Raw genomic sequence first — 144,179 nt, 5'->3', positions numbered from 1 at the left:
AGGCAAAAGGTGAAGGTATAGCTCATTGTTCTAGTATAAAGGAGAACATAAAAATGTTATATGTACCTCAACTTAAATTTAATTTGCTTTCAGTTAGAATGTTGGTTAGATTAGGATACATAGTTACCTTTAGGGTAGATACTTGTTTAATTGAAAAAGAAGGTAAGAAAATTACTGCATCTTTAAGAGGTGAATTATATGTGTTAAATGATAATGGTTTAGAAGTGGCTAACACGGTTTATGAAAATAAGAAACCTCATAATGAATGTATTCACTTGTTACACCGAAGGTTAGGTCATTTAAATTTTAAAATGATTAATAGAACTGTTCAACTATCTAAAGGAATAAGTTTAAAACCTTGTAATAAGTATTTGCAATGTTCTGCTTGTAATCAAAACAAAAGCAAAGTTATACCGGCAAATAGAGTTGATGGATTTACTACCAAAGAGCCTTTAGAGGTAGTATTTGCCGATATAATAGGTCCTAAAAAGCCAAGTGTAGGTGGTGCTAGATACATATTAAGCATAATGGACCACTATTCTAGGTATGGTTTCTGTTTTTTAATGAAGAGAAAAACTGAAACGTATACAAATTTCTTTAATTGGTTAAAATTTGCAGAAAGGAAAACTAAAAAGAAACTAGTAACTCTTATAACAGATAATGGTACGGAATTTACAAATAATAAATTCCAGAGTAGACTTAGAATGGCAGGTATTCAACATAAAAAGTCTGCACCATATAGGCCTCAACATAATGCATTTATAGAGAGACAAGGTCAAACACTGCAATCAATGGGAAGAACTATGTTGTCTGATTCTGGATTACCTGACAATTTGTGGGGAGAAGCTATAATGTGTGGGAATCACATATTAAACAATGTTGTTAATTCAACAACAGGTGAATTACCATTCACTCTGTGGCATGGTAGGAAACCTGATTTGAGTTATATTCACACATTTGGTGCACCAGCATGGGTGCATATCCCTACACAACTCAGGCACAAAGGACAACATAGAGCTAAAAGATTAATTTTTGTTGGATATAAAGCAAACCATAGATCTTATAGATTCTGGGAACCAGGTACATCTAGAGGGGTGGGCCAAAAAGTTTGCCCACCCCTGATCTAGAGTATACTGCAGTGCTAGTGCACAATTCCTAGAACATATAGGATGGAATAGATTAGAGCAAGATTCAGATAATGATGTTATTATAGAACACTACAAGAGGCAGAAAGAAAAGACTAGTTATAAGAAAAGTCCAATTAAGGAAGAAGTCCATGAAGAGCAAATAGAATCAGATCAAGAGGAAATAATTGATCAAGAAGAGATAGATAGTCAAGAACAGGAAATAAAGGAAAGTCCACCTGTAAGTCCTGTTATACCTATACGCACAACACGTATAACCAAACCACCTGATAGATATCAGGTGAGTATTGTTTGCCAAGTAAATAAAGTTCCTACTAGCATAGATGAACTTAAGATGTATCCTGCTAAGGATCAGGAGAATTGGCAAAAGGCAATGGAAAAAGAGTTAAATTCATTAAAGGAAATGAAGGTTTATGAAGAAACCAAATTACCTCCAGGAGAAAAATCCATTGGGTGCAAATGGATATTTAAAGTAAAGACTGGAAATAATGGGAAAGTAACTTATAAAGCTAGATTAGTAGCACAAGGATTTAACCAAAATATATTTGACTATGATGAAGTATTTGCACCAAATCTTAAGGCTACAACTTTAAGAGCAGCTTTAGTATGGGCAGCTAAGAAGAATTATATAGTTAACCATTTAGACATAGAAACTGCATATCTGCATGCACCTTTGCAGCATACAATATATTTGAAAAAACCAGTTGGTATAAATGATAATAAAGTAAATAGCAATGATTGTTGGAAACTCAAGAAGAGTTTATATGGATTGAAACAATCTGGCTATGAATGGAACCAATATATTGTGAAAGAATTAAACAATATAGGGTTTAAATCTGGTTTAGCAGATCCATGTATGTTTAAAAGAGAATATAATGGAACGGTGTCATTATTGTTATTATTTACAGATGATATTGCTTTGATTACTAAGACCAATAATGAAGCTACTGAGATTATTTCATTATTAGCCAAAAGGATAAAATTAAAGCATTTAGGTGAAATTAAAAAGTATCTAGGATTGACAATTAATAAAACCACAAAAGGATTTAAGATATCTCAAGAGGATAAAATTTGCCAATTAATTAAATTGTATAAAATGGAACTTTGTAAGCCTGCAAAGACTCCAATGAGTCAGGAAATTTGCAAAATGGATGCTCAAAGTCCCAAATTTGATAAGACCATATATCAATCTTTGATTGGTAGCTTATCATATATAAGCAATTGGTCAAGGCCAGATATAGCTTATAGTATTAATCAGCTGGCACGATATAATAATGATCCACATCAATGTCATTGGCAAGCATTAAAGAGAATTTTAAGATATCTTAAAGGAACAATGCACCATGCATTGTATCTAGAGCCAAAAGGTGATTTGAATCTTAGTGCCTATGCAGATGCAAGTTTTGCAACTGACATAAATACTAGAAAATCAACATCTGGGATGGTTATATTATTTGGTAAGACACTAATAGGATGGAGGTCAATCAGACAACAGCATATTAGCTTGTCAACGATGGAAGCAGAATTTTCATGTCTGTCATTACTATGCACTGACTTAATTCTGTACAAACAGTTATTATTAGACATGGGTATAACTGTTAAAGATTCTATTATTGTATACGAGGACAACCAGGCAGCTATACAATTAGCTACTAATATTGCTGTAAAGACTAGATCAAAGCATACTGATTTAAGATACTTAAATGTTAGAGAATCTGTGAAAAATGGTCTAATTAAACTTGAGTACTGCATGACGGAAGAAAATATTGCAGACCAGTTTACAAAAGCACAAGGTGTTGTAAAATTTAAAGAGAGTTGTGACAATTATGATTTGAAAGTGTAAATGGATATATTATTGTAATATTTATTATTATTACCCAAAAGGGGAGAATGTTAGGGATAACATTGTTTTACCCTAACTGTTTTGGGTAAAGATAATAAAATGATGAATCATGGTTTGTCACATAAAGTGTATGTGACAAAGTGAATCATGGTTTGTCACATAAAGGAATGTAATTAAGGGTGCAGCTGTAAAAGTACTATATAAGCAGCAAGGCACTCTCTGGCTCTTACTGGCTGGCTTATTGAAGACTGCGTTCTTGCTGGATCGGGGAGGAGAAGAAGTGTTGGATTACTTTGAAGATATTTCTCAACGGAGAGAAGATAAGTTTTGGACAGATTTATTATATGTGTACTGACACTGGCTATTCGACACGGACTTTGCAATTAGAGTATCCTCGACAAGACTTGACTGAAATTGATATATGACTAATGGACTGTTTATAATGACTATGCTATAATTCTTAAATGGAATAAATTATAATTTTGATAGCACAAGCGTATCTGTATTTTTACTGTGTGTTAACTAAAAAACTTATCTCACACATTTACCTGTCTTCCTATCTGACTTCGCTGTACATTCTGTTTAGTTTGTTTTCCTTAACACCTGTTGGGGAATCCAGGCTTAACAGGATATATTAGAATTATATTGTATAAAACAATGTTTTATCTGCCTTGTAAAAATTTATAATGGAAAGAGGTTTAATGTCTTTAATGTCTAATGATGCTTTGTTTGTCTTTAAAATTAATAAAATCTGTTTCAAAAAAAAAAAGAAGAAGCGGAGCCCGCAGACCTCATTCCAGGTTGGTGAGAAGGTGTACCTCTCCACCAAATATTGGATAGCTCAATTACATTCCAGAGAGAAGAAGCCAAAGCTGAAGGTGTTCGTCTGGGAATTCTGAAGAATGGCAGGCATACTGTGAGACTGGCTGGAACACCTCTTCATTCACCAATTTAAAGGGGCTCTAGACCAGGACCTCAGGCAAGCTTGCACTTCAGAGGGGTCCCCGACTGCATACAAGAGTGGTATCAGATGGCAGTGGCTATGGACCTTGAAATCCACCCTCACCGGAAACCCACTTCAGGGAAACCTCCTAAGGGGCCCTTGGGATATTGGACCAGTGTAAAGCAGGTCATAGAACCGAAGCCAACCCCCACAACTATGGTCCAGTGCTTCAGGTATGACCAGTAAGGCCACCGAGTATCAAAGTGCCTATCACCGGACCCTGTCCCTCAATCACAGACTCCAGTTAGTTCTAAAATGAAGAAACCTCCATGGAAACTGCTGGACAAAGGAAAACTCATGTGGCAAGCTGTTGAGATTCCTTCCCCACCTCTGAAGGGGGGATAAGTCCAGCTTCGGAACCCTCTCCAGGCACCACCAGCAAAAGCAGCAAGGCCAGTGAAGAGGATCTGATGGTAAGTGAGGCCATCTGTCCCTTTGCCATAAAGTCCTGAATAGTGGTACCCAGAACAGGAGCCCATGGGGACATAGAAGCATAATAGACACCAGCTGCACCAGGTGCCTAATTGTCCTCCCCACCCCAGCATCCAGAAGCTAGGAAGACACTAAACTCCTGGGGTGCCCCATATGCTTCAAGCAAGTCGATGGGATGTTAATAGGTGGAACCCTGGCCACTTTAGTCATTGACTGGAGATGGGATGCCATTGGGAACTCATACATTTCATGGTGGCTCATCCTAGGTCTTGATTGGCTGGACAAATGGGGTCCAGCCATCACATGGGAAGATGGCTACTGAAAAAAATAGGCATCGGCCCACTACCGCTGGCCCCTCAGGATGAAGTTCAACTACTGCAGCCCCCACTGCAGCCCCCAAAAACACCTGATCAGGGGGAGGGAGTAGCAGTAGTTGTGGATGGCCTACCCAGCTGCCCCCAGATGCTCAAAGAGTACATAGACCTGGCAGATGCATTCAGCAAGCGTGAATCCTCCCACCCCACCCCTCAAGGACTGCACAATAGAATTCATGCCAGGAGCTAAGCTGCCAAAACCCGAGATGTATTCCATGACCCCTAGGGATATGGACAAATTGAGGAAATACATCAACACCAATTTGGCAAGGGGCTTCATCCAGCCGACCAAATCCAAAGTGGTGGCCCCAGTGCTGTTCAAAGAAGAATGGGAGGGGATGAGGGGGATGAAGCTCTGTGTAGACTTCTGTGGAATTAATGCCATGTGCGTAGAGAACACCTACCCTCTCCCCCTAAAGAAAGACATGCTAAGCCACTTAGCAAAGGGCAAAGAGAGAAGCCTATTACCGGTGCAAATTAAGGAAGGGGATGAATGGAAAACCACTTTCAACTGCCCTTTAGGCAGCTTCCAGTTCAAAGTCATGCCATTCAAACTACAGGGAGTCCCTGCCATCTTCATACAGCTAATCAATGAGATTACAAGAGGGTCCTCGTTTACCTGAATGACATTGTCATATTCAGCTAGATGCTAGAAGAAAACATTAAGCTAGTACAGCAGGTTCTGGAAAAACTCCTGGCTGCGAAACTCTATGCAAAGCTGTCAAAATGTGAGTATCACAAGACTTCCCTGGACTACCTGGGCTATCGAATGTCAAACCAGAGTGTCGAGATGGATCCAGGAAAAGTAAAAGTAGTGCTTCACTGGCAACCCCCTTGCACTGCAAGCAACTCCAGAGCTTCCTGGGGTTTGCAAACTTTTACAGTTAGTTTATTCCAGCTTTTGCTGAAGTAGTCCTATCCCTGAGAGAGCTGATCAAAATGGGAGGGGCTACTCTGAAGCCATGGCAGAGTCAATCACTGGCTTGGACACTGGACTGCCAGAGAGTGTTCGAAAAACTAAAAAAGCTCTTTGCAGAAGAACCCATTCTTCAGCACCCCGACCCCAAATAGCTGTTCATGATGCTAACGATGTGGCCATGGCAGCAGTGCTCTTGCAAAAGAATCCCCAGGGTCAACTCCTGCCCTGTGCTTATGTGTCCAATGAAAGATGGTGGGCAGTATGGGTGAAGGAAGCCTATGCTATCAGATGGCCCTCCTCTCATGGCAACACTTTCTGGAGGGACGTAAGGTGCCTTTCAAGGTTTGGACTAATCATAAGAACCTTGAGGCACTAAAGACCCCCTGAAAGCTCTCCCCAAGCAAGTCTGCTGGGCGCAATACTTTAAATGGTTCAACTTTGAGCTAAAATACATCTTGGGGGGGGGGAAAACATGCTCGTGGATGCCTTGTCAAGAAAACCACAGAGTTGGGGCTGATGTTGTGGTGATACGATGTGCCTCACAGATGCTCCATGTAGGCCACTGAAATCCAAACTGCCAAATGGACCCAAATCGCCTCAGAGGAGTGATGAAGAGAGTGCACTCTGTGGATCTCAGGAAACTACAATGTCCCTGATTGATTCAGAGATGGCTCTCCAACCTGGCAGCAGGGAAAGCAGCCATTGTGTACTCTGAAGCTGGGACAGCCACCAAGATCAAGGAAAGAAAGGACAGTGTGATCGAGCTGGGTGAGAGACTCGCAACTTTATAACATCTATAAAAGAAAGAGCCCCCTGGAAGTAAAAGAGAAAGTGGGACCCAAAGGGAGAGGTGGAATTTTTATTTCTTTCCGTCTCTGGAAGAGAAGTGGTGAGGAGACCGTTAAGAGCTATTGTGGAAACAGGAAGCTGGCTAATGGACTTATAAGGTAAAGGTCAAGGCTCCCCTCACACATACGTGCTAATCATTTCTGGCTCTAGGGAGCAGTGCTCATCTCTGTTACAAAGCCCAAGAGCCAGTGCTGTCCAAAGACATCTCCGTGGTCATTTGGCCAGCATGACTAAATGCCGAAGGTGCATGGAATGCTGTTATCTTCCCACCAAAGTGGTCCCTATTTTTCTACTTGCATTTTTTACGTGCATTCAAATTGCTAGGTTGGCAGAAGTTGTGACAGGTAATGGGAGCTCACTCCATTACGTGGTGCTAGGGATTCAAACCGCTGAACTGCCAACCGTTCTGATTGACAAGCTCAGCGTCTTAGTCACTGAGCCACCATGTTCCTTATTGGTTGTATAGAAAGATAATATTTAGGAAACTGGACTGGACATCTCAAAATATAATTTTTAAACCAGAGACTTTTAATTATCACAAAAATGATTATACGGAAACTTTTTTTGCTATATATATTTTGTATTCAAGAACTTGCAATGGGATATATAATAGAAAAAAGAAAAAAAAGAGAGAAGCGAGGAACAGTGCCACCTGCAGGCAAAAATGAAAATTGGAAGATAAAAGAGGGAAAGAGGAAACTGTTTAAGCAATGACCTTCAGAGCCCGAGAACAAAAAGATAAGAACTTGTGTTTACTGAACAATGGAGAACTAAGGCAGAGATTAGAACACTGAAAACTTTTTTTCTTTTTCTTTTTCAGTGTAGTTTTTGGAACTTAATTGAAAACAATACCAACAAAACAAAACTGATGCTGAATAGGGAAATGGCTTCCTTTCTCTCTGACTTTTCCTTTGCTCTGTGAACTCTCTCTTTCGATATAAAGCAACTGGTGGTTGAACTTTTGGGCTTGGTGGGCCAATTTGGATTATAACTTACTATTCTAGTGATTTATTTTCTTTGGCAAAATTGGATTAAGATTGGAAGAACCTGAAGAAGAAAAAGAAGGGACCTAAAGACTGATAACAATCGAAATTGAATTACAATTTATATTTTTTATCCTATTGTTGGATTATAACAGGATTATACTCTTTATCCTTGGTGGATTATAAATACTAAGAGATTTGAAAATGAAGAAAACAACATCTGCACCATCTTCAGCATCAGCATCATCTACAACTTCCAGTCCAGCTGGCCAGAGACCTTGGATGCTATGCTTCAGCAGGAGAAAGCAACTATGATGCAAGTGGAATTAAAAACCATAATACAAGCCCTCCATGAGGACATGAAGGAAAGAATAGGGAAATTAGAAGGGAAGATAGAGAAAATAGAAGAACAAATAGAGAACAAATAATGGCCAAAACTGAACAACTACAAAAAGTAGAAGAGAAAGCTGAAACAACAGAAAAAAGAGTGGGAGAGATAGTTAACAGACTTACACTGGGGGATCAAAATAAAGAAAGAACAATAATAGCATTAGAGATGGAGTGGGCAGATTATTATTGAAGATTCCAGAACAGCTAACCTTTCCATCATCAAGTGCCAAAAGTTCGCATGTGTGCATGTGTGCCTGCACCCATAATGCAATGCATGCACGACACCCCCACCCCATACACATGCATGTGTGACCCCATGTTGCACACCACTGTGTATTTGCATGCGATCCTTTTGTGCTGCGCGCCTTTGCGCATGCACATGCAACCCCGAGTGCACGCCCCACCCTCGTGCATGTGCTGCAGATACCTGACAATCAGCTGGCTGGCGGGAGGCACATGTGCATGTGCAGTGGATGTTCCGGGCGATGGCTTGCGTGCCAGCAGAAATGGCTCTGCGTGCCACTTCCGGCATGTGTGCTATAGGTTCACCACCACAGTTCCAGAATATGGAAGAAAAAAAGGAAGAAAACCTAGCAGAGATAATGGCAGAGGCCTTGGAGGTCCCGAAAGAAAAAATCCAGGCTGAGACAGATGAAATATTTAGGGTGCACACTAGATATGCTATGAGAAATAAATTTCCTAGAGTGGTCCACGTGTGATTTACCAAACAGGCAACAAAAACAGAGATTTTACAGAGGGCGAGAGATAATCCTTTAAAATATAAAGGGAAACAAATAATAGTTTTAAAACAAATAATGAGAAGAGTTAGAGAATTAAGAAAGGAGTATCAGTTTGTCAAAGCATTTGATTAAAAAGGGCATTAATTTTAGATGGCTGATACCAGAGGTAATATTGGTGACTTGGCAGGAGCAAAGACACAGGCTAGATTTAGTAGAGAAGGCAGAACAATTTTATGATCAGTACTTGGGGCCACAAGAAGAGGAGAAAATTAGAGAGGAAAGGGAGGTCAGATATCAAGAAGAATCCACAGGAGATAAAGATATACAACAAAAGGATTATGCAAGAGATCAGGATGAAATAGCAATAAGAGGAGCAAAGCCAAAAGAAGCGAGAGAGACAAGAATGACTAGAGCAGCAAAACCCATTTATAAGTAAAACTATGGAGGAAGAAATAAAGTTAATATCAATTAACATAAATGAACTCCGCAATAAAATGGAAAATGACTTTTAATAAATTGGAAAAGTTAAAATTGGACATAATTTGTTTACAAGAAGTTCATATTAAAAAATAACATAACAAAGTATTGGAATACTCTAAAATTGGGAAGCTATTTACCTCTTTCTCCCAACAAAGCAAAGAGGAAGTAGCGCTTTATATAAGAGACAATAAGTGCTAAACAAATATTTATGGATGAAGAAGGAAGGATTCTGATGGTGAAGATGATAAATTACAAACAGATACTTTTAGTGGCAGTATATACACCAAACAACAAGATGACTTTTATGATGAACTACATAAGAAAATAATAGAAACGGAGTATGAAAACATATGCATAGTGGGAGATTTCAATGCAATAGTGAATGCGGAATTGGACTATAAAACCATAAAAATAAATAAAAAATATAGGAAAATATTCCCAAAAACTTTTTTCAAAATGGTGGAAGAATTAGGAATTCAAGATGGCAAGAAACTCATCCTGGAAAAAATCAATATTCATTTTATTCAAACAGATGTCTTGGTCGAGAATACATATGGTGTGGATATCAGCAGAATTAATATCTAATACAAGAAATAAATATTGAAACAAGTACTTGGGCAGGGTTTTTTTATGATTTTCTTTGAAGCATGGAAGGCATTTGATAACATGAACTGGCAATTAATGTTGACACAACTAAAAGAAATGGGCTTTGGGGAGAGATTTATAAAGATGATTAAGACGATAACTATAAACAAACTTCAAAGGTGATGGTAAAAGGAGACATGACCGAAAAGGTTAATATTAAGAAAGGTACAAGACAGGGATGTCCCTTTCTACCACTGTTATTTGTATTGACACTAGAAGTATTAAATAGATAGATTAGAAAAGATAAGGAGATAAAAGGTATGGAAATAAAAAACAAAGAAAAAAGAATGAACTTCTGAAAACCAAACGTATCAAAAGGAATCCTTTATTGAGATGAGACAATTTATGTAGGAGTTCAAAGCAGTGTCTGAGGTCCCTCAGGCATACAGGGATAAGGGAGTTTAGAATCCCTCCCCTTATCTCCATGTATATTTAGTGAAATGTTAATTCCCCCCCCACCCTTTCTGTAGAAATGATCTTTTTCAGTTTCCCAGGGCATACCTAATTTCCCCCACCCCCTTTTTAGAACGAACTTTTCCAGAGATTCCCAGGACACATCTCACTGTGGAATTTTTATGGTCTTCTCATCTCCTGGCTGTGCCTCTCAGAGGTGATAGGTCCCAGCCATCTGGGATTCCTCTCTCCATTGTGCCATGTGTGGATTATACAAATTTGATATAAGATTGAATGTATTCAGGTTACATCAAGAAAGGATTTCTTTATCAGTCCCCCCCCCCCTTTTCTTCTTCCACTGAAGAAATGACAGATACACAGATCTGACATCCTGCCCTCCTTAAAAAACAGATAGGTCTACCTGGAAAAAACAAAAATCATGCATTACTTTTGCAATTCAGGATGGTTTATCAGGGTATTTTAGGTGGAACTTTCATAGTAATGTGGGTGCTTTTACGTGTCATTTGGCTACCCACTCATTTTCTGAGGAAGGAAAGTGTTTCCAAGCTACTAAATATTGTGTGGATCCACGGTGAGTGTGTGAATCAAGGATACCTTTAATTTCAAAATGTTGTTCCCCATGTACCATGATGGGGGTTGGAGGTGTGGGAAGGGGGGGTCTGAGGTTTGAAGTGATCTCCAGTTTGAGCAAGCTACAGTGAAATACTGGATGAATCTGCCTAAGTGTTTTTGGAAGTCGAAGCTCTACCGTCAATAATTCTGGAGATGGGGAATGGGCCAATAAATTTTGGTGCTAATTTATTAGAGGGTTGTAATGATTTTAAGAATTTTGTGGACAAATATACATGGTCCCCAATCTTGAAAGGTTTAGGTTTGCAACATTTTTTGTCTGCCCGAGTTTTGAAAACTGCTCTAGCTTCCTGTAAAGATAATCTTACCACTGGTCACATGACTTGTAAGTTATCCATCCACTCCCTAAGGGAGGGGATTTCAGGATCTTTGGTGGGTAGTTCCGGTATGGGGTTGAATTCTTGGCCTGTGGCTACCTGGAATGGGGTGAACCCCATGCTACTATGGACTGAGTTATTGTATGCTACCTCTGCAAATGGAAGAAGGTCAGTCCAATTGTCCTGTTGGTAATTAAGGTTTAGGTTTGCAACATTTTTTGTCTGCCCGAGTTTTGAAAACTGCTCTAGCTTCCTGTAAAGATAATCTTACCACTGGTCACATGACTTGTAAGTTATCCATCCACTCCCTAAGGGAGGGGATTTCAGGATCTTTGGTGGGTAGTTCCGGTATGGGGTTGAATTCTTGGCCTGTGGCTACCTGGAATGGGGTGAACCCCATGCTACTATGGACTGAGTTATTGTATGCTACCTCTGCAAAAGGAAGAAGGTCAGTCCAATTGTCCTGTTGGTAATTAATAAAGCATCTTAAATATTGTTCTAATACGCTGTTAACTCTCTCGGTCGATCCATCTGTCTGGGGGTGACTTGGTGACGACAACCCCTGGGTGGAGCTAACATGTCCTTCATGAGGGGGAGTGGATACATATTCTCTATGCAAATTGCATTTAATTTTTTGTAATTGACACACAAGTGTACCGAGCCATCTTTCTTTTCACGGAATAACACTGGGGCAGCTATTTTTGGTCAGGTGGGTTCAATGAAACCCCTTTTTAAATTTTTGTCGATAAATGCTCTGAGTTCTTTTAGTTCTCTGGGAGACATGCAGTACATTTGTGGTTTTGGGAATTTAGCCCCTGGTAGGATTTCGATAGCGCAGTCTGTGGTGCGATTGGGTGTTGGTTCTTACCTGATACGCCCTTTCTCGGCGAGCCGCAAGGAGCATCCAGAGAGTGGGAGGTGCTTCAGAGTCCTCTCTCACAGGCTGAGCTTCAATTGATGAACGCTCCGCCCCCTCACGTGACTCCATGCAGCGTTCCCCAGTTTTTGCGAGGACGAGAAGGAAAGGCTATGTACTCATCCTAATCAACTAGTGGATCCTTGGCCGAAACAAGATTCCCCACCAGACGGAGAAATTAGTGTGGGGCTGGATGCTCCTCACGGCTTGCCGAGAAAGGGCGTATCAGGTAAGAACCAACACCCATTCTCCCTCGAGCTGCTTGGACCATCCAGAGAGTGGAACATACCAAAGCTTGGCAGTCCTACGGGAGGGACTCCGTCTGGGCCGGAAGCCCCTCCGGGTCACTGATGACCCTCTGTAGGACTCGTCTGCTAAACGAGGCCTCCGCTGAGGCATATACGTCTATTTTGTAATGCCTAATGAAGGGAAACGGGGAAGCCCAGGTGGCTGCCCGGCATATGTCAGCAATTGGGGCTTGTGTGGCCCAGGCTGCCGAAGTAGCTGCACTCCTGGTGGAATGAGCAGTTATTCCACTGGGTGCGGGCAGGGATTGTGATAGGTAGCATCTGGAGATAGTTGCCCTAATCCAGTGACTGATGGTTGAGGGGGATACTTTGAGCCCCAATGTCCTGGGCTGAAAGGAAAGGAAAAGGGATTCCGACCTTCTCAGGGGTTGAGTGCGCTTAATGTAGATGCGCAAGGCCCATCTCACATCTAGGGTGTGCCAAAGAATTTCCCTGTCCCTCGAGGGTCTGGGGCAAAAGTTTGGAAGAACCAATTCCTGCGCCCTGTGGAAGGTTGAGTTGACCTTGGGCAGGAAGGTGGGGTCGGGACGAAGAACCACCCGGTCGGCGTGGAACACGCAGAGGTCCTTTCTGACTAATAAGGCTGCGATTTCCGAAACTCGCCGTGCTGATGTAATGGCCACCAGAAAAACCACCTTAAATGTTAAAAATTGAAGGAAGGACTCCCTTAGAGGCTCAAACGGGTGCCCTGTGAGCGAAACGAGAACCTTATTGAGGTCCCAGGTAGGATACCTGTGAACAGTCGGGAGGCACAAGTTGGTGGCACCTCTGAGGAAGGCTCTAACCCGAGAGTGGTGGGAGAGGGAACCAAAGTTGTCGCAAGAGACAACGGTTGACAGGGCTGCGACTTGTCGTCTCAGGGTGTTTGGGGAAAGCCCTTTGCACAGGCCTTCTTGGAGGAATTCCAGGACCTGAGCAATAGAGGGGGAGAGGGGGTTAACTTGGGACTCACGACACCACCTGCAGAAGCTATTCCAAGTGGCATCGTATATCCAAGTGGTTGAGGGCCACCTGGCAGCCAGAATGGTATCAATTACTTGGCTGGAGAATTTCTCTCTTCTCAAGCGGATCCGTTCAACCTCCAGACGGCTAACTGGAGCCATTGGGGTTCCGGATGTAGAAGGGGCCCCTGAGAGAGGGAAATCCTGTCCGGGGGGATTCTCCAAGGGGGCGCTACAGATAGGTTGCAGAGGTCCGCGAACCACGGGCGCCTGGGCCAATAAGGGGCCACCAGAAGCAGATCCACCTTCTTGTGGATGAGTTTTTGTATCACTCTGGGAACTAGGGCTAGTGGGGGGAAGGCGTACAGGAGCCCTGGGGGCCAGGGGCAGCATAGCGCGTTGTGGCTCTCCGACCCGTGGGAAGGGTATCTCTAGAAAAACCTGGGAAGTTGTGCGTTGGTCGGGGATGCAAAAAGGTCCACCACCGGTAGGCCGAAGATTCTGGATGCCTCCTTGAACAGGGATGGGTGGAGGCGCCATTCTGACTGGTCCACCGTGGCCCTGCTCAGCCAATCCACCTGGATGTTGGAGACTCCGGAGATGTGCTCTGCTTTTAGCGAGAGGAGATTGGACTCTGCCCAACGGCAGAGACGTTCGGCCTCCCTCATCAACTGAATAGACTGGGTGCCCCCTTGCCTGTTGATGTGAGCTTTGGCCGTGACGTTGTCCGTGAGAATGAGGACGTGATGTCCGCGAACCTGAGGGAGGAAGCTGCGCAGGGCCAGGTGGACGGCGTGAAGCTCCAGCCAGTTGATGCTGCATCTTTGTTCTATCCTTGACCATCTGCCCTGTGCCGTGAGCGAATTGACGTGAGCGCCCCATCCGGATAGGCTGGCGTCTGTGGTGAGGGTAAGCCTCTGGGGCTCCTTGAAGAGATGGCCCTTGTTGATGGCGGGGTTGGTCCACCAGAGGAGGGACGTGAGGACCTTTGGAGGTACCTTGACCTTGGATTTCGAATTGCTTCTTCCGGATCTTTGAAATGGGAGCAGGAACCACTGTAGGGATCTGCTGTGTAAACGGGCCCAGGGAACAATGGAAATGCATGAGACCATCTTACCTAGTAATTTGGAGAGGTCAAGTAAAGTTACCTTCTTTGACCGCCTAATTTGTTTTGACCAATTTTTGGATACTGAGGAACCTCTCTGAAGAGAGGAAGACCCTTTCTGAGACCGAATCGATTACAGCCCCCAGGTGAGTAATTTGAGTGGATGGAGCCAGTTGGCTCTTTTGCCAATTGATAAGGAACCCGTGGGCCTGGAGGGCGGAGAGAGTAGCCCTGGTGTCCCTCTCTGCCTGGCGCTTGGACGGAGAGAGGATGAGGATATCATCCAGATAGCAGTGGAGGCGTACGGGAAGGCTCCTGAGATGAGCCGCTAGAGCCACGAGGACCTTGGTGAAGGTCCTTGGGGCCGATGCCAGACCAAAAGGGAGGGCCACATATTGAAAGTGAAGGTTGTTGTAACAAAATCTGAGGAATTTGTGGTGGGAGGGCCAGATTGGGATATGTAGGTATGCTTCCGAAAGGTCTATAGAGGATAGCCATTCCCCCTGCCTGGTACCCAAGAGGATAGATTGCAAGGTGTGCATCTTAAACTTGCGCTGGATCAAATGACGATTAAGTCGTTTTAAATCTAAAATTGCTCTCCATCCCCCAGAATGCTTGGGAACCACGAAGAGGTGGGAGTAAAATCCCCGCCCTCGTTGGGCAGGGGGGACGGGTTGAATGGCCTGAATGTCGAGGAGATGTTGGATGGTGGCATCCATCAATTCGCGTTTGGCGGAGTCCCTTGAGGGGGGGATGTCATGAAGAAGTCAGAGGGGGCGGACCGAAACTCAAGGGCGAGACCGAACCTGATGGTGTCTCTAACCCAAGCATCGGAGGTAGATGTATCCCATTGGGCGGCGAAGTGTCTGAGGCGGCCGCCAATGGGGAGGGAGGAACGTATTCTATCTGGGACAACGGAAGGGTCTTCCCCCCGATCCCCTAATGGGTCTCTTATAGTTGCCGCCCCTTCTGCTTCTGTCACCCGTGTTGGCTCGATCCTGGGGTTGGGATCGGAAAGAGGGGGGTCTCGGGTATCTGGGCGGGAAGGGAGGCTGATAGAAGGGACGGGGGGAACCTCTCCCAAAGGGCTGAGGACCTCTTGGCTCTGACCTCCGAAAGAGGGAGGGGATAAATTTTTTCTTGCTGCGGCCCTCGACTAGCAGGGGTTCCAGAGCTGGGCTGAACAATTTGTCTCCCTTAATGGGAGCGGTGGCCAGTTTAACTTTATTTTTAATGTCCGCCTGCCAGTGTTTGAGCCAGAGCAGGCGGCGGGCAGTGACGTGTGAAGTTATGGCTCTAGAGGAAAACTTCACCGATTGATAGGTGGCGTCGGCTGAGAATTCTGCTGCTGCCACCAGCTTGGCTATATCCTGATGTGCACGTACGTTGGAGGAGGGGACGTGTTGCTTCAACTGACGAAGCCACCGGATTGAGGACCTGGTGAAAAAGGAGGCGGCCGTGGCCGATCTAATGGCCCAAGCATCGGATTGGTGGGCCCGGCGTAAAGCCAATTCCGCCCGTTTGTCCTTGGGCTTCAGCGCCTCCAAGGCCTCACTGGGGGTGGAGGAGGACGCTAGGCCCACAATGGGCTCATCAACCTCGGGGATGTCTAGAAGGCTAGAAAAGTCTGAGTCGAGGTTGAAGAATCTCTTGTCCTGGCTGGAAGGGGGGGGCGTGGAAGCCAGCTGCTTCGCCACCAGGTCTGAAAAAATGGGTGGGGCTGGGATGACTTCGGCCTCCACCACGGGCTGCTTAAATATGGAGTTCTCTGGGCCTTCCGATGAGGAGGGGGGGCAGAGGGAGACTGGGAAAGTAGGCCAGAGATGTTTTTGGCCTTAAACAGAAGGGATTTGAACATGTGTGGCTTGAACAGCCCCACAAATGCGGGTTGGTCGGGGGTAAGCCCCTCATCCTCCGACATCTCCCCCTCCATCGGTTCCGCCTCTAAAAGGGGCTCACTGTAATGCGAAGATCCCATTTGGGATTCCTCTTCCTCTTCTCTGAAATAACCGAAGCCCCCTTCCTCCTCCTCCTGGTCCCTTTCCGGAAGAGGGCTATCCCTCTGTAAGAGTACCTGACCGATAGGAGGATCCGATCTTGGAAGGGATCTGACGGACAGAGACTCGTGTTCAGGAGCCCTTGGGGAGAAGCCGGGTCTGGACATTTGTTGCAGACCCTCCACAATACCCTGGCGGATAGCCAGTTCCATCCATGCTTTGATGTGAGGTGGAACCTCAACTGTAGAAGGTTCCTCTTGGCGCAGACCAGCGGCCATAGGCATAAAGGTGGCTTCAGGTGTCCGTGTGGTCGTTGGTCCCGGGGCCTGATGACCCTGAGGTGAGCTGCACCTAGATCGGGAAGAGAGGTCTGGAGGGGGGGGGTTGAATAGAGGTGGAGGGGGTGGAAGGAGGAAGGGCTGAAGGCACCGAATGTGACTCCCTGGATCGCCTATCGAACTCCTTTTCCAACGCCTTATGGCGCCTTAAGGCGTCCCGCTGGGAGGCCTTGGAAGGTTCCTTAGCCTGCCTGCGCAAATGGTAAGACTTCAATTTAGCGTTCAGAGATGGGTGTTTAGAGGAATTGTCATCTGCCATTTTGATAAATGATAAATGTATATAGTTCACTAGAGGTGGTTGGCTCGCCTAGAGTTCGGCCTACGACAAAGGCCGGGTGATCTTTGAGCTGGCCCGCACCCCCTTTTGGAATTTAGTATATACTATGATACCAAGAAGAAAGATACTTGAAAATAGCAATAAGGTATATATATATACAAGGTATTAGATTTTTTTTTATATATAAACGTTTTTTATCTGATATTATTTATGTTTTTGATTATTATTAAAAAAAAATTCTTTTTTTAAACAATATCAAGTTAAATAAGTTGAACTAGTATAACTATACCAACAAGGAAAAACGAAAACTGGCTAGAGTAAATGTCCGAATTTGCCAAATGAACGCCTGAGGCCTGTATCAGAGAGGCCTCTAGCAGTAGACCTCCAGACAAAAACTGGAGGGGGGGATACTGCTGAGCTTCGCCCCGAGTGAGGCTGCGGGAGGTCAACAAATGTGCTTAACCAGATCGGTAATAGCAGAGCTAAAGGATTGAGCTCGTGACCCTAGGGGTCCGATGGGAGCTGGATCGACCACAGCGGTTTTCAATAGAAGAAAATGGCACCCGACCATGAGGCAGCGCCCAAAATGGCAGCCGCGAGCTAAGCTATCGTCGGGGCCTCTCGGGACAGAAGGGAGGGCTCCTCCGGCTAGCTCAGCGTGCCGAGAGGGGCCTTGCAGGAGGGAATTAGCCCTTCCTAATGATTGGCGTTCCAGGTGGGGGGAAAACCAGCAGCGCCTCTGGGCGCGAAATAATGAGCCACTGAGGCGGCGTGGAGGCAGAGAAAACGAAACTGATGGTGGGGGGGTTTAGCGCGAAAGCGCTGCGATCCCGCCCGCTTTGAGCCCCTAGGGGCGAGGGAAAACTTCCCCTAGGTCGGTACCCTTTGCGCAGGGGCTAGAAGGCTCAGATCAAACCTGTTTCCTTTGGTGGAGTAGGAAGAAATAGGAAGAAATATTGAGAAAGCTTGAGTCAGCCAAGGAGCCTTTACTGCAAACAGCCTGTCTCTCCGAGGCTGAGCAAAAACTGGGGAACGCTGCATGGAGTCACGTGAGGGGGCGGAACGTTCCTCAATTGAAGCTCAGCCTGTGAGAGAGGACTCTGAAGCACCTCCCACTCTCTGGATGCTCCGAGCGGCTCGAGGGAGAAGGGGTGGGAGTTCATCACAAGCTTCCTCACTAAATACTTGGGCCAGATCCTGCTACTCATTGTGGATGTTAATGCATTCAGCTGACTGTCCGGTCATGGCTGACTCTGTGTTCTCTGTTCCTTTCTTTATCCTTGCCTCTGAGCTATTTGCAAATACTACATCTCTCTGGAATTGTATGGTTCCTCTTCTCCAATTTATTTTTGAATTCCATTTCCGCAGCCATGTGAGACCTAGGACTAGCAGTTCTTCCATTCCTGGGGCTACAATGAATGTGAGCATGTCACTATGGTTTCCTAATCTTATTTCAATGGTTCTGTGGTAAACCTAGCTGGCTCCCCCCCACCCCGCTATAGTTCCATCTAATTGGCAGAAAGCGATGGGATTTTCCATTTCTTTCAGTTGGATTCCCAATTTCTCTGCAAGGGAGGGGTTGATTAGGCATCAGGTGCATCCTGAATCCAGCAACGCTGCAACTTCCTCCCCCTTCCCTCGGCTGGGGATAAACAGTCTTACGGGGAGAGTGGTTGGTTCAATTGGGTTGCTTACCAGCGGGTCATCTTGAGGGTTCTTCCTCTGGGTTGTGGGGGGTATCGGAATCCCACAGCTACTCGGCCTCTCAGGCCAGTCTCCTTTCCTCAAGGGCTGGATGTTCCAGGTTTCCCCCCGATGGGTGGTCTGGCTTTCTGGCAGGGGTTTTCGAATGGCATTCTGCTGCGCGGTGTCCCTCCTTTCCACACTTAAAACAGCCAGATAGTCTTGGAGTCATGGTGGTTTGGGGTTTGAAAATTTCCCATTTCCCCAGGGGTGGAGATCTTTTCCAAAACTTGCCACTGCAGTACCGGTTACGAGTCATGTCTATCTCCGCCTCCTCTGCCATCATGTACCATTCATGCAGGAGGTTTGGGGCCCCATGGGCCAGGCAGACAGCGTATAGGTTGTCATTGAATCCAAATGAACCAACAGACTAGGATATCCTCTGGCCAATCAACTCAGCCAGCCAGGTCACGAAATTCCTTGGTGTATTCAGCTACTGGGAGATGGCCTTGCTTTACGACTCTGATGTGGTCTTGGGCTTTTCTATCAGTGAAAGGGTCTTCAAAGCAGTGGCGTAGGGCCGCCATGAAGTGGTCAAGGTTCCTTAATTCTGGGGCGTTGACGTTGTGGAGCATCACCATCCATCTGGCTGCTGCCCCTTCAAGGGCCAGAGTAACGACTCATACTCGGGATCCCTGGGTTTGGAAATTCTGCCCATATTCTTGCATGTAGGTGAGGACTTGCGCCAGGAACAATCCCAGTTTCTGGGGGTCTCCATCGAATTTTACTCCCCGGGGTGGACCTTCCTCTGCAGTAGTATGTCTGGGGGTTGACCAGGGTTAATCCCCTGTTCTGGGGCATTTAGGGGTCAGGTACCTGGTATGGCTGCTGGTTCTTCAGCTTGTCTCACTGCCCAATCATTCTCAGCTGAATCCAGGATGGTGGCTCGGGTTCTCTCATTTTCTGGTTCCCTCACTCTCCTGCGTTGGCATCCTGGTGTATCCCTCACCTCGAGGTTCTCCAGGGCTTCCCTGGAGGCAATTTATGTACCGTCTCAGTCGGTCATCGGCCGGTGGCTCCTTGCCCCATCTTTCCTGATCCGATAGGGCCTCCAGCTCCAATTTCCATCTGGGTTTACGATTGCCCCGGGTGAGGGTTACTCCCTTGGTTCTTCCGTCCCAGCTGTTTCTAATTCTGACACCTATAGACCACTGGGGCTTTGTGGAGGCTTCGTAGGAAGCTTCACTATCTTCGATGGGGTGCACCAAGTCAGTATCTGGCTGGGTAACTGTTGACGTTTCCCCCCAGCATTTGGCTTCCCCTTGGTCCTGGCTATACTCAGACATTTTCCTTTCTTGCAGGGTCCCCTCAGTAGAGTGAAGGTTTTTGTTTTATTTTTTTATTTTCCTCTCCAGGCTGACCTCTATTGCAGATGCTGCTTTATGTCAGGCGACAGAACTTTTTCCCATTCAATTAACAAGAATGAACTTCTGAAAACCAAACGTATCAAAAGGAATCCTTTATTGAGGTGAGACAATTCATGTAGGAATTCAAAGCAGTGTCTGAAGTCCCTCAGGCATACAGGGATAAGGGAGTTTAGAATCCCTTCCCTTATCTCGATGTGTATTTAGTGAAACAAAAGCCAATATGTTAATTCCCCACCCCACCCCTTCTGTAGAAACGATCTTTTTCAGTTTCCCAGGGCATACCTAATTTCCCCCCACCCCCTTTTTAGAACGAACTTTTCCAGAGATTCCCAGGACACATCTCACTGTGGAATTTTTATGATCTTCTCATCTCCTGGCTGTGCCTCTCAGAGGTGATAGGTTCTGGCCATCTGGGTTTTCTCCCTCCATTGTATCATGTGTGGGTTATACAAATTCGATATAAGATTAAATGTATTCAGGTTACATCAAGAAAGGATTTCTTTATCAGTCTCCCCCGCCCCCCTGCTTTTCTTCTTCCACTGAAGAAATGACAGATACACGGATCTGACAGACTGGACCTAAGTTAATAAAAAATAAAAAAAAGAAGAGTATGCGGAAATAGCAGGACTGAAAATAGAGAAAAAACTAAGATCTTAGTGAAAAACATCACAGAAAAACAAATTAATGGAAAGATTAAATATTCAGATTACTAAAAAAGTAAGATATTTAGGAGTACAATTAACAGCAAGATGTGTAACAATTAAGGAAGACAACTATTTTAAACTGACACAACAAATTAAATTTGATTTGGAAAAATGGAAAAATTTGCAATTATTATGAATTAGGAAGAATAGCTACAATTAAGATGAATGTACTGCTGAGATTATTGTACCTGTTCCAAACAATTCTGATCAAATTGGAAAAAATATTTTGAGGATCTTAATAAAATAGTAAAATTTATTTTTCAAGTGAAGAAAGCAAGAATTATCTTTAAAATGTTATAGGATACAAGAAATAGAGGTGGTTTTGATCTACCAAACTGGGAATTATATTATCAGGCAGCGGTTTTAACATGGATGAAACAGTGGATTGCACTGAGAAACATAAGATTACTGACCTTGGAGGGATATGATTTGCAACTGGGATGGCATGGCTTTTTGTGGTATGGGAAAAGTAAGTGTTCTGACCAAGGCTTCCTGAGACAGTAACAATCACACGCTGTTCCAAAAAACCTTTTATCATTTCAACAACTGTGAATTATATGCATTAAAAGCCCATAATGAGTCCCAAATTTTTATGAATAGTCCAACAGAAGTCTGCCACAGTCTTTCAGGATAAGTCTGATAAGTACCCACCTTTATCTCCCTTGAAATACTGCCAGTGACTAAATTGCCAATTAGCTGTACAAGGCCAAACGGAGCACAAAGTCAACATAGAGCTTCAGATTTTAAACCAACCAGTACGAACAAAGTTGCTTCCTGCAAAGGCTCATGTCCCTTTGCTCCTCCTTTATGTCTTATGGGAGGGGCCAATCATCTCCAAGCCTTAGTCCTGAATTGCCCCTTTCGTCTGACTGTTCTTGCCTTCTGGCAGCTCTGCACAAGCGCGCACTGGGAACCAGCTCCCCCTGTTCCTCTGCCTCGCTGTCAGATTCTGGGGGCTCCGGAATCAGCACATAACTCTCAGATGGCCCTGGCCCCATCTGTGTGTCAGATGCAGATCCCTTGTTTGAGCCCTCCCAGACTCCAGAATTGGTCCATGTTCCTCCCCACTGTTTGACTCAAGCTACCAGCTCCGCAAGCCACCGGCAGACCACAACAGTAAGATACATGGTTACTTTCAAAGACTTTATTGTTAGTATGGGAGAAAATTAGAGAACACTACTACTTGAAGATACCAGTCTAGCTTTTGACAATAGCACTTATACATCCGAATATGATTAATATGGGAAATACTGTGAGATACAAAGATATTTTGAATGAGAAGGGTGAGCTCAAAACTAAGCAAGAATTGAATGAACAAGGGATTGAAATAGCTTAGTATTCACAATTGCAAATACAGTCTAGATATGAAAAAGATGTAAAGCTATATGGTTTTTACAAAGGATTGACAGAATTGGATAAGATCCTAATAGGAACTGATGAAAGATTGATTAAAAAAAAACTGTATAAGTACTTATTGGATATTAAATTGGAAGAAGAGCAAGTGAAAGAGACAAAGATAATATGGCCTAAAATTTTTGATTATACAATAAATAATGGCAGAAACTTTGGGATAGAAACTATAAATTAACAATCTCAGCTGCATATAAAGAAAATTTGTATAAGATGTTTTACAGATGGTATTATGCACCAGCAAGGTTGGCAAGAATGTTTAAAGATAAATCTGATAAATGTTGGAAATGCCACCAGACACCTGGATCATATAATCATATGTGGTGGACATGCGTAAAACCCAAAAAATATTGGACAAAAATATACACATGGCTGGAAAAGATGATACAACAGGATATTGATTTAAAATCTGAAATATTCTTGTTGGGGATCTTACCTGAAGTTTACAGTAAAGAGAATGTATATTTGATTATTCATGTCTTAACCACAGCTAGAATAGTATTTGCATAAAATTGGAAAAATGAAAAGATTCCTACTGATGAAAGTGTGATAAGGAAAATATTAGAATGTGCAGAAATGAACAGGTTAACACTTGCAATTAAAGAAAAGGAACAAACTGAATATTATACGATATGGGAATTGTTTTATCAATGGTTAGAGAAAAAAATATGAAAGTTAGAAACTAGCAAATAGAAAATATGCTTATAGAAGTGAACAAATTAAGATGAGGATTGCTATAAAAATTGACATTATGTATATCTGTAATAATCTGAGAGTAGAGAATTAATACCAATGTAATTATTATAGTTGGAAATTTTAACTGTTATTGCACAAAACATTGGTACCCAGACAACACACTGATTAATGATTGTTTGTATTATAAATAAAAAAAATCTTTTAAAAAACCCACAGTTTAATAGTTGGTGAGAGGTCATGCAAGCAATCATTCCCCCTTCCCAGCAGGTAGCTCAAGTCACTACCAGGGGTCAAACCAAATGTCAGGATGACCCCAGAGGGGATCAAATGACAGAAGAACTGAAGTCTGCACTCCCAGCTGACCAGTGGTTTGGTGATAACAGGGACACCCTAATCCTGAGAGATGAACTGGCCTGGAAGGGATCCAAACTGTATGTCCCCGCCAGCTTGAGACTTCAGATCCTACAGCACAGCCACAATTCCCGGTTGGCTGGCCACTTCAGATTCCTAAAAACCCTCCATTTAACCAGAAGGCAATTTTGGTGGCCAAAGATGAAAGCAGATGTAGAAGAATATGTTAAGAGTTGTGCTACATGTGCAACCATGAAGATGAGACCAGGGAAGCCCCTGGGCTGCTCCAACAAATGGCCGACCCCTGGGAGGAAATAGTCAATTTTACATTCAGAAGAAAATAGAATGATATATTTGCAATCAGCATTGATTCGTTAACAACAAATCATCTAAACATCCATGGTAATTTCATTTCATGAGAATCTGAAGGAATTACAGAATGCTTAACAATTTATAAATCTTATCTATAAAAGTCCTGTAACTTGAAAAAAATAGCAACAGATAATGGTTATTCAGATACCTTGCTTTCATGTTTAGGAAGTTCATGAGAGGTTTCATAAACATTGCTGAATAGCTGATGTTGAGTTAAAGAAAAAAGTTTATATTGAACAGCTGTACAGATTTTCAAATGTATGTTGGTGGGAGGTATACCCTGCTTACTGGTTCACACTGAACCAGTGGTTTAACAATTTTTTTCACCAGAATTAAGTCAAAGCACTCAGGAAATACAAGCAGCATCAAGAGAGCTATCACTTTTTAAAAAAATAACTAGAGCATTTTCTATTTGGAGGCTTATGGTCTCTGAATGTACCATTAGTAAGGATAACTATATGATATCTGGATTCTGCAAATGCCTCAGGATATGCTTTGGTTATATTATTGCCTCAACGTTCAAATGAGTAGAAAGTTAAATAGAAGATTTGAAGTCTCTTCAGAACACAGACAGTAGGTTTTTGCTATATACTTTATTTTTTAATATATGTTTTATTTTTATTATTCATAAACATGCTATATACTTTAATTTGCCATAAATTTGTACAAAGGAAAGAGCTTTACTAGTTACTGTATTTAAAGAAACCCAGAAGTTGTTTCTCTGCTCTTTGTAAACATTCAGAAAGGGAGTAACACCCCCCACCCCATCTCTTCAATGGGTAATATGGCATTCCCCCAATGTAACTCCCTTTTTCATGAGCCGGGAATCCCTGAGTTGGGTGACTGGATGGAGCTAAGCATTTGTTGACCAGATGCCCCTCCTGACACCACATGGATTCTCTTTCTTTCTTTCTTTCTTTCTTTCTTTCTTTCTTTCTTTCTTTCTTTCTTTCTTTCTTTCTTTCTTTCTTTCTTTCTTTCTTTCTTTCTTTCTTTCTTTCTTTCTTTCCCTTTTCCTAAGATTGAACTCTCCAGCTTTCCAAGTGGGAGGTGAGCATCTTTACCACTAGGCCACCATGCTGCTCATTCCCCCCCCCCAACTAACTATTCATGTAAAACTGTTATTTAGCTTGCCTAAGATCAGATCAGGAATGTAAAAATCCAGTAAGAGTTCCACTCTTTGATTTTCTGAGACAAAAAGTGATTTATGAATATGGATAGTCTCTCTTGAGCCAAGTTTGGTCTATATAACACATAACCATATTCACACTTGGCAACAATTCGGAAGCGATTTGCAAATTGCTACTTGCCCAGCATTATTCAACTTCCCAGGCTAATCTAGAGGCTAATCTTTACCAAGGACTAATTTAATTTGAAATAGTTTGTGTGCCTGTGCATATATATGTTTAACACAAAATCATGTATCAATATTATAGATAGCACAGCATCCTCCTTTTAATCAAGGGAGTACAGAGTAAACCTATACTCAGAGGCTTACATTGCATATAATTGTATATACATTGTATACATGTCTCATTCTCCAGCATCCCCCTAGTGTTCAGTTGCCCCTCTGTCTGAACACTGTACATTTCTTTCTAGTCAAATTTATGGTATAAAATAATATAGTCCTTGACTTCTGTCCATCGTGGTCATAAGTAATGGTAGTTGTAAAGTGGGTCACCCATGTGCCTGACTCAATTTTATGACCTTTTTGTGGCAGTTAAGTGAATGTTGCAATTGTAAAGCAATCACCAAAGTTAAGTGAATGTCAGTTATTAAGCAAATCAATTGTTTTGAACAATTGTTTTACTGAAAACCAGAAGTAAATGCCAGATTTTGGCAAAATCTTCATAACATGTGGTCACGTGATTGTGCAACATTGCAAATGACTGCATCGGCTGGTGGCTGAATGTCCAAAATTTAGTCAAGTGACCATGGGGTTGGGGGCTGTCGGAACTTCAGAACCTAGGGGAGGTCCATCATGACATCAAATGGTTTGCTATCCAACCAGTCATATGTCGAAAACTACTTGTAAGTGGGATTGCCAGCAACAGCGATGTTCACGTTAAGCTTTCTAGAGGGTTTGGTCAGGGTTGATTGCCTCCCTGACAGCTCCCTTTCTGAAGGGATCTTCTCAGGCTCACAATATGCAACATATTCTCCTAATTTATATATAATGCTAAATCATAATTTTGATTTGTTTTGAAATTATATTCATGTATGATTAACATTGGTTTTATAAGCCTTCTCTCCATTCTTGGAATGGACTTGTCCAACATGTTGAGCCATGGTGACTTAACTATTGTACCAAACTGGTTGTCAGCCTTCAAGATTTTTCTCCCTTTGCTTTGCATCTTTCGGCTGTCATAAGTAACGGGGGAGGAGGAGGGAATGGTTATGGGAAGTGAGCTGGAGGTGTTACAAACCAGAACTGTATAAGCTGGGGAGGGGGTACATTCTTGCTTAGGTTTCTATCCTATGCTATGCGCAGCTGCAACCCTTTATCAAACTATGTCAAGGTCAACGGACAGAAGCCTCATCACCACCTGGAGATGCCCACATGATGATATACACAACTTTTAATTGGATGAGCCAATTGAACTATTGGGGGTGGGAACGTTGCCATTACTTTGTATATGTGGTTTACGCGCCCATTTTCTCAGATTCAGAATTCTTTTGTTGCTACCACTTGATTTCCAGTAAAAGATATCTTTTCTCTGATTAAAAGAGTCTAAGTATTTCTTTCTTGGATTTTGAATGGAGCACCAGCTGACATTATTCTGAATCTCCACATTACCAGCCCACCCGGAGAAATAATAAATTTTCTTCCGAGGGGATCTGAACACAATGTCAAATCCAGCCAGTGACCAAGAAGACCTGGGAGCAACTGGAGGACAAGATTCTCTGCTGCTAGAGGAAGAAGGGGAAGCCGACTTGTTAGCAGAACTAAATCTTGGGGGAAAACCAGCTGTAAAACCCAAATGGTCCCTGGGAGTCGGTTGGAAGGAGTTCCTGAAGTTATTGGGCTCTGCCCAGGGCTTAAGCTCCGCCCACCACCCACAAACCAATGGGGCTTGTGAGAGAACTAACTCGGTATTGGAACAATATCTTCGATGTTATATAAATTATCAGCAAGATAATTGGGCTGACCTATTGCTATTCGCTGAGGTGGCATATAATAATTTGGTACATAGTAGTACTGGGTTTACTCCGTTTAAAGTAGCTTCGGGGCAAGACTTTGTACCCATACCCGAGCTTCCATGGGAGAAACCTAACATTCAGTCATTAGATGAATGGATAACACAGCTCCAGCTTACCTGGCTGGTTACCTGTAAAGCATTAGATGATGCTTGTCAAGCTCATAAAAAATTTGCAGATAAAAAGAGAACTCCACAAAAACCATATCAAGTGGGTGACAAGGTCTTTTTATCCACCAGATATTTGCAGACTACACGAAAGTCAAAGAAGCTTGGACCTAAGTATGTTGGACCTTTCTCAATTGAACGAATTGTGAACCCTGTGGCAGTCCAACTGAAATTACCAAAAACTCTCCGACGGATCCACCCTGTTTTCCATGTTAGTTTATTAAAACCTGAACATACCTCTGACTTGAGACCAACTCAGGTTGATCCCCCTGTACCATTGCTAATTGAAGGTGAACAACATTTTGAAGTTAAAGAAATTTTGGATTCTCAAAAACGAAGGGGTCGACTCCAGTATTTGGTTGCTTGGAAACATTTTCCCCCTTCCCAGGCTGAGTGGGTGAATGAGAAGGATGTTAGAGCTCCTACTCAAGGCATTTTGTATTAAATATCCTGATAAACCCTAAAAATTAGTATATTGCTGTTACATGTATATTTTCTATTACCTTCTATTTTTATCTTTTTTAGGACTAACGTCTCTTTTCTAGGAGGGCCGAATGTCAGCCTTCAAGATTTTTCTCCCTTTGCTTTGCATCTTTCGGCTGTCATAAGTAACGGGGGGAGGAGGGAGGAATGGTTATGGGAAGTGAGCTGGAGGTGTTACAAACCAGAACTGCATAAGATGGGGGGGGGTACATTCTTGCTTAGGTTTCTATCCTATGCTATGCACAGCTGCAACCCTTTATCAAACTATGTCAAGGTCAATGGACAGAAGCCTCATCACCACCTGGAGATGCCCACATGATGATATACACAACTTTTAATTGGATGAGCCAATTGAACTATTGGGGGTGGGAATGTTGCCATTACTTTGTATATGTGGTTTACGCGCCCATTTTCTCAGATTCAGAATTCTTTTGTTGCTACCACTTGATTTCCAGTAAAAGATATCTTTTCTCTGATTAAAAGAGTCTAAGTATTTCTTTCTTGGATTTTGAATGGAGCACCAGCTGACACTGGTTTTCAGACAAAGATTCTACATTAGCTATTTCTGTTGTTTTAATGAGGCTAAAAGATCTGGACTGCAAAAATGTCAAGAGAACAATTGGCTATGCAGGGAACTAATTTTCAATCATTTTCATATGCACACTTAAGAATGACATTTAATATAAATAAAAAGATGACTGAAATAAAACAAAGTAGGGAGGAATATACATGTTAACAAAGAATGAATGTGTGATTGCTAAAAAGAACATTTTTTGTTGAAATCTAAAATGGTAAAACATATGCATGTTAAAATGGGCTAAGAATGTTGGTTATAATATATGGAGGGATCAATGGGAAAGTATGTGGTTAAAAGAAATTAAATTCACCTTGTGGTTACAACTTAAGAGACAACTATTGTGATGTACCATCACCACATAAATTCGGACTTATAAAAAAAGTGGTGGGAATTTCCACATGGAAGTCTTCAATGAGACAGAATATTTGATGTTGACACAATTGCTGTCTAATTATTAAAAAACACAAAATAAATATATACTGCATGTGTGGTGAAAGTTAGAATTATGAGCATCTATAATAGAGAAATGATTATACATATTATGATATGACTACACAAATGGTGCACTTGCAATTAGAAGTTAATGACATGATAATCATTTGTGTAATAATTTCATGATGCACATAGTGTTACTTGGAGATATTTTGTGGCTTATAACAAATTATTATACAATGGATATAAAAAGTCTCCACACCCATTAAAATATCTGGCTTTTGAGATGTAAAAAAATCTGACCAAGATAAATCACTTCAGAATTTTTTCTACTTTTAACCTATTTAACAAATTAACACATAAGCTGTACAATTCAATAGAAAAATAAACTGAAACCTTTTAGAGGGAAAATAACAACAAACATGGTTGCACATCTTTAAACTAATACTTAGTTGATGCACCTTTTAATTTTATGACAGCATTAGCATTTGGGGCAGGAGGCCGTCAGCAACTCACATTCCCATTGTCTTGGGAATCTTTGCCTACACTTCCTTGCACAAGCATTTCACATCTGTCAAACTGTAAGGGTGTGATGACCCGGGGCATGGCACAAAGGCAACACAGTTACATAAGTAAGAAAAGTCCCTTTAATATCTCCAACTTTGTCCCTAATGTGCAGTTACCTTCGGCTGGAGAAAAAAAAAACTGTTCCAAGAACAGTCTTTAAGTGGAGGAAATTCAGTCTGAAAACAAAGTACATCTAAACTGTAAATAAAAATCCACACAAACCACGCTGCAGTAATTAACTGGACAGGGCAGGATAAGGAGTTGCAGACTTCAAAGGCCAACAAAACCCACATGGTTGGGAAGACGCCAGGAACCCAGATAAGCCTCAACAAAACAAGATAATACGCTATTTGCTCTCAACAGTTGGCAACACATAACTGCCCTTTTTAAACACTGTGTTCCCAGCTGCAGCGAATGAAGGGAATCAGGGCCCTTTCCTCCTCCGTAAGCCACACAACTCACGTTGCTCCCTTCTCAGTTCCTCCCTTGTGTGCCCTAGGATGGAGAGGGAATGGGCCTGGGACTTCCTCTGAATTCCCTCTGCCTTGCTCTACCTCTCCCCTGCTCTGCCCAGCCAGACTCTGCTCTGCCCCAGTTTCTTCTACAGCCAATGGAGCCACACTCACACTCCCTGTCAGCTGCTTGGCCTCTCCCTCGGAATCAGATTCCGACAGGGCCATGACAAAGGGCATCTCCTGTGCACAGCTCTCTTAGGTTCACTGCACAGATTTTCATTTGGATTCAGGCTGGGCCATTCAAAACATTGATCTTCTGTTAAAGCCATTCTCTTGGAGGTATGCCATTGGGTCATTGTCATAAGTGAAAACCCTCTTCATCTTCAGCATTTCAACAAAGGCCTGAAAGTTTTGTGCTAAAATTGACTGATATTTGGAACTGTTCATAATTCCCTCCACTATAACCCTAGTTCTAGCTGAAGAAAAGCAGTCCCATTGCTACCACCATATGTTTGCCACCACCATGCTTCAAGTAGGCATAGTGTACTTTTGGTGATGTGCAATGTTGTTTTTGTGCTAAACATACTTTTTGCAAGTTTGGATGTTTTTCTCTGTAATACAGGTAATCCTTGGAGTATGAGCATTCCCTTAGTGAACATTTGAAATTATGGATAAGCGCCCCCTAGCATTTCAAGTCCTGAAACTATGAATCTTGCAGCACCATGGCAATTGTTTGCCCTTATGAACAACCACAAGGCTCTGTAATGTTCTCCTGAATGTTGCAGGTTGAAATGGAGCTTCAGAAGGGTGAATTGAATTCACCCCTCCGGCACTCTGTTCAAGCCTCAGCAGGCCTCCTCGGCATGTTGCAGCTTAAAATGGAGCTTCCAAGGAGCAGATCCACCCCTTGGAAGCTCCATTTTGGCCTGCAACATGATGTGGGAGGCCCGCGGAAGCCTAAACGGAGTCGGGGAGAACTTGGGTGGTCTTAGGCAGGTGGCCTGTTCTATCACTAGGCCCCCGCAATGGCCTTCCCCACCCTGAAATATCTCATGTGCACTTAACGAGCCTTGCATTCAATTAGCGAATGCATGGGCAAAAAGTGGATCCCGTTCAAGGTACAAGATTCAGTCCCACGAATCCTTGGGTTACGAATGGAATGGGCAGGCTCCATTACATTTGTAACTCAAGGACTACCTGTAAAAGGCTTCTGTTCTGCCACTGTATCTACAGTTCAGACATATGAAGAAAATGGGATATTACTGACACATGTAGTACACAACCACTACTTTTCAGAACTCCTGCATTTAATGCTGCTGTAGGTTTCCTGGCAGCCTCTCAAACCTGTTTTCTTTTGGGGTGGGTTTCATCAATGTTGGAGGGATATCCAGTTCTTGGTAATGTCACTGTTGTGATGTTCTCTTCTCCACATATTGATGACTATCTCCACTGTGTTCCATGGTATATCCAATGTCTTGACATTTTTTGTACCCTTCTCCTAATATTTTCCAACAATGAGATCCCTTTGATGCTTTGTAAGCTCTTTACAGACCATGGCTTTTGCTGTAAAAGACACCTCAGTAAATGTCAGAAAAATCCTACTAGAATAGCAGAACTTTATGTGGGTCTAATCAGAATCACTTTAATTGATGGCAAGTGTGTACTGACTACTATTTACCATCCATTTGAATGTGATTAATTCTGAACACAGTCACACCCCTACTTTATAAGAAGCTGTGCGTACTTATGCAACCGTTATTTATATTTTTATTATTACTTTCCCTCCAAAAGTTTTATTTTCCAATTGAATTGAACAGCTTACATGTTACATTAAAGGTGGAAAAAATTCTGAAGTGATTTATCTTGGTCTGATTTTTTTACATCTCAAAAACCTGGCATTTTAACAGGAATGTGTAGACTTTTTATATCCACTGTATAAAGGATGATTCAATCTGTCACTTTTACCTTTTGGCCTAGTACTGATTATTCTCTGTGCTACTATCTAATGTTTTTTTAATAGACATTTTTAAGATTGTTTTAAACAAGTGGACATTTTGTCTCTTTATATAATCAAAACCATAACTGAACCCAATGGGTTTTTTTCTCGACAAAAATTAGCTTATGCTGTAAATGCCCTACAGTCCATCCATCTGTCCTTGCAATAGAATTTCAACCGCTATAGCAATTGCTTAGACTTCAATACCACCCCATAGTGATTTACAGCAGTGATCCCCAACTTTTCTGCCTCCAGTCTAGGCAGTGGTGATGGAGAAAAGGGTGTGTGTGAAGAAGGGATGGTTTCATGTGTGCAACCTAATCCCCTGCATGCACAAATAGACCTTTTGCATGTTCATCTACTGCTTGCACGGACTGGGTCCCAATGGGCTGCAGATCGGGAGTTAGGGACCTCTGCTTTACAGCACTCTCTGAGCAGTTTATAAGTTAGCATATTGCCCCAACAATCATTTCACTGAGCACGGGAGAATGGAAGGCTGAGTAAACCTTGAGCTTATCGAACTCCTGGCTGTGGCAGAGTTAGCCTGCAATACTGCATTCTAGCCACTAGCCACCATGGGTCCTGGAATTTCAAATTCCCGGGTACAACAAGAAAACAGTATATAAATTTCACTTTATACTTTAATTAAATAACTAAAAATATAAATTTTATGCTGTTTGTTAGTAAGCATTTCTAGGCTTGATTCTTTTTCCATGTTTGTGCTTTCTTGAGCTTTAAGATAAACAATGGAAACCTTGGCCTAAATCCTCTCACACTGAGGATGGGGGGAAAGATCTTCATGGCTATGATTCCCAAACTGTGGAACGCTTCCACCTCAAAAGATTTGTTCATATTGTACCCTTTTCCCTCCAGGCCCAGACTTCCTTTCCTCCTGTGGCCCATTTTTTAATTTCTACAATTGGCAAAATTTTAAAGATTGTGGTTAATATGACTGTTTATAAAATCACATCTATGTTTCATTTTCTTGTTATGCTGTTATTTAAGGTAGTTTGGGATATTAATGATGGGTCTGATTTGGTTGACTGTATATTGTTTTACACATCTGTCTTCTACAGAATGTTATTTCTATAAAATACTACTACTACTACTGATATTAATAATAATAATAACATGGATATACCGCTTATACAAGGACCTTCACTGCATGGATTGTTTTCCTCTTGTAGATTTGAACATACTTCTTAGATGTTTGGAAAGGCCCCACAATCTTTTGTTTGCTTGTTTCATCTAATTGCCAAATGATACCTGTCTTCAGGGGGAAAAAAGTAGCCTTAAATCTGATATAAAGAGTCCAACCATCATGCAAAAAATCAGTATTGACCCACCTTCCCCATGGAAGACCTTCCTTAACATTGGTAAGTGGTCTAGAAGAAAAGGAGAAGTAGTGTGCACATACTAAAAGCATTTCATTGCTATCTCCTCCCACATCTAAGTCTGAACTATTTCTGCAGAAGGGGGAAAAGAGAATCCATACCATCAGCTGTTGAACTTGTATTTTCTTAGAAGCCTCATTCACCTGCTGAACTGTTTCTGAGAGACAGTGAGCTGTGTGTCTGTGTGCACATGTCGAAAGGAAAGTATTTCCATGTGCCCTACACAGTAACAGTAACACCTCTTTTTCAATTCTTCTGCCTTCCCCAAGATTTAGAGATCAAGCAGCACAAAAGAGCTGTTACTTATATGTCCACACATACATATGAGTAAGTAGTGATTGCAAACAATAGGTGTTGATATCTCAGATCACTTGCCTGCTTCTTTAATTTGGAATGTATAAAGAAGAGTAAGAACGAAGCATGGGGCAAAAGCACAGAGAGCAGAAAGGTCAACAACTATTTTCTACTTATTTGTTCCCTCAGAATGGTGCTCTGCTGGTAACTGGAATAATTTTAGATGGTCAAGAAACTTTCAACAATTAGAAAGGAAAAAGTTTGCCTTTCTGGTACCTAGTGAAATGCAGAAGGCACCAGCTGTCTCTTCAGGACCAGCCTAGTCCTCTAGCTCATGGAGTCCATTGGCACTGCCAAGAATGGGACACAGAAAGCCTGCAGGTACCTCCATCTCTGGGTCTCCCTCTTGCCCTTCCCACCTCATCCCCAGAAAAGCAGTGGAGATTAGGTTCAGTGGATCTAATGCTGCAATGGACCAAGGAAAACAATGCAAGCCAGCAGAGAGGTGGCTGGCTGTTCTTATGAGAACTAACCACTAATCCTGTGTGAGCTCTGTGGACCTTGAGGGAGGGAAGGAAAGAAAGCTACTGCTACTGCTCCTCTCCCTCTTCTGGTGGGGATTGGACACGGGTGGAGGGTGGGGTGGGGAGAACAGGCATCTTTCAGTACAGGTGAGCTAGTTGAGAAAATGAGCCAGCTGCTTCTTGAGTGAGTAGCTGAGATGGCTTGCTTGTGCATCTGCCTCACCCATTAGGATTGGATCTGACAGGCCCTAGCCTCTCAGCTGTCCAGTGAAAATAGGCAAGCAGAGGTGGAGGACCGGAGGGAGTGGGAAGGCAGCGCCATTGGGCTCAATCGTCTTCCCCCCATAAGCATTGTAAACACAATCTGGCATTTGTGCCCACTTTCCTTGACGCAATGGGGTGTAGAGGGACGATTAACTGGGTTGCTCCCCAGGATGCATTGCTCAGGATTCCCCAGAGCATTGAGTCGGCATCAAGGGGCAGGAGGAATTTCGACTCCCCACACCTTGGAATTTCATCCAAATCTTCCCTGCGGGCGTGAAGAAGGAGAACACAGCACACCGTCGGATTATGGTGCAGTCGGACTCTTACCTCGTTTTTTTCGGGGCTGAGTAAATTCCCTGCCTCTGCTGCGGCGCGCTTGAGACGCTTCCAGATGAAATGGAGAAGAGGGGAATCGTTCCGATCCACTTCCAGCACAGACAAACGAGCTCTAGAAAGAATCGCTTCTCCCCCCTCCCACCCCACGGCACGCTGGCTTTTCGAGAGGACGCCTGGCAATGCCTCTTGGCTCCACGTTCACGCAAGTACGGGAGGCGGCGGGGCGAGATTGGCTACCGCCGCCGCCGCTTGCGCAGGAGGGGCTGCTAGGTTTGGAGATTTGGGGTGGGGGAGAAAAGGAAGAGGCGGGAGCGTCCGCAGGTGGAGGGGATGAAAATCGCAGCTTCGGATGACGCCAACGATGGGGAGGGGGCTACAGCTGCATTACTCCCTAATGAAGGACAGAAATATCCTTCGGAAAGGATGAGCGAAAGACCACGGGAAATAAGGGGCGTGCAGATAAGGGGACTCCATTAAAATCAGGATAAGTTGGAAAGAGGTGATAGAACAAGGAATGGGATACCCAGCAAATACAATAAGTAGAAATAATCGCACTGTCCTTTCCTGTGGGCTTTAGATTAATTTCTGCCCTTTCTCTAATATGGTTTTAAGGCGTTTTGTTCATTTAATTTTTAAAAGTACTGATATTTTCTCACTAGTCTGAAAAAGTAAACAATCGACGGAAGGATGGGCCTGGTGCCCGAAGAATTAGAATGGCAGGCCATAAAATGCAATATTGCCCCCACTAATTACTGTATTATAGCGCCTTCTGCTGTAGAACTGGGAGCCACTTTTTAATTTATAGTTTTAATTACTATTCTTTGTGTTTTTTTAGAACTACACTAAGCATTATTTTGATGGAAAGGTTGAATATTAATATTAATTGCAATTTCCATCTATTAAATACTAAGATTATACGTACAATAACATAAATTTTAACTATTTGAATTCTTTATTAAGGAAAAGTTCCTTTGATTTTTTTGACCCAAAATTGGATATTTGAGTTCCTCCCATTCTTCTCCCTTGTTTGGGAGGTTTGATTCCTGCTCTCTCACGCCAAATCTAAAGTAGCTTAAATTTCTAGGAGGTATCCTTGGTAATTAGTGCGTTTCAGTTTACAAGTTCCAAGGCACTACCAACAAAGACTTTTGAGTAATTGTATTATCTCTTTTATTCATATCCCTTTCTTGTTTTTTCAGTAACTTCTCTATTATTTCCTTAAAAGAGACAGAGAAAGGGAGAGAAAGATAATAGCTGCAGGTTGGTTTTTGACTAGTGGCAGTAGAGTTGTCAATCTAGAACAGGGTGTCAAACTGAAAGCCCACAGGCTGGATTCGGCCCATGTAGTGCTTAGATGGCCTGGCAGTCTCTCTGCCAGCCAAAACGGGGCATAGGCCCCCCACACCTCTTTAGCAGCATCTGCCAACTAGAACTAGATACCTTCCAAGATCTGGATGGCTCTTGTTCAGAAGAGCCAAAAACATCTGGCTCTTCATCCAGGTCTTTGATTACCTGTTTGTCATCTTTTATCTTAATCTTTTACCTGTGATTGATTTAATTGTAATTGTTTTTATTGTCGTGAGCCACCCAGGGTCATGGGTGGTATATCAATTTTGTAAATTATTACTAATATTAAGTCCTCCTCTAGGGCTGTGTCAGAGGACGTAACAAAGATTGATAGACTGTTGGACAGATAGTTTTTTAGAGACATCTGGGAAATAGTTAGTTCATTTATGCTCTACTCCTATACAAAAGAGTCAAGCCCCATAGCTGGGGACTCTACATGTCTTTAATCTCAACATTATGGAATTGAGACTATTTGTGCCAGAAAGTAAATCTCCCTTTGTCTGGAATAGCTGTTTTGAATGCAAAGGGGGAAAAATGCATCTCGAGCCTGTGTCAAACGCCCACCATGACCACGCCTGGCTATGCCAACATGACTACACCCATCCCTGCCCCCCCAGCCCTCTGAGGTCAAACACAACTCTGATGCGGCCCTCAATGAAATTTGACACCCCTGATCTAAAAGCACCATGCCTGAACAGGAGTGCATTTTTATTTGAATGATGGTAAATGTTAGTAAATTTTTGTCAAGACAGCTGGTAAATAACTTGATCTAAGCCCAGAGCTACATCATAAATCTATTGCTAAAAAAGCAAATGTTGCATGATGTGAACAATTCCATGCAGCAAAAATGTGATAAAGAATAGAAATTATGGATAGTCTTGTGATTACTATTTTTAATGGTCACAATGGTCTGCTTTTTATCTTTATTTCTGTCTTCTAAAACTTATCAATAACACTTAGACTTCTTTCAAGATGGCTGTGAATATGGATGCTGTGGCTGGCTGCTCCTTTCAGTGTATGGTGTGTATGATTCTTTGTGTTTTGGATTCTTTCCTTGATTGAATCCTGTGGGGGCAAGGGGCATCTATAGTCGGCAAGCCTTGCTACAAATTGGAGTGAAATGTGAAAAGGCTATTATGGACAATTTTATACATTTTCATAATATACGGAAGGAGGCAGCTAGGATCCTGGGGGAGCTATGCATCACTATCCCTGTAGGAAGGAAGAAGAGGCAGAGAAAGAGGAACAGGAAGAGGAGGAGGAAGGGAGGATGCCGTACTGGGGTTTTCTTTAGGACAGGACAGGAGCAGAAATTCTGGCAAGAGCAAAGGGGGAGGTTTAAGCCTTTATGTGAACAAAAGCTGCTGTATCAATACAAAGACTGTAGACAGCCACTGCTCCATGGATCTGGAGTATATGATTCTTAAATGTAGACCCATATATCTTCCACAGGAATTCAGCATGGTTTTGATTACTGCAGTCTATATCCCACTTGACGCCAATACTAATATATATATATATAATAATATATAATATTATATACAATACAATACTTTGGGATTCTTGTATAACATTGTTAGTAATCCTGAATAAGTATCCTGATGCTGTGCATATCATAGCGGGGGACTTTAATCAAGCTGATTTAAAAGCAGTGCTCCCTAATGTTAACTCATAACACATTTTGTACACATGTTTTATAGTTGTCAACAGAAAAAGGGGAGGAGTTTCAAAGACTCAGTGTGGAATCAAAAGTACATTCCATTCATATTTTCTTCAGAGACTGATTAGATGACTGAAGCTTTTGCTGTGCAAAAATCTAATTGGAGAGCATGATTGATGACTCTTGGCTATGGACGTGTTTCATTGGATGATACACCCAGAGAGGTTGGGACAAAAGCAGGTTCAAGGGTGACAGTGAATTATGTATCTCAGAGTCAGCTATGCCCAGGCTAATGCCAGCATGTTATCTTCTAATAAATCCTTCCAAGTATTGGGAGTGTGGCTCGAGGCTCATGATTTAATTAGAGTAACTGCCAGAATCCTGATAGAAAGCCAACTCTCTTAATTAATCACTGGGGTGCCTGTGTCCCGGCCTGTTCCATCACTTCCCGACATCTAGGGTGCATGGAGAGAAACTCATGGCAGAGGCTATCAGGAGAAAGCTTAGCCTCCAGCCAGAAGCAAACAGAAACTGATAGCATAATTACAGAAGGAGGACAGCTCCTCTTCAACTCCAAAGAGAAGAAACCTGCTCTGTTGGAAGGGAGAAAACCAGATAAGTATTGATGGAATCCCTGGGGAGATCCATAGAGCAGCTGAGAGAGGGATCTGAACAGGCCACCATTCGAGATGGTGGCCTGTCCTGCTGCCCAAAACAGACGGGAACTTTTACAAGGCCCTTTGAAGTGGGGAGAAGCAGGCGAGACCACAGCCTCCCTCTCTACACACCAAAAAAAAAAAAAAAAGTGCCCAGAGCAGCAGCCTGTGCCTCCCCCATGCAGCAGGCAGTCTCTTCCTCCTGTGAGAACTAGAGCTGGGGAGGAAGGTCAGTCACCTCAAGTGCAGGCTTACAGAGGGCTACAGAGAGAAGAAGGAGCAGAGCCCAACAAACCGCCCCGGTTCAGGGGAAATTTGATGGAGACCCAGACCAGCTAGCTTTATTCCTCGACTCAGATAAGATCTATCTGGAACACTATGGACACCTCTACCCCTCCCCTAGAGCTTTCTGAGGGGCTAGAGGGAGAAGCAAGAGGATGGCTAGCAACCATCCACAAGAGAAGGGCCCCCCAACTATATGATGTAGATGACTTCCTACAACTGCTAGGGGTCAGATTTGTGGAGGCAGAGGAGGACCTGTACATGGAAGATGAGCTCGGCAACCTAAAGCAGGAAGGGCGACCCATCAAGGAACACATCCGTGAATTCAGGAGAATCATTGGGAAGATACCCCTTTTGCCTGAGTGGATGCTGGTTCATTTTTTTTAGAAAGAGCCTGGACAAGCAAATTAGCAAAATAACTGCCTATCGGGACATCCCGAACCAACTCTCTGAGTGGCCTAAAAACCCTGAGGTGGCAGACCAAAGGCTGGAAGGTACCTTGCGATGATGCGGAGTAAATCTCTGGATTGTGGGGGACCCAGGAAAGGAGCCTTGGAGTCTCACCATGGATGGAGGGCAATCCGAGGAATACAATCAGAAAATGGGGTACTCGGGGTCAAAGATCCCACCGAGATCTCTCCTAGGGAGACAGATGGAGGCTTGGGGCTGGAAGGAATTGCCTGTCCAGCTAGGCATGAAATTAAGACACATGCACAAATTATGCATGGAGTGGACTTTGCACAGGGATGAAGCAGGAAAACCAATTTGGCTAAATAAAGGTACTTAAAAGAAAATAAAAATATAGTAACATTGATCTTTCTCCCCTTCTAGATTTTTGCCTTTCCTAAATTAGATTAACTGAGATTTATGGTGAAAATCATGAGAGTGTATAAACTTGAGAGTTGTTTTCCCTTTCTTTTTTCATTCCCTTATCTTTGTGTATGTATGTTTGTCAAGTTTTTGTGTGCCCTCAAGGTAAATGTAACTGTTAAATGTCTCTAATCCACAGAGACAAGAATTTTAAATTCTGTTAGAAAAAATGTTAAAATAAACCATAAAAAGAAAAATACCTTCAGCCTAGCTTGCCTGGCCAGAAGAACTGTGTTCCATTTCCCCCCTCTCTGTTCCTTTAAAAACAGTCCAAGGTTGTCAGGAGGGAATGTTTAAGCTCATTTAAAATAAAAGTTTTATTTTTTGCATTTACTGTATTGTAAGTGGGTTTACCTGTCTATTTAACATCTGTAGCATTAACCTATGCTATGTCTTTTCAAACCCTGCCTACAAGTTATCTGCCCCATTCCACCTTCCATCTCTTATCCTCTATTCTTCATTCTCCATGTCAGAACAACAATGCCTCTTCTGGGAGAATCACCTACAAAGCAGGGAAGTGGTCTTATTCTCATATCTTTCAGCACTGCACAGATGACTCTGTAACCTATGGAAGCAGAGCACGCTTACCCAGATGCTGCCTCCAGAGGAGACCATCCATTTAAGCTAGGGAATTGGGTTTGGATCTGGTCATCTACTGGAAAGCCACCACCGCAACCAGATTGGAACAGATATTCTCAGATCCTACTGATCATCCAGACACCTATGAAAATTGCAGAGAAAAAGGGACTTCTGAATCCATTGTCCCCACATAAAGCCAGCCATAACCAACCATAGGACTGAGCCAAGCCCAGCACCAAATGTTCCACCCATCAGACTTAAAAGAAAGACCCTGAGATGTACAAGTGGAGACTAAAGACTCTCTTTGAAGTCTCAGAAGACAACTGGAAGGACTATGGGGGAGGCGCAGCCATTATTTACTAAGGCACAATCATGAGTGCAAAGAATTTTGGGGCATGTGCTTACTTCAAATTCACTGAAAGCTCACAAAAAGTGACATCAAATGTCTAAAAAGGAATTGGCACAAAATATTGGATACCATAAATTTCCTTGCTCCCTTCACTTGTTGAAAGTTCTCCTTTTGGGAGCAATTGCCATAACCATCATGGGAATATTATTCTGTTAACTTCGCCTTGTATTTTTCCTTGCCCCAGTAATTTGCAAAATCACCTCCCATATCAACAGACACCCAAATAAGGATGGCAGTCAAATACACACACACACACACACACACACACACACACACAGTAACAGAACAGCATAGGTGCAATTTGAATAGCATGTCTAATTCTAGAAGCTAAATCAAAATAATTGCCAGCCATTTTATCTGCATAATAGTCCTTTTTCATATTGTACTTCAAAGTTTCTTCTAATTGGCCACAGTACAATGGAAAATAATGCCATTGGATATCAGAGCAGGAATGCAGTGATAATAGTGAAGTAAAAAAAAAAGTGATTTCTTCACAATGAATATTGCTACAAAGTAGTCTGTTTACAGTTTAATTCATTAGGAGATTTTATCTTGAATTGCTCTGGTTTTTACAAAGTGTTTGTGAGTGAGCATGATTCTGTTTACACAATGTCTCACATTCTGTGCGTAGGATCATAGGATTGGAAGGGACCTTGGACGTCTTCTAGTCCAATCCCAAAATATGGAATGACTCCAGGAATTCCTTGTCAGAGTCGTTCCATCAGGCTCTGAAAGCTGCACTTATCCCAAACTGTAACCTGTTACATTTGAACGCACCCCTGTGTGTAACTATTGTCTGACCTCTGTGGTAGCTGAGTCCACCGGGAGCTGTTGGTAAGCTTGTGCCATATCAAGCTTAACAAAAATTTTGCCATTACCCAGTGAGTGCAAAAGACGTTACACAACAGGGACTGGGTATGCGCTTTGTTGTAGTGCTAAATTAACTCTAGCTTTATAATCAGTGCATACCCTAATTGACACATCAGCCTTGATGGGTGTCACTATGGGGGTCTCCCATGGTTCATGATCCACCGGTTCTAATACCCCTTGAGTGCTAAGCTTATCAAGCTTGGAATCAATTTTTGGGCGGAGTGTGAAGGGCACCTGCCATGCTTTCAGTAGTCTTGGAGTGACTTGTGGGTCTAAATTAAGTGAAATTGATTTTCCATTGTATTTTCCCAATTCATTGGTAAAGACATTAGCAAATTCCTTTGTTTTTTTTTTTAAAACAAATTTTATTGATTTTCAAAAACAATACACAAACAAACAAAACATAAAACAAAAAAACATAAAACATCTTTTCTGAAAGCAGCTTGATTCCAGGTTACATCTCTTCATAGAGACACAAATTCAAATTCATGCTCATTTTATATACCATTCCATATCTTATTGCCATTTTACATTTTCTATTTAGCTTCTCCCCTCTTTTAACTTTCTTAATTTTATTTTATTTATCTCATCTCAGTTCAGATCATTATGCTTATTATTCTTTGTCTGTCCTGTTTCCAGCTATCTATTATCTTTTCCCTTTAAACAAAATTTCTCCTGTACACTGATTGGAGTATGACGCCTTTATCTCTTTCCCCTAAATTTATAACACTTAGTATAGAACATAACTTCCATTTGGATTCTGCTTAGTACATTCTAAAGTTACACACTATATTTTTTAAAAAAGAAAAGATTATAAATATATAATATAATTAAAACAACAATCCATACCAATTCAAATCTATCATTAATATTAATATTCATTTAAATCTTAAACATTTTACACATTACTTTTCAGTTAAATATCATACTTTTATGGGAACACTTATAAACTTTCCATAGTTATTTCCCCCCCACTTCACTTATATTTTAAAACATTGTGTCATTAAAATGTTCCCATTCCTTCCTAATTCAATTCTCTCTTTCATTGCCTTCCTTTTGTTCACAAAAATTTCACTAAATTACACTGAATATTTTATCCCACTTTTTAATCACATGTTGTTTCCAATTTTCTAACATTATTTCTAATACAAATATAACAATACAATCTTATGTACCTTTGCAGAATCCCCTTTTCAATTAATTTTTTACCCATTATCTCTAAATAAATCCTGTTTCTTTACATCTTGCTCCACACCACTGAAACTTCTCATCCCTTCCTTCCTCTCTTGCTTCTTCTCCCTGCCCTTTTTACCCCCTTGTCTCTCCACCTCCATTTCCCTCTTCTGTATTCCCTCTTTCTGTTGTTTTCTAACATTATCCACTTTTCACCTTATTTTTCCCTTTTTTGGTTGTTTTTTTAGATCTTAAAGTCTCCATTTTTTTCCTCCTTTCCCCTTTCTTCCCCAAGTAAAGTTACTTGTTCATCAAAGATGGCTTCTTCTTTGTCCCAATCATCTTGTTGCACAGTCAGTTTCTCATAGGTACAAATCGCCATTTCTAAGAATTGAAAAAGAGAGCCAAGAGAGCCCTTCCCTTCTTGTTCTCTTTTTTGTATTTTTTGAATTCAATTTTCAGTTCATCCACAAGTGATGCCATTGTAGAAAAGAAAAACTTTTTTCCAAACAACCACCCAAATGTTTTTAGTCCTTCAAATATAATTTCCAAAAGTCCCAAAGTCACCAAACAGTCCAAATAAGCTGTTTCTTTTAACACTTTCTTCTTTCTTCACTTTCTCTTCTTGAGGTTACTGTTTAGTTACAAAATTCCAGTTAAAATGTATCTTTTAGAAGTCTTGTTAGTATTGAATGATTCTTTTAAGTTCTAGGCAATCTCCTCCTGCCTTCCAAATCCTGCTCCTATTCTTTTCCTCTCCCTTCCCACTTACAGCAGAATTTTTTTTTAAATATTCAGAAATCCTTATTATCCCCTTAACATTTAATTATCCAGTTTAGTTACCTATTGATGCCAAAGCAGGTTTTTCCGATTTCTCATTCATGTCTGTTCGCTGTCAATGTTAGGAAGGAGAGTGAAAAAAAAGAACTTTCCCTTTTAACTTTCATTCGCCGCTTGCAAGTCTTTGGGAACAATGTATCTTTTGCAGATTTTAAATTCCAGGGTACCTTAGTTGTTGCTTTTTGTCCCAGTCAGCCAAAAACTTCTTAACTTCCTCCTGCATTTTTTTTTCCGGCTGGTGCTTCTTTGAGGCGGCCATTTCTGACCGCCACTCTACCGCCTTCAGAAAAGGGAGTTTAGCCGGCTGGGGAGGAGAGGTGCAATTCCTCTCGACCCTGTCTTCACCACCTTCTACGGGGTGGCTTAGCCCCGAAGCCAGGTGGCTCGGGGCACTCCAGCGGCGAGCGCAGCTAGAAACCACACACGATCGCGGATTCCTGCCTGCCCCGAAGCGCTGCAAACCGGAACTCCGCAAATTCCTTTGTTAAAGTGTCAGTGGTGTCTGACACTTTGCCATCAGTGGCATGAACTCCATTTATGGCAAGATCAAGGGAATTGAGCCAATCAAGGCCTAGAAGGCTGGGCAGTGCTCTTTCAACTACTATGAATTGAAGGTGACCTTTAAATTGTTTAAATTCTACTGCTACCTTGCTGCTTCCCAAAATGGGAATGGCATTCCCTTGGTAATCCCTAAGTTTGAGGGAGCAAGGTCTCAATCTTTTCCTTGACATCTTGGGCACCAATCTTTTGATAATGCTCCAAGATATCAAAGACAAGGAAGACCCTGTGTCAACCTCCATTTGGCAGTTTTGTCCTATTTTAACTGTTAGAAAAAAATTCTTAATGGACAAATCGGTTTGCCCTGTTCTGGGGTTGATTGGGTAGTTATCCCTTTGGATTGTGAAACAATCCCCCCCTTGCTTCGTGGGTTTTGCCTGAACCCTATCATCTGGCAGAATAGTTCTGCACATCCTTGCTAGGTGGCCTTTTTTCCTGCAGTGCTGACAGTTTGTGGTTTTAAACCTGCAGACTGCTTGCAGATGATTACCTCCGCAGCCAATACATGTTTGTGCCTGAGGGGTTTTGCTGATGGGCCATTTGTTACCTGATGCTGTTTTCAGCTGATGTATGTCGTTCTCACCCATTGTGTCATTTTCTTCGTCGGAGGCTTCTTCATGGTGGACAGCTGCGGCTTTTCTCCCAGTGGTTGGGCTGCTAGTGCCGTGAATCTCCATAGTTGATTTATTTGACAGTTTGGCAGCACATTCTTTGTGTAGAGTTGCTTGAAATGTCAAATCTTGTTTTCCTAGCAGTCTGCACTGAATACATAGGTTCCTCAGCCCGCTCACTAGCTGGTCGAATAGGACATCATCTAATTCTTTAAAGTCGCAGTGTAGGGCAGCCGCTCGAAGTCACATCATATATTCGTTCACTGATTCACCTTCCGTTTGGTCTCGGTGGTAGAACGCATGCCGGCAGGTGATTTGTGAGGGCATTGGAGCATAATGGTTTTTTACCTTAGCCATTAATGTGTCCCAGGAAACTGTATTAAGAGGCTAACGGGCTAGGGGAGCTCTAGCACTGTCAAACATTGGTTTGCCACAGAAGTTTAAGAACAGTGCCCTTCGCCGGTTGCTCGTTATGTCTACCAGATCGTTCGCCTCCAGGAAACAGTCAAATCTCTCTCTATATGACTCCCAGGTTTCTATGTTTGCATCGAATGGTACGAATGAGTTCAAAGCTGCCATTCTGACAGGTTCCACAGAACTACTGTTTCCTTAAGGCTGGATGGCTGGTAGAAGTGGCTTTTAGCCCCTCAGAGTGACTCGCTTTTATGTGCCTCAATACGGAGGACTTTAAGCTCGCCTATTGCCTCAGGAGGTGGTTATAATCCCATCTTTGTCACCAGTGCTTCATTCTGGAAAATGAACACACAGAGGCAAGGCGGCTAGTCAAATAGTCACCATTTGTTTGTTGAATTGATTAAACTACATTTTTTCTACTCATCACACATTGGTATTTTGAGATATTTCATTTTTCAAAAATTATAAAAAATCCAGTTTAAAAAGTTTCCATATTTATTCCTATTATGTTGATTGATTATTATTTAAGTATTCTTTTATCAAACAGACATTAACTCAGCTTTTATTCTTGGTATACTCTACAGTGAAAAATATAATACAAATCTTCAAATGATCAATAGCTAATGATTAAATATTTTTCCCTTCACTCTGTAGGCACTTTATTTAATCCCAACCAACAAACTGACGAGTAATTTTTTTCTTGTTTTGAATTTTCTATTTGTCACATTACATAAAAAGCATCATAGGGTAGCTCTCTGGATTTAGTAACATATTTCTGCTAGGAATAACTATTGCTTAGAAGATATCCCCCTAACTTTTAAACAAGCTTTTTTTCTTTGTGCTTTCCCACCATCCCAGTTGGGTTTTTTCCCCCTGCAGAAATGAGATTCTCAAGAGCTCAGGAAAGAGTAACGACACTTGGAGATGCAAGAGTCCCCCTTCTATCTGTAGAGGCAGATCAAGCCACCCCTCCCTACAGTACAAGAAATGTTAGTGACTGAAATGTTGAAAATAAATCCTTTTGCTGGATTTGTTGGATACAATGATCTATTTCAAGTGTGTAGGGCATTTTGCCTACAATTTAAAATGTAGAACAATTAGTCATTTTTAAATGGTTGTACCGCATTTGTGATGTTACAGCCATTGCCATAGCAACAACTTGCTTCCATGTACATAAAGAAGGGGAAGAGAGGAAGTATACAGATGTGCTGTCCCAAAATGGGAGGACAGGATTTTTCAACAATTCCAAAACTAGGCTAGTGCATTAGGGATTAACTTCAGTATTTAATCTTTGGCTAAATGTTCTATATACTTCACATTCCCCTGCATCTGTCTTCGTAATATGTTCCCTGACAGGCTTGCATAAGTGAAAGCTGTAAATCAAATCTCCCTGAATCATGAGAAAAATAAAGGTTTGTTTTAACTACTTGATTAAAATGTACAGCAGGGATTCACAAGGCACTCTTCTGCATTGTTCACAGCGCTCTCTGCTAATATCCACAAGATTTTTCCCAAATAAAGGACTGAAATCCCCTTACCAAATATCAACCATGGAGATTTGATATTGATGTAAGGTTCCAGGTATTCTTAAAATCACTTTTCCCATTTCCCTAAATGTTATATTGATTTTTTTTGGTATCATCCTTGCTTCATTTGTACAGTTAATCCTAAAGCTAGGATCCAAAGTGTCTGATGTCTGTGTGGTTTCTTGGGTAACACCCCCTCCTGGCCCTGGGGCTTGAAAATGTGAGTTGAAATTGGGCAGTGGGCCTTTCATGTAGCTCTTTGGTTAGAGGGCAGCACATTAGGCTACCATAACTGGCCTCTAGGATGAGAATAGCAAGTATTGATTTAACATCACCTGTTCACCACTTTCTCTTTCGACTTCCTTAATGTCTTTCCTTCTGCATTGTTGGAGGAAAATCATAATATACTCGTTTTGCATTTGTTATTTTTGCTCTGGAGGAACCTGAGATCCTAACCCATGTTCTCTTTTTATGCCCTTTCTGGAGTAACATACATCCCACCCTTATATTTTCATCTGCCATCAGAAATCCTTTCTATCTTGAGGATAATTTTATTTGTTCCTTTCTGTGATATCAGAACCCTAACCAGTGGTGGGATTCAAATAATTTAAGAACTGGTTCTCTGCCCTAATGACTGGCTGGGTAGGTGTTGCTGGGTGGTCATGTGATTGGGTGGACATGACCACAGGGGTGGGATTCAATTTTTTTAAACAACCGGTTCTGTGGGTGTGGCTTAGTTGGTGGATGTGGCTTGGTCATGTGACTGGGTGGGTGTGGCCAACTCAGTGTCACTCACATCGAGGGGCACTTCTCCTCGCCTGGTCTCTCATGACAGTGGGTGCTGCAATGGTCATAAGCGTGAAAAATTGTCATAAGTCACTTTTTTAAATTGTCAATTAAACTCACATTTAAATTTCAATCTTTCTAGCTAGCCAAGAAGCCTTGCTGAATGTCACTTATCTTGGTTCCTTACATGTAAGATGTATGTGTGCACCTACAGTGTCACGAACATAAATCCTCTACATATAATTTCTTTGAAGAAATTGTAATTGAGTGTGGTTCCTCAAACAGCCATAAGATGGAGCCAGAAACCTGGTTTCCCAGAGAGTGATGCTAGTTGCTAGTTGGTTGATGTTCTGATGTTTGCTGTTTTTGGTGCCTGCATTTCCCGATTGACTGTTGCTGACCATCGTTATTCTTGGATTGATGTGAGTCTATTACTGAACTGTTTTTGATATTGGACTTTGTTATTGGATTATCCCTGGACTGAAAACTGACTGCTTTAACTGTGTATGACTTGGACTGCTTGTTGGACTTTGCTTAACCATTTACTGGAAGTAAAAACCTATATTTTACTATACAATGTATCCGTGTGCTGGTTGTGTGTTATTCCTCATCACCCTCACTATGTCTTCCTGTGTGCGCTCATTCTTCTAACGGGGAATTACCTCAACACTGGTTGTGGGCCCAGGCCATACCAGGCTCTGATAACTGAGAGTTGGTGTGAATGCACAGTACTGTATACAGACAGCTGTTTACTGTTTAATCGTGGTTTACTGTCCTGGTAAAGATGGCACAAGACCCTTCAACAAGTCTATGGATGGAACAAGCTATGTTTCCTATGAAGTGCAGTCTACTTTTGCGTAAGGAAGGGTTATGGACTGTAGTTCAAGATCCACCGGATGTAAATGCTTGGGATCCAGAAGATGAGGATGATGCCAAGAAGTTAGCTGACTTTAAACGGAACAACGAACGAGCTCTTTGTATAATTGGACTAACACTGAATGACCAGCAGCTAGTCCATATTCATAGAGAAGAGTCTGCTGCTAAGTGTTGGGAGAATTTGAAGAGGATTTATGTTCGTGACAGTGTAGGTGCACACATACATCTTACATGTAAACTGTTTAGAGCACGTCTTCTGAAAGGTGGAAATATGTTAGCTCATCTAAACTTCATGAAAAGAACTTTTCAGGAGCTACATGAAAAGGAACTGATATTTTCAGAGCTGCATCAAGTTTACATCATTCTTTCTTCATTGGATGAAAGTTATGATGATTACGTATCTTCACTGGAAGTCCTGACCAAAGATTAACTGACATTGACTGACATAACCGGAAGATTGTTAGAAGAAGCAAGAAGACGACTAGATAGGGACCAACTGAGGAAGGAACAACCACAAGAAGAGGATTTGTGTTCAACTGCCTATACTGTTAGGAAATGTTTTTCTTGTGGGGCTAGGGGACATATAGCTAGATTCTGTAAGAAGGGAAAACAACAGAATACTGGTAATCACCAGAAGGCTAAGAAGAATTTTGATTTAGCTATGTCTAGCAATTCAACTGTAAACCATGATTTGTGGGTTGTTGATAGTGGAGCATCGCAGTGCATTACTAAAGATAGAGAGAGGTTTGTAAAGATGTCTACAAGTAAGCAACATGTATCATTGGCAAATTGATGGAAGATGAAAGTGTCTGGTGAAGGTACTGCATATTGTTCATGTATAAATGAGCATTTATCTATGTTATATGTACCTAAACTGAAATTTAATTTGTTATCAGTAAGGGCTTTAGTTAATATTGGTTATGTAGTAACCTTTAGGGGAGATAACTGTATAATAGAGAAAGAGGGTAAAAGTGTTACTGCTACTTTAGAGAATGATTTATATATGATACATGATGACCAGTTGCTGATGGCTAACTTGGTTTATAACAATGTTAAGCCACATGACGAAAGTATACATTTACTGCATAGACGTCTGGGGCACATTAATTTCAAAATGCTGAAGCAAACGGTTGAATTGTCAGAGGGAGTAAAATGAAAACCCTGTAGCAAGTACTTAAACTGTCATGCCTGTAGCCAGGAGAAAAGCAAGGTTACTCCAGCAAGCAAACTAAATGGGTTTAAGACCAAAGAACCTTTAGAGGTTATGTTTGCTGACATAATTGTTCCTAAGAAACCCAGTTTGGGAGGTGCCTGTTATGTTTTGAGTATAATGGACCATTACTCACGGTATGGTTTCTGCTATTAAATGAAAAACAAAACAGAAACGTTCCAACATTTCTTTAACTGGCTAAGATTTCCTGAGAGAAAAATGAGGAGTAAAGTAATTACTTTAGTTACTGATAACGGGACTGAGTTTATTAACAAGAGATTCCAAACAATGCTAAAATTGGCTGGTGTTGAGCATAAACGTTCTGCACCTTAAAGACCACAACATAACTCGTTTGTAGAATGAAGAGGGCAAACATTACAAGCCATGGTTCGCACTATGTTATCTGATTCAGTTTTGCCTGAAACACTGTGGGGTGAGGCCATAATGTGTAGCAATCATATGTTAAACAATGTGGTGAATACAACAACTGGTGAATTGCCATTCCCTCATTGGCATGGCAGAAAACCAAATTTAAGTTATTTACACACATTTGGAGCTCCAGCATGAGTGCATATTCCCTCACAAGTAAGAATGAAAGGGCAATGTAGAGCTAAGAAATTATTTTTCGTAGGTTATGAAGCCAATCATAGATCGTTTAGATTCTGGGATAAAGGCACAGCTCATGTTTATTATAGCGCTAGTGCAAAATTTATTGAATACGTTGGGGGGATAAACTGGAACAGGAATCCAGCAATGATATTATTATTGACACCCAAATAGTCCCTAAAGATGAATTAAGTAAACCACAAGTAGCCATTAAAGGGGAAGAAAAGGCACAGGAGGAAGTAGAAAAACAGGCACAGGAGGAGGTAGAAGAACAGGAGCAGGTGGAACAGCAAAGTCCACCAGTTAGCCCTGTATTACTTAGACGTTCAACCCAAGTAACACAACCACCTGATAGATATCAGGCTAGTACTGTATGCCAAGTGAATACAGTTCCAAATAACTATAATGAACTGAAACTGTATCCTGCTAAGGATCAGGCTGCTTGGCGGGAAGCAATGGATAAGGAACTGAAATCCTTACAAAAACAGGGGGTATAATGTCAGGTTACCACGAGGTGAACAAGCCATAGGGTGTAAATGGATTTATAAGCTAAAGACAGGTGTAGATGGGACTGTTACCCATAAAGCCAGGTTAGTAGCACAAGGGTTCAATCAGACAGCAAACGATTACGATGAGGTGTTTGCACCTAGTCTGAAGGCTACTACATTACGAGCAGCATTAGTGTGGGCAGCTAAGGAGAAATACATTATAAATCATTCAGATGTAGAGATGGCATATTTGCATGCACTGTTGCAACACACTATATATTTAAAGAAACCTTTAGGTATCAAAAATGATAATACAACTGATTGCTGGAGATTGAAAAAGAGTCTTTATGGCTTGAAGCAATCAAGATATGAGTGGAACCAGTGTATAGTTAAGGAATTAACTAAGATAGATTTTGTAGCTGGCATGGCTGATCCATGTTTGTTCAAAAGAGAAAGTAATGGTGTAATTTCATTGTTGTTATTGTTTTCTGATGACATAGCATTAATCACCAAAACTAAACAAGAAGCTACTAAAATAATTTCACTGTTAGAGAAGAAATTTAAGATAAAACAGTTAGGAGAAATTAAACAATATCTTGGATTAAAGATAGATAGAACTAGGGGAGGATACAAAATCTCACAGGCAGATAAAATCAACCAGTTACTAAAAAGTTTTAAAATTGAACTTTGTAAACCAGCTAAAACACCAATGAGCCAGGAGTTTAGCCACAGTGATGTTCAAAGTCCTATTTTTGATAATAACATTTATCAGTCTTTGATTGGTAGTTTATCTTATCTCAGTAATTGGTCAAGGCCAGATATAGCATACAGTGTTAACCAGTTAGCGAGGTTTAATGCTGAGCCAACTGAAAGGCACTGGCAAGCTGCTAAACGTGTGTTAAGATATCTGAAACAAACAATGCATTATGCATTGTATTTGGGGCCTAAGGATGAACTGAGTTTAACTGCATATGCTGATGCAAGTTTTGCTACAGACGTAAATACACGTAAATCTACATCAGGTTAGTATTATTGGGAAAGGTGTTGATTGGATGGAGGTCTATTCGTCAGAAACATTTAAGTTCGTCAACAATGGAGGCTGAATTCTTAAGTTTATTATGTACAGATTTAATTTGTTATAAACAACTATTAATTGATATGGGAATTGATGTAACAGGTTCTATTGTTGTTTATGAAGACAACCAATCAGCAATACAAATGGCTTGAAATATTGCTGTTAAGACAAGATCAAAACACACAGATTTAAGATATTTAAATGTGAGACAATGTGTGCAAAGTAAGATGATTAACTGGAATACTGTATGTCAGAAAATAACATCGCAGATCATTTTACAAAAGCCCAAGGCTCTGTAAAGCATAAGGCTTGCTGTGAGGATTATGGAGTTAGAATGTAAGGTTGTATATATTGTCCTACCCAAATGGGAGCATGTTAGGAATGTAAGTCACCTAACAGTTGGGTTGGAAAATATATAAACCAGGATAGACATTTTAATACGGTCTCTTTAAGGGAATGCTAAAATTGTAATTGGGTGTGGCTCCTCAAACGGCCTTAAGATGGAGCCAGAAACCTGGGTTGTTCTGTTGTTGCTGAGAGTGTGTTCCTACATTTCCCTATTGACTGTTACTAATCATCGTTATTCTTGGATTTGATGTAAGTCTGTTACTGAACTTTTTTTGATACTGGACTTTGTTATTTGGATTATTCCTGGACTGAAAAGTGACTGCTTTAACCGTGAATGACTTGGACTGTTTGTTGAACTTTGCTTAATCGTTTTACTGGAAGTAAAAACCTACATTTTACTATACAGTGTGTTAGGGTTTGAGGATTAACCCCTAGAAGAGTATTGCAGCAGTAGTCAAGCCAGGCAGCCAAAGGAGAGCGGAAGGGCCCCAGAGTATACACACACTGAACACAAACACTGTTTGTAGTTTAAATAGTTTTTAATCCAGTTAGAGTTTAAGAATTGTCATTCAGTCCATTAAGTCATTCACAGTATTTCCATCCAGTAAGACTCACTAGTATAGTCCAAGTTAAGAGTCCTTGCAATATCTTTATCAGCCGATAAAGATATCTTCTCCTCCTCCGGTTTCACTCTCCAGAGAAACAAACGCTGGATATTCAGCAAACAGTAGCAAACAAGAACAGTTCAGTCACAGGCACTCACAGTCAGTAATCACAGTTAGTCGCAGCAGCACACAGTTACAGCCGGCAACACACAGTTACAGTAACAGACAGTAAGCTTTCCAGCTTCTAATGCTTCCTTATATTGTAACTTCTAACCGCACCCTTAATCGGCTAATTGCCTGCTGCATTGTGCTTAAAGTGATAAGCACTTAAACCATGATATCTAAGTTTTATATATTTATTCACCCAAACCATATTTGGTATCAATGTTATACCTAACATACTCCCCTTTTGGGTGAAATAAATATATAATATCTTTACAATCTAATCCCATATTTTTCACAACTCTCCTGGTGCTTACTGGCACCTTGGGCTTTAGTAAAATTATCAGCTAAATTGTCATCCGACATACAGTACTCTAGCTGAATCATCTTACTTCTTACAGATTGTCTCACGTTTAGGTATCTTAGATCTGTATGCTTGCTCCTTGTTTTTACTCCAATATTTGTGGCCATTTGAATTGCTGCCTGATTATCTTCATGTATAATTATAGGATAATCTACAGTTATACCTATATCAATTAACATTTGTTTATACATTATTAACTCTGTACATAACAATGATAAACAGGAGAATTCTGCCTCCATAGTAGACAAACTTATATGCTGTTGTCTTATTGACTTCCAGCCTATTAATGTCTTACCCAGCATTATGGCTGTTCCTGAAGTCGACTTTCTAGTGTCTCTTTCTGATGCAAAGCTAGCATCTGCATAAGCACTCAAAATTAAATCACCCTTTGGTTCTAAATACAATGAATAATTCATTGTCTTTTTAAGATATCTTAATATCCTCTTAGCTGCATTCCAGTGTCTTTCACATGGTGCAGAATTGAATCTAGCCAACTGATTCACACAGTACGAAATATCTGGTCTAGACCAATTACTAATATAACTCAAACTACCAATTAAAGATTGATAAATCACCTTATCAAACTCAGGGCTTTGTTCATCAGTGTTGCTAAACTCCTGACTCATTGGAGTCTTAGCTGGCTTACAAAGCTCCATCTTGTAATCTTTTAGCAATTTGCTTATCTTATCTTCCTGAGATATCTTAAAACCTTTCCGTGTTTTCTTTATATTCAAACCGAGATACTTCTTTATCTCCCCTAATTGCTTGATCTTTATTCTCTTTCCTAATGATGTTATTATTTTATTTGCTTCATCATTAGTTTCAGTTATCAATGCAATGTCATCTGTGAATAGTAATAATAATGATACTTTCCCATTTGTCTCCCTCTTAAACAGACATGGATCGGCTAAACCAGCTTTAAATCCTATATTGTCTAGTTCCTTTACAATATACTGGTTCCATTCATAGCCTGATTGTTTAAGACCATAGAGGCTTTTCTTTAACAACCAACAATCATTATTATCCTTATTTTCACTTTTAATACCAACAGGTTTTTTCATATAAATAATATGTTTTAATGGGGCGTGCAAGTAAGCAGTTTCCACATCTAGATGGTTAACTATATAGTTTTTACTAGCTGCCCACACTAAAGCTGCTCTCAAGGTTGCTGCCTTAAGACTAGGTGCAAACACCTCATCATAGTCATTAGCATTCTGCCTAAAACCTTGGGCTACTAACCTTGCCTTATGGATTAAATTACCATCTTTATCTGTTTTTACCTTAAATATCCATTTGCAGCTAATGGATTTCTTTCCTACAGGTAATTTAGCATTTTCATACACCTTCATATCTCTTAATGAATTTAGTTCCTTATTCATTGCTGCATACCATTTTTCTTTTTCCTTATTAGGATAATTTTTAATTTCTTCTACAGAATTAGGAACTTGATTAATCTGGCACACTGTGTTAGCCTGGTACCTATCAGGCGGTCTAGATATACGTGTAGTTCTTCTGGGAATTACAGGGCTTACAGGAGGACTTTGTTGAACTTCTACCTGTTCATCTTCCTCATCCTGTTCAGCTATTGAATCTGTTTCTTCCTTTATGGGCACTATTTCATCCTGTATTTTTCTCTTTACTTTATTTTTAAAGTTACAGGGATAACTAATGGGATTTCTATAGGATTCAATAATTACATCTTTATTGGCATCCTGTTCTAATTTCTCCCATCCTTCATGTTCTAGAAATTGGGCACTAGCACTACATAACACTTTAGATGTGCCTTTCTCCCAAAATCTATATGCCCTATGGTTTGCCTGATAACCAACGAAGAAAAATCTTTTAGCTCTATGTTGCCCCTTTTTTCTGAGTTGTGCAGGAATATGCACCCATGCTGGTGCACCAAATGTGTGCAGGTAACTTAGGTCAGGTTTCCTGCCATGCCATCTGGTAAATGGTATTTCACCTGTTGTTGTATTAACAACGTTGTTTAATATGTTATTAGCACACATTGTAGCCTCCCCCCACAAAAAATCAGGTAACCCAGAATCATTTAACATTGTTCTAACCATTGCCTGTAGTGTTTGGCCTCTTCTTTCAATAAAAGCATTATGTTCTGGCCTGTATGGAGCAGACTTCTTATGCTCTATTCCAGCTACCTTAAGTCTGTTCTGGAATTTGTTATTAATAAATTCCGTACCATTATCTGTCACCAGGGTTATCAGTTGTCGCTTAGACTTTCTTTCAGCAAACCTAAGCCAATTGAAAAAATGTTGATATGTTTCAGTTTTGCTTTTCATTAAATAGCAAAACCCATATCTAGAATAATGGTCCATAATGCTCAGTATATATCTAGCACCCCCATACTGGGTTTCTTTGGACCTATTATGTCTGCAAATACTACTTCTAAAGGTTCTTTTGTTTTGAAACCATTTAGCCTATTTGCAGGCAATACTTTGCTCTTATCTTCACAGCAAACATTACAACGCAAATATTTATCACAAGGTTTTAACCTTATTCCTTCAGATAACTCAACTGTACGTTTTAGCATTTTAAAATTTACATGCCCCAAACGCCTATGCAATAAATGGATACATTCTTCATGAGGCTTTATATTATTAAATACAGTTTGAGCCTCCCCTTTCTTACTATTATCTAAGACATATAATGTTCCATTTAAAGCTGCAGTTACCCTTTTGTTATCTTTTTCAATTATGCAATTATTATCCTTAAAAGTAATTACATAACCTAATTTATCTAATACCCTTACTGAAAGCAAATTAAACTTTAGTTGTGGTACATACAACATTTTTATATCCTGGTTTATGTACGGACAACGTGCAAAACCTTGACCTTTCGCTTTCAGGTTCCAGCCGTTAGCAAGAGATATATGTTGAGAGCTTGTAGACATTTTTATAAATTTTGTCTTATCTCTTGTGATGCAGTGGGATGCGCCACTGTCAACCACCCATAAATTATTCTTCACATCAAAGTTGCTAAACGTGGCTAGTTCAAATGCTTTCTTTGGCTTTTTTATATTCTGGCTTTTTCTCTTTTTGCAGAATCTTGCCAAATGTCCTCTGCCTCCACAATTAAAACACTTTTTAATTGTGTATGCCGTCGAAGATAAATTCTCTTCTTCCAGGTGCTGTACTTTGCTTTGCTGGTTTCTTTCAAACTTTGAAGATAATTTCTCTTCTTTCTTATCTTCTCCAGCTCGTCACGCTCACGCCTTCTTCTGGCTTCTTCTAGTAGCCTGCCTGTAATCTCGGTTAATGAGAGGCTTTCTTTTGGCAATACTTCCAACGAAGTCACATAGTCATCATAGCTTTGATCTAATGAAGATAATATTATGTAGACTTGTTGCAGTTCATTAAATATAAGCTCTTTTTCTTGCAAATCTTGAAAAATGCTCTTCATACAGTTTAAATGAACTAACATATCTCCATTCCTCTGAAGATGCGTTCGAAAAGGTTCCGTGTAAGATTTATATGTGCTCCTACACTGTCCCGAACATAAATCTTCCTGAGGTTCTCCCAGCAGTTTGCAGCATTTTCTTCTCCACGAATATGGACAAGCTGCTGATCACAGATAGTCAGTCCTATGATGCATAAAGCCTGCTCATTCTTCAGTTTAAAGTCTTGTAACTTTTCTTTATCATCATCATCAGCAGGATCCCATCTACTCACATCTGGTGGGTTTGCTATAATGTCCCACAAACCTTCTCTGCGAGAAGTAAACTACATTTCATTGACCATGAAACATAGTTTGTTCCATCCAGCCTGGATATCATGGACAGTTGTGATAAATTTACTTGTGCCATTACTCTTCAGATATTTTGACTATTTTAAACTAATTAAAACAGTTTGTTTTTACAGTAATGTGCAACTCACACCAACTCTCTCTGCTATATCCTGGTTAGTTAGACTATGCTGCTGGGCCCATAACCAATGTTAGGGATTGAGGATTAACCCCTAGAAGAGTATTGCAGCAGTAGTCAAGCCAGGCAGCCAAAGGAGAGCGGAAGGGCCCCAGAGTATACACACACTGAACACAAACACTGTTTGTAGTTTAAATAGTTTTTAATCCAGTTAGAGTTTAAGAATTGTCATTCAGTCCATTAAGTCATTCACAGTATTTCCATCCAGTAAGACTCACTAGTATAGTCCAAGTTAAGAGTCCTTGCAATATCTTTATCAGCCGATAAAGATATCTTCTCCTCCTCCGGTTTCACTCTCCAGAGAAACAAACGCTGGATATTCAGCAAACAGTAGCAAACAAGAACAGTTCAGTCACAGGCACTCACAGTCAGTAATCACAGTTAGTCGCAGCAGCACACAGTTACAGCCGGCAACACACAGTTACAGTAACAGACAGTAAGCTTTCCAGCTTCTAATGCTTCCTTATATTGTAACTTCTAACCGCACCCTTAATCGGCTAATTGCCTGCTGCATTGTGCTTAAAGTGATAAGCACTTAAACCATGATATCTAAGTTTTATATATTTATTCACCCAAACCATATTTGGTATCAATGTTATACCTAACACAGTGTATCTGTGTGCTGGTTGTGTGTTATTCTTTACTACTCTCACTATGTCTCCCTGTGTGCGCTCATTCTCCTAACGGGGAATTACCCCAACAGCCCCATGGAAGGAAATATCTATGGACTTCATTGTTGAACTACCTGAGAGCGGGGGCGGGGGAGCGGGGACACAGTCATCTGGGTGAGCATGGATTTATTTTCCAAGCAGGTGCACTTTGTACTCTGCTCCAAGATCCCCTCTGCAAAAATGCTCACCAAACTGTTTATCCAACATGTGTATAGGTTACATGGGGTTCCTGACTGCATCAGTTTGGATAGGGGGGTACAATTCACCTCCCACTTCTGGAAGGAATTCCTGAAATTGTTAGGTTCTACCCAGGGTCTAAGCTCCACCCACCACCCTCAAACTAATGAGGCTTATGAATGTGAGAATTCAGCGCTGGAATCAGTTGCTATGTAAACTACTAGCAGGACAATTGGGTCAACTTGCCTTTTGAAGAAGTCACTTTTAATAACTCTATCCACAGTAGCACCAGCTTCACCCCGTTTAAAGTTGCTTCTGGTCAGGATTTTGTACCCATACCAGAACTGCCCCAGGAGAAACCCCAGATCCCTTCCTGTTCTGACCCAACCCTGTTACCAGCAAGAAAATCTCAAACAAATGCAGCAACTCAAACCTTCACAGCTTTAATCTACAAATAAACTTCTTTGTAGATAAAAGATGGCTTGTATCCAATTAGTCCAACCAGAAAAACCTTGACAGAATTCTTCAGATAAGCCGGAGTCTCTACACACAATGCTGGGTCCTTAGAGCATTTTTGCCTTTGCAGAAACCAGGTTTATATTCCCTAGAGGGAGGGGCCATTATGTTGCATCCTTACTCCCGAGTTGCCTGTGCTGCTCCAGCTGTTCTCTTCTATGAATCATCTTGCACTCACACGCACTTGGCACAGGCTCCTCGAGAACCTCCTCATCACTGCTGCCAGCCCCCACAATCCCTGAAGGCAGCAGTCCATTCCCTGATGGTCCCGGCCCCTCATCTGAGTCCTCGCTCTCCTCCACCGTCTGCACCTGCTGCTGGCTAACCACAACACTTCCTTATTGGAATAGATTGAATGGCTTCAATGTATTTGGTCCGTCACCCGTAAGGCACTAGATGAGGTACATCAGGCCCATAAAAGACAGGCTGACAAGAAAACAGCAAAACCGAAAGAATTCCAAGTAGGTGACAGAGTTTTCCTATCTACAAAGTACTTACAGACCACCCAGAAATCAAAGAAACTGGGGATCAAGTATGTAGGCCCTTTCCCCATTGTTAGGATTTTAAATCCAGTCATGGTACAAGCTAGAGCTGCCCAAAATCCTTAGGCGAATCCACCCTATGTTTCATGTTAACTTGTTGAAACCTGAGCATGTATCTTCTATTCGACCAGGTCAACCTGCCTCTCCAATTCCCCTCCTCATCAAAGGTGAACAACACTTTGAGGTCAAAGAAATCCTGGATTCCAGAAAGCATAGGGGGAAAGTGCAGTATTTGGTGACTTGGAAACAATTCCCTCTCTCACAGTCCAAATGGGTGAACACTCGGGATGTCCAGGCCCCTAAACTCCTACAACTGTTTCACACTAAATACAAACCATAATGTTATTTTACTCCCATATATGGTAGATTCCTTCTAACCTGTTTATTTTGTCTTATATTTCTTCCTTAGGGTTAACGCCCCTACTACAGGAGGGCTGAATGTCAGCCACATCTCCAGCCTGGGTTTTCCCTTTGATGCTTGCTTGCTATAGACTGCCATAGTAATGGGGAGGGGGGATGTCATTGGGATTTGGGAAGTGTGCTGGTGTAAGAAATGTCCATGTGAACTAAAAGGGAGGTTTTCTCTCAAGAATACTGTGCTGCTGAATGGAGTTGTTTACACCCAGTCAAGACCAACCATCCTAGAACTCCAGATGGATGAAAAACATCTGATGATGTGCCCCAGATGACACTATATGGGATGTGGATTGGACATTCAGCCTGGGTCCCCGGGGGGAGGGTTTGGGGAAACTTTCAATATGTAACTTTTACGCCTTTTGGCTCAGATCTTGCTTTTCTTTTGCTGCTATCATTATAAACTCAGTAAAAGTCTCTCTCCTTTACTTCAATGGAGTTGGGGGTTTTCTTTCTTGGGTTTGAAAGGAAGCAGGACTGACAAGTCAATACAGGCATTTTGTATTGACTCATCAGTACCAAACTTACAATAACACGGTTAAAATTGGAATGAAATATAGGATCTTGTAGTATAGATTATTAGAACAGTCTAAAAATTAAGCTCGCCGACATCATCTATGGGTTTTTGTTAGCACCTATCAATGATAAATGTGCACTCTTGAGAAAAAATTTACAAGTATTATGTGAACTGAAATTGAAAGATGTAGTCATATTAAAACCAGGCAAAGGCTCTGGATGTCAGCCCCCCATCCATCTTGAATAGGATTTGGGGCTGCCACAAGGGAGGATGGATGCCATGGGAATGAAAGTAAAGTGAGAAAGAAGGATAGCCACAACAACATTCTTTTGCCAGCAACCCTAACCCAGCAATGAAGCCCTGCAGCTGCGGCAGCAGCCTCGCCACCTTCTGTGGTAATACGACCCCGAGGCCTAGCAGACTGATCGAGCCCAGGGATTGGAGGCAGACAGAGAGGCACCCCCAGGCCAATCCAACAAGCTCCACCAGCTCCTCTGGAGATGCCGCCTGCAGAGCAGATTCCTCCCGAATGGGCTTTTTACCCAGGACACGGGTGGATCCAGTACCAGTGGATGCCAGCTCCAGGGCTGCTGCCAATTCCCCCAGCCGCAGCTGCTCCCCCTCCAGCCATTGCTCCAGGGGTGGGATTCTACAAATTCGCACCTATTCGCTAGAACTGGTTGTTAACATTCTAAGTAGTTCGGAGAACTGATTGTTAGAAGAAATTACTGGCCTAATCCTGTAAGGAAGGCAGGAAGGAAACATTCTGGTGTTCCTTACAGAAACTTCCTCTCCGTTAACCCTTACTACATTCTTGGCAGGACTACACTTCCTGTTTTAGGAACTTCTCTGGAGTTTTGTTTTTTTTAAACAAATTTTATTAATTTTAAAGACAAACAAACCATCATTAACCATTAATACATGAACCTCTTTCCATTATAAATTTAACAAGTCAAATAAAACATTATTTTATACAATATAGTTCCGTTTTAAACCATTTCCATATGAGCATACAAATATCTCTTATCCAATTTCTCTTTATTACTCTTTACTCTTATCCAATTTCACTATTATTATTTTTTTCTATATTTATCCAATTTATAATTATCATCTATTTCTCTCTGACTTGGTTACCATTATTCTCATTCTATATTCCTGCAAGGTTTTATTAATTCTCCCACATACATAAACACACAAAACACAAAAATATAAAAGATCTTTTAGGAAAGTAACTTGGCCCCAGAAACCTCTCTCTACATGGACTTCAATTATATTCATGCTCATCTTACATGCCATTACCTATTTTATTTACCATTCTATATCTTCTAAATTAGCTTCTCCACACATTTCACTCTTCTTAATTCTATCTTATTTAATTCATTTTAATTTAAGTCATTATATTTGTATCTTTTGTCCATTCTTTATTATCCATTTGTCTCGTTCACTATAGTAAAAAGAAAAAAGAGTTTCTCCTGAAATCACTAATCAGAGTATGATGCCTTTCTATCATCCCCCTAAATTAACATTTAAAATAACACCTAATACCCAATCTGATTCTGCTTGGTACATTCTATCTACTAATTTTTAAAAAAGAAAGATAATAAATCCAAAGTGATTAAATACATTACTAAACATTTCAATATTTTAATCTCTTATTAACTCCTAAACCATTCTAATTTTCTATTTCTAATACAAATGCTACAATACCATCTTATGTACCTTGCAGAATCTCTCTCTTTTTTTTAAACAAATTATACATTACCCTTTGTCCCTAAAAAAAATTCCTCTTTTCCCATCTGGTTTCAAAGCTTTGTGGCTTTTCTCCACCTTTTCCCTTTCTTTCTTCTCCCACCAGGCCTTTCTACCCCCCCTTCTCCTAGCCTCTGCCTTGTTAGCTTCCCTTCTCTGTTGTTTTCCTTTTTTCTTTTGTTTTCTAGCATTATATTGATTTTGCATCTTATTTTTCTCTTTCTTGGCTGTTTTTTTAAATCTTAAGTCCTTCATTTTCCTTCCTCTCTTTCTCCTCTCTTTCTTAATTAAATTTTGAGATTCATCAAAGATGGCTTCTTCTTCTTCTTCTTCTTCTTCTTCTTCTTCTTCTTCTTCTTCTTCTTCTTCTTCTTCTTCTTCTTCTTCTTCTTCTTCTTCTTCTTCTTCTTCTTCTTCTTCTTCTTCTTCTTCTTCTTCTTCTTCCTCCTCCTCCTCCTCCTCCTCCTCCATCTGTTGTTGTGTTTGTTGATAAATAGCAAGCGCCATTTCTAAAAAGAGAAAAGCTTCCTTTACAGCGACCTTGCCCTCTCTTTTTGTTTGCTCATATTCTTTTCTCAGTTCCTCAACGGAAAAAGCCATTATAAATCTTTTCTTTTCTTTTCTTTTTTTCCTCTTCCTTCTTACAACAACCAAGATGTTTCAAAAGTTAGAACAGTCCCAAAATCCCAAAGTCACCACTCAGTCCAAGCCAAAATAAAGTTCTCACTTTCTCTTCCTGGGGTAATATCAATAAAAAAACCCGACCAAATCTGTATTTTAAAGCCTTATTACAATAAATTTCAGTCTTCAAATCCTTAAGGCATCTCCTCCAACAAGATCTTTATATATATATATGTCCTCTCCCTTCCCACTTATCACAAAAGGCAAGTTTTAACTTTCTATAAAAAGACAAGTTTCTCAATATCCATTTGTTGATTCCATAGGGAAGGAGAGTAAACTTTCCTTTCAGCACCTCAAAATTGCCGCTTATATTCTTTTCTGGAAAGTATCATTCAGAAAGCCATCATTTTCAGGATGTTAAATATGTCTTAAAGTCCTGGGTCAGCCAAGAAAACTTTCACTTTAAAAAACTTTCTCCTCTTCCTCCTGCACATTCTTACCCAGCTGCCGGCTTCTTTGTGGCGGCCATTACGGACCGCCGCTGCACCGTCTTGAGAAAAGGGGGTTTTGCCGGCCGGGGAGGGGGTCTGCAGCACCCCCAAACCCCTCTCCGGATCCCCCCTGTCTTCAGCCGCCCCTACAGGGCAGCCTTAGCCTCCAAACCCGTCTAGATTGGAGACACCAAAATGGCTAGCGCCGCAGGGATCGCGCAGTATCGCGAATCCCTGCCGCTAGCGAAGCCGACAAACCGGAAGCCAGGAACTTCTCTGGAGTTTTTTTTTCCTCCTTTGCTGGTACTTTGCTTGTGTGGAGTGACCATTCAAAGTTATAATGGCACTGAAAAAAGTGACTTATGGCCATTTTTCACACTTATGACTGTTGCAGCATCCCCACAGTCATGAGAGGCCAGGTGAGGAGATGTGTGCCTCAATGTGAGTGATGTTGAGTTGGCCATGCCCAGCCAGTCACATGACCACCAAGCCATGCCCACCAACTAAGCCATGCCCACAGAACCGGTTGTTAAAAAATTTGAATCCCACCCCTGCATTGCTCCACCACCATTCCTGGTCACTTTTGATGGCACCCCCGGCAAACTGGCCTATTTTCTCAACCGGATTTCAGCTTACATTGATCATTATGGGGCACAATACCAATTGGACCAGGACCTGATGATAGCCATTTCAGATAACATGAAGGAAGGGGAAGTGTCTGAGTGGATCATCCAACTCTACAATGAAGGAGCTCCTGAGTTAGGAGATGTGGATGAGTTTGTGCGGTCCTTTATATATATAAAGACATCCTGTGATCTCCAGAACTAAAATTACATTTATTATAGTTACTAAGCTTTCATCAGCCTCTGCTGACATTGTCAGAGTATTAAGCTACCATTACAGAGACCCAGATTGAGGAGGGAGGAAATGACAAAAGTTAAACCTCCATCTAGCAACATGACTGAAGCAAAAACAACAGTTACTTACAGGTGAGAGGCAGTTGGAAGGCCTATTACACATGCAAGGGCTAAATTGATTAATGATATATAAAGGCATAGATCTCTGTAATGGTAGCTTAATATCTGACGATGACAGCAGAGGCTGATGAAAGCTTAGTAACTATAATAAATATAATTTTAGTTCCAGAGATAGGAAAATGTCTGTTTTTTGTTCTGACCTTCCCTTCTTTTTTGCAACCACTGATAAAACTTATTCCACATTTCATAATAATCTGATTCCCCCTTGTTTTTCAATTCTAAGGTTAGCCTATTCGATTCTGCACAAGCCATTATTTTCCTTATTATCTCTCCTTCTGGTGGTATGATTTTGTTCTTCCAATATTTTGTGTATACCATTCTCGCCACTGTCAATACATGCATTATTAAACATGTTGTTCCTTTCCTATAACCTTCTGTCATTATTCCTAAGATCATAGAATAACAGAGTTGGAAGGGACCTTGGAGGTCATCTAATCCAACCCCCTGCTGGAGCAGAAGAGCCTATTCCAAATATTAGCCTCTACCTAGGATCGAACTCACAGCCTTCTGATTGTGAGGTGAGAGCTCCATCTCTAGGCCACCATGTTATAATAATTCTATAATAATATAATATAATATAATATAATATAATATAATATAATATAATATAATATAATATAATATAATATAATATAATATAATATAATATAATATAATAATATAATATAATATAATATAATTATAATATAATATAATATAATATAATATAATATAATATAATATAATATAATATAATATAATATAATATAATATAATATATATATATATATAATAATGAGAAATAATTCTGGCTTAAATGGAATATGCTCTTCCACCATTTGCTCCACCCATGTCTGTATCAATCTCCAAAATTTTCTTGCATAGTTACACCACATGTGATAGAATGTATCTGAGGAAGGTATACTCAATCAGAGGTGTGCCAGACCGAATCCAGGATTGGTATCAGGTGGCAGTGGCAATGGATTAGATATCAATGCTCACCATAGGACTACTCAAGAGAAAGCACGCAAACGCCAGCTGGGCAGATGGCCGACTGTGAACCACCCAGCCAAGGCAAAGCCAGCAACCGGCCCAACCATAAAATGCTATCGATGCGGCCAGCTCGGTCACAGAGCTTCCAAATGTCTTGCGCCCACACCCGTCCCTCAAGCAAGGACAACCGCTGCACATAAGCTGAAACAAACTCCCCGTAAACCGCCTGAGAAAGAGAAGTGCATAAGCTCACCAACATGCCTACCATCCCTGTCCTATTGACTCTTTTTATTTTTCTTATATGTATCCATTTCATGTATTCATAACTATGTTTATACTTATACCTGTTATCTTATAATCGCTTGATAAAATAAAATAAAATAAATAAATAAATAAAATAAAGTTCGGCTGGCAGGCCGTGGAGGTTTTCCTCCCCCACTTGATGGGGGCAAAATTCTGGCTCTTGAAGTGATCGACTCTGGAGTGGAGATGAAGACCTGATGGTAAATGGAGCCATCTGCCCTTTCTCCATAAAGACTTGCATAAGGGTGCCTGGCACTAGAACCCAGGGGGAGCTTGAAGTCATAGTAGACACCCAATGCCTAATCAGCCCCAAGACGGTTCAAAAGTTGGTGAGAAAAATCACACCCCTGAACCATCCTATCTATTTTGAACAAGTAGACAGTTTACTGATCAGGGTGGAACCCGCAACTTCAGTCACCAAATCCATAAGGCTGGAGATAGGACGATATTGGGAGATACGATTTGTGGTTCTTCCAAAAATGATAGCGTCACTCATTTTCGGCTTGGCTTGGCTAGACAAGTGGCCCCCTATCATTACTTGGGAAGGTGGATACCATAAAATAAGGATAGGAGTAGGACCTGAACCTTCCCCCTTCTGTACAAAAGCAAATGGCCTTTAGGACCCAGGGGTGACAACCAAAGATATACCCCCAGGTTGCCCACGCACACCGAAAGAGTATCAGGATTTGGCAGAGGTGTTCCGTGAGGAGGAATACAATGTACTCCCTCCTCACCGATCCACAGACTGCACCACTGAATTCATCCACAGGGCAAAACTACCTAAACCAAAGATGTACTCAATATCCCCAAGGGAGACGGATGAACTGTGAAAACACACAGACTCCAATTTAGCCAGGAGTTCATTCAATCAGTGAATTCATGAGTCATTGCCCTGGTGTTGTTTTAAAAAAAGGAAGATGGGTAGGGGTGGGGGTGGGTTTGAGATTTTGCATTGATTTTGTGGGATAAACGCATCTGTATACAAAACACGTACCCCCTTCCTCTAATGAAAGACCTACTAAACCATTTGGCAAAAGGCAATATATTTACCAAATTAGATCCATGAGAGGCATATTATCGAGTCTGAATAAGTAAATGCAATGAATGGAAAACTGTGTTCAATTGCCCACTTGGCAGTTTTCAGTTCAGTGATACCTTTTGGACTTCAGGGAGCCCCGCAGTATTTATGCAACTGATAAATAAGGTACTACATGAGCATCTCTACAAGGGGGTCCTGGTTTACTTATATGACATTCTCCTCTTCACTGAGACCATGGAAAAGCATGCAAAACTGGTGCGGCAAGTGTTGAAAAAACTTGACAAACTTTATGTCAAACTTTTAAAATGTGAATTCCATGAAAATTCACTGGACTATCTAGGCTACTGAGTATCCAATGAAGGGATTGAAATGGACCCATCCAAAGTCAAAGCAATGCTTGACTGGCAATCTCCTTACACTTGAAAAACAACTACAAAGTTTCTTAGGGTTCGCAAACTTTTACCATCAGTTTATTCCCACTTATTGAAAACAAAGGGGGCTGATCCAAAACCAGAACCCAAACGACTGTTGAGCTGGAATGCTGGCGAGCATTCAAAGAACAGAAAGGACTTTTCTCTAACAAGCCAATACTATTGCACCCCGATTTAAACAAGCCCTTTATAGTGCAGGTGGACTCCAGTGATGTCGCCATTGCTGCTGTGCTCCTACAGAGAAATTCCCTTACACCTATGTGTCCAAAAAACTGATGGCTACAGAACAGCATTGGGCCATATGGCAAAAGGTGGCTTTTGTGGTTCGTTGGGCCCTCCTTTTGTAGACATACTTTTCGGAGGAGGGGAAGAAGCTGTTTGAAGTCTGGACTAACCACAAGAACTTAGAGGTGCTAAAAACTCAAACTGTTCCCAAAACAAATCCACTGGGCACAGTATTATTATCAAGAAAGCCTCAGTTTAACAGTAAATGAGAGGAAGGATACATGGGGTGGTGCCTCAATCACAACCAGCAGCACAAGTCATTACTCGAAGACAAGCCAGGTGTTGGGGAGAACCTACAACCGATCCAATCTCTCTAGAGTTGAAGGCGGCTACACCCACAGACCAATGGTTGAAGGACAACCCTAATCTCCTGACGATGCAGGATGGTTTAGCCTGGAAGGGTCCCAAACTGTATGTTCCTGTCAGCCTAAGACTGAAAGTACTAAGACACCGCCACAACTCGAGGCTGGCTGGACATTTTGGTTTCCTAAAAACCTTCCACTTGGCATGGCATCAATTCTGGTAGCCAAAAATGAAATCCGATGTAGAAGACTATGTCAAAAGCTGTTCCACTTGTGTGTCGATGAAAATGTGACCTGGAAAACTGCCAGGTCTTCTCCAACCTGTAGCTGATCCCAGCCGCCCCTGGAAGGAAATAGCGATCAACTTTATTGTAGAATTTTCAGAAAGTGGGGGGAACACACTTATCTGGACAGTAGTTGACCTCTTCTCTAAGCAGGCACATTTTACTGCTTGTTCTGAATTGCCTTCAGCCAAGAAACTGGTGAAAATGTTATTAAGCAGATTTACAGACTACATGGAGTGCCACGATGAATCATCTCAGATCAAGGAGTGCGGTTCACTGATAAGTTCTGGTGGGAATTCCTATGATCCATGGGGTCCTCACAAGGGTTGAGTTTGGCTTTTCATTCAAGTATGAATGGGGCTGTGGAATGGACCAGTGCGATGGTGGAGCAGTACCCGAGGTGTTACGTGGATTACCAGCAAGACAATTGGACTGAGCTGCTGCCGTTTGTTGAAGTGGCTTCCAATAACACAGTCCATAGTAGCTCCGACTTGACACTGTTTCAGATTACCAGCGGAATGGATTTTGTGACAATGCCTGAACTGCCTAGAGAGCCTCCCATCTCAATGTCCTTGGCTGAATGGATGTACTCATTATGGAAGGGGTGGGAGAATATGAAGTGCACTTTTGTCCAGGCAGCTGAGAAATACAAATGTCAAGCAGACAAACACTGATCACCACAAGCCCCTTTCAAAGTGGGCGATAGGGTCTACCTTTTGACTAAATATCCTAGGCTGAAATTACCCACAAAGAAGCTAAATCCTAAATTCTTAAGCCCATTCTCTATAGTGAAAGTTATCAACCCAGTAACTGTTCAGCTGAGTCTCCTTTGTTTGCTGGGGAAAATGCATTTGGTTTTCCATAGTAGCTTACTAAAGCCAGCTGTTACTTCCAAGTAAGACCCAACAATTGACCAGTGCCCAAATCAATACTGGTCCAGGGGAGGAACATTATAAGATAAGAAGATTCGTGATTCTAGATTACATAGACTTACAATATTTAGTTCAATGGAAGGGATACTCTTTGTCTGAAACCATTGGGTAAAAAGTTGGGATATAAAAGCAGATAGATTAAGACACCACCACAACTCGAGGCTGGCTGGACATTTTGGTTTCCTAAAAACCTTCCACTTGACATGGCATCAATTCTGGTAGCCAAAGATGAAAGCCGATGTAGAAGACTATGTCAAAAGCAATTTCATGAAAAAATCTCCCGATAAGCCAACCCCCGGGGAGGAAGAGGTGGTTCGTTGCAGTATATTTAACCCCATCACTTGTTTCATTTCAGGACATTATCGTCACTTGAGGGGTGGCAGCCTGTCAGCCCCCCCATCCATCTTGAATCAGATTTGGGGCTGCCACAAGGGACGATGGGTACCGTGGGAATGAAAGTAAAGTGAGTAGGAAGGATAGCCACAACAACATTCTTTCACCAGAGCTCAAAGCCAAGTCGCTGGAGTTTGGAGGGGAGTGACTGGACTTGGTGGGAGTTCAGAATGGAGGTGGAGTGGAGAGTGTGATTTGAGGGTCATCAAAAAAGAGGGCTGGGTGTGAGTTTAATATAGCAGGAGAAAACATGAGAATTCAGATTCGGATTTTCCCAGATGTGCCAATATGACTTCTCTAATAAATTTTTATTTGGATGGACTTTGTCTCCGAGTGCTGAATTGAGATGGAGAGTTTGGTTGGAATGCTGACATTGGAGCTGTTGTATTAGACAAAGAAACAGAAACAGAAAGTTTCTTTAATTATGAATGACCTAACAAAGTTCCGGAAAAATTAATAATCTCAAAAGCATTAGCATGACGGAAGAAAGAATAAGTTGACATTTACATATGATGTTCTTGTTGAAAACCATTGATGAAAAGACCTACAAGAAGTTAAAACCTAATGGATTCATGATGCCACAAATGTATGTACTACCAAAAATGCACAAGCCGGCAGGGCCGGTTAGACCCATTTTAGCTACGTGTGGCTCTGCTTACCAAGTTGCATTTGACTCATGACATCCTGGTGCCTGTGAGAAGCTAATAAAAATATTAAAGGATTCGTTTGAGCTTGCTAATAAGTTGAATTCCATGAATGTGAATGATTCAGTCTCTCTTCACAAATGTCCCACTTCATGAAACAATTGATTGTGTGTGCAGTTTAGTGGAATCTAACTGTATATCAATTCCTATACCAGTAGAAATGTTTAAACAGACAGTGCTATTTTGCATGGAAAATGTCTCTTTCCATTTTCTTGGTCAGTCTTATCAGCAGATTGACGGGGTTGTGAGGGGAAGTCCTTTAGGCCCAATTCTGGCAGATTTCTTAATGCATATGATCAAATCATTGTCATCTGATCATATATCCAGGTTCTATTATAGATACTATGTGGACAATACAGTGATCTTCTGTCCTTCAAGACACATTGATGACTTGCACCATCTAAACAGCTGTCACTTCAATCTGAAGATTACCATCCATTATGAAGTAGATGAACATTTACCCTTTCTGGACATATTGATCATCCAAAGGTGTTATGGTTCCATTAAAAGAACGTATACAGGAAATTGACATGATCTGGCCAGTATCTGAATTTTTCAAGCTTTGCACCAATTAAGTATAAACATGTGCTGGTATGGATACTGTTTATATAAGCATATTAAATATGCACTGAGGACTGCTTAAAGGAAGAATTAGAATTTCTAACCCAAACCCTGTTTAAATGGCTATTCCAACTCATTTCATTGATAGACACAGTAAAATAAAAGACCAAAAGCCAGCAGTTCCAACTGTCAGTAAAAATGAAGTTTTTATTGAGCTGCCATTTAAGGGGGATCAACATGCCTGATGACTCAACGCTTAAATACCTTAATTGAAACAACATTCAGTATGGTGAGCTTCATGTACTGCATCAAACCCAGAAGCTACTGTTACCATTAATTAAGAAAGCACAACCTATCAGCGCCAAAGCCCATTGTATTTACCAATTTGTGTGCAATTGCAGAGACAATTACATCGGCAGAACTGATAGGTGTTTGGCTTTCAGAATGAAGGAGCATTTTCCAAAATGGGTCCAGACAGCTCTGAGTAATCCAACAGCAATAGCAAATCATGGCCATAAAATGCCCTCCTCGGCCATCGTGAGACACATACTAACTACGGGTCACCAAGTCGACCCAAGCAAAACATTATCCCCCAACAATATTTTGTGTAACCTATGTGCTATATATTGTACATGACAGGATTGAATTTGCTACAACTCTAAAATTTGAGAGTAGAAGTCATTTAATAACATGAATTTTTCTTTTCACTTCTCCATTTTGTCCCTAGAATTTTAACCATAATAGCCTGAGGGAGAATTCTTGGGTCTATGAAAGCTTCCATGCCTATTTGTGAAGCTTTAGCTGCTTTTTAAAAAATCTACTTCTTATTGAAATGTTATACTGAAAAAGCAAACAGCTTTGTGGAAAAATATCTTCATATAGGTTGCAGGAAAGGTGTCTCAAAATGGATTTTCTTTACATATCTTTCTTTAAAGATATATTTTAAATGATCACAGAATACCAGATGTGCTATTGTTTATGCCTAAGGCTTAAAATAAGTAATTTCAATGCTTTTAGACACAAAAAATAGATGGGGCAATTGATTTTGTTCATCAGATCATACTCCCTGCTAAGTGCAAGTTGTCACATTAACGTGTCCTTGGCAGGTGGTTGTGTAGTCTCTGCTTGAACACATAATCACATAAAAAGAAGCACACTGCTTCTCAGTAATTGGTTCCACTATTGAATGATCCCACTGTTATGAAGTTTTTACTAACATTCAATCAGTTCTGGAATTTAAAATAATTATTTTATATCCTGCAGTCTGGATTGAGAATAGGCCTTGAGCTTCTATGCAAGTATCAGAAGAGTGTCATCATACCTTGATCAGTTATCAGTGAAGACCAACCGTCTCTTCCTAAGATGTAGTTTCTAATTCTTTTATACATTTCATTATCCTAATTTAAAGTATTACAATTTCTATGAATTCTTCTGGGCCCAGAACAGGTCAAAGCAGAATAGAGTGGAATGATTGCTTCATATGATTAAAAAAATATGCCTGATTTGATACATCCCTAAATTGCATTTGCATTCTTTCAGCCACAAGAAATTCCTATTTGGAATCAGTACTATTCTAAGAGGGTTTTATTTAAAACAAATATTAATACCAGGTCAGGTATCCTCCATCCCAATGATTCTCAACCTGTGGTCTGCGGACCTTTGGAGGATCACAATATCATCACAGGGCAAGCTGTGAAGAAAAGTTATGATTTAAATCTTGAGATAGGTCTTAGTGGTCCGTGGCCATTGTCCGTGGCCGCAAAAAGGATTTAAAGGGAGTCCATGATGAAGAAAAGGTTGAGAACAACTGCTCTATCCCACATTTTAAGCATTCAGTGATAGTTTTCCAGAGGAAGAACTTTGAACATGTCTATGCTGAATTTGTTAATTTCATGCCATTTGTCCAGCATAGTGAGATTTTTTTGAATTCTATTTCTGCTTTCTAGCTACCCTACTCAATTACATCTGAACATTTGATAAGGATCTTTCCACTTTTGCATTCAAATGATTAATTAAAATATCAATTGTCATGCCACTCAGCCAACATTTAGCAAGCTTGATAATCAGCATGTCAAGTAATACTTAATCAAAATCTTTATTGAAGATGGTACTAAATATACAGCATTCTCATACTTATACACCTCTTGTCCAAATATTTAGTATGAGAGTTTAGTGTAGTGTGGTGTTGAAATCTATTCTAGCTAAACTGAAACTGGGCACCAACACATACCTGAGGAGATAAAAATAATTTTAAAAGACATTAATATTAGCCTCCTGTTCATTAATAGCCCTGAGGTAATATGTAGCACACTTAAAAGATATTATCCTTTTGAAAATGAGAGGGTGCATAGTAAGCCTAAAGGACCAGCAGCTGCATTCAGAAGACAGAAATAAATGTCAAAAATGAGTGAAGCAATTTGAAGCAATCCCAAAGTGTTCTTTCAAATGTGGTGAACTTTGTCAACTTCTGCACTTATTCTTGCTTTTTGTGTTTTCATTGGTGGGATGAAAAGCACTTGACCAAGTTTCTTTGCCGCTTTATGAATCTTCTGCCTATCTCCCTCTTGTCGCTGCTTTAGCTGTGCCTTCTGTCTTGCCTCTTTCTTTTTCAGAAAACTCACCACATCAGTGGCAGTGATTCCTTCTCTAATGGCTTTGGTAGATGCTGCTGTTCTAATAGTATCCATTTTAGTTTCCTTTAAACATTTTTTTTTATAAACTAGTCTATATGGACCGTGCAATTTATTGCTTCCACAGGTACTATTATTGCACTTAAGGTCAGAGAATTTCAGCTCCACAATTTCTTGTACTTTTCTTACAGCCATGCAAAAATCTTCCTCTCCTTCTTTTTCTTGCCTTGTTCTGACCTATAAAAAGGAAATTATAATTAGATTGGTAAATGTAGACTGTACATCTGCAAGGATGGCATAGACACATCATGACTACCCCAGACCCTACGAATCACAATTAATGAAAAAATGGTGCCATGTTTTCTCTTCTGTTCTGATTCTGTTTATATGCAGTATATATATTTTTGCTATCCGATGTGCACAATTTGTGGTTGTTGCACCTGGCATTCAGGAACAGGAGTCCTTCTATGAGGATAATGAGTGGTTTCTAAATTTTATAATGTAATGTTTTTGAGTGCAGCTCAGAATCTGATAAGTCCAATGAAATTCTGAACACGAGGCTACTGATAATCAGTTTTATTTCTGATCAGAAAGCAAAAACTGGGCAACCTTTTAGTCTCCCACCTTAAACAGAGAAGGCAGAGAGAAAAGCAGGTGCGCGCAAAAAAACTTTTACTCAAACTCTTTATAGTTCATACAGTTTGGAAAGATCGTCATTGCTATAGAAACATTATTTTGTATCATGATTTTTCTCAGTGCTTCTGCAAACAAAGGACCTTAGATGGGAAAGGAATATTTTAGCCCAGAGCTTTATTTCTCACATTAAGTTGCTGAGAAAACATATTTTGCATTTCACAAGTTACTTTGCTAGGCTACTTTTGGCTTTTTGCCTAGAAGCTTTGTCTCTGTGGTTGGCACATTAGGTTACAATGGTGTCCAGCCCAGCCCAGCAGGGAATCAAGGGTTGAGCCAGGTATACTCTGTGTATGCTCTCTCTAATCCTTTCATTCCTCCCTTTTTAAGGCAATAGGATGCTTCCTGTTGCTGGAACAATGGTGAATATTGCTTAGGTACTGGTGTCAAAGTAAGAACCATGGCAGGCTTGTCCTGTCTTCCCGAAGCCACAATTGTTATTCCAGAAATTGTGCTAGTAACAACTGATTTTATTACAAGTTTCAAACAAGATAATATACAAGTATCAAAACAAACAGTCATTTCTGGGCTTTGCCCAAGTATAGTGTGGTTGTAAGCCAACTGTTAGGTATAATGATTATCTCCCCCCACAAATGCACACACCTATTCCTTAGTGGTGAACAGTACTCCCTATGGAGAGTGACACACCATTTGGCTACCTTTGGAACAGGTGGCATATTGTATCTGGTCATGTTTATTCCCTAACAGGTGTAATCTGAATGGTAAACCAGAGTTTTCGTGATTTTAGCTCCTGTATGGGTGGTTTTTATACACTCCTAACGAATTTTCATCTGCCTCAAGAGTAAGGGAAATCAGTTTCAGACTCAGAATCAAAATCATCAGAATCCTTTTCACGTGAAAAGAGCTGGAGCCATAGTTCATAGTCATTACTGTCATAATCCCTCTTCTGATGGCAGGATATCGTGAGAAATAGAATCCTCAATAACAAATAGAGTTGGCAATGCCTCTTGTGGAAAAGGAATAACATGAGCTGGATGAGGCAGTGGACATGTCAAATAGTCGAGCACCTAGGTCTAGTAGGAGGCTAATGGAGGCTAATGAAGTTCACTGTGGCTTTAATCACACAAAGCTTTCTTCTTGAAATGCAGCAATTTTATCAGGCAGCAATAATCCAAAGCGAAAAGCAAATTGCTATAAAAACGAACAGCAAGTAGTCAGGATTCCAGGTAATCAAAAAGGTCTGCGGGTGAAGCTGGGGTTCGTTGCAAACATAGCTTCAAGTTGGTGACGGGTTGACGCTCCCACTGGGTGGTGGAATCTTCTTTATTCTAGAAACATGGACCCAAGCTTTCAACTTTAGCCGCCGTGGGTGTGCTAAGAAGAACCTGCCGAGGGTTGGACCACTTGGCACTGGTTGCACTCAGGAAGAGTTCCTTTACTCAAACCCACTCTCTAGGTGGGACACACAATGGTGCTGTTGTTACTGGTGGCAAGGCATTTTGCACCTGTTGAAAAATACGAGACAGAACCTGGGCCATTTTCTGCATATATTGTGTTACATTTGTCTCTCCTTCATCCCTTGATATTGACTAGGCTGAGAAATGTCTACCATAGAGCATCTCAAAAAGTGACTGTTTCCACTGTCCTTGAGATAATGCCGATTCTGGTTAAAGCAATGAGCAAGACTGCCAGCTGTGCCTCATTTAAAACCCAAGAACAAGAGAGTTTGACATTAGAATTGAAAGAAGACGTATCAGAATACTATAAAGTATGGAACAATTTCTATGTATGGAGTGGTATGAAAGGAAATCTATAAAATGTAAATTAAAAATCTAAGATGTAATGGAAATGCAGTACAATGAATAAGATATAAAATGACACAAAGACTAAATGTAAATATGTATATATATGTGTATATATATGTGTGTGTGTGTGTGTAAATATGTATGTGTATATATATGTGTGTATGTATGTATATATATATATATATATATATATATATATATATATATATATATATATATATATATATATATATATTGCTTAATAATTTTTTTCTAGTATAAAATGTAAAGACTGATATGTATGTCAAAGAAAGTCCACCATGTTCAATATTTTTTAAATGTTTATTTTCAATAAAATTTTTAAAAAAAAAACAGGAAAGAATTCCTTTGACTCCATTAAAATAGAGGAAAAGTACTTTTACTGAGTTTTAAGCGACACAGACAAAAGGAAGCAAGATCTGAGGCAAATAGGCGTGGAAATTACATATTGAAAGTTATCCCAAGTTCCCTCCCCCAGGAGTCCAGGTTGGTCATCCAATCTGAGATGTGTATAATGTCATATGAGGTACATCTTCAGGTGCTTTCTCACTCATCTGGTATGCCAAGACGGTTGACCTTGGCTTAGTAGAGATAAGTTTATGCAGCTGCACAGTAAGCAGGAAAACATCCCCTCCTTTTTAGTTCACACAGGAACATCTTCGCACTCCAGCAAACTTCCTCCCCAAATACCAAATTACCCCCCCCCCCCGTTTCTATGGCAGCCAAAAGAATCAAGCAGCAAAAGATGTCAAGAAAACTTCTTGGAGGGTGACATTTACCCTCCTGCAAAAGAGGTATTAGCCCTGGAAAACAAAACATCGTAGGTAACAGGCAAAGAAATATTCTAAATAGGAGCAAATAAGATACATATAAGATTACATCAAAGTTTATCCGGGTATTTACATGTCATAATCCCTCAGCTGAGGGGCATCATCATTATGAAGGGTGACCTTCTAGGGCTTTGGTGACACACCTCACGTTGGCTGCTTCTGAGGCAAAGTCATCCCCATATTCCAAGCTTGGGCTAAAAAGAATCCAAACTCCTTGGAATCCCCTCTGTATTTTACTTCCAGCAGAGGAACTTTGGGAATTCGGCGCCTCCGTGGTATTGCCCCCACCACCAGGGGGCCATGGGCTACAGCAGCCGCTGGCATTCCTGCAGCCTGTATTGGCCCTGGTTGGGCACTTCTGGAGCTGCAGAGGCTTCGGCTGCCCCCTACTGCTTCACCAGTCTCTTCACGTGCAGGCAATGCACACCTTTCTCTAGCTCTCTGATTCTCCAGAGCTTCATGCAATAAATACAAAGCTTGGGACAGCAGGAGGTCTTCTTTGTCTTCCTCCTGCCAGGCAGCTTCTCCCCACCTGTGTCTGGCAGCCGTTACCCCAGGGGGGAGCTCCTCTGGCATTTCCATCCGTCCTACTCCCAAAGACCATTTGGGAGGTACCATCGGCTTCTCCTCAATCTGCAATGCAGACAGCAGCTTGGCTTCCCCTTGACTGCAAAGGAGCTGTGGATCCAATAGCTCCCAAATCTTCTTGATCACTGCCTTGGTTAGACATTATTTCTTCAACCCCCCATGGCAAAGGTTAATCTCCGGGTGGTCTGGTAAAGAGAGATCTTGCTTTAGGTCAGCTGTGCCTCATTCAAAACCCAAGAAAGAATTCCTTTGATTCCATTAAAATAGAGAAAAAGTACCTGAACTAAGTTTGAAGTGATAGCAACAAAAGGAAAGCAAGATCTGAGCCAAATATGCATGGAAATTACATATTGAAAGTTATCCCAAGACAGTTGACCTTGGTGTAGTAGAGATAAATCTATGCAGTTGCTCAGTAAGCAGGAAAACATCCCCTCCTTTTTAAGTTCACACAGGAACATCTTCGCGCTCCAGCAAATTAACCCAATACCAAATTACCCCTCCCCCCATTTGTATGGCAGCCGACAAGAATCAAGCAGCGAAAGATATCAAGAAAACTTCTTGGAGGGTGACAAAGACCTGTGGCCAAGGCAAATGGGTCTCCTGATATAACTTGGCTAAATGGGTCTTTAATGTTCAATTAAGATGTTCTATGAGAGCCCCTACGGATCTCAATCCTCTGCAGAAGCCATGATATCAAATTGGCGGGTTTCTAAAAACTTTATACCTGGTGAGATATACACCAGAATGGTATAAATTCTGGTGGCCCAGCATGAAGAAAGAAGTAGAAGGCTATGTAAAAAGCTGCACCATCTGCGCCACCATGAAAAGGAGATCTGGAAGACCCCCCCGGACTGCTCCAACAGGTGGCACAGCCAAGGAGACCGTGGGAGGAGATCACAATGGAATTTATAGTTGAATTGCCAAAGAGCAGGGGCAATACAGTGATCTGATTGACTTATTCTCCAAGCAGGCACACTTCATATCCTGCAGCCCACCAACTAGCCAAACTCTTCCTGAAGCACATCTACTGCCTGCATGGAGTATCACACAGAATCATCTCGGACAGAGGAGTTCAATTCAAGGCTAAGTTCTGGAGGGAGTTTTTGCAGTCTATTGGATCATCCCAGGGCCTTAGGTCGGTGTTCCATCCAAGCACCAATGGCAGGGCAGAGAGATTGAGCTCCATGGTAGAGCAATACTTGAGGTGCTACATGAATACCAGCAGTCCAATTGGGCTGACCTTCTGCTATTCGCAGAGGTTGCTTACAATAATGCTGTTCACATTAGCACAGGGTTAGCCCCTTTTCAAGGTAGTAAGCTGTATGAACTTTGTCCCAATGCCGGAATGCCCAAGGGAACCCCCCTCCTCAGTCAGTTTGACTGACTGGAAGTTGATGCTGGAAGCGTCATGGGAAAATGTCAAGAAAGTGCTAGCTAAGGCGGTGCAGACCTATAAGCAACAGGCAGACAAGCAGAAGCTGGGACCTAAGTTCATGGAGCCATTCTCCATAGTAAAGATCATCAACCTGGTCACAGTGCAACTGGGCTGCCCTGGCTGCTGGGGAGAATACACCCAGTGTTCCAAGCAGCCTCTTAAAGCCTGTGGTTGGGTCAGCCCTGAGACCACCACCCTGTGAGGCCAGTGATCATAGGGGGCCAAACCCATTGTGAGGTGCAATGCATCCTCAACTCTAGGTGGCACAGGCAGCAACTCCAAAACCTAACCAAGTGAAGGGGCTACCCTCTATCGGAGGCATCCTGGGTAAAGAGCAGAAACATCCTAGCCGACCGTCTCATAGCCAGATTCCATGAAAAGAATCCAACCAAACCTGGGGATGGATCTCACCCATAAATGATATATCTGTACTCAAATTGTTTTTGCTCTGCATAGGTCACATTCAGGAAGTGAGGGAGGCTGAAAGTCAACTTGTGAAGCTTCCCTGACCTGCTCCCGAGTAGCCATTGGCAGGGGGGTGGGAAATCGTGCCTCACAGCTGCACCAAGGATTTATTTACTCCTCAGTATTAACAGGATGCATTCTAGCTGAGCAAGTGAAGGCCATCTCCGGGGATACCAGCAAAGACTGGAGGGAGTGACTTCTACAACCTGTGAAATTACCTCATTGGGGAATGTGACTGGATGATACACTTTGGGGGGAGGGGGAAACAAGGTCAGAGGCAAGGCATGAAGGGGGTGAAGTCAGAGTTGGCTTCACCAAGATAATGCTGACATGGTGCTCATAATAAAAGACTGGATTTTTATTGTCAGATGGCTTGAGACTCTTAATTGTGTTAGGGCACTTGTCAGAACCCTCACACTCTGGCTTAATTCTATCAAAAACAGTGTGGTTCTGGGTTTTGGACCCCTGAAATCAGAAAGTTTCTATCCTATCCTTTAAGTAAGGTAGAACTTCACAAGAAGAAAAATCTTAGGCAATCCTTCTTACTTTATATGACAGGATGAACAGAATTATTATAAACAAGTTGGTCACTACAGTAATCTGGTAATAAGCACTAGTGGGTTTTATGGGAGATAATCTATACTTTGAATTGGGCTATGGAGTCTACAGTTCAGTTATAAATATAGGTTATATAACCAATTAAGATTAAAACACAATTTAATCAGAATTTTTTATAAAATTTATATATTCTGGTGCACTTATTGTCAACTCAATTTGGGTTCACTGCAGTATGAAATTATTTCTCATATAAAATATCAAAATATGTTCTTTTGTGAGATAATCTTTCAATTGATTTAGGAGCCACTTTTTCTACCCTCCCTTTAAGTTGCTCCATCTGCTTATTTTCAATGAGTGTTTCTGGAAGAGTTTCAACTTAGACTAAGATCTACCAGTTACCTAAATATGCTTTCTATTGCACTGCAATGGTTCATATTAAGAAAATACTATACTTTTTTTCTCTTTAACATTCCGTTAAATGTTACTTCTCCACTTTATCCTTATTTTGCAATGTTATCTACCTCTTTGTAATTTCTTAGTGCCTTTATCAAAGATACAACAGTATATATTCCAAATCTGTTTTCAGTTACAATTGCTATTCAGTTACAATTTCAGTTACAATTTCACATTCTAGAGCCAACTCTCCATCTGCTCTCCTTTGTTTCAAGCTCACTTAAAATATAGAAATAAATAAATACTAATAATGATGATGATGATGATGAAGAAGAAGATGATGATGATGTGGAAAAAATTGTTGAAAATGAAAAGTTGAAGATCTTGTGGGACTTTCAAATACACATGGATAATCATTTGGAACACAACATGCCAAATATCCGATGTAGAAAACTGAAACGTACAATTTATTGATATTGCTATACCAGGAGATGCAAGAGTCGAAGAAAAAGAACTGGAAAAAATCACGAAACATCACGACTTGGCCATTGAAACTACGTGATTATGGATGAAACATGTAACAGTGATATCCATTGTCATCGGGGCACTTGGTACCATGTCCAAGAATTTTGCAAAATACATCACGAAATTGCAGCTTCCTGCAATAACAGCAGGAGAACTGCAAAAAACTGTGCTACTTGGAACATGGTACATTTTAAGAAGATAGGTTGATACCTAAGATGCTGGCAGCAACCCATATCAACCATCTTCACCAGTCAATTATATTTGTGATACATTTTTAAATGTTCAGTTGATTAAGATTTGTGTTTAATGAATAAAAGAGATGATGATGATGATGATGATGATGATTAATAATAATAATAATAATAATAATAATAATAATAATAATAATAATAATAATCATCATCATCATCATCATCATCATCATCATCATCATCATCATCCTCGGTGTTCTCTGAGCTTGCTTGTTTTCTTGTAGACATTTCATTACCCAAACTAGATAACATCCTCAGTGCTAGTGCAGTTTGCTCTCAGTTTAAATTCTAGTGGCTTGCCCTAAAAGTGTTGGTGGTCTTAGAGATTCTTTGCTTGGGCTGTTTGCTGTTGGCTTCCTTGGCAGTTTCTTGATTAGGGTATTATTTACTTGACTGTTGGTCTGATGTTAATCTTGGAGTTAATCTAGGCTGATGAGGGTGCTGATTGCTGGTGGAGAGATGCTTGGATCTTTTTGGCTGGTTGATTGTTGTTGTTTTTAAAGACATTTTGTTGTTAATGTCTATGTGTCTCTTGATGGCAAATTTGTCAAAAGTGCCAGGCTTCTAGAAATTCCCTGGCATTTTTGAACTTGGCAGAAGACTGGCATAATGTATCCATGAACACCAACTGTCAGTCAGAAGGCATGGTGAAACCTCTTTAATTCCATAACATATGGACAGACTTAATCCGTTTAAATTGGGAAAATGGGACCATCCTAGACTAAGCCAAGTCCAAAAATGCCATAGAATTACATTCTATATAAGCTTGATTTTCTGGGTCATTTTCTACTCCCATGGAGTAGCATTACATCACATGACAATACAGGTATAATTTGCTGTTGCCAATGCCTCATGATCTAGGAAATATTGTTATTATCACATAGCCCAACTTGGAAAATATTCTGTAATGATAGCTTCTTACTGCATTCCCTCATAGTTTGAGGTCACAGCAAAGGTCCTGCTCTATCATAGAACGAAACAGATCAGGCTTGAATCTCTACTGAAGACATCCTGATGCTCCATTTCCTCCAGGCTCCTCTGTAACTGATTATTCATCACTATCTCACTAATTTTCCTTCCAAAAAGAAGTTGTAAACCAAAACTGTAAACTAAAACAGAATATCATAAATAACCCAAATCTACAATGAATAAGATTTGCAATAAATGACAAAAATAATTTTTTAAAATGTTTTTTTAAATGTAGGAAACAAGAAAAAAGTCAAGGAAACGATCAGTCAAGTAATAGCAAGGTAATAGAATAGCAAGGTAATAGAAGATAGCAAGGGAGAAAGTAGAACTGATTAATTCATTCTTTGCATCTGTCATTTTACAGGAAATAACAGCCCAATAGTACAGTAGAAGATGGAATAGGAATGAAAGTCAAAATAGACAAAAAAAATGATAAGAAAACACCTATCCAACCTGGACAAGTTCAAATTGCTAGGACCAGATGGATTGCATTGCAGAGTTCTGAAGGAGCTGGCAGACATGATCTTGAACAAATGCACTGGGATAGAACAGACAATACCTGGCTCAATTGTAATAACTGTGAGAAGGATCTAGGTGTCCTAATGGATCACCTAAGTATGAATTAACAGTGTGCTGAAGATGCAAAACAAGCAGAACAAAATAATTCAGTCCTAGGATGCATCAATAGAAGACTAGCATCAAAAACAACAGAAGGATAGTATTAAAAGTATAGTGTTGCTCTATATTGCACTAGTGAGGCCAAAGTTGGAATACTGCAACCAGTTTTGGTTGCCACAATACAAAAAAATGCTGAGGCCCTAGAAAGAGCATATAGAAGAGCAACAAAGGGTAGGGTAGGGAGGACAGGATAAGAGCTGGAAGGGACCTTGGAGGTCTTCTAGTCCAGCAGGAGAACCTACACTTGCTCAGATAAGTGACTGTCCCAGTCTGGAGACGTCAAACTCAAAGCCCGGATACGGCCTGTGATGTGATTAGATCTGGCCTGTGGGGCTGCCCTGTAAACAGTGAAGGAAGCTCTTGGCACTTCAACTCCAGCCAGCTGGGTACCAATCTATAACTTGATGGCCACCATATGGGCCAGAACACAGTTGGCCTTAGATCTGCGGAGATGCCCAGGAGCCAGCGAGGAATCGCCCCACCACCTGGACTTGCAAGAAGGTGTATAAGCACATCAGAATCAAGGAAGGGGATGAGTGGAAGACAACATTTAACTGCCTGCTCTGCTGCTTCCAATTTAGGTTACTTCTCTTTGGACTACAGGGAGCTCCAGCAGTTTTAATGCAATTAATAAATAAGATGCTACATGACTATTTGTGCAAAGGGGTTCTGGTTTACTTGGGTGACATTTTAATCTATACCAAAATGAAGGAAGAGCATGTGAAGTTGGTTAGAGCAGTTCTCAAAAACTGTGCACTGCTAAACTTTATGCCAAGCTTTGTAAGTTCAAATTCCATCAAGTTAAAATAGATTACTTTGACTACTGAATCTCCTACAAAGAGACTGACCCAGAAAAAGTCCGAGTGGTGCTAGAGTGGGCTCCACCCCACACAAGGAAGCAACTGCAAAGCTTCCAAGGATTTGTGAACTTTTACAGCAATTCATCCCCTCATTCACTCAGATAGCCCTCTCCGTTACTAATCTGTTAAAAAACCAAAGGGGGAGACAAACCTAACCCTAGCCAATCATTAAAATGGTCAAAGGAGTGCCAAGCCGCGTTTGAAAAACTTAAATGGCTCTTCACCACCAAGACCCAGAGAACACTTTTGTAATTCAGGCCAACATCAGTGACATGGCTTTTGGAGCAATGTTAATGGAAGAGAACAAGAAAGGGCAGTTACAGCTGTGTGCCTACACTTCAAAGAAAGTATCAGAGACTGAACAGCAGTGGACCATATGGGAGAAGGAGGCCTATGCAGTAAGACGGGCACTCTTTTCCTGGAGATATTTCTTAGAAGGGAGTAAAATCCCTTACCAAATGTGTACTGATCTCAAAAATCTGGAGGCATCCAAGACCCCTTGGAAGCTTTCTCCTAAACAGGCCTGATGGGCACAATATTTTCATCAATTCAACTTCATACTGTGCTACTTACTAGCAGGAAAGAACTTCCTAGCTGATGCCCTATCATGAATGCCACAATATAATTGCCCCAAAGCAGAAATAATCAAATCACTGCTTCCAAAATGTCAATGTGCATCCTCAGTAACCACCAGGGCTCAGGGAAAAGAAAAATGATCTGTTAGTAATGACATGGCCGCAGCTTTCATGAAAGTGCTCACTGACAATGAGTGGTTTTGAAGGCACAACAATGTCTGCTCTACCCAGGACTGACTGGCCTGGGAGGGAGGGAAAACTATATGTACCAGACAGCCAAACACTCCTAATTATGCAAACCTGCCACAACTCAAACATTGCTGGAAACTTTGGATTTGTAAAAACCCTGCACTTAATCAAGAGACAATTCTGGTGGTCTTCCCTCAAAAAAGATATTGAAAGCTATGTGTCAAGTTGCCCTGTCTGTGCTTTAGCTAAGCAGAGATAAGGAAAGACTCTAGGACTGCTCCAAACAGTAGCTGAGCCGTCAGCAACCTGGACAGAGATTTCTATAGACCTTATTGTGGAACTCCCCAAAAGCACAGGAAACATAGTCATTTGGGTGGTGACAGATCTGTTTTAGAAACAGGTTCATTTCATCCCATGCCAAGAAAAAAAATACCAATGGGAAAAGAACTTGCCAAATTATTTTTGCATCACATTTATATGGAGTTCCCCAATGTATCATCTCAGCGGGGGTGGTGGTGTTCCAATTCACATCCAAGTTCAGAAGAGCCTTCCTGGACCTGTTAGGCACGGACCAGAGACTTAGTTCTTTGCAGCATCCACAGATGAAAGGCAGCTATGAACAGACGAAGTCAGTGCTAGAACAATACCTGAGATGCTTTATAAACTACCAACAGGACAACTGGACTGACCTTTTACCTTTTGCAGAAGTGGCCTACAGTAATTTGATACATAGCAGTACTGCCTTCACACTTTTCAGAGTTGCAACAGGGCAGGAATGCAATCCTATGCCTGAATTGCCCATGAAGGGCCCTGAAATTCCCTTGTTGAAGAAATGGATCGGCCAATTACAAAATACCTGGCCGATAGTGCACATGGCGCTCAAGAAGCCAAAAATGCCTACAAAAGCCAAGCTGGAAAAAAAAACCCAGACTGAACCTAAAAAGCTTAATGTGGGAGGTCGAGTATACCTCTATACTATACACTACCATCAATCCTTACAGCCTTCCAAGAAGCCTGGGCCAAAGTTTGTAGGACTGTTCCCCATCAAATATATTATTAATCCAGTCACAGTAGAACTAGACGTGCCCAAATCCTTGTGGAAAATCCATCGTTTTCCATTGCAGTTTGTAAAAGCCTGAGGTAGTTTACCCTTTAAGACCAGCTCCCCCTTCTGTCTCTCAGCCATTCATGGTAGAAGGGCAATAGCACTTGGAAGTTAAAGAGATTTTAAATTCCCATAAGCACAGGGGCACAATCCAATACTTGGTAGCTTGGAAAGATTTTTAAGCTCCGAAAATGAATGGGTAAACAAACGACGTTAGAGCCCCTAAGTTGCTCAAGCGGTTTCATAATCAATACTTTGATAAATAAGTCTAATATTCTGTTTCTGTCTCCTGTTTGTTCTGTTTATCCCTGCAGGTGTGACATCTCCTTTTTCAGGGGGGCAGCATGTCAGGTCCCCATCGGGACACTGCCATTCTGGAGGAGGAGGGGGCAGGTGCTAGAGCCAGATTTTTTTCATGCTTTCATTTTTGCTGTAATGCATGGGATGGGAGCCAGGTCTATGCGATGGATGGACTTCCTCCCAGTCAGTTCTAGCCTGCAAACGAAGTTGCAGTGTCCTGAGAATAAACTGCTATCAAGCTGACATACCTTGGAATTTTCATAACACTGGAATATTATTGGCTACTGGTGGATTGGGGATCAGTTGGGGGGTTAAAGACTTCTCTGCAATCACTCTCTCAGTAAAAGTTTCCTTTGAACTACCACCGTTTTAAGAGTCATGCTTTCCTGAAAAGATAGCAAAGGAAAGCATGACTCTTGAAACATTGCTATTCCCTTTCCACCATGAATGGCTGAGGGACAGGAGTAGTAGCTAGTCTTGAACTACCTTAGGCTTTAACAAACTGTAATGGAAAATGGGGTGGACTTTCCGCAAGGAAAGCTTTTTGGAAGGCTGTAAAGATTGGAGGTAATGCATGGAGAGGTATACTTGATCTGCCACATTACACTTATTACGTTCAGTCTGTTTTTTGTTGGCTTGGCTTTTGTAGGCATCTCTGGCTTCTTGAAATGCCTTGCATCCTACCAGCCAGATGTTTTGTAGTTGACCAATCCATTCCTCCAATGAGGAAATTTCAGGGTTCTTTGTAGGCAATTCAGACATAGGGTTGAAGTCCTGCTCTGTTGCAACTCTGAAAAGTATCAGGATTGTGTTTTTGGGGGCACCCATGGAAGCATGGGAGAATGGGTCCCGTTTCTCATATGCCACTGTTCCTCATCATTAATTTAGCCTTTCTTGGTGAGGTCACTTTGTTGTTCCAATTGTCTAGTTTCTGCATTGGATTGGTATTCAATAGAAGTAAGTTTCTTTGTCTTCTAGTAATTCTTTGTGTTTTGATCTGTCCAAAATTACTGTGGTACTCTGATAGGATGAGGATAATCTGGTCCTTTTTTAGATTTTGGAGGACTGCTGTAGTTAGTTTTTTTCTTCTCTTCTTCTGATCTGTGGTATAATGGTTTATCTGATATTTTCTTGAATCTCTGTGGGAAGTTCTGTGGTTTTTAATGCTCCTTCTAAAACTGCCAAGAATTCTAGTTGATCAGCAATATTTGTGCAGTATTTATAGTTGAGGACTTTTATGCAGTATTTATAGTTCAGGCCTATTTGTAGAATATTATGTTCTGCGATAGATAGCAGACAACTGGACATGTTGACCACTATTTGGCCTCTTGATTCTGGGTTTTCATTTTGGTTTGTAGTGTGGTTTTCCTTTTCCCAGCATGTCTCTGGGAAGTAGTCTTGGTGTTTAACATTTTTATTGGGTTATAAAATAAAATAAGATACAAAATATGAAAGTAAATAGGAAAATGGTGAGGAGGAAGAGGGGGAAGAGAAGTGAGGAAGGATAAGAAAAAAAGAAACATCAAATCACAACTTTTTGTTTTTTCATAATAATATGAACAAGTCATTTCCATAAAAATCTATCAATCTAATCAGTAAAACCCAAAACCAACATTTCATTCATTTCCACTTCAAGCACAAAGTTCAGAAGGGGTCTTCATGTGGAAATAAAAGTACTTATATTATTTTCTTTAATCAAAAGAGTCTATTTTGCCTTTTCAGCCAACTCCATCAATCTGTACAACCAGTTGTCCATGTTAGGAAATGAAGTATCCTTCCATTTTTTGTGCATATAGTAGTCTTGCTGCTGTCAACATATATAGTAACAAAGTTCCAAATTTTTTCTCAGGTCTTTTTCCATTAGACCCAAAAGGAAGAATTCTGATTTCATCTTTATCTCCATTTTCAAAATTTTCTGTATTAAAATATGAATCATATTCCTTTTTTTTTGCTTTATCACATGTCCACCATAGATTATAAAAAGTCCTTTCTTTACTTTTATACTTCCAACATTCATTTGACATACCTTTATATATCTTAGACAGTTTATCTGGTGTTAAATGCCAATGATGCATCATCTTATTGAAATTTTCTTTTAGATTATAATTTAATGTATATTTTAAACACTTCATCCACATATTTTCCCATTGTTCAAGCATCACATATCCAAAATTCCTTGCCCATTGAATCATACAATGTTTTACATACTCATTTTCCAAATTCAATTTCAATAATATTTTATGGATCTTAGCAATATGTTCATCATTTCCACATAATAAAATTTCCAATTCATTTTTAACAAAGTCAAATTCATAGCATTTTTTGTCCAGTTTAAATCTTTCTTTTAGTTGTTGATAAGTAAACCAATGGCAAACATAACCTTCTGATTCAAGTTCTTCCCTCAGCTTTAATATTGAGTCACCCAATTTAAAAGATAAAATTTTATCATAGATCAACAAGTTTGGCTTTGCCACCATTTCTTTCTGGGAAATAGAAAGGAAGGTTTTTTGCCCATTTTCTAGGGCTATTTTCTATTCGGCTGTGCAGTTTATTGAAGATTTGTATTTGACAACAATAAGTGTCAAAATATTAGAATTTTGTAAGAATTTTGTAATTCAGCACTCTATATTAATTTATACTGTATAAATTTTGTGTGTGTGTGTGTGTGTTTGATACATACATTTGATTACACTAGTAAGTCACAATCTTAAACAAATGTATTCCTTCATTAGGAAAAACCATAACTTAAACTTCCCATCCAAAAGATTGAAAACAAATTAACATTAAAAGTCGAAAAAGAGGAAGTCTTAATCCCAATTGGATTTCTAACAGGTCTTACCTCTCCATAGCAAGCCAGTTTCCTGAGGGTTCTATGCTCATGTAACTCCTGGTACAGACTCAGAAGATCTTTCTTACATTTGTCGAGTTCTTCCATAATTCTGCTAACACTATGGCATCCCAAGTCAGTACCTGGCAAAAAACAGTCCTTGTAACACATAGTGTGGTTCTGGGTATCTTCTATTACCATATCCAAAACAGTCTCCTGTGAGGGAGGAGGGAAGTTTCAAAGCTTTATTAATTTTTCATAACTATAATCTGCAAGAGAAATTTACCCTACAAAATGTAAAGTACAACTAGTTCTACCTGAAGATTGTACCACATAAATATATATAAATTACAGTATATGTATTTCTTTAGCAGAACAGATTCAACTAGAAAATACTGGAAAATGAACATTACTAGAACAAAGATGCCTCCAATGAGTAATATTACAATTAATCTTATTATAGTTCAATACAGTGGTGGGATTCCAATTTTTTTTACTACCAGTTCTGTGGACGTGGCTTGGTGACTGGGTGAGCATAGCTTGGTGTCATGTGACTGGATGGGCATGGTTTGATGGTCATGTGACTCGGTGGGTGTACTTGGTGGCCATGTGACTGGGTAGGTGTGGCTGGGTGGTCATGTGACCGGGTGGGCGTGGCCTTACATGAAGCAGATTTTCTTGAGTTGCTGGAGTCAAGTGGCATACAAACTTAATAAATTATTATTATTAATTGCATATATATTTCCCCATGCTGGGTGACAAAAAGACTGTCTGCCTTATTAACCATCATTTAGTTTGGAAGCAGCAGAGCAACTTCTGTTCCAAATAATTGTTATTTGGTTATTAAGGCTTTATAAGTGGTATTAGTACCTCACTTGATCTCGATTGTATCCCTCTGTTGATGCAACTTAGGATTGCATTGGCTTTTTTGGCTGCCACCGCACACTTTTGGCTCATATTTAAATGGTTGTCCACTAAGACTCCAATAACCTTCTCACAGTTATTGTGATTAAGCTTGGTTTCACCCAGTCTACATGTGTACCTTTGGTTTTTCTTGCCTAAGTATAAGACTTTGCTTTTCTCTACACTGAATTGCATTTTGTTAGAGTTCAAGTCTGTCAAGGTCCATCTTGAGCCTATCATCTAGAGTGTTGGCTATTCCTGCCAGTTTAATATCACCCACAAATTTGGTAAATTCCCCTTCTATTCCCTCATCTAAGTTGTTTATGAAGATATTGAAGAGTACTGGGCCTAAGATGGAACCTTGTGATACCCCACTGCTTACTTCCCTCCATGTAGACTTAGACCCATTAAGGACTACTTGTTGAGTACAGTTTGTCAGCCAGTTACAAATCCATCTGATGGTGATGCTATCTATCCCACTTTTTTCTACCTTACCAAGAAGTAAGTTGTGGTCTACTTTGTTGAATGCCTTGCTGAAGTCTAAATATATTATGTCCATAGTATTTTGCTGGTCTATCAATTTCATCAAGATTGCTTTTGCATGATGTTTTTAACAAACATGCTGACTTCTAGTTATTACTTAGTTGTTGGCAGATCTGATTTTTTTTCCATTATCTTTTCCAGTATCTTCCCGGATATTGATGTTAGGCTGATTGGTCTGTAATTTCCTGGGTCTGTTTTTTTCCCCTTTTTTAAAAAAATGGGAACCACATCAGCTCTTTTCCAGTCCTCTAGTAGTTCCCCGGTGCTCCAGGGTTTTTGAAAGTTGTGGTACAATGGTTCTGAGATGACATCTGCCAGCTCTTTTAGAACTCTGGGATGTAATCTGTCAGGTCCCGGTGATTTGTATTCATCAAGATCAGACAGGTGTTCTCTTACTATTTTTTTTGCTTATTTTAACTTTTGTTTCTAATCTATCTTTTACAGTTATGTTTTTGGTAGATTGAGCTATAGTTTCTTTTTGCGTGAAGATCGATGCAAAGAATGAGTTAAGCAGCTCTGCTTTCTCTCTGTTTCCTGTTACTTCCTTTCTGTCTTCTCTCTTTAGTGGTCTGACTGTTCCCTTGATTTTTTCCTTGTTATTTATATGTTGGAAGAAACTTTTTTAAAATTATCTTTTACTTTTGTTGCAAGTCTTTGTTCACTCTGTCTTAATCTTTCCAGATTCTGGCTATCTGCTGATATTCTTCCTTAGTTGTGTGTCCCTCTTTCCATTTTTTGTACTTGTCCTTTTTGTCTTTCAATTTGTCAGAGAGATCTTTGTGCAGCCATACTGGTTTCTTCTTGGATTTCTTGTTTTGGGCTTCTATGATCTTATTTTTCAGAGTTTCCCAAGATTCTTGAGTTGTTTTCCCCTTTAGGATTTTCATCCAAGGAATCTTTCCCAAGTTCTCTCTGAGTTTATGAAAATCAGCTCTTTTAAAATCTAAGACTCTGGTATCATTATATTCTATTGCTTGTGTTTGTATTATTTTTAATTCTAGTATGATATGGTCATTTTCACCCAAGTTTCCTGCAGTTTCAATCACATCTTCTTTGCTTGTAAGAATTAGTCCAGTGTGGCTGTCCCTCTAGTTTCCTCCTCTACCTTTTGGACAACTTTTGGTTGGATAGGAACCTATTTGAGGTGCAGAATTACTCTTCCATTCGATGTCAGGGTAGTTGAAATCTCCCATCACTATTGTAGTGTGTTTCCTAATACATTTGTTAGTTGGTTAGCAAAAAGGACATCTATTTTTTCTGCTTGATTGGGTGCCCTATAGCAGTGGTCGCCAACTGGTGGTCCGCAAGAAAATTTTGGTGGTCCGCAGAGAAATGTCACTCCCAAAGCACCCCTCAAAGCAATTAATCCAGGTTGCGCGGGAATACAAGGCTGTGCCGCCCACGTGGCCAGTGGGAAAATAAGGCTTGCAAACAGCATTAGGTAGTGATGGGAGGGGGGAAAGGGCGGGGGGAACTTGCCCCATGTGCCCCACGCACCTGGCCTGGCCACCAGGCTGCTTCTTTCCACTTCTTTCTTCTGCTTTTGGCTGAACATTACCACCAGCCCTCCAAGGTTAGAGCGGATCTCTCTCTCTTTCTCTCCCCCTGAGAATGAAGCTGAAAAGCAGGTTAGAAATATGGCTGCCTTGGAGGGGTTGTGAGGGACGTGTGTGTGTGAGAGAGAGAGAGGGAGAGAACATCACCACCAGCCCTTCGAGGTTAGATCGGATCTCTCTCTCTCTCCCCCTGAGAACGGAGCTGAAAAGCCGGTTAGGAATGTGGCTGCCTTGGAGGGGGTGGGGTGTGTATGAGGGACCTCTGTGTGTGTGTGTGTGTGTGAGAGAGAGAGAGAGAGAGAGAGAGAGAACATCACCATCAGTCCTCCAAGATTAGATCGGATCTCTCTCTCTCCCCCACCAATGGCAAGTCACTGTCAGTCAAAATTCATATTAGTGGTCCATAGGATTTAAAATTATGAGTTTGTTGGTCCCTGAAGTCCAAAAGGTTGGAGACCCCTGCCTTATAGTATACACCTATGGCCATGTGATTCTTTTTTTTTCTTTTATATTGATGCATATGCATTCTTGGAGGTTTTTGTCTTTGGTTTCGTGCATTTCTGTTGCAATATAGTGGTCCTTTACATACAATGCAACTCCACCTCCTCTTTTATGGAGTCTGTTGTTGTTTTTTGAACAGTTTGTATCCTTCTATCAGTATGTTCCAGCCATGGGTTACATCCCACCAAATTTCTATAATTCCAACTACATCATATCTACCTTCATGTATTAATAGTTCAAGTTTACCTGTTTATTCCCCAGACTTTGTGCATTTGTACATAGGCACTTGAGATCTTTACTTTTGACTCTGGGTATGCTTCCTATGTCTCCTATTTGAGTTTGTCTTCCTTCCCATCCCTCTTTATTTCATCATTTGACTTGCTTTCTAGGGGTTTTTCCTTGGAGTTAGGTCCTGGAGATCCTAAAGATTGGTCACCTTCCCCCCTCAATTTTAGTTTAAAATTCTCCCGATAAATTGAGCCAGTTGTTTTCTGAAAACATTCTTCCCAGTCTTTGTGAGGTGCAGCCCATCCCTAGTCAAAAGCCCATGATAGAGATAGTACAGACCACGGTCCAGGTATCCAAAGTTTTTTTGGCGACACCAACCCTTTAGCCAGTGGTTCACTGCTAGAATTCTTTGTTCTCTCACCGGATGTTATCCTTTCATTGGCAGTACAGATGAAAAAACTACTTGTGTGCTTAAGTCCTTGACTTTCTTGCCTAGCTGCTCATAATTACTCAATATTGTTTTCAAATCCTTTTTTGTGTCATTCGTCCCTACATGTAGTAGTAGAAAAGGATAGTAATCTGTAATAGTAATAGTAATCTCTGCTCCACAATTGTTTTTCCTCCGTGCTTCACAGCTGGCCTCACTGACTCACCAGCTACCTCGTTATTCTCCACAGGTTGGCTTTGCTGCCTACAGTCAGTTTGCCTCTCTGCTCACCTCACTTCAATGGGCCTCCGGTCTCTTGGGTTGGTCTTTCGGGTGCAGCTGGGCTTCTCTCTCTCTCTTTTTTTTTTTTTAAATATAGTTTATTAATTTTTACAATTAAAACCAGTCACAATACATACACAAATAAGCAAAAGAAAGAAAGAAAAGAAAGAAAGAAGAGAGAAGAGGAAGAGAGGGAAAGAATTTTGAGAAAAGAAAGAAAGAGGTTACAGGATAAAAAGTATTCTTATTTTAACAGTTTGCAAGATCTTCTTTTGTTTTCATCACCTTAACTTGTGTCATATAACCACACCTGTTTTTAACTTATATCGCTACCTCATTATTATGTATTGATACTTTTCTTTTATGCCTTATGATATATAATTTATCTTTGGTCAATCCAATTATACCAACAATTCCAGCTATCGTAATATAGTGAAGTGTCTTTGTTTTTTAGCGCCAAAGTCAATTTATCCATTTCTGCGCATTTTGAGATTTTTTCAATAATCATTTCTTCTGATGGAATTTGATGTTTTTTCCAGTGTTGAGCGAAGGCTAATCTGGCCGCTGTTAAAATGTATATTGTTATGTATTTGGTTTTTTTGGAAATTTGCTTATCAAAAATCCCTAGTAGGAAGGACTCTGGTTTGTATTCGATCTGCTCTTTGGTGATTTCTTCCAACCAAGTTTTGATTTTCTTCCAATACTTTTGGGTTTCTGCACAAGACCACCACATATGGAAAAAGGTTCCTTCTTTTTTCCTACACTTCCAGCAATGCGGACTCATGTTGGGGTGCATCTTCGCTAACCTCGAAGGGGGGAGATGCCATCTATAAAACATTTTATAAAGATTTTCCTTGTATGCTGCCGATTTGGTAATCTTATTGTTTCTGCCCCAAACTTTCTCCCATTCCGCTAATGTGATGCTGCGCCCCACGTTCTTACTCCAAGCAATCATATTTCCTTTTACAATTTCTTCTTCTAGTTCTGTTTCTAATAAGTAGTTATAAAATTTTGTTATGTTTTTTTTATTTGATCCTAATAAAATTTTATCTAACTGTTGCAGTTTGTTATTAATTCCGAATTCTTTTTTGTCTTGTTTATATCTGCTTTGAATCTGAAGGTAAACCCATTGATCAATTTTATGTCCTTGCTCCTGAAGATCCAGCCTCGGTTTCAAATTTCCTTGTGGGTCTAATAAGTCTTTGTATTTAATCATTTTGGTAAGCTCCAAATTGTTTGGGTGAATCATTGCCTCCATTGTTGAAATCCATACTGGTACTTTTGTATAATGTTTTTTCCTTATTTTCCTCCAAATTGTTAATAGTGCGTCTCTAATTAAATGTCTATGGAAATATTTTTGACTGGTTTTCCCTACGTCCCATAGAAAAGCGTGCCACCCCCTTTGTAAATCATGGCCTTCTAGAAATAGTATTCTTTTATTGGTTAAATTCACCCAATCCTTCAACCAAACTAATGAGGTGGCCATATGGTATAACTCCCAGTTTGGAAATGCTAAACCTCCCCTGCTCTTCATATCCTGCATTGCTTTTACATTTATTCTGGGTTTTTTCCCTTGCCAAATAAATTTCAGGGTTGTTCTATTGAGTTCTTCAAAAAACTTTTTATGTAATTTAATTGGGATCGTTTGGAATAGGTACAAGAATTTAGGGAGAATGTTCATTTTAATAGTAGCAATTCGGCCTAGTAGTGAAATTTGAAGTTTCCCCCACGATTCTAAATCTTTCTTTACCTGGTGTATCAGTTTATCATAATTGTTTTCTTTAAGTGTCTTACAGTGTGGGGTTAGCCAAATTCCTAAGTATTTCACTTTCTTTGTCACTTGTATATGCATTATTTCTTCTAGTTCTATTTTCTGTTTTTCTGTTAGGTTTTTGGTCATTAATTTGGTTTTTTTTTTTTTTTGTTTATTTTAAGTCCCGCTACTGCTCCAAATTTCTCTAATTCACTCATCAATTTTGGTCCCTGGCTTTTGGTTCTTCAAGGAAGAAAATCATGTCGTCCGCAAACGCTTGAAATTTATATTCCTCTTTCTTAACTGTTAATCCCTTTATATCTGAATTCCGCCTAATTCGTGTTAATAATGTCTCTAATGCTAATATGAAGAGCAGGGGAGAGAGTGGGCACCCCTGTCTCACTCCTTTTTCTATCTTTATTGGGCGGGTGCATTCCCCATTCACTATTATATTAGCTTGTTGTGTATCATATATAGTTGTTATAATATTTTCAAATTTGGTACCCAGATTCAAATTATAAATTTTTTGAATTAAAAATTGCCAATTCAAATTATCGAAAGCTTTTTCTGCATCTAGGAACATGAGTGCTACTTGTCTCTCTGGGTGGGCTTCATAAAATTCTAGTACGTCTAATACTATTCTTAGATTATTCTTTATTTGCCTAGTTGGAAGGAATCCGTTTTGATCTTCATGTATATACAAGTTTAGCAATCTTTTTAATCTGTTTGCTATAATAGAAGTGAATATTTTATAATCAGTATTTAGGAGTGAAATCGGCCTGTAATTGTTTATATATCTGGGATCTGTATCCTCCTTCGGGATCAGCGAAATCAGTGCCCCCCTCCATGAGTCCGGCATCCTGGCTGCTAGTAAAACATCATTAAAAACTTCCACCATAAGTGGTCCGATTTGATCTGCTATTGCTTTGTACAGCTCCCCTGGGATCCCGTCTGGGCCCGGGGTTTTATTATTTTTCTGGCTCTCTATTGCTGATTTCAATTCCGATTCAGTAATGTCTTTATTTAATAGTTCAGCCATTTCTTCCCCAATTGCCTTATCCTTTACTTCATCTAGATAATTCCTTATTCTATCTTCACTGACATCCTCTCTTTTGTATAAATCTTCAAAGTATTTATGAATGATTTCTTTTTTCTGTTCTATTTCCTGGTATGTATCTCCTTTGCTATCTATTAACTGGTATATCAATCTCTTCTCTTTCTTTTTTTTTCAATTTATAAGATAGCCATCTTCCTGGCTTGTTGGCATGTTCAAAATAGATTTGTCTGGTTAAGTTCAAATTCATAGTCATTTTCTCTTGATCAATTAAATTCAGTTTGTGTTTGGCTATACTTATCTGATTTTGCAGTTTGGATTCTTTTGGGTTATTTTGTAGAAGGGTTTCTAGCTCCTTAATTCTTTATTGTAATTTGTTTTGTTGGGAATATTTTTCCTTGTTTCTCTTGGCATTATAAGAGATTGTTGTGCCTCTTATAACCGCCTTCATCGTATCCCAGACATTTTGTTTCGTGGTTTCTCCATTATCATTTTCTTTAATAAAAAAATTCAATTCCTCCTTTAATTTATTAATGTATTCTTTCTCTCTTATTAATTGAGTGTTTAAGGTCCATCTTTTCTTTGGTTTTACCCTGCCCTTCCATATTACCTGTATTGGATTATGGTCTGCCCATTCATTAGGCAAAATTTCCACTTCTTTTGTCTCGTTTGCTATTTCCCCACTCATCCATGCCATATCAATCCGTGTCCATGTTTGGTGGGGATTTGAATAAAATGTAAATTGTCTTTTTTCAGGATGTAATCTTCTCCATATATCTGTCAGGTTTAGCTCTTTCATCATTTCCCTACAAATCTTGGGGAGCTCTCTCTTCCCCTTTTTATTCTTCCCGGCATTACTGTGATCATTTTGGAAATCAGCAATGGAGTTAAAGTCCCCTACCATACAAATATTTCTTTTTTGCAATTCAACCAATTTTCCATATAGGTGTTTAAAAAACTCTTTTTGGTCTCCATTTGGGGCATATATTACTACTAAAAGAATTGGAATATCATTAATCCAGATCTGCAAACCCAGAGTCCTTCCTTCTAAGTCCGACCATATTAGCTCAGATTTCAAATCCTCTTTCACATATACTGCGATTCCCTTCTTTTTCTCCTCATCTGCTGGTGTGGTAAATAACTTTCCTAATTTCGGGCATTCTAAATATTTTTCATCCTTCTTCTTTATATGGGTTTCTTGCAGGCACGTTATATCTGCATTATGTTTAATTAATTTAGATAATATCCTTTTCTCTTAATTGTTGAATTTAAACCATTTATGTTTATTGATAGTAATTTTTTTTCTTCTCCCATCTATTTAGTTTTGTTTTACTCTTTGTCGTGTAACAATTCCTCTCTCTTCTTGCGCTTGTGTTGATGTAGTTCCTTCTGTCTTTTGTTGTGGATAGGTATTTTCTTGGTTTCCTACCGTTCCAGTTCTATTTTTATGTCCACTGTATTCTTCTTGAAACTTTGTGTCCAATTTCTCCCTACTACTTTGCTCCTGTGGGCCCATCATCCGTTCGTAAAAATCCTGGGCTTTTTCCATAGTATCTATTTTGATTTTCCTCTCTTTCCACGACACTAACATTCCTTCTGGAATAAGCCATTTAAATGTGATTCTTTTTTGATTTAAATATGCTGCCAAAAATTTATAGTCACGCCTTTGTTCCCTTATTCTCCTCGGTATCTGTTTAAGAATCACAATTTCTTTCTCTTTGTAGGTTATTGTTTTATCTCTTGAGGTTCTATATATCATGTCTCGAACACATCTTCTAGTGAATCGTATGTGTACTTCCCTGGAACATTTGTGGCGTCTTGCATAGTTTGTATTGACCCGGTAGACTTCATCAAACTCTTTTTGAATTTCATCTTTATCCATCTTCAATAAACCGGCCAGTATTTCTGCCATCAAGTATTCCAGGTCTTCTTCTTTTGATTCTGCCACATTTTGGAATCTTAGGTAAGTTGCTGCCTTGTCCATTTCTAGGAGGACAAGGGAGTCCTCCATTTCTTTGCTCATGCTTTTGAGATCTTCATCCACCCTTTCTAATTCCCTTTCCGTTCGTTCGGTTCTTTTCTCTACTTCTTTTATTATAACTTCGTTTTTCTCCAAGGCCTGCTGCAACACCCCCACTTTATCCTCTACTTTGGAAATGTCCGCTTTCATTTCTATCTTTAGTTTCCCCATTTCTTCCTTCAATTCATTGATATCTGCCCTTGTTTCACTGTGGTTTTTAATCATTGTTTCTTGCAATCTTGTCAATGAGTCCTGTAAAGTTAGGAACATAGCTTGGATATTCGCATTCGAAATGCTAGTTGACTTCTCTGTTGGTAGTGTTTCCTCTATTGTTTTTTGTGCCATGGGTGAAGTTGTTGCCAAAGTGGTCACTATTGTGGGATTAACCTTCCTACCAGATTTCAAAGCAGTGGTGGTTGTAGTAGTCATTTCCTTTAAAATTTGTTTTTGTTGTTGTACAATACTAAATATATTATTCCAAATTGGCATTCAGTATTCTTAGTTCTGTAACTAAAATTGACCAAGATCTATCAATCTATTAAGTAGCTATATTCTTAACTAATTAGTAAAGTGTATATATTTTTCTCTAGTTTAACTTCAATATAAAGTAACCTTAACTACAAAATATATTACATTCACAGATAAACCCACACAATGAAATATAATATTGGTCTAGAGAGCTCTAAGATTGTTAAATAACTAATGCTTAATATTCTTACTGTCTCCCCTATATTCCCATTCAAATTATAACAATCTCTATTAATAATAACTTAACTAAATTAATTAATCCAATATTTTAACACTCTAATATTTCATTACTAAATGTACATATTTATCAAGAGGAAATCAGAGGGGAAAAAAAAGCAAGCATATTTCAACGTAGCATACCATCAACAAGTAAGAAAGAAGAGAGGCTATTTTAGTAAGTATGTACACACAGAAAAGGGTAGAGGAAAAGAAAAAAGAAAATTCCAAAGACAAGAGTTTTTGTTTCCGCTTTTCACTTTGGAAGCTTCCACTTCGAGCACACCGGAAATGGCAAATGAAGATTTGCTGAGTAACAGCTGCCAGTAAGCAATGTTCCCACTCGTTTAAAGACTTCCTCTTTTACTTATATTTTAATGTTCTTTAAATCAATTGTTCTGATCTCCTTCGAATAGAAAAGGAACTGTCTCCTCTGCTAGGACCTGTTCTCAATTTTCCCAGAGTTTATAGATTAGATTGTGTCCCTTCAGACAGTTAGATCTGTTACTTTGTTGTAGACACTTCAGCGTTCTGGATACTGCCTATGGCGCTGCTCTGTCTTTCCCCCCCGATCGGCTTCGTTCTGCTTCTGGCTCCGATTTAATAGCTTCAATCCAAATGTTAGTGATAATAGAGTCTTTTTAATGCCCCCCCCCCGTGCTGGTCTTCAGACTTCCAAAATTCTCTTTACTTCTTTTTTATTTCCGACTCTCTTCTGCCTGCCAAGCTCTTTCACATTCACTAGACCAATTCTTTTGTAGCCGCTTTCTCTTGGAGCTCACAGCTGGCATTCACACAGTATTTAACAGCCTGAAATCAGTCTATTGTCAGTCAAATATCTTCTCTGCCACGACTCTCTTTCCCCCCCGAGCTTGCAAACTTTCACTCACTCTTTTCTTCCCATCGGTGGCAATCCGGACTTCGGAGCCTCCATTGTTAGGAGGCTGTTCTTGATCGTTGGGCTCTGGAGGGCTTCCTCTTCATTGCAGGGGGGTTGCTTTCCCCACACTGCAGCCCGAGGTTCCCCCACACCGGCACGGGTCTCTCCAAGACTCGAGCACCCCGAAAGATCGCACCAAACTCAAGAAAAGGGAGGCTAGAATCACGAGCGGATTTCTGCCCCTCTGACCGTCCTTGCCTTGCCACCGGAAGTCCGGGCTTCTCTCTCTTTTAATTTCTCCAAACTTCCTCTCCTTTTCCTTTCTCCAGTCTTTTTTCTTTTTCTATGACTTATCTTTCCCTCTCTACCTCTCCTTCTACCTGTCTCACTTAACAACATAAATGTTGGGCTCAGTTGTGTTCGTAAGTCAAGGACTATTTATAATCCAAACCTAAAGTATGTAATATACGTAAAGTATGTAATATATGCTAACTCTATTATGGGAAGTACTTGACATACATTTCTGACATACATGCATTTTGTCTTCAGACTAATTTACTCTAAAACTTGAACCAAATATTTGATTAATTTGAATGTTGTCTACATGACTCACCAACTACAACCAAATACAGAACAGGAAGGCAGTTCAGAACAAGGCAAAAAAAGAACCATCCACATGCACACACCCAGGAATCTGATTTCCGTATTCCAACTGGAGCTCCTAATGGTCCTTCCATTTATACATAAATCAAATACTAATTACCTATAAAAATTTCATTTTAGCAACTAAATTTAAGACCTCCCAAAACATTCTGTATAAATAGCAAATTACCAATTGCTTTTAACCTCAACAAGAGCTCTAACTGAAATATAGTATATTGACAAGCATTAAAGAGGCACTTGATAATTTTGTTCAATTTTGTAGGGGGAATTTTTAAAAACTAATCTTGACTGAAAGCAGAAATTAAAAAAAATAAGTACCGTATTTTTTGTTCCATAAGACACACTTCTTTCCCCCCTAAAGTCACGTTGCTGGTCCTTTGGTGAATAGCACCCGGGCTGTGGCGGTAGGGTCCTTTTACAGTGCTGAACCCCACCTCTTCTATCTTTGTCTTTGCCCGCCTCTTCTATCTCTTTTCCACAGTGCAGGAATCAATAGGCAGAGTTTGCACATGAGAGGACACCTATCTGTGGTCCTCTCAGATTCCAGTTCAAAATATTTTTTCTTGTTTTCCTCCTCTAAATCTAGGTACATCTTATGGTCAGGTGTGTCTTATGGAGAAAAAATACTGTAACTTTTTATAACCACATTGTTGAGCCATACCATCCAATGCCAATAAAGGGATTCCATAGGCTTCCACTTCAAAAATGCTTCTAGACGGGAGCAATCAGATTCCACAAAATGCAGCAACTGAAGAAATGAAGAACAAAGTATATTTAATTATTGCAATATAACAGAAAGTAATATGGTTTCTGTAAAGTAATAACAGTGCAAGCTTTAGAGATCTCTATTAGATGAGCAATATACCGTATATACTCGAGTATAAGCCGAGTTTTTCAGCCCATTTTTTTGTGCTGAAAAAAACCCCCTCGGCTTATACTCGAGTCAGATTCCCCTCTGAAAAAAAAAATGGTGTGGAGCTCCGGAGCTGGGCAGGCGCTTCCCTGCTTCCGTGTTTCCTTTGCAACTTTTAAGCATGGGGGTAATCGGAAGCAGAAAAGTTCTTGCATGAGGATATATTTTTCTTTTTTTAACTGTTTTTAGGGGGAAAGACCCACCGTCATGTGAGAATGCTCAGACACGAAATCTATCCGCCCGAAAATAAGTGTGTGTGTGTGTGGGGGAATTTTAACAGAGGGAAGATGTAGGGAGAAAGCAAAAGCTACGGAAGATCCTTCAGGGGAAACTGAGGGGGAGACTCACCCTTGGTCCAGATGAGCCCCCTTCCCCGCCCCTAAGGAAGCAGAGGCAGCCAGCAAGGGCAGGCAAGCCCCGCTTCACAGACTCCATCCGTCCTCGCTCCCACACAAAGCCACGAAGTCCCCCAATCGCGCAGCCCAGAATCGCCCTCCCCTCAGGGGGCAGCAACGACGCCCGGTTTCCCACCCTCGGCTTATACTCGAGTCAATAAGTTTTCCCAGTTTTTTTGTGTAAAATTAGGTGCCTCGGCTTATATTCGGGTCGACTTATACTCGAGTATATACGGTACCCCCAAATGATCTGTAGACAAAGCAATTCTACATGTATAGTAAAACTACAGCATAATCTCTTAGCAAGAATTCTCCCCCTTCCCATCCCTGAGTGAAATAGCCACAGAATATCTAGAAATTTACTATTATCAGGCATGCTATAGAAAGAGGATTACCTGTTTATATCTTTCTGGTTGTCTTCCAACATCAACTTCTAGGACTGAGAAATGGTCAATAACAGGGTCAGTATGAGAACCTATTGTGTAGGTATGTACCTGGTAGAGAAAACATATGGTTAGAGACAGGGTATGAGATGTATCTAAAACTACACATGTAAAGGTATTGTGTATAAAAGTAACAATGTGTAGTTTTAAGTATTAGATTACAATTTAAGTATTAGATTACAATTAACCACAATTGGAACTGGAATTTCGGTCATGAATCATGGCGTCACATGACTGGACTAGATTTTATGATGATTGTTAAGTGACTCATTGCAGTCATTAAGCAAACCACATGGTCATATGAAACCATTTTATCCAAAGGACATTTTTGCTTCAAAATCTTCATAAAGAAACCAAATCCCAAGGCTATTAGACGAGACAACTTCCTGCATGCTTCCCACCACCAAATCAGTGGAGAAGTTGGCAGGAAGTTCCAGGTGGCTCAAAAGCAGGACAGCAGGCAGGAAAATAGTTGTTGCCTGTTGGGGGTTAGGATTAGGGTTTCATAGAACTATATACATAAAATAAAACTAGCATACTTCAGTAGGCCAGACCAGGGGTGGGATCCTACAGGGTTAACTACCAGTTCGGTGATTTACGAGGTTCGGTGATTTACGATGTGCTTCCCTGCACGCTGCACGCCTGTAAATTGTCATCAGCCTGGTGCCTGGACAGATGAGCAGCGCTGCGTGTTGAGAAGCAGCCTTTGAAAAAGTACTTTTTTTCCTGCTTTTTTAACTGCAGCTGTGCCTTGCACAGCAGCTGAAGTTGAAAAGGCAGGAAATAAAAGTCAGGTAAGAGCCCGGGCAGGCAGGTGGGCAAAAACATCAGCAGACATCGAACCGGTTGTATGTCTGCTGCTCTTCAGAGCTACCAGTTCTACAGAGGTGGACAGAACTGGAAGAAACCTACCCCTGGGCCAGACAGATACCATGCTGCCTGTAGATAAAAATTCAAAAACAATGTATTCTGAGTAAAAAAGCAGTAAGATCTTCTTTGGTAAAAAGTTTAGCACACAAACCAAAAAGCTGCTTTCCATGTTATAATCTTATAATTGTCAGCCTTCAAGATCTTCTACTATTGCTTTGCATCTTTTGGCTGCCATAAGTAACGGGGGGAGGAGGGGGTAAGTCTGGGAAGAAAGCTGGAAGTGTTACATTCTAGTGTTGTGTAAATGAGGAGGGGGGGGGAGTATAAATTCCTGTTTAGGTTTCTATTTCTCGCTTAGCTTTCTTTGCGCAGCTGCAAATCTTTATCAAAATATGCCAAGGTCAAGAGACAGAGGCCTCATCACCACCTGAAGATGTCCACATGATCATATTCACAACTTTTAATTGGAAGAATCATTTGAACTATTGGGGGTGGGAACATTTCCATCACTTTGTATATGTGATCTGCGCGCCTAATTTCTCAGATTCAGAATTCTACTGTTGCTACCACTTCATTTTCAGTAAAAGATATATTTTCTCTAATTAAGGAGTCTAAGTATTTCTTTCTTGAATTTTGAATGGAGCACCACCTGACATTAACTTTTTTCGCAATTTTTTCAATAACTTTCCCCTCTTTTTACTTCCTATAGCCTTATTTTAAATTATCTCATTCCTTTCTTAATTCAATTACATATCTTTTTCTAATTTTTAAAATCTTTCCTATCAATGTTTTTATACTTTTGTCTGTCCTGTTTACAATTTCATATTATCTTTTCTCATAAAAAAATTTTCCCCTGTAATTACTAGACTGGAGTGTAACACCTTTGTATCTTTTTTCAAATCTTATTTAAAAATTTAAGTTACATCTTTACAGTTATAACATTCATTTTCTAACCTCTATTTTATAACACATACCTATTTTCAATCGAATTCTGCTTGGTACATTCCCTTAAAATACACATTAAATTCTTAAAAGAAAAACATTTATATGTATATATATATATATATATCTGTGTATATAGTATAACAATAGTAAATGGAATAATTATTCTATTCAAGTACAGCTCTGCCATTAATATTCATAACAATCTTTTACATTTCTATTTCTTTTAACAAACATTACCTAGTAATATCAGTTGTCTTTCACTTTAATCATTTATACTTCATATTTTATTTATTACTGTCTTTAAATAAAAACCAAACAATAGTTATTAACAGTAGTCAATAAAGTTATTATTCTTATTCAAGTTCATCTTATCAACTGATAAAAATCTTCCATGTTTCTTTTCAGTTTTTTAAAAACGTTCTTTTTAAATCATTGAGAGCCTTATTCTCTTTACAAACAAATATTCCACTACACATCAATAGAAATTTTTTCTATCACTTTAATCATCTAACATATTATATAACAATGCTATCCCATGCACCTTTGCAGAATCCTCTCCTTAAGTTCAATTTTAACCATTGTCTCTGTGTCTTCTAAATAGGTTTATACCTTTAATTTTTGTATGTTTTTCCTGTACCTCTATATCTTGTTTCTGTCTTTTGTCACTTCTTTTCCTTTCCCTGTTCCCTCTCTTCTTCTCCCTCCCCCTTTTATTCCCTTTTCTATCTGATTCTCCCTTCTGTGATCCTCCCTTCTGCTTCTTCCTGATATTATGATTACTTTTCAAATTACTCTTTTTTTGGTTGTTGCTTCAGTGCTTAAGTTTTTAACCCCCTTTCCCCCCCTTTCCCCTTTTTACCCCGCTTAAAATTGCTTGGTCATTAAAGATGGCTTCTTCATTGTCTTGCCCTTCTTGTTCTGCCAGCATTTCTTGTTGTTTTTCATAGTTCAAGATCTCCATTTCTAAAAATTGAAATATGAAGCCAAAAGATCCTCTTCTATCTTGTGCTTCTTCTTTTTGTTCTTTAAGTCTCATTTTTAACTCTTCAAGGAGTGATGCCGTTTAAAAAAAATTTAAACAACCCCCAATTGATTTTATTTTATTTCATTAGGATCCTCCATCCAAAGTTCCAGGAATCATCCAATAATCCAAAACTGTTTCTTGCTTCTTTTCTCACTTTCTCTTTCCAGGGGCTTTGTTATCTTGTAACAAAGTTTCAGCTACAATGTATCTTTTGCAAGCCTTGTTAAAATTCCACTATCAATTTTTTTTTTAAGTTCCAGGTGGTCTCCCCCATTTTCCAGATTCCACCCTCTTTTTTCCTTTTTCCCTCCGCTGCTTTCTTTCTTTTTTTAAAGAAAGTTTTTAAATTATCCAAGAATCTTTATCCCTTTGACACTCTATTTTCAGCTAGAAATAGCCTATTAATGTCAAAGTTGATTAGTATCAATTTCTTATTTGAATCTCTTCTTCTTAATGTTCCAAGTCAGTTAAAGCTGTTGATGTTAGAGGGAAAAAAGCCAATTCCGTTTCCTTTCCCTTTCTCTTTCGCAGCTTAAAATCTTTTTTAGGAATAGTATTAGTCTTTAAAATTCAGATTCCAGGTACCTTAAATAGATGTTCTCCATTCAACCCGGTCAGTCAAACTTTCTCCTTTAAACTTCCTCCTGCACAATCTTGTCCGGTCGGGTTCTTCTTTGAGGTGGCCATTTCTGACCACCGCTGCAACCACCTTTGGGAAAGGGAGTAATGGCCAGCCGAGGAGGAGAGATGAGGCTCTCCTCAATCCCGCTGACGGTTCCCCCTTCTTCACCACCTCTACGGGGTGGCTTCAGCCCCGAATCCGGGCGGCTCAGGGGGCTCCAGCGGCGACGGATCAAAACCATGGACGATCGCGATTTCAGTCTGTCGCCGAAGAAGCCCAAACTGGAAGTTACTTTGTATTATCCTGAAGATCTATAAATAAGTCATCTATGGCCTCTTGCAGCAGAAGTCTAAATTTCAATTAAGGCTTGGCTGCAAACTATTTCCCAGTTCAGCTCAATGGCTAAACTATGAACTAAAACCTGGAACTATGGCATGCATGGGAGGTAATACCCAAGCTGGAGGCTCTTCAAGACTCATAATGTCAAACCACAATTAACTGTTATATCAGAATAAATTGAATATGAATCTACAGTGGTTTCAGACTTATGAACTTTCAATTCAGTTTTAGTACCTAATAACCTTGGAACTAGAAAATAAAAAATATGACCACCATGTAAAGAAAATATACTCATTCTTCTTGCTACAAACGTTGGCTAAAAAAAATTAGATAAGACACAATCTTAAATCCTATTTTGTTTTAAAATCTCTTCTGAAAATCATAGAATCAAGACCACAGAAGGATGATGCCACAAAATATAAACTATTGCAAGTTTGCAACCCAAGTTCTACTTACCTTATGCAGTAACTTGCATCGCTCTTCCTGGTCAGAGTGGTAACTCCGCCACTGGAGTTTCAGATGGCCATTCAACCACTGAAGATATTGGACATCTTTCTGGCCTTTAATGTGAGGTTTAGAAACAAGGCTTTTTCCATCTTGCAAACATTTTAGAGGAGGATTGCACTAAGGAGGAAATAATAATAAAATCTATGAAAATGATGTTTGCTCTGAACCAACTCAGTTTTTCAATCTCCAAGATTTATTATGTAAGCTTAGAGTTATTTCTGTTGATGTTTAGTATTTGTTGTTGCCTAGAAATTTTAGCAGAATGCTATTGATAGTATAGTAATATATGTAGAGCTCTGTTTATTATTCTCTTTCTTGATTGTATTCTATCTCTATAGTATAACTTGAAAGGAAGTTCTCATAAACAGAAATTTTCCCTTTTCTGCTGTTATCACATTCAAGCAGCAACATGCAAATATTTTTGTAAAAAAGCATCAAAGTTTCTCCAAAAGATATATATTCAAGATGTTAAATTCAAGTTTGTTAAAATAAATGAAGCTCCCCAGAAGTGAAGAACAATTGACTTTATACAGACTATCTAAATTTCCTGAATATTTCATGAAAGATACATGCAAAAAATATTGATAAAGGGAATGTCACTGATAGCCCAAACACTGAGATTCATTATCTAAAATGGCTGAAGGACACCAAACATCTGCTCCTGACATATTCAAATATTCTAGTCTTTGAAAATATGCCAAATTGACTCCTTTATCAACAGTGCCAACTTTTTATTCTATCCAATGCAGTGGAATATTTGAAATAAATTATGTAAATTGATTTGGGACTGTGTCCATCAGGTTAAGTGTCTAAACACTGAACAGAACCAAATGTTGTATGGTGGGGGAAAATCTTCTAATTCATAATGGAAAGAGGAAATTGCTTGTCTCCTTCTAGGCTTTATGCCTGGCAGCTTTAGGATTAGGTTGATTTATGTAGGCACTATGCAGACCAGATTTTTGCCCTTAGAGATCTGTAAAAAATGCATGAATGTGAAAAAGCAAGTTAATGGTATACTTTTTGATTCAAAGAAAGTATGTTAAAGTGAACAGTCTTGAATTGTAGAATGTTTGGGGTAGAGTGCAAAATTAGTTGCTGAATGAAGTAACACCAGTGCCAAATAAACAAAACCATATCTGAGGATAAATGAAAAGGTTGGCAAATGCTTCATATTAGCAGGATTAAGAGAAGGATTAAAATGGTGCATTGGGTGTTTTAATATATACCTTTTCATTTATTTTATATATTTATTTCATATAGTGTGTATGTATGTGTGTGTATAGATATAGAGATATGATGCTTGATACATGAATGTACAAAAATGTATAAGAAGTTAGCACAGAAGCTGTGAACTCATACATAAATCTGAGTGTATTTATTTTAAATTTATTTTAAATAAATAAGTCTGAATTATGGGAATATTTAAACAAATAAAACTATGGAAGGAGGTTCTGCTAAAATATGGCATCATAACATTCTTTTGAAGTGTATAAAGATAACAAACATTCATTGTTCTTAAGGATTGAAAAGAGCTACCCTAATGGGTAAATGTTTGTTACTAAATTCTCAACATTGGGAAAAACTAACTCTTTACAATTAAAATTAACATGCAGTGGAAGAAGTCTCTTTACAAAAACATTCTGTTATTTTGAACTGCCACCTATTGGTGAATAAGTAGCACACTTACAGGATTAATTTATGGGACAAGGTGTAAATTTCAAACAATGACATCATTTTGCAAAGTTAAGTAATATCTATATTAGCCTTATTAAAATCAGGCAAATATTAAGTTTGAATGGATACAGTAGTAATAAGTTTGTAAGTGTATGTGGCAAGTATGTGTAAGAGGTCACTAATCTTGACTATCAAATCATAGTAGATACGCTACTATATCTCAATTCCGAAGTCCAGATTTTTATATCAAAACTGAGTAGTTCTATGCTACAAAGGTGTCTGTTTTTCATCTCACTCAATATTTTATGTATATTTCCTAACTGTTAAATCCCAAGATAAAGCCTTATTGCTCAGCCAACTCAAAAAATAAAAACCAGATGAATAGTTAATGTATTTGTTATCACCAACTGAGATATCATATTTAAGGCTTCTTTTTGGGGAGAGGAATGAGGGAAATTTTAAAAATTTGTAAGTAGAAAATCACTTCATTATTTTATTAAATATACTTTCACTTATTTTAAAAATAAGGAATATCCATTTTTCCTGGGGAAGCAGGAAGGGTATGCGGACTTGTAGTTGGTGCAGCCAGCGGATGGAAGACCTTGTGAAAAACGATGCAGCAGTTGAGGCCTGGACGGCCCAAGCAGAGGCTTGATGGTTATGCTTTAATGTTTGTTCAGAGCGCTTGTATTCTGCCTTTAGTACATCCTCGGGCTCAGTTGGAGTGCCTGAGGAGAAGGAAGCCACGACTGGGGCATCCGAGGAAACTGCAAAAGCGGTAGCTAGGGAAGGGCCCACATTGTAAAACCGCCTATCATGGGACGATGGGCGGTGGCCTGCTATCGGCGAGGTAAATTGCTCCTTGACTAAGTCCAGAAAAATGATGGGGGATGGAAGGACCTCCGAGTGAACAACACGTTTGGAGAAGAGGGAATCCCCATGCCCCGATTGCACCACTTGAGATTCGGGGGCAGCTTCCTCCGAGGACAACTGGGCTGTGACCAGTGCCTTGTGGAGGAAGGGTTTAAATAAGAAAGGTTTTGTTGAGGTAATTCCCCGTTAGGAGAATAAGTACATACAGGGAGACGTAGTGAGAGTAGTGAAGAATAACACACACACAGCACACAGATACACTGTACAGTAAATGTAGGTTTTTACTTCCCATAAAGGTTTAAGCAAAGTCCAAGATTAGCAGTCCAAGTCATTCACAGGTAAAGCAGTCAGTTTTCAGTCCAGGAATAATCCAAATATCAAAGTCCAGTATCAAAAACAGTTCAGTAACAGACTTACATCAAATCCAAGAACTATGATCAGTCAACAGTCAATAAGGAACAGCAACACTCTCCAGAAACAACAGAACAGGAACAGAAACTCACTGAGACTTCACTTTCTGAGACAAAACAAGACAGGTTTCTGGCTCCATCTTATGGCCATTTGCGGAACCACACCCAATTAGTTTTAGCATTCTCTTAAAGACATAGTATTAAAATGTTTATCCTAGTTTATATATTTCCAACCCAAATAACTGTTAAGTGACTTACATTCCTAACATTCTCCCCTTTGGGTAGGACAATATATACAACCTTACATTCTAAGTCCATAATCCTCGCAGCAAACCTTATGCTTTATAGAGCCTTGGGCCTTTGTAAAATAATCTGCTATATTGTTTTCTGACGTACAGTATTCCAGCTTAATCATCTTACTTTGCATACATTGTCTTACATTTAAATATCTTAAATCTGTGTGTTTCGTTCTTGTCTTAACAGCAATATTTGAAGTCATCTGTATTGCTGATTGTCTTCATAAACAACAATAGAATCTGTTACATCAATTCCCATGTCAATCAATAATTGCTCATAACAAACTAAATCTGTACATAATAAAGACAAACATGAGAATTCAGCCTCCATTGTTGACAAACTTAGATGTTTCTGTCTAATAGACCTCCATCCAATCAACACCTTTTCCCAATAATACTACAGTACCCGATGTAGATTTTCCTGTATTTATGTCTGTAGCAAAACTTGCATCAGCATATGCAGTTAAACTCAGTTCATCTTTAGGCTCCAAATACAATGCATAATGCATTGTTTGTTTCAGATATCTTAACACATGTTTAGCAGCTTGCTAGTGCCTTTCAGTCGGCTCAGCGTTAAATCTCGCTAATTGGTTAACACAGGATGCTATATCTGGCCTTGACCAATTACTGAGATAAGATAAACTACCAATCAAGGACTGATAAATGTTCTTATCAAAAATAGGACTTTGAACATCACCATGGCTAAACTCCTGGCTCATTGGTGTTTTAGCCGGTTTACAAAGTTCCATTTTAAAACTTTTTAGTAATTGGTTGGTTTTATCTGCCTGTGAGATTTTGTATCCTCCCCTAGTTTTATCTATCTTTAAATCAAGATATTGTTTGATTTCTCCTAACTGTTTTATCTTAAATTTCTTCTCTAACAGTGAGATTATTTTAGTAGCTTCTTGTTTAGTTTTGGTGATTAATGCTATGTCATCAATAAACAATAACAACAATGACACTACACCATTACTTTCCTTTTTAAACAAACATGGATCATGCTACTAACCTGGCTTTATGGGTAACAGTCCCATCCACACCTGTCTTCAGTTTATAAACCCATTTACATCCCATGGCTTGTTCACCTCGTGGTAACCTGACATTTTCATATACCCCCCGTTTTTGTAAGGATTTCAGTTCCTTATCCATTGCTTCCTGCCAAGCATCCTGATCCTTAGCAGGATACAGTTTCAGTTCATTATAGTTATTTGGAACTGTATTCACTTGGCATACAATACTAGCCTGATATCTATCAGGTGGTTGTGTTACTCGGGTTGAACGTCTAAGTAATACAGGGCTAACTGGTGGACTTTGCTGTTCCACCTGCTCCTGTTCTTCTACCTCCTCCTGTGCCTGTTTTTCTACTTCCTCCTGTGCCTTTTCTTCCTCTTTAATGGCTACTTGTGGTTTACTTAATTCATCTTTAGGGACTATTTGGGTGTCAATAATAATATCATTGCTGGATTCCTGTTCCAGTTTATCCCCCCAACGTATTCAAGAAATTTTGCACTAGCGCTACAATAAACATGAGCTGTGCCTTTATCCCAGAATCTAAACGATCTATGATTGGCTTCATAACCTACGAAAAATAATTTCTTAGCTCTACGTTGCCCTTTCATTCTTACTTGTGAGGGAATATGCACTCATGCTGGAGCTCCAAATGTGTGTAAATAACTTAAATTTGGTTTTCTGCCATGCCAATGAGGGAATGGCAATTCACCAGTTGTTGTATTCACCACATTGTTTAACATATGATTGCTACACATTATGGCCTCACCCCACAGTGTTTCAGGCAAAACTGAATCAGATAACATAGTGCGAGCCATGGCTTGTAATGTTTGCCCTCTTCATTCTACAAACGAGTTATGTTGTGGTCTTTAAGGTACAGAACGTTTATGCTCAACACCAGCCAATTTTAGCATTGTTTGGAATCTCTTGTTAATAAACTCAGTCCCGTTATCAGTAACTAAATTACTAATTACTTTACTCCTCATTTTTCTCTCAGGAAATCTTAGCCAGTTAAAGAAATGTTGGAACGTTTCTGTTTTGTTTTTCATTTAATAGCAGAAACCATACCGTGAGTAATGGTCCATTATACTCAAAACATAACAGGCACCTCCCAAACTGGGTTTCTTAGGAACAATTATGTCAGCAAACATAACCTCTAAAGGTTCTTTGGTCTTAAACCCATTTAGTTTGTTTGCTGGAGTAACCTTGCTTTTCTCCTGGCTACAGGCATGACAGTTTAAATACTTGCTGCAGGGTTTCAATTTTACTTCCTCTGACAATTCAACAGTTTGTTTGAGCATTTTGAAATTAATGTGCCCCAGACGTCTATGTAGTAAATGTATACATTCGTCATGTGGCTTAACATTGTTATAAACCGAGTTAGCCATCTGCAACTGGTCATCATGTATCACATATAAATCATTCTCTAAAGTAGCAGTAACACTTTTACCCTCTTTCTCTATTATAGTTATCTCCCCTAAAGGTTACTACATAACCAATATTAACTAAAGCCCTTACTGATAACAAATTAAATTTTAGTTTAGGTACATATAACATAGTTAAATGCTCATTTATAGAAGAACAATATGCAATACCTTTACCAGACGGTTTCATCTTCCATCCATTTGCCAATGATACATGTTGTTTACTCGTAGACATCTTTACAAACCTCTCTCTATTTTTAGTAATGCATCGCGATGCTCCACTATCAACAACCCACAAATCATGGTTTACAGTTGAATTGCTAGACATAGCTAAATTAAAATTCTTCTTAGCCTTCTGGTGATTCCCAGTATTCTGTTGTTTTTCTTTCTTACAGAATTTAGCTATATGTCCCCTAGCCCCACAAGAAAAACATTCCTAACATTATAGGCAGTTGAATACAAATCCTCTTCTTGTGGTTGTTCCTTCTTCAGTTGGTCCCTATCCAGTAGTCTTCTTGCCTCTTCTAACAACCTTCCAGTTATGTCAGTTAATGTCAATTTATCTCTGGGCAGGACTTCCAGTGAAGATACGTAATCATCATAACTTTCATCCAAGGAGGAAAGAATGATGTAAACTTGATGCAGCTCTGAAAATATCAGTTCCTTTTCATGTAGCTCTTGAAAAGTTCTTTTCATGAAGTTCAAATGAGCTAACATAAGTCCACCTTTCAGAAGACGTGCTCTAAACCAGGGATCCCCAACCTTTTCGACGCCGCGGCCCGGTTCCGACATCAGCTGGGCGCCGCGGCCCGGTACCGGCGTCAACTGGGCGCCGCCATCTTTTTATGACGAAAAGGCGCTTCCGGTGACGTCATCGAAGCGCTGTTCGTTATAAAAAGATGGCGGCGCCAGCTTCTGGTGAGCTTTTTCGGTAGAAATGGCTTTCTACCCGGAAAAGCTCACCGAAGTGCTGGCGCCGCCATCTTTTATGACGAAACAGCGCTCCGGTGAGCTTTCTACCCGGAAAAGCTCACCAGAAGCGCTTTTTACCAAAAAGATGGCGGCGCCCAGCAACCAGCGGCCCGGTAAGGCTTGTTCCGGCCCGGCACCGGTCCGCGCCCGGCGGTTGGGGACCCCTGCTCTAAACAGTTTACGTGTAAGATGTATGTGTGCACTTACACTGTCACGAACATAAATCCTCTTCAAATTCTCCCAACACCTAGCAGCAGACTCTTCTCCACGAATATGGATTAGCCGCTGGTCACCAGTGTTAGTCCAATTATACAAAGAGCTCGCGTTGTTCTGTTTAAAGTCAGCAAGCTTCTTGGCATCGTCCTCATTTTCTGGATCCCAAGCATTTACATCCGGTGGGTCTTGAACTACATTCCATAACCCTTCTCTATGCAGAAGTAGACTGCACTTCATAGACCAGGAAACATAGTTTGTTCCATCCAACCGGGTTATCAGTGATAGACTTGTTGAAGGGTCTTGTTCCATCTTTACCAGGACAGTAAACCAATTGAACAGTAAACAGTTGTCTGTATACAGTACTGTGAACTCACACCAACTCTCAGTTACCTGAGCCTGGTATGGCCTGGGCCCATAACCAGTGTTTAGGTAATTCCCCGTTAGGAGAATGAGCGCATACAGGGAGACGTAGTGAGAGTAGTGAAGAATAACACACACACAGCACACAGATACACTGTACAGTAAATGTAGGTTTTTACTTCCCATAAATGTTTAAGCAAAGTCCAAGTCATTCACAGGTAAAGCAGTCAGTTTTCAGTCCAGGAATAATCCAAATATCAAAGTCCAGTATCAAAAACAGTTCAGTAACAGACTTACATCAAATCCAAGAACTATGATCAGTCAACAGTCAATAAGGAACAGCAACACTCTCCAGAAACAACAGAACAGGAACAGAAATTCACTGAGACTTCACTTTCTGAGACTAAACAACCCAGGTTTCTGGCTTATGGCCATTTGCGGAACCACACCCAATTACAGTTTTAGCATTCTCTTAAAGGCATAGTATTAAAATGTCTATCCTAGTTTATATATTTCCAACCCAAATAACTGCTAGGTGACTTACATTCCTAACAGGTTTGAATACTGCAGCTGCGGGAGGTTGATCAGGCCTCAGATCCTCCTCTTCCTCCGAGAGGTTTGGTCCCAGATTTTTCCCTCAAATGCAGATGCAGGGGAGGGGCTATGCTCAGATGGTTCTGCGTAGTCTTCCTGTTCAAAATCACCCCATTCTGCATGGGTAGGAGGGGCCCTGTGCTCCACAAGTTGAGGCAATCTGGGCCTGAGAGTAGGCCATAAAAGTGGGTTGGGACCTGTCTGAGGGCCTAAAGATGTGTTGAAGCCTTCTGCTAGGCCCTGTCTGATGGCTATGGAGACTACATCGTGGATGTCAGAGGGTCTGCCACTCGGTGGAGGATCTGGGGGCCAAAGGCCTGCCGCTGTTGGGGTCAAAGTAGCTTCTGGTCTAGGTCAAGAGCTACTTTGGGCTATAGATGGCAGAGAAGAAGAGAGGTCCCAAGGGGCCTGTATGAAGTTGGGGCCTGATCTGCTCTTGAAGCCCAAATTGATCCTCAAGCCTCTCTGGGGACCAGGATTGGAGGTGGCTAAGAGGGGCTGGCGTTTCTGGAAGTAACCTGCCTGAACCACCAGAGGATTGGCTGGCTGGGGAGCCTGCTGCAGTTGTCCCCTCATTTGCTCAACAGTCTTGTTGAACTGCCTCTCCAATGTCTTTGTTTCTCTGCTTTTAGTTTGGCCCTGGATGTTTTCTTGGGGGCCAAGGCTTTGGCCCTGATCTTGGCCACTACCTCCCTTTGAACAGATTGAGAGCGGTCTCCTTTTTCTTTTGGCAGTCTGGAGGCCTTGGGTGTCCAGGCCCGAAAGCTCTGCGTGGATCTTGTCTTGATCCATAGTTGGCATAAGCAAACACAAGAGGTGCTGGGAGCGACCCTCGCTATGTGTTGCCTATGCATTAGTGTTAATTAGTGCCCTTTTTGGGGACAGGAGCAGGCTGTTGGTAGATGAGGCCACCTAAAATGGCCGCTTGCCACATGCGTTGGCAGAGGAAGCTTTCAAAATGGCCTCTCACATGAATTGCAGGCTATGATGGCTGTTAGTCACTCCTTAGGCTGGAAACAGCCCTGAGCGGTGAAATTGGCTAGAAAGAGAAAACTGTGTTTTTTTCCGATCAGCTGTAAGATGTGGTTATCGCCGATATGATCTTTACGATCACTGCAGCCGAAATCGCAGAGGAAGAGCTGTAGGGGAGGGCCAAGGGCTTCTCCCTTATTTACAGTTTCCCTTGGATTGAAAACATCGAATCCTCGGCGTTGCAGAAGGCACAGCTGCACTAGGTCCCCAGAAGCTGTGCCAATGATCTAAGATCGCTTTTTGACTTTTGCTTCTGACTAAAACTGCTTTCAGAGACACCAGCTCAATTATCATCGAAAGAAGCTGAGTCAAAGCTGGGGACACTCCCACAGGCTGCTCCTTTTATACAAGACAGACTCAGCTTGATGATGTCATCAGGAGGAATCTAACCCATCCTGGGCTCTCGCAGCAGCGTGAAGGAGAACATCAAGGCCCGTGGGTCGGATCCAGGTGCTTAGATTTGGCCTGCAGGGCCACCCTGGAAAAAGCCCACAGTAACTCTGCCAGCGAAAATGAAGCTCAGGAAGGTCCCATTTTCAGTTGCAATGGCCTCCTGCAGCTCTCTGCCAGTGAAAACAGTGCTGGGGGGGGGTGCCTAGGCTCCATTTTCATTCGCAGAGGGTACCAGGAGGCCGCCACGGCCAAAAATGGGGCCTGGGGGACAGCACACAGCCTCCCTGAGCTCTGTTTTTGCTGGCACAAGGCTAGCAAAACAAACTAAAAACAAAAGGAGAAATGTTTTCCCTTTTGCATTTAAGCATGCAAGAAGGGACAGCAAAGGAGAAAAGGAAAAAGAAAAAAAAGAAGAAAAGATGGGAAGAGAGCAAGAAAGGAAAAATAAGGAAAGGGGGGAAGTAAGAAGAAAGAAGAGGGAAGGAAAAAGAAAAGGAAGGGAGGGAGAGATTATAATGAGGGAAGTCCACTACAGGTGCCCCGATATGACTGATGTCGAGCTGGCTACGCCCACCCCAGCCATGCCCACCCCAGTCCCTCGAGGTCAAACATAACCCTGATGTAGCCCTCAATGAAATCGAGTGACACCCCTGCTATATAACAACTGTATTTATCCACACTAAATTTCATTCTGCTATTTTCAGCAAATTTCTCTATAGTATCTAAATCTGTTTGAATTTCATTTGCCTTGTTCAATTAGCCACCCGACTTTATATTTTCTGCAAATTCATAAAAATTCTCTTTGAAGTTTGTAATAAATCTTTATAAAGAGCAAAAATCATATCTTGTGGCAATCCATTCAGTGCCTCCCGTCCTCATATGATATGAAACTACTGTTTACCAGTCTTTTGAGTACAATTTTTGAAACATGTCAAAAGTGTCCATCTACGTGGATGGCATGATAATTAAGTCAAGACAATTGGGCAGAGAATTAATATATTTCATCAAAGTGTAAGAAAAATAACAAAACATTCGCCGCTTGACACATTCTGGAAACGATGTTTCTTTAGCAAGTTTCAAATTCCAGGATACTTTCACTGTTACTTGTCCCGGTCAGCAAAGATCACTTTCAATTCTTCACAGCTCCTCCTGCACTTTCTTTTCCCGGCTGAGCTCTTCTATGTGGCGGCCATTGCTGACCGCCGCTCAGCTGCCTTTGGAAAAGGGGGTTTCGCTGGCTAGGGAAGAGAAGTGCAATATCTCTCGACCCTGCCAGACCCCCCCCCCCGTCTTCGCCACCTTCTACGGAGGTGGCTTAGCCCCGAAGCCAAATGGCTCGGGGCACTCGGGCAGTGAACACAGGCAGAAACCACGTACAGTCGCGGATTCCTGCCTGCTCTGAAGCGCTGCATGTAAATTAAAGGAAAAGCTTTTTTTTTTTTTTTCACTCTCCTTCCGAACGTGACAGCGATAGAACCTTAAAAGAAATCGGAAAACCCGCATTGAAGGTATGGATTTCTGAACATTTAAAGGAAAATTGTTGCTGTAAGTGGGAAAGGAGAGGAAAAAAAATTGGAGTAGAATTTGAAAAAGGAGATTGCCTAGAACTTTAAAGAGCTTTGAATATTAATACGGCTTCTAAAAGATATATTTTAATTGGAACTCTTTGATCAAACAGCAACCCCAGAAAGAGAAATGGAAGAAAGAAAAAAGTATTAAAAGAAATAGTTTATTTGGATTCTTTGGTGACTTTGGAACTTTTGGGAATTATTCTTGATTAAAAACACTCGGGTGGTTGTTTTGGAAAAAAAATTTCTCTTCACGATGGCATTGCTTGTGGATGAACTAAAAATTGCATTTCAAAAATATAAAAAAGAAGAACAAGATGGAAAAGATACTTTGGGCACTCTTTTTCAATTTCTAGAAATGGCGGTATGCACATATGAAAAATTGACTGCGCAGCAGGACGACTGGGACAAAGAAGAAGCCATCTTTGATGAATAAATGGTTCTATTTGGGGAGGAGGAGAAAGAGGAAAAGAAAAGGGGGATTTTAAGGCTTGAAAAAACAACCAAAAAAGAGAAAAATGAGGTGAAAGGTGGATACAAGGTTAGAAAACAACAGAAAGGGGGAAAGCAGAAGAAGAAAAGGGAGGAGGAGAGACAAAGGGGTAAAAAGGGCAAGGAGAAGAATAAGCAAGAGCGAAAGGAGGGGATGAAAAGCCTTAATGGTGGGAAGCAAGATTTAAAGAAACAAAACTCATTTAGAGACAATGGGTAAATTTAATTGAAAAAAGGGATTCTGTAAGGTACATAAGGCTGTGTTTTTATATGTGTATCTAGAATAAAATGCTTAAGATATAAATGAGTATTAATATGTATGATTAGTTTCTTAATGGCATTGATAGTGGTTTTATATGCTTTTTCTTTGTTATTGTTGTGTTTTTTCCTTTCTCATAAAATTCATTGTGTAATTTTAGAATGTACTAAACAGAATCCCAATATAAGTTAAGTGTTATATTAAGTATTATTAAGCTAGGGGAAAGAGTTAAAGGCGTCACTCCAATCAGTGTACAGGAGAAGTTTGTTTAAAGAGAAAAGATGAATGAATGGATAGCTGGAAATAGAACAGACAAAGAATGATAAGTATTATGAATTGAACTGAGATGAGATAAATAAAATAAAACTAAGAAAGATAAAAGAGGGAAGAAGCTATATAGAAAATTGAAAATGGTAATAAGATATGGAATGGTATATAAAGTGAATATGATTTTTGAATTTGTGTCTGTGCGAAGTTTTAACCCGGGATCAAGCAACTTTCAGAAAAGATGTTTTATGTTTTTATGTTCTACGTTTTGTTTGTTTGTGTATTGTTTTTGAAAAGCAATAAAATTTTAATTAGCAAGAAATATAATTTGGATAATAGAATGAAAAGGAGAAGTTGGGATAAGATACGAAGCTGAACAGATAACGTAAATATATATATTACAATTTGGAATTATTTTGTATGTTCTATTGGTTTTTTCAGAAAAGATCTTTTATGTTATTATGCCTTGTTTGTTTGTGTATTGTTTTGTAAAACTAATTTGTCTTTAAAAAAAAAAAAACAAGCAAAAAAATTCTACAATATATCCTCACAGTGTCTAAACTATTTCTACCTAGAGATTGTCAACAACAGACTTGGAGAACCCAAAGGGGATGTCTATACTTCAGATGTCTTTCAGTAAGGAAGCTATATATCTTAAATTAGCGTAATTTCTAATCTGCCTGGAACAACTTTTCTATTTTAGCTCTAGGTAAAAAGGAATGCTTTCAACTCTTTTAAGCCATTTGTCTCTTAAACAATTTCCACAAAATATGCTGGGAACATGTACATCTGGTTGGAGTACATTAAAAATAACCTGCTTCTATTGCCAGTCTCATCAAACAACTGACCCATTCTCTATCTCTTATTTGGCTGCCAATGAAAATTATCTTGAGCCCCTTGAACTCACCATGCATACTGTTGCTTGATCCCAAAGTTTCAATCTGTTTAGTATCAGTAACTTTTCCATTAGAGCTATTCTGCAAAGGAACCAAGAAAGTGCCAATAGCAGTTCTCTGCTCGCTTTTGAACCATCAGCAGGAAGCTGATAAAATTTTAGCCTTCTATATCCGTAGCTCAAGGCTGCATATTTGACAAATCTGACTTGGGTGCCTAAAGAGGAGATAAGGTAAATGTTGATTATTTATTACCATTCAAGTAACCACTCTTCATCAAAAAGAGTGCCTAATGCTAAAGCAAGTAGAACCAAAATTTGGGAGGCAAGAGGATAAAATCCTATCACCTAAAGAGTTAATTTATACCATAGTAACCTAAGGACATGTTCAGTTTCCTTTTAAAAATTTTTGACATTCAAGGTTAGAGCCTCTGATAGCAACAATTATGTACAAGCCTGTCAGTACCATCTCCACTCCCCCAATGTGTGTGTGCTTTGTGCTTAAAATAAAGTGATCTCCCATTATCCCTGAATTCATTAAATTATTAAACAAAAGCTTTGTAGAATTATAAAATAAGAAGAATCCAATTGAATCCAATATTTTGTTCTGAGCAAAATAAATATTAAAATATTTACATAAAATAACTGTCCAAATTCTGTCCAAACATCTTCAGTGAAGAGAACCTCACCACCTTTTTGGGTAATTCATTCAATTGTCAAATTATAATGGTTACTGTTGGTTTTTCTTTATATAACTGGAGACTTTTTATAACTATAGTCTATTCTTCTATAGGAAATCTATTCAGATACTTAAAGGCCGCTATTATAAATTTTACAGTAATTATTATTTCTTGAGGGAAGACTAGAGAGTATCACATATGCCTCCTAATTTGGACTGCATCATTCCTAGAATGAGATAGTAGCACACTGCTAATCTATGCAAAGAGTAACATAACAGATTGCCAGCAGGGCTTTCTGCCTAAGCACCTTTGCACTTTTCTAGAACGAAAAAAGAAAGAAATTATCTATTTTAGGTTTTATCCTGTCTTAGATGCTAAAGTCATTTGAGTGATCTTCAGCTAATCACTTTCACTTACTCCTAAAAAGGCAATGGCAAACTGCTTCTGAAAACATTGCCAATAACCTGCACGGACTTATCCAGGCAGTTGGCTGAAGTCAAAACTGACTTGAAGACATCCATAAACAAATGCATTTACATCAATATGTTATGTAGAGTTCACTATATAAAAACTATAGCCATAGTGGAATCAAAGTAATGTACAGTACTAATAAAGCTGTAAACACAGTAATTTAATACTGTATATGAATATGTAATAAAATAATAAAACAATTATCAGATGTTTGTGAGAGAAAGCTGCTTGGAACAATCCAATCTGGATTTCATGGAGTTATAGTCATTCAGTTCTCAATGCATGTTTGCCCAGCATCAGAGTAGGATATACCATTGGTAAGATCTTACCTCTGAGTGTGAAAGAGTAGCGTAATGGTGAGGCAATTGAAACAATTATTCCTTGGTGAAGCATTTCTCAAAGCACTAGTGCTCCCCAGCATTGAGTAGAAAAACTATTTCTAGACTCTAGACTAGAGGCTAGATTGATTATTCTGATCAAATAGTGAAGCAAACATGGCTATCAATATGATTGCATTCGAGTATCTTCTCCCAATGCTGTGGAAGTTTTAAAAAAATCTGATTTTTTTAAAAAAAGTTGGATAACAAATGAAGCACTTGTAAGAATTACTAGTTGTAAGGCTTACTATGAGGATGACTGAACCCACATCAAAACACATTGCTACTTTTTGGCAATGAAAGCAGCAAAGAAACATCTACCTTGCAAAGCTTGCTGCATCATCAAATATTATCAATAATCACCTAATTGGCATTTGTTTTAACAAGTGGCAAGTGCCATTCCTCCAACATTCAGGCACCACCATAATTTCAGTGCCAAGCAAATATTTTCAAAGGCTTCTTAGTGTATCAAGATATGTTATACTTTTACTATTTTTATTCAAATTGTTGTAACTGCCCAAGTTTTTATCATTTTATATTTCATGTACTATCTTTCAGCCTGAGGCTGTCAATAAATTTCATAAACAAATAACACAGTTTTGTTACTTTCATTTTCCCCCCACCTTCCAAAACTAAATGTGTTTCCACATTTACAGTAATTTGCTACCTGTATCAGCAGACTTTATCAGTCCTCCACCATGGATATGATTCAGGAGATGATATAGTAGCTCCCAGAATGTTAAACTCTGTTTAAAATAGAGAACACTGAAGACATTTGCTGTAGTTTATATGACTTTGCTTGAATTTAACAACCTTTGTCCCATTCTATCAATACCCTTGTCAAATATTGAAATTCTAGATGGTTCTCGTTTAAAAGAAATGCTTTTTAAACCTCCAACAATAACAAATTTATGTCTAGACACAGAAACCAAGTAAGTTAGGTCTGGCTAGTACTTGAATGGGACATCGTCAGGGAATATCAAAGCTGCAAGCTAGACTGGAAGGTTGAAAATATTCAGAAAAAGACAATGGCAAATCACTTCCAATTGATACATCAAGAAAACTACATGGTATATCTATGTAATCACTAGAAGGTGAGCTTGACATGAACCTATGGGGAAAGAAGATATCCTTTCTTAAAGAGACAAACTAAAACAGTGATGGCAAACTTTTTAGGCACTAAGTGCCCAAAGTGCGTGCATGCATGCATGCGTGCGCAGGCCCAAACTGTAAGGTGCGCATGTGCATGTACGCATACCCACATTTGGCAGCAGAGACCCGAAGACCAGCTGACCAGAGAGAGGCGGGGCATCCCAACACTGGCAGCTCTACAAGAGGTGAGTTATTTTTCTTTTGTGAGCTTCTGTTTTGTCTTCTGTTTCCCTGCAAACAACGGAGAGAAACATCATGGAGAAATGCAGTGGAGCTGAGCTAGGGCAATGGCGAGTGTGCCCACAGAGAGGGCTCTGCATGCCATAGGTTCACCACCACTGAAACTACCATAGCCATAAAAATAAAGGACTAGTGGAATGGCACAATTAATAGCAGTGCTAAATCTGTCACCAGAGAGCAGATGAGATGAAATGCAAGTTACAGTTGGAATGCAGGTTTTCAAATTTAGTTTTCCTGAAATATCTAAAATATTTGGATCTATGCCCATAATTTCCTAACCCCTGCTCTTTTTCCTTCTGTTCAATCATGTCCAATTCTCAGAGACTAACTCAGACTGATTAGACAAGTCCTGCAATTTTTCTTGGCAAACTTTTTCAGAAGTGATTTGCCATTGCCTTCTTCCTAAGGCTGAGAGAAAGTTACCCACTTGGCTTTGTGCCTAAGGTGGGACTAAAACAGTCTCTGAGTTTCTATCTTGATGTAATCATTACACCAAACTAACTCTCAAAAATCCATTTATTTTGTTGTTAATTTTTCATATGCATTTGTCTCCTGAAATTTTTTTATCTTGTGTTATTTACATCCTTTATTATTTTTTATAAATAACTCAAAGTTATTAAGCTTCCTTCTTCTACCTATTCTCTTGAAAATGACCCTGTAAGGTGTGTTGGGCTGGGAGAATGACTCGCCCAAAGTCACCCAGCAGCTTTCTCACAGTCCCTTGGTTTCTAGCCTAGATGAAACTTTTTCTCGTTGTTGTGGTGGTAAAAAAAAAAAAGAATATAAGCAATGAAAGCAAAAGTACACTCCCAAATACATAAAGCAAAGTAGGAGGAAGGAATATCTTCTCTGCCTTAAGTTACTTATTATCTCTATTCATATCCAATCTATCTATCTATCCATCCATCCCAAGCAAGCAAGCAGTTTTTCTATATCCTAATTGTAAGGGTCAAAAGATAAACAATAGTAAATTGTTTGATTCATAAGGTACTACCAGATAGTTTTTCTTAAAATATGCTATTTAACAATTAGGTACCTTTTATGCCCCCCCAATTGATTGCCATTTAAAATGCAGATTATCCAATTGAATAATAAATAGAATAAGCATATTTCAACTGCAGAATAGTTCAAAGCAAGTAATGATGATTTTGGAGAACATTGTAACTGAATTCAGAGATATAACTTTCATATTTCAAATGTGCATGTAATATCTATATAACAGGAAGACAAGTGTATTTTGGGGTATATTGACAAGTGAATATAATTTTTTAACTTCATTAGCTGTTTATAGTGCTGGAATGTTTTTTGTATTTTACCACGATTTTGCATTTGTTTTTTCGTTTTATCTTGTTACTTGGTGCTCTCTATTCACCTATGCGTTACCAAATTTCTCTTAAAAACATTAGCTGACAAAATAAATTAGTAGATTGGAGTTTCGTTTTAAAAACTCGAGCCTCTCAATAAGCATGGTTATACTATCTCTGTCAAACACATAAAAGCACCTCTGTGCAGTCGGAAGCTCAGAAAGAAGTGAGACTGTTTCATAGCTTATATTCCCTGAAGGGAAGAAAACCCTTTTCAGAGAAAAAACACCATCGCCTCTGCATCTTTTGCTGAAAAGCTGCATTGGGCCAACCAGACGTGTTTCCTCGTCCATCCGCCCAATCCCGCCTCCATTCGGCGGGAGTACTACTAGTCAAAGGCAGCAAGTTACCCTACGGCAGCGTCTCTCAGTCTCGGCCACTTTTAAGATTGTCTCGGTTGCAACAACTCCCAGAATTACGCAGCCCTACACATTTTAAAAGTAGCTGAGATAAGAGACACTTTGCTGTACACTGTTGCAATCTCGTTTTTAAAGCTGCCTAGTATGAATCGCACAAACACTGCCGGTAAACAAAAATTCGCGTTCAGTGCCTGAACATACCACCCTGTTAGGATGAGAGCGGCCGGGGGCATGTGCAGAATCGCTTTCCCTTTCCCCTACCCACCACCTGAGGTTGATCGAACTTGGCTTGCCGGAATGTCTCTGGAGAAAGGTGCGAGCCAGGCAGGCTCAGGCTCAGCGCTGCAATAGCTGCAGGCAGGTAAGCGGATAACGGTCGTTGGCAGTTCATTATCTTCTTCATGGGCTTATTTCCGCGCCTCTCTCTCAAAACTTGCACGAAATTACGGGGTTTGACAGGAAGTAAGCGTCAAGTGCGCATGCGCAGCAGTGAATTTGAAGCTCAGGCACTTCCCGATGCCTTCATCATGCCCTTTACCATAGAGGGGAAAAAAGAGAAGCGTAGCCTTTTAGGCTTAATAAATCCTGAGGTTCTTCTTTAAAACAAAAAAAGTCTGACCTCCGTTTAGAATTATTGGAGAGGCGTAATAAAGAAAAACTCATTGCTCAGCGGTCGCCACACAACTGAGAAGACTATTTTCTTTTTCTACCTCAAATTTTATTTTGAATATTTTAATTATTTAGATTTGCAACACTGAAAAATTAGATCACACTGATGATGTAATGGTATTTTTTTAGACATCGGGGCAAGACCGAGGATTTTCGAGGAATCTATTCAAATTTTCTTCAGTTATTTTGTCTAGATAAATGATATGTCAAGGCTTTTTAAAATGTCATGCCTTGTATGTAGTTGATTGATAATTCAGACTGTACGATTTATACTATATTGAGAAATATAAAAACTTAATTTTTTGCACCACTTTTGGTGCAAACAACTGAGAGTTCAGGCAAGGACCACCCACTCCTGACCCCTGAGCATGGAGAGTGGGTTTAGGTACATGGTATATAGGCTCATTTTTACAGAAGCTGTTTGTTCCCTATTGTGTTTGATTGGGGCGTATCGGTTTTCTTCTTTATGTTCATATATGGGGTCTTTTTTTTAGAAAAAAAAATGTTTTTGTTTTAAAAAAAAATTCATTTTCTTTTAGAAAAGAGTTTTTGAAGAATCAAGAAATCTTGAAAGTTCAGGAGGGAGAAAGATATCAAGTGATGTTAAAACACCTCAGACTTTCTTAAGTTCCTCTTGTGTCCTTGGATATATTAAAGGCATGTTTACAGGTGAAGCTCGAAAAATTAGAATATCGTGCAAAAGTTCATTTATTTCAGTAATGCAACTTAAAAAGTGAAACTAATATGAGATAAGAGTCATTACATGTAAAGCAAGATAGTTCAAGCCGTGATTTGTCATAATTGTGATGATTATGGCTTACAGCTCATGAAAACCCCAAATCCACAATCTCAGAAATTTAGAATACTACATGCAATCAATAAAACAAGGATTGTACATAGAACAATATCGGACCTCTGAAAAGTATAAGCATGCATATGTACTCAGTACTTGGTTTGGGCCCCTTTTGCAGCAATTACTGCCTCAATGCGGTGTGGCATGGAAGCTATCAGCCTGTGGCACTGCTGAGGTGTTATGGAAGACCAGGATGCTTCAATAGCTGCCTTCAGCTCTTCTGCATTGTTCGGTCTCATGTCTCTCATCCTTCTCTTAGCAATGCCCCATAGATTCTCTATGGGGTTCAGGTCAGGTCAGTTTGCTGGCCAATCAAGCACAGTAATCCCATGGTCATTGAACCAGGTTTTCATGCTAATGGCAGTGTGGGCAGCTGGAAAATGAAGTCAGCATCCCCATAAAGCTAGTCTGCGGAAGGAAGCATGAAGTGCTCCAAAATCTGGTAGATGGCTGCATTGACCCTGGACTTAATGAAGCACAGTGGACCAACACCAGCAGATGACATGGCTCCCCAAATCAACAGACTCTGGAAACTTCACACTGGACTTCAAGCATCTTGCAGTGTATGCTTCCTCCAGACTCTGGGTCCTTGGTTTCCAAATGAGATGCAAAAGTTGCTCTTATCAGAAAAGAGGACTTTGGACCACTGAGCAACAGACCAGTTCTGTTTTTCTTTAGCCCAGGTAGCCGCTTCTGACGTTTGTTGTTCAGAAGCGGCTTGACAAAAGGAATACATTTGAAGCCCATGTCCAGGATCTGTGTGTGGTGGCTTTTGATGCACTGACTCCAGCCTCAATCCACTCCTTGTGAAAGTCCCCAACACTTTTGACCTTTTCCTGACAATCCTCTCCAGGCTGCGGTCATCCCTGCTGCTTGTGCACCTTTTTCTTCCACACTTTTTCCCTTCCACATAACTTTCTATTAATGTGCTTTGATACAGCACTTTGGGAACATCCAATTTCTTTTGCAATTACCTTTTGAGGCTTTCCTTCCTTATGGAGGGTGTCAATGATGGTTTTCTGTACAACTGTCAGGTCAGCAGTCTTTCCCATGATTGTGATTCCTACTGAACCAAACTGAGAGACCAAGAACCCTTTGCAGGTGTTATGGCTTAATTAGCTGATTAAAGTGGGACACAGCCTAGAATACTGAACCTTTTCACAATATTCTAATTTTCTGAGAATGTGGATTTGGGGTTTTCATGAGCTGTAAGCCATAATCATCTCAATTATGACAAATCACAGCTTGCACTATCTTGCTTTGCATGTAATGAGTCTATCTCATATATTAGGTTCACCTTCTAAGTTGCATGATATTCTAATTTTTTGTGTTTCACCTGTATATTCTCTGTATAGTATCTTCATTCTTTTTTTTATATGCAAATCTGAATCTACCATGCTTTCTCTATATCCTACTACTAGTGGACCAGAAATTGGGGCAAAAGGAGTAACAAAGAGAACTGAAGAACCAAATCCTCAACTGGCATCACTTAGCGCTGATAAATGGAAATGGACTAAAAAAATTATCATTATATAATTGTTATAAAAAGGTTTTATTTCTTTAAAAAAACCTGATAAGGTTTTATCAGGTGAAAAATACTCAAGAAGAAGGAAACAAGGGACCAGAATGTGAATACTTATTTTGACAACCAGCATAGAAACTTGGCACAGAGTATAAAAGATGGAACAATGCACCAGAAAGCAGAGATTTATCTTACAAAGAGCTCTTTGGAATCTCCCAACCTCTTTTATTTATCTGGGCAACAATTAAGAAGAACTGAAATACTGTATCACAATTATTAACCAACCGAAAATAAATGATGTGCAAGCACCTGAAGTTGAATCAACAATATTCAAATTGTTAGACAAAATACATGCATAACATTTTGGCTAAAACAGTATTAGAACAGAATAGGCAATGCTTACTCCAGCTAACAACTGGAGTACTAAAAAAAATTGAAACAGTAGCATAAAATTCAGAATTATTGGCAAGTAAAACAATAAAATAATCCAAAAAGGTTTTGGAAACTTTGTTTATATTTTCCTGTCAGACTTGAGAATATATACAATATAGTACTGATATGGCATGTATAACCCAAGATATAAATACATCCAAGGGTGTAAATAACCAAGAGTTATCCATACTGTTATCTATACTGGCTGTCCATACTCAAGACAGGTTCAGTAGCTTTTAACGCCACCATACAAAACCTGGCCACCAAGTAAGTTTATTTCAGGGTATCAGAAAGCCAAAATTGTACATAATTTAACTGGGTGAATCCTATTTTGATGGTCATAAGTGGAATAACTAGAGGACTTTGGATATAAAAACAGCAGTTCAGAAGAACGTTTATAATTTCAACCTGTCCTGAGTTACAAGGACATATTCATAGTCGGTATGGTATCATTTTGTACTTTCTAGTCAGAAGTGGTGATAACATTAAATTTGGGATAAGATGGTACTTTACCAGCTTTGTTTTGATGGTTTATGTCAAACACACACGATCTTGAGTGTGGCTATTGCTTGGTCATAGCCCAGAGATAATAAGTGGGAGAAAATCCAAGAGTGAGAGCTTGGAGATATGTTTTAGAATGTAGCTGAAACTGGTAAAGCCTACATTACTGCATACTCTGATATTGCATTTAAATTTATCTATACACCGTATTTTTTGCACTATAAGACACACTTCCCCCCTCAAAAAAAGTGGATGGAAATGACTGTGCATCTTATAGAGCAAATATTGTGGTGGGGAGGGTTGGTGCTGCACCGCCACAAGAGAACGCTGGAGACTTCACTGCTGAGCAGCTGATTGGTGGTTGGATCAGCCTCCCAGAATACCGCCGATCAGCTGTTCTATGCAGCAGGGATTGCCATATCACTGCCTATCAACTTTGCTGTCACCCAATCACTGCCCATTTGCCGCCAATGGGTGGCAGTGATCGGCAGTGAATGGGCAGGCGGCAAATGGTCAGCGAACAGGCAGCGATGGCAATCCCCACTGCCTAGAACAGCTGATTGGCAGTATTCTGGGGGTGATCAACCGCCAATCAGCTGCTTGGCAGGGAAGGCTCCAGCATTCCCCGATGGCAGCAGCAGCTCAGTTCAATTGAACAGTGGTGGGCACAACAGAGGAGAGCCCTGATGAGCCACATGCTGGGGCTGCAATAATGTGCTGAAATTGACCAGGGTGTTTGCTGCAAGGATGCTAGCCAGATGAATACCGGATGGATGCTGGTAGGTGGACACATTTTTTTTCTTGTTTTCCTCCTCTAAAGCTAATGTGCGTCTTATAGTCCAGAGCGTCTTATAGTGTGAAAAATATGGGTATTTGATATCAGCAATCAAATTGAAAACAGATTTTCTGCAAGCTACATTTGAAAGCCTTTAAAAGATATATTCTATAACATTTATAACCTTTAACAGGCAATACCTACAATTACAAAGTGAGGGACATGCTAAATGCTATAGAAATACCTGGTGGGAGCAAACAAAAGCTGGCACGCTGCTGAGTTTTAACAAGAAGGGGACACTGAAGCCAGGTGTGATTCTTTTTTGTTTTTTATTTTTTTTACAAAGCAATGATAAAAATTATATGAGAGAAATGTTTAAAGCCATCTCAGGAAATCACTAGAATGGATGCTGTCTAGGCTCTGCAGATCCAGCCAAGATGCTGGAAAGCTGAGTAAACAGTGGTCCCTGCCAAACACAGATGTGCAATGGAACCGAGGACTCCACGATTTCGCTTACTAGGATCTATAAAAATAAGACAATATTCGTATGGTGTAATACAAATAGCAACTTTAACAACTGATGTGCAAAATAAATTTGTTGAAATGCTTTTTTTTTGTCCAATAAGTTCTAGATGCTTCAAGGAAACTGTTATCATCTTCATACACAAAACAGCATCCTTCACTGAAATGTCATTACTTATTTATATGATATTACAGACTATCTTGAGCAACCAAATTTCATATGTCATTTGTTATGTGGCTCTCTTACTAACTTGTAATTCCTACATACTTTCAACTCATGGCACATGTTTTCTAATTTTAAGTAAAGGGCTAGGTATCTGCATAGCATTTTTAACTTATGAAGCATTGTTTCCCCAAACACTAGCCCAGTAAGAGGGTCACTTTTACATTTTTGGTAGCTGAATACAAAGCTAAACAACCAGACATTCAGATATACACATTCAAGTTTTCCTCTTATTTGTTTTTTCTAACCATGATTTTCATTCTATTCCCTAGGGAATGCTAACACTTCATTCACAAATAATATTATGCTTATCTATGGTTTAATATAATGCACAAATTTGTCACTTAGCATTATGATAGATAGATCATAAGATAAACCCAACATCTTATTTTTGACTTCAAATGTTTTCTGGGAATAATACATCTATACAGATCCATTATATAGTGCAAGCCAGATTTTTAAGCAAAATTTGCTGAATAAACCAAGAAGAAGCTAGAATCACCCTGGACAAGGCACATAGCCACATTAAAATACTGTACATGCCTTAGCAAGATTAATGATCTAGTCATTCTAAATTTGGTGATGTTGGTTTTAACAATAACATTTAAAAATTTTTTAAATGCTTTGACACAATATGTGAAGCCTCATTTAACCAATAAATAAAGTCCTAAAGTCCTAAATTAACAATAAATTTATAAATAAATAAATAAATAAATAAAGTCCTAAATTAATACCAGGTGTGTTTTTCCCTATTTCTTTCCATTTTCTGGGGAAAATATAGGACCAACTAAATCTTCTAAAAATAAACTTTTAACTATGAATTCACACTAATCTTGACATAACAACCCAGGTTTTGTAAAACAGGATATGGATATCAAGCGAAGCAGGAGTTTATAAACACCACCACAGAGATGAAAACAGCTTTGTAAGAAATGACACGATTGTAACTCTCAATACAAGGACTCACCTCCTGTGTAATAGCCATAAGCATAGAGTATTCTTCCAATTATCCATGCTATACCAAGTCCTGTAGCAACATGCTATGAAGAATGAATAATTGCACATGAAAGGATGTTTACAATTAAATGGATATTAAATGGACAGTTTGTCACTACAATTAAGATTTATACTGTGGGAGAATCATTCTGGAAAGATGTGGTTCTAGTAGCCAAAAAAGTAAATAAAGACAGTTACAAAATATAAAGCTTACTCCACTATTCAATTTGCTCCAGATTCCTTTTAACACCCTTTATTAGGCAAGTGCAAAACTTAAGTGACCTGATCAATCCAATTAAACTTGCTCTCTTTTACCCTGTATGTTTGCCTTTCTTTCCAACTTTGTCTTTATCAAGTTACATTGTGAGCTTCTTTAATAGCGTGGATTTATGTTGATCGTGACAGAGCACATTCACTGGTTAAAAAGATCAACTTTTTGTGGTCTGATCCATGTTCCTAAGATATGTTGGCAATAGCTGTCATCATTATCAATCCAAAAAATGTATTTCATAGACAATCTTCTAGTTTCTTAGACCAATAACTTTGGTCTAATTATGGCTAATTGAAGCTAATTCAAGCTACCAATAAGTTCCTGTATTTATTTTTTTTGCAATATAAGTGCCAATTAAAAAAACAATTTACAAATCAGGATGCAATATTTTACACTCATGTCAGATGCTGATTACTGTAAGAAAGTTATTTATTAAATTTGTTTGCTGCCTATTTTACCATGTGGTGACTCTGGGCGGCTTACAACATTAAATAATAAAAAATACAACAACATGTATACATTAGGAATAAAACATTAAAAAGAATAAAATACTATACAAATACAAATTATGAGCTGTAACTAAAAGATGGATGGGTTTGAATATATAACTTTAATTCATCTGCCTCTAGTTTTACTATATTGCCTTAAGAAGCATTATTGGGTTTAAAAGCCACACCAACTTCCATTGAACAAGTTGCTAATCATATCCAGACCTAAATATTGTTCTTACCGGGTAGTAGATCCCACTGATTCCAAGAAAGAACAGGAAGGAGGGATATGTTTCCAAGCTAAAAACACAGAGATTTTTAAGTATACTTCATTAATGGGTTTTACTCATTTACCTCCAATTGAACGTTATACCTAACATTCACAAAAAGGAAGCAGAAGATTCTGCTCTCCTTTAATACCTTTAACTTGCCTGCAAACATAATAGTAAACATAAGTAGATTCATCTTTCAATTTATAATTTTGCTCTGGGTTGTTGTTGTTTTTTTTTTGCATAATATATTCTTGGTCAACTGTCTTCCCAAGCAGGTGCTCTGCAGCTGTCTAGAATTACATCCAAATGACCAATAGTAGCATTTCCTGATGTCCAAACACAGAGCAAGCAACATGACAGCCTGCCCCATTTATGACCTTAGAAGAAAAGGCATATCATGAGTGCTGCATCAAAGTAACCAATATAGATTTCTGGCTTCCACAATTCCTCTCTAATGTGCAGTCGAATTCAGATGTCGTCTAGGCACCAAATCTGCAAGAAACTGAGAATGAGCACAATGCAATAAGAGACTACTTACGTGTTCTGGTGTGCCCTCTGGATACAATTAAAGATATGCCCATTTTCAGGGTCTGTACTGTACATGGTTGGATACTATTGAGGAGAAAAATTACATATACATATGATTTTATATATATACTGTATAGCTATATAAATAACATATACATTCATCCAAAGCTTACAGTGTATTTGTTGGCATCCCCTGAAAGAAGCTGCCTTTTTTCTTATACAGTGGGCAGGAAAATTGGCAAACATATAGACAAATTAAAATTTAAAAAATACATGAATACAGAAAATATTAATAAAAATAACATTTATAAATAGAATATTTTAATAATGTGCATTACCATGCTTTTGCCCACTTTTGTTATGAAAGTAAAAATTAGATATATGAGAAACATAAAAATATCACAGAACCACAGAATTGTGAAGTTGAACGTAATTAAAAATATCATCAGTCTAACATTCTATAATGTACAGAAAAGCAACCAACTGTATCCATAAAACAGGGCAGATCAACATTCTCTTAGAAACCTCCAGAAATGGATAACTCACAACTTCCATTGACTGACCTATTTGTATAGATCTTGCCCCCAGGAAGTTTTTGTTTGTATAAAACCTACATAGCTGCACTCACAATCATTATTTCTGGTTCTAATTTCTGTGGCAATGAAAAATACTTTCTTCCCATCTTTCCCATGGAACATTTTTACAAATCTGAATGCTGATATCAAATATCCTTTCAGCTTTTTTCTCCAACCTTTCTTCAAAATTTGATTACAAATTTATTTATTCAAATTCAATTTCTGTGACATGTATACGTGTTAAGTGTGCATGCCTACTCCAATGGACTCTGGGTGGCATACAAAACTGGAAAACAACGGGTAGTGACGTCGGAGCAGAGCGGGAAACGGGGCTCTGTTATTCCCATCCGATTTCACCTGTTTGGCAACCCTCGATGGGTATGGTTAACCCCAGAGGGTTAACGAAGGTAGAGGGGAAACCCCGAAGTCTGCACGGAGAAACTCTTAGAGCTGACAGGAGAGAAGACAGACATCATAGCCAAACCGAAGCTGTGACAGCTTGATGAGAGACAGGAAGGCAAAATCGAAGAACAATGTAGATGTACTGGTGAGAATTTTCTAATCTGCTTCAAGTGAATCTGCCCCAACATAACAATTAAAGAGGGAAAGTGGGACTCAAAAGAAGGGCTGGAGCAAGATTTCTGCTCCATGAGACTAGTGGCAACTAAACTATCAGAGCCATTGACATACCTGGAAAGAATAACAGAAGGACTTTAAAGAAATGGAGCAGGAAAGCCTAGACCAAACATTTAGTAAGGATACTAAAAAAATTTAATACCAAGAATATGTTTTTTATAACTGTGGTCGGACTGATTTTGGACTCAGAAGCTTAAGGAAGAAAAAAGGGGGGGAAAGGAGTAAGGGTACCATCTACTGACCAGAAGAATGCATATGAAAGAGAAGTGACTGATGTAATATTTACAAAGTTTTCAACTAATTTTAAGGTGGAAAAGTGATAAAAAGGAAGAGAAAAATCTTTGATGAACTTGGGAACTGTGCATCAATTTAGATAGATACTGTCTTGGAAAAAAAGTTTAGCAATCTGAGAGACTTTGGGACCATGGTGGATTATAAATTCTGATCTGCAAAAAGTTTCCCAAAGGACCACAACAAGAACAATGTGGATTAATTTAACATGGACTATAAATTTGACTGTTCAAGAAGAAACAGAGGAAGCACTTACCCTTAAGACTTATGAGGAACTAATTATTACTTAAGAACATTTACCATTTATTAACTACTGAATCATTAAGGGGGTAATTGATTAGATCTATATATATTCTTTTGAGATCGTGGGTTCATCCTTATTGATAAATTTATTAACATAATACTAGAGAGTGGAAAGTGGCATAACAAGTGGTGCAGTGTAAAAATAACTACTGTGTCTGCTAATTTGGAGAAGCACCTTCAGATTGGAGATGACAAGTATACTGAACATATCAAAGATAAGAAAGAAAACTTCATTAACATCTACATCCTCATCATAACCATCTAATTAATGATCGATAGAAAGCATGTTAGCCTTGGAGAACTCAAGCTCAACGCAGAATATGCGATTCTACTTTCAATCCAGGAAGCGATGACCAAAAGCCAGGAAGTTATGTCCAAAAATCAAAAGCGAAATGGGGGAGATGAAGGGGGAGATTCATAAAATGGACGAAAAGATTGTGAGTATTCAACATACAATAATGAAGAATGAGCAGAGAATAAAGAGAATAGAAACAAAGACTGAACAAACAGGAAAAAGTGGAAGAAATAGATCATAAACTATCCCAGGCTAACAAAGAATTAGAAAAGACAATAATCTTCCTTGAAATAGAAAAGGTGATGTTTTACCTGAGGTTCCAGAACATCGTGGTAGAAAAAGAGGAAGACCTGTTTGAGGTGATGACAGAACTGCTGGCGGGAGTATTACAGAAGAATAAACATGAGATACAAAGAGATATTGATGAACTTTTTAGAATTCACACAAATTATGCAAGAAGGCATAGATTATCAAAAGAGGTGCACATGAGGTTCACCAAGAAGATGCTGAGAGATGACATATACAAAAAAACAAGAGACGAACCCATGAAGTACAAAGGGAAAGAAATCTTGACCCTAAAACAGATACCTAGGAGTGTCAGAGAGCAGAGACAGTATCAATTTTTAACAGCACAACTGATTAAATATAGTGTGACATTTAGATGGCAGATACCAGAAGGAATTCTGATCTCCTGGCAAGATAAAAAATTCAGGATAGCTTAGATAAAGCACATGAACTTTTTGAACATCACTGTATAGCAAACGAAGAACAGGAAAGTAGAGAGGAGATAGAAAGTAAAAGTCAAGATGAACTGCAAATAGAAGAAAAAATTGTAGAACAAGGAGGAGGGTGGAGAGTGAGCGGGACGAACGAGAAGGTGAAAGAAAACAGAGAGAGATAAGAACAACTAGAAGCGTAAAAGCTATATATAAGTGAAAAGATGGAAGAGGAAGTAAAGATGCTATCTGTTAACATTAATGGATTCAGAGATGGTATTCAGCCGGTTCTTACTGGTTCAGGAGAACCGATAGTGACAATTTGGCATGGTTTGCTGAACTGGTAGTGACTTCTGGCTGGCCCTGCCCCCGAACCGGTCGCCCGGTCGCCACTTGCTCGCTTGCCCGATGCTCGCTCACCCCGCCTGCCCAATGCTCACCCCGCCCAGTCACTCCTCACCTCCTATGTGGCACAGTGGGTCCTCGTGTCTTGCCTTTAACCTGCCTGTTCACAGATAAGCCTGCAAGTCGTGCTAGCCCCCCAGTTCCGGGATCTTGGTGGTATGTGTGTGCGTGAGATAGAGACAGACAAGAAAGAAAGAAAGAAAAGAAAGACAAAGGAAGAAAGAAAAAGAAATAGGGAGAGTGTATGTGTGGTGTGTGTGAGAGAGACAAAGAAAGATAGAAAGAGGAATGGAGAGAAAGAAACAGAGAAAGAAAAAGGTAGGACAGAAAGAAAAAGAAATAGGGAGAGAGAAAAAAATTCTCTATTTTAATTTTTCCATTATTTATCATATATTAATGATAAATATTCCTACACCTAGAATGATTTTACTGCTTTTCTTTTGCCCAGAGCTACCACATATTTTTCAGGGTTTACATGCATTTAATGTCTATAGTCCAGAGCATAAATACATGCGTGTTTAACATAGTTGAAAGGGACTTTGGAGGTCTTCTAGTCTAACCCCCTGCTCAGGCAGGAAAACTGAGGATGCCAAACTCTGAGTAGAGGTCCCGGGAAAGGTGTCATAGTAACACTTGGCGTTGGTGGATGGAGCGAGACATGATGTCCCAGATGTGCTCAATGGGATACAGGTCTGAGGAACGGGCGGGCCAGTCCATAGCATCAATGCCTTCATCTTGCAGGAACTGCTGACACACTCCGGCCACATGAGGTCTAGCACTGTCTTGCATTAGGAGGAACCCAGGGCCAACCGCACCAGCATATGGTCTCACAAGGGGTCTGAGGATATCTCATCTCAGTACCTAATGGCAGTCAGGCTACCTCTGGCGAGCACATGGAGGGCTGTGCGGCCCCCTAAAGAAATGCCACCCCACACCAGTACTGACCCACTGCCAAATTGGTCATGCTGGAGGATGTTGCAGACAGCAGAACGTTCTCCACAGCGTCTCCAGACCCTATCACATCTGTCACATGTGCTCAGTGTGAACCTGCTTTCATCTGCGAAGAGCACAGGGTGCCAGTGGCGAATTTGCCAATCTTGGTGTTCTCTGGCAAATGCCAAACATCCTGCACGGTGTTGGGCTGTAAGCACAACCACCTTTGGACGCCAGGCCCTCATACCACCCTCATGGAGTCTGTTTCTGACCATTTGAGCAGCCACATGCACATTTGTGGCCCGCTGGAGGTCATTTTGCAGGGCTCTGGCATTGCTCCTCTTGTCCCTCCTTGCACAACGGCGGAGGTACTGGTCCTGATGCTGGGTTGTTGCCCTCCTACGGCCTCCTCCATGTCTCCTGATGTACTGGCCTGTCTCCTGGTAGCGCCTCCATGCTCTGGACACTATGCTGACATACACAGCAAACCTTCTTGCCACAGCTCACATTTTGTGCCATCCTGGATGAGCTGCACTACCTGAGCCACTTGTGTGGGTTGTAGACTCCGTCTCATGCTCCCACTAGAGTGAAAGCACTGCCAGCATTCAAAAGTGACCAAACCATCAGCCAGAAAGCATAGGAACTGAGAAGTGGTCTGTGGTCACCACCTGCAGAACCACTCCTTTATTGGGGATGTCTTGCTAACTGCCTATGCTTTCCACCTGTTGTCTATTCCATTTGCACAACAGCATGTGAAATTGATTGTCAATCAGTGTTGCTACCTAGGTGGACAGTTTGATTTCACAGAAGTGTGACTGACTTGGAGTTACACTGTGTTGTTTAAGTGTTCCCTTTATTTTTTTTGAGCAGTGTATATCAGAGAATTGGCTGTCCAGTCTTTTCAGTGTTGGAGCACCCAGAACTTCTGGAGACAAGCAGTTCCACTGGTTAATTGTTCTCACCTGTGGTGTGTTTCAAAATTGTCTACCACTGGTTCGGTGGGTGTGGCTTGGTGGGTGCGCTTTACGCACATGCACACACTTTGCATGTGCACACCAAACATGCACTTTGAGCAGGCGCAGAATCATTCCAACTCACCTCCTGCAAGCCTGCACTTTCCTGGTAGCTTCAGCAGCTGCTGCGCAGTGCTCTGCTATGCCACGCAAAGCAGCTGTGCTTCAAAAGCAGGGAATAAAGGTGAGTACGGGAGCCCGGATGGCAGGCACGATATTCCGCTCTGGAAAAAAAATCAGGGCCGGACAAAAGAGACCCCCCACCGCGCGCCCGGGGAGTGCCCGCTTTCCCTCGCCGGGGCCGGGCGGCGGCATGTTGCATGGAGGCTGGTCTGTGGCTGGCCCAGCTCCCTTTTCCTGCCGCTCAGCGGCCTCCGCTCGCACCACCCGGGCTCCGCTCAGGTATCCGGCTGGGGCTGTCAGGAGTTGCTACCGCCGGCGCAGCTCCACGCGGCTCCAGTTCCGCGTTGCCTCAGGAAGGGAAAGGCAAAACCAGGAGCCACTGCTGCCGTTGCAAAGCACCGCCGCGGCTCTTCCTTTTTGCCTTCCCTTCCTGAGGCAACGCGGGACTGGAGCCGCGCGGAGCTGCGCCAGCAACTCCTGACTCGGGGCCTCCGAGGGGAGGGGAAGGAGGAGAAGAAGGGGTGGGGGGGAAAGGAGGGGGCGATTCCCAAAAAAATCGGAATTCCGATTTTAATCGGAAGAATATCATGCCTGCGGGTGGGTGGGCCCAACAGCAGAATGGTAGAGAGAACCAGTTCAGTCTCCACTGCTCATCGATGCTACCGGCTCGGCAGAACCGGGGCAAACCGGTAGAATACCACCATTGGTTCTCACTGTCAGAAGTTTCACCGTAGTTTTAGGTTGCTTCTCTCTTTCTCCAGTTTCCATCCATGGCTTCTTGTTTGCCTTCTGGAGCTTTGGAAAATACATTGCCCCCCCTTCTTTCTGGCAGCCTCTTAAAAGCCTGTTGCCTATCACACTCTTGGGCAAAACATGTGAGCCATTTGCTCCTTTCAGTGGTCCATGAAAGTACATCTATAGAATGTAGATAATAAAGTCAAAAAAAGGTGAACAACATTTTTACAGAATTATAGATATGTTGAGGCTGTGTGTGGCAAGGAATGGCTGGGAGGGGAGGGGCCAGGCGAGGCACCCCTTGACATTAGTGACATTGAGTTGGCCACACCCACCAGTCACATGACCACTAAGCCATGCCCACCCAGTCACATGACCACCAAGACACGCTCACCAAGCAAGCCACGCCCACAGAACCAGTAGTAAAAATTTTGAATCCCACCACTGAATGGATTGAATTCCCCCACAAAAAGAAAACAAACCTTTACCAAACTACAAAGATTAAAATCGGATATAATTTGGCTTCAAGAAGTGCACATTAAAAAGCAATACAGTAACCTATTGGAACACCCTAAAATAGGGAAATTGTACTCATCATTAGCACATCAAAAGAAGAGGGGTAAGTACTATATATTAAAGAATCATTAAAAACAAAACAAATATATGCAGATGGAAGAAGGGACAATACTAATGACGGAGGTATTAATAAACCAGAAATAAATTCTTTTGATTGTAATATATGCCCAAATAATCAGCAGGAAGAGTTCTACAAAATACTTCATAAAAAGATAATGGAAATGGACTAGGAAAAAATGATTACAGAAGCAGCAAAAGAAATAAAAAAAACAAGAAGAATGCTTCCAAAAACCTTCTCCGACATGATACAAGAAATGGTCCTGCAGGACATCTGGAGAGAGCTTAGCCCAAAGACAAATCAATATACATTTTACTTGAATAGACATCAATTGTAGTCGAGAATAGACATGGTGTGGATGACTCCAGGCATAAGGGTGGTAGAGTGGTAGAGACAGTAACGAACACATGGGCAGATCACAATCCTATAAAAATTGCATGGAAGGGACAAAAGAAGAAATAGACAATGAATCAAACTATCCTAAAAGATAAAGAGTTGAACAAATAATGGAAAAAGAAATGAATTTTTAAAAAAAGAAAATAAAAAAGAGGAAACATCACTATAAAATGTTTGGGATATGGAAAAAGCATATATGCGAGGATTAGCAATAACATGCATAACAAGAAGAAACAGGAAAAAGAAACAACAGCAAAATACGTTACAAGATGAGTTTAAAAGACTAGAGAGAGAAGTGCAGAAGGATCTGCAAAAAAAACAAGGCAAAAGAGAAAAGTGATTTAATAAAACATAAACTGAATTTAATAGTGCAAGAGGAAATGGTGCAAAAAATTAAAACGGCGAAACAAAACCTTTTTGAACATGCAAATAAGCCGAGGAGATTGTTAGCATATAAATTGAAAAAGGAAAATGATACACTAATTATTAGATGAAAAGGGGATACTTCATGATCAGAATTAAGGTAAAAAGAAAATAGCTCAGGCATTCTTCAGGAAATTGTACAGTCAAGAAAAAAGGCCAGAAGATACAACTAAACAATATTTGGAAAAAGCTGCATTACCTAAAATACTGGACACAATGAAACTAATGTTGAATGAAAGAATAATAACAGAAATAATGAAGCAATTAAAAGGCAAAACCCCCCATAAAACATCTGGACCAGATGAACCTCCCACAGAACTATAAAATCTTATAAGAGATACTAGGACCAATACTGTTAGAGGTTTACAGCAAAGCACTATTAAAGGCCAAACTCCCCAAAACCTGGACAGAAGCATACATTACACTAATTTCAAAGACCCAGATTTTCAACAAATAAAAAATTATAGGCCAGTATCATTACTAAATGTAGATTACAAAATATTTGCTTCTATAATCTCCAAGACTAAAGAGATTTTTAAATGAATTCATACATCCTGACCAGAATGGCTTCTTACCTAAAAGACAACTGAAAACATGAGGATTATTATGAATGTATTGGAATATAATGAAATCCACTCTGAAAAATAGTCAGCATTAATTTTTTTAGATGCACAAAAAGCCTTCGATAATATGGACTGCAGTTTATGATACTACAATTGAAAAATATGAATTTCAGTAAAAACTTTGTAAAGATGATTCAAGCTATTCCAACCAAACAGCGAAAGTGATAATAAACGGAGAAATAACAGAAAAATTTAATATAAATAAAGGTACAAGACAAGGGTGTCCACTATCCCCCCTTCTATTTATATTAACGCTAGAAGTTTTACTTAGACCAAACAAGACTCAGAAATAAAAGGCTTGAAAATAAAAAAAGAACAATACGAACTACAAGCATTTGCACATGACTTAGTATTCATCTTGGAAGAACCTTTAGAGACAGGACCCAAATTAATAAAAAAATTGAAGAGTTTGGTGCGGTGGCAGGATTTAAAATAAAACAAGGAAAAGACCAAAATATTGACAAAGAACTTTACAAATAAATAAAAAATGAACTGACGGAAAAGATGGGCATGCGGATAACTAAAAAACTTAAATACCTGTGAATTTGGCTAACAGCAAGATGGCACATCGATCAAAGAAGTCAAAGAAGCAAATAAAGATAGATCTGGATAAGTGGAAAAACCTACAGCTGTCACTGGCTGGAAGGATAGCCACAACAAAAATGAACATTCTACCGAAATTGCTATGTTTATTTCAAGCAATCCCGATAAAATTAGGAAAAAAGATGAGGACCTAAATAAATTGGTTTCTAAGTTCATCTGGCTGGGCCAAAAACCAAGAATTAAAATGAAAATGCTACAAGACACCAAAAACAAATGGTGGGTTCGGGCTCCTGAATTGGGAGCTGTATTATCAGGCTTCAATACTCACATGGGGAAAGGAGTGGATAAATTTAAAAAATAAAAGAATATTGACGATAGAAGGACTTGATCTACAACTGGGGTGGCACACATCCGTATGGTACAGGAAAAATAAATCTCACCAATACTTCCAAAGACATTATATTAGAAATGCTCTGTTGTCAGTATTGGGGGAAAAAATCAAACAGAACCACTATGGTTCTCTCCTTGATTAGTTTCTATCCATTGTTTTTTGTCCTGTCTTCAGGTGCTTAGAGAATATCTTGATCCCCCTTCCTTGTGCCCCTTTCATGAAGTAGCTGCTAGATGTCAGAGGCTTTCTTCCCCAGATCATACATAGCAGTTTTCTCATGAGCCTGGAGCTAGACTTTGCATTGTGTTGCAGCTCAGGAGCTTCTTGCAGCCCCAGAGTGATGGCATGCCACGTAGCCCTTGAGCCGCAGCATATTCTTTTTCTGGCCTCCTTGATCTCATGCTGCACTTCAGCACTTCCCAACTTGCATGCAGCTTGCACTGGGCCTTCCAGGGCTTATGTGCGTCACAACCCACTTGCTACTTAATGATCCACAAGTTGGGGCAGCTGGCACTGTAGGGATTGCTGTTGCCAATGGTATGTTTTAATTACTTTGCTAAGCAATGGAAATTACAGCTCCAAATGTGGTTGAAATGCCTTAATGTTTCATTGTCACTTACTGACTCTATTCATTTCTGCATCCCAAATCTTTATTCACTTTATCTTTTAAAATTGTAAGTGGTATGGATCCAATTTATTGGAGCAAAATCTGTGTCCTTAAAGTCACCTTAGAGAAGGGGGTGCTTAGAGCTGGCCTGCAGGACTGCCCTGGAAACAGCGAAGGTCCAGTCTATGGTGCCTCTGCTAGCGAAAATGGAGCTCAGGAAGGCTGGGCACAGCCGTCCCAGGTTCTGTTTTCAGCTGCGACGGCCTCCTGCAGCCCTCTGCCAGCAAAAACAAAGTTGGGGGGAGGGGGGGAGCCCATTTTAGCTGACAGAGCGCTCGGGCCACCAGAGGCGCCAACACAAGTGATGTCATGCTGGCTATGCCCACCCTGGCCCCCTGAAGTCAAACACAGCCCTGATGTAGCCCTCAATGAAATCAAGTTTGACACCCCTGCCTTAGAGGGCCAAGGCCCCCGAATATAAATCTGGTTGATAGATTCTCACTGAGCCTTTTAATAATTCTGAATTCTTTCCCAAATGGGCTATGAAAGTTTTTAAACTGGTTACTTGTTTTGCCTGTTTATTTCTGATTATTATACAATATTTTAATTATTTTTTTGAAATACTGTTTCCTGAAAGGTGAAGCACAATATATTACATAATTCATCTTGAAGCATTCGCAACATTTCTACACACACACATTTCCTTTCAGGAAATGCTAGAGTTTCTGCCACTAGAAATAGCTAAGTAGGGGAATTCTGGGAAAATCACCCATGTTTACCTCCACATGATATTTCTTGCGTGCGTTCGACACATTTACTGCAAGGTGTGTTATCAAGACAAAACTGGCAGTACCAGTGAGAATCACATAGCCATATTCTTTTGAGAAAACCACCATTTTGGCCCTATGAAAAAAATTAAAAATAGTAAGTTAGTACATGTTCATTTCAATATACAGTAGGTAAGAGTATATTATCTGATATAAACAGGTAATTATATTACCTATTTAACCTTTAAGACCAAAATAGAGGCTGATTTCTACAGGTTAGCACTTCTGAAGCTTGTTCTTGGGCCCATCATTGTCAAATCCAACAACAACTTTTCCCTATCCTGAAATAACTTAAACCTTCCTAGAGAAAGTTTTAAAGGCACCACAAGAAAACAGAAACAAGGCAGCTTTGGGGTGATATTCACATCTCTTCTATATAGCTTCATTATATCTCCTACAGGAGAAAACATATGTAAAATCTTTTAAGTTATTTTGATAGATTTGAAAGTATATAAATTTCATCACTGGGAAGCTAAGAGTTCTGTGTTCTTTTGATTAACAGCACTAATTTTGAAAAAAAAAATTCCAATAAGGTAATAGTGTAATAATAATCATTCTAAATGCTTATGCACAGGAGACAAATTCCTATGTGTCCACTTGGCCAATAAAGAGTATTCCAATATTCCAATATAGGTGAGATGACAATGTACAAGTCCTTCATGAGCTAAAAAATGAGGACAGTCTATTGCAAAATATATCCAATTTGCAGTATTCAGTCATAATTCCAAAGTATTGTCCCAATTCATCTGCCTTTCATAATTTTCAGGTCCTTACATAAAACCAATATCCTCACTGTACATAAAGTTGCATTTTACATTATGTGAGCAAAAATATATTTGGTATGAAATTGAATTTTCCTGAAGCTTACTCTCTTACAAATCTCACCAAGTCCTAGGAGCAGTAACCATAACCACTATGAATAAATTCAGTAAAACAAGCAGTGCAAATCCTTGCATCTGAAATGTTTGTAAAGGGAAATTAAAATGGTAGGTGATGAGTTCAAATTCCACCTTACACATGAAAGTGGGCTAGGTGGCTGAACCAATTACTCTCTCTCAGCCCAACCCACCTGACAAAATTGTTGTGGGGAAAATAAAAGGAAGAAAGAATATTAGGTATGTTCAACCCCTTATAAAATAAAGGCAGGATATAAATAAAGAACACTGCAGGCAGCTAATGTTTCCTATGCCTTCTTTGTTTTCTTCTTGATACCCTAGTAACTAAGCAAATTTTCCTTTATGTTGTATTTAAATATGAAATAATTAAAAATCTGGGTACAAAAACACTGATAAAAATAAAAACATAGCAAGTTGCTTTCTCTCTGTAGGCAGTCTTTCAAAAAACAATTCACAAAGCAAAACAGCCCAGCCTCCTCCTATTTTCCTAGTTTAAATTTTTATCATGGTCTTGATCTGTGCTCTCTTCTGCGCTTCCATATAACATAAAAACCAGAAATGGGAAGCCTGACTATCATAAAACTTTAGGTCCATTTTTTCTTTTGCTGGGAGCGCCTGAAATATTATACAAGTTTGGAGTTACTTTCTTGAAAGAAACAATTATGTGCTGCATAAAATTCTAATTTGATGGTATTTCGGCTAAAAGATACTTTCCCCCATAGTAAGAAATGTAAGCACGCCATATGTAGCTACAAGTCCTAAACACCTACATCACAACCAAGTTAACCTGAACGAAAGAGAAATTTCCTGACAGTGAGAACAATTAAGTTCCAAAGCCGAGTCCAGAGAGGAAGGATTTGGTCCCCCAAAATGAGCTCCTTTAGGGACAGAAATAAGCAATGGTGGTATCCATATTTGTGAGAAACACACTGCACTCTCAGCAAATACTACTTGAAAATACGGTTGACTAGTCGAGAACAATATGAAAGCGCTCCCTTAGAAGGTTTTGTAAAGAGCAGACAAAGCTAAAGTCTGCAAGGATGATTCCGGTGTAAATTCAAGAGCTCAACCGCCTCAGTCTCAAAGGTACGGCAAGGAGCAATTTTCCCCCCCGGGGAGAAAAGACAAAGAAAGCGTGTTTACGACGACCAGCGGTCAAGCCCCCCACCAGCGGCCTTCAAAAAGGCTCTTTCCCTCCAAGCGGGCAGGGGCTCACCCTTCTCTGAGCTGTTTCAGCAATCAAAGGGCCAAGGCAGGAGGACCGTAGAGGAGCCGTAAAGCAAAGTCACTCTCCCTCTCCTTCTGCTCCTATTAGCGGAAAGTCCATCACCTGCCCTAGCCAGGGAAAACCTGAAATAGCTCCGCCCCGAGCAGAAAGAGGTTCCCGTGAGCATCGCGAGATCGTCCTCTAACTTTAATGTTTGTTCTTAGTTGATGCTCTGTGGGTGCTGTTTGCTGTTATTCTGACGTCTGGATTTCTGCAGCTCAGACGTTGTAGACATGCTAGCCTTAGTGGTGGTAGCTTTCCAGTTTTGCAAACCGAGTTAAAACGGAAGGAGGGGAAACAAGTTCTCATAATTCTTTGTTTGCAATACTCCAATTTAACTTCTTTAGAATTTTGCTGTTTCCAGTTAAGAAAAGAATGATATTATATTCCATTTGGGGCACTATAAAGGTAGGATTAACCTCCGGCCTGTTTTGGCTTAATCTTTTTCTTTCACTTATTTGGGATATGTAGCAATTGAGTCTCATCTATGTGTACTATTTGTCTCATCAGATCCATCTTGCACTACATCTTAATTACTGTATTCTGTTATTAAAGGGGCAAAATTCATGTGCAAATAATAGTGGAAGTTGAGGCACACTTGCAGAAATAAATTTAAAAAATAAATTCACATATGTTGATATTTTTGAGTTATTCTTTTAAAAAATTACAAATCTGTACAACCCAGAGGGATAAAAGCTTTTACACTGAAATCTAAACAAAGGTTCAATTTATTTTATGCATGTAGATAATAAATTCCCTGGTACGCCCGAGTAGTTCAGATTCCTAGATAATCTTCCCTTCAACCCAGTCTGGTTGCATTTCCAGCCCTGTTAGTGCTCTAATGTTGTTTAGTTGGTAATGCAGGGTAATGAAATGTGATCCTTCCATGATAATTGCTTATTTCTCCTTCTATCAGACAGGCTGCTGGTCTGATTACCCTGCCATTCATTCTGTACAGCAGGAGTCTCCTCCCACACACACAATTGGCCCAAGAGGATACAAGATTCCTATCAGGATTGTTGGAATATTGCAGGAAACCAGGACTCAGAATGTTCATAGAATCATAGGACTGGAAGGGACCTTGGAGATCTCCTAGTTCAACCCGCTGCCCAAAGCAGGAATCCGTATATACCATCCCAGACAAATAGTTGTCCAATCCTTTCTTGAAAACTTCCAGTGACAGTGCCCCCACAATTCTGTGAGGCAAGCTGTTCTGTTGGTTAATTCTCACTATCTGGAACTTTTTCCTTAGTTTCAGGTTAGAGTTCCATCTGACAAGCTTC

The 144,179-nt window shown here is 40.0% G+C and overlaps 4 protein-coding genes across 8 annotated transcripts in view; all 4 read right to left on the bottom strand.

Moving 5' to 3' along the window:
• Positions 1 to 34,680, bottom strand: part of TMEM121 (transmembrane protein 121) — a 68,278-nt gene extending 33,598 nt beyond the window's left edge. Inside the window, exons 1-2 of one of the 2 annotated variants that reach the window (XM_087962479.1) lie at positions 34,368 to 34,680; positions 32,706 to 32,834 (exon numbers count right to left, since the gene is read on the bottom strand). The gene's annotated coding sequence lies outside the window, so the exon portion shown is untranslated. The remainder of the gene's footprint in view (positions 1 to 32,705; positions 32,835 to 34,367) is intronic. The other variant, XM_087962478.1, reaches the window with a different exon arrangement.
• On the bottom strand, positions 15,337 to 17,147 carry LOC148131340 (uncharacterized). The gene is given in 2 exon segments (XM_087960964.1): positions 15,337 to 16,238; positions 16,241 to 17,147. Coding segments are annotated over 2 exon segments (1,377 nt in total). The 5' UTR covers positions 16,716 to 17,147.
• A 36,971-nt stretch (positions 34,681 to 71,651) lies between the features above and the next one.
• Positions 71,652 to 122,651, bottom strand: TEDC1 (tubulin epsilon and delta complex 1). Of its 2 annotated transcripts, XM_087962470.1 has the most exons (9): positions 122,478 to 122,651; positions 120,356 to 120,480; positions 119,765 to 119,843; positions 117,585 to 117,787; positions 104,789 to 104,956; positions 100,485 to 100,583; positions 99,443 to 99,529; positions 87,240 to 87,443; positions 71,652 to 72,439 (listed from the first exon to the last, which is right to left on the bottom strand). In XM_087962470.1, the coding sequence occupies exons 2-9, from the start codon at positions 120,407 to 120,409 to the stop codon at positions 72,014 to 72,016; spliced, it is 1,320 nt and encodes a 439-aa protein (XP_087818596.1). In that variant the 5' UTR covers positions 120,410 to 120,480; positions 122,478 to 122,651; the 3' UTR covers positions 71,652 to 72,013. The 2 variants fall into 2 exon arrangements, with proteins under 2 accessions (XP_087818596.1, XP_026537601.1); XM_026681816.2 differs by lacking the exon at positions 120,356 to 120,480.
• A 4,625-nt stretch (positions 122,652 to 127,276) lies between these two features.
• MGST3 (microsomal glutathione S-transferase 3) lies at positions 127,277 to 143,007 on the bottom strand. 3 transcript variants are annotated; one of them, XM_026681818.2, is made up of 6 exons: positions 142,846 to 143,007; positions 140,686 to 140,809; positions 130,275 to 130,348; positions 129,707 to 129,764; positions 128,677 to 128,749; positions 127,277 to 127,487 (listed from the first exon to the last, which is right to left on the bottom strand). In XM_026681818.2, the coding sequence occupies exons 2-6, from the start codon at positions 140,800 to 140,802 to the stop codon at positions 127,378 to 127,380; spliced, it is 432 nt and encodes a 143-aa protein (XP_026537603.1). In that variant the 5' UTR covers positions 140,803 to 140,809; positions 142,846 to 143,007; the 3' UTR covers positions 127,277 to 127,377. The 3 variants fall into 3 exon arrangements, with proteins under 3 accessions (XP_026537603.1, XP_087818607.1, XP_026537604.1); XM_087962481.1 differs by having other exon boundaries at positions 142,773 to 142,961; XM_026681819.2 differs by having other exon boundaries at positions 142,798 to 142,961.
• Between the last annotated feature and the right edge of the window lie 1,172 nt (positions 143,008 to 144,179).

The sequence above is a fragment of the Notechis scutatus genome, chromosome 3, assembly GCF_049901735.1.
Source record: "Notechis scutatus isolate UNSWTSFEM ecotype Mainland chromosome 3, rNotScu1.2, whole genome shotgun sequence".
Classification (NCBI taxonomy): Eukaryota; Metazoa; Chordata; class Lepidosauria; order Squamata; family Elapidae; genus Notechis; species Notechis scutatus.
The sequence above is the reverse complement of the archived record's forward strand: the minus strand, read 5'-3'. Positions and strand labels throughout refer to the sequence as shown.

Bases quoted from the DNA above. Each gene is read 5' to 3' on its own strand.
- TEDC1 (XM_026681816.2), bottom strand. From the start codon at position 122,615: ATGAAGAAGATAATGAACTGCCAACGACCGTTATCCGCTTACCTGCCT. The intron at 99,530-100,484 runs GTAATCCTCTTT...TCATTTCTTCAG, and splicing joins AACCAGAAAGATATAAACAG to TTGCTGCATTTTGTGGAATC. The intron at 72,440-87,239 runs GTAAGACCTGTT...TCCTTTTTATAG, and splicing joins AACTGGCTTGCTATGGAGAG to GTCAGAACAAGGCAAGAAAA.
- MGST3 (XM_026681818.2), bottom strand. From the start codon at position 140,802: ATGGTGGTTTTCTCAAAAGAATATGGCTATGTGATTCTCACTGGTACT. The intron at 128,750-129,706 runs GTAAGAACAATA...CATTCTTCATAG, and splicing joins TCAGTGGGATCTACTACCCG to CATGTTGCTACAGGACTTGG. The intron at 127,488-128,676 runs GTGAGTCCTTGT...TTATTTTTATAG, and splicing joins TTATGGCTATTACACAGGAG to ATCCTAGTAAGCGAAATCGT.